Genomic DNA, 144,179 nt, shown 5'->3' with positions numbered 1-144,179 from the left:
TGCCATTAATTATTGTAATTGTGATAAGTGCTTGTTCTAGTTTGCTAATGCTGCCAGAATGCAAAACACCAGAAATGGATTGGCTTTTATAAAGGGGGTTATTTGGTTACAAAGTTACAGACTGAAGGCCATAAAGTGTCCATCAACAAAGGGTACCTTCACTGGACGATGGCCAGTGGTGTCCGGAAAACCTCTATTAGCTGGGAAGGCACGTGGCTGATGTCTGCTCTAGAGTTCTGGTTTCAAAATGGCTTTCTCCCAGGATGTTACTCTCTAGGCTTCAGCTTCTCTCTAAAATGTCACTCTCAGTTGCTCTTGGGGCATTTGTTCTCTCTTAGCTTCTCTCGAGCACAAGTCTGCTTTCAAAAGCCATCTCCAAAATGTCTCTGTAAAATGCAGTTCCTCTCTCAGCTCCTGTGCATTCTTCAAAGTGTCCCTCTTGGCTGTAGCAGCTTGCTCCTTCTGTCTGAGCTTATATAGTGCTCCAGTAATTTAATTCAGACCTACCCTGAATGGGTGGGCCAACACCTCCATGGAAATTGTCCAGCCAAAGGCCTTGTCCACAGTTGATTGAATCACATCTCCATGGAAACACCCAAAGGATTCCAAAATCTAATCAACACTAATATGTCTGCCCAGACAAGACTGCATCAAAGATAATGGTGTTTTGGGGGATATAATACATCGAAACCAGCACAGTGCTTTAAATAAGTACAGTTGCTATGAGAGCACATATTAGGGCCACCTGGACTCCAGCCTTCCTGAAGAAAGTAGTAGATGAGTAGCATTTAAATCAATTAAAGGTGGAAGGTAGGGGGCATGCCAGGGAGAGGAAACAGGAGAGAAGGAAGAATGATTCAGTTAAAGACAAGTAAGGATGGTATGCAGACAGTGAAGGGAAGAGTGAGATTATGGATAAAGGATCATTCTACTATATGCCATTCCCTAGCCTCTGAATTCAAGCAGGATTTCAATGCTACAGGCATACCTTGGAGATACAGCAGGTCAGTTCCAGACCATTGCAATAAAGCAAGTATGGTAGTAAAGCAAGTCACATGAATTTTTTGCTTTCCCAGTGCATATACACTATGTTTACACTATATAGTAGTTTATGATGTCTTTTAAAATATCTAAAAAAAACATTGTGTCTAAAAAAACAATGTGCCTACCTTAATTAAAAATATTTTTTTGCTAAAAAATGCTAACCATCATCTGAACCTTCAGCAAGTCGTAATCTTTTTGCTGGTGAAGGGTCTTGCTTCAATGTTGATGGCTGCTGACTGATCAGGGTGGTGATTGCTGAAGGTAGGGTGGCTGTGGCAATTTCTTAAAATAAGACAGCAGTGAAGTTTGCTGCATCGACTGACTCTTCCTTTCACAAAAGATTACTCTGTGGCATGTAGTGCTGCTGTTTGGTCACATTTTACCCACAGTAGAACTTCTTTCAAAATTGAAGCCAATCCTCTCAAACCCTGCGACTGCTTTATCGACCAAGATTATGTAATATTCTAGATCCTTTATTGTCACTTCAACAATGTTCACAGCATTTCATCAGGAGTAGATTTTCTCTCAAGAAACCACTTTCTTTGCTCATCCATAAGAAGCAACTCCTCATCCACTAGTTTTAACATGAGATTGCAGCAATTCAGTCACATCTTCAAGTTCCACTTTTAATTCTAGTTCTCTTACTACTTCCATCCCATCTTCAGTTACTTTGCTGAAGTCTTGAACCCCTCAAAATCATCCATGAGGGTTTTCCAAACTTGTTACGTTGATATTTTGACTTCCTCTCATGAATCATGAATGTTCTTTTACTCTTTTCTTTTTTTTGGATAACAAGCAGTGGTGGTTTATTGTGTCCAGTGCATCAATAAATGAACGTTAAGCCCAAGCCTCTAAATACCCTAACTCTGCTCGCCCAGCCCAGAGCCACCTGCCCCTGCTCACCTCTCCTTTGGGGAGAAGGGGCATGTATGGGAGACTGCCTTGTTATGGTGTCTCACCTATGCCAGGTGTGCACATTAGAAATATGAAGTGGGCACAGGTAGTCGTGGGTTATAAGCTCACTTTATAGCAAGTCTGTGTAACCACCCTCGGGATCCCAGACGGAAGGACTGTCAGCCCAAGAAGCTGCTACTGGTTTGCCTTGTTCTGATCAGGCATCTGAGGTAATAAGGGCTAGATAAGCATCTTGTCCAGCCTTCACCATGGCAGCAGGCATATAAATACAGGTACTTTATAAACAAGTTTAAGTTTAAGTTATAACTTAAAACAACCACAGGGAGTGAAGACCGGCCCCAGCGGTCAAGTAGGGTAGGTGTGAAGTCTCACTGATGGGGCACAGAGCCACCACTCTGGCAACTGAGAGTGAGTAGTGCACCCTGCCCCCTGGTGGCTGGAGGGAGAGTAGCATCCCAGCCTCCCTGGCTGGTAGGCATAGCATCTTGAAGACGGAGACACCAGAGGTAGAGTCACAGATGGCCCAAAGCCAAGGGCATTATAAAATCAAAGAGCTGGTAGGACCAAGAGATAACCTAAGCAACTCCTGTCACCTACAGATGAGAAAACTGAAGCCCAGAGAGGAGAAAGGGCCTGCTGGGTCAAAAAGCCAGTTGGTGACTCACAGTCCAGTCAGTCTTCATTCCATCCCACCTCAACCCAGAGGCCCACCTGCTCCCTGAGCAGAAAGAGGAAGAGAAACAATTGGGGAGGGGGGGGAGCTAAAACAGAAAATTACACTTCCTAGGAGGCTAGCTTCTTCCAGCCAAGACAAGGACAGGAGAAAGGTCAGGGTGTAAGGGACACCCACTAAATCAGCTTGTACACACATGCATGTGTGCACATCCACACACAAATACATGATACCTGGACACCCTTTCTCTCAAGTCCAAGTTGGTGCATGTCTGTGCTGTTGGCAGGAAGTCCAACACAGGAGATGGGACCCCTGCGATAGGAAGTAGATCTCAACTGGGCACTTCTGCATGGTAGCTCTGCTTTCCATCTGGGGGAGATAGAAGCGAGGCTGACCCATAGCTGCCCCAGGACATAGTGGGGCAGATATGATAAAAGCTGGCTTGGGTGGGGAGAGGACTAACCTAGATTATCTGTACTTCCCAGAGTCGAGAGGAAGCAAAGGTGGCCTGAGCCCAGACAGCCCAGCTGCCTGCCCTAGTGGGAAGCTCCCCTGCTGACCTTGGGAAGGACAGCTTGCCTACCTCTCTTACCCCCTTCAACCCATCTTCCAGAGCCCCAGAAATTGGAATTGGGTGGGAGGGTGATTGAAGGATGGCAGCTAGTCAGCCATTCAAGGAGCCACTGCCCTTGTTCTTGTAGCTGATGGGGAAGTTGGACTTGCTCTGGGGCTGGGTCACCTTGCTGGCCAGGTAGATGAAGGGCTCCAAGAGGGAGCAGTGACCAGCCACTGACACCTCCCACAGCTTTACCTTCTCTGACTTGGCCCAGTGCTGGCCCACATCTGGGTCCACATGCCACTGCTCCTGAAGGTCACACTTGTTGCCGAGAACCATGATGGTGACCTCCTTCTTGTCCTCGGATTTGTCAGTCTCCTTCTTGAGCAGCTCCACGCATTGAAAGGACTTTTGGCTATCCATGCTACAGACCAGGACGTAGCCATCTGTGCAGGAGAAGCAGTGGTGGGGCGGCTTAGTCCCATCTCGAAGCCCCTGGGTGTTCTTGAAATGCACCTGCTCCCACACACCCCTGGTCTATCTCAGTGGAGCCCACATAGATGTCCTCCTGCATCTCAATCATCTCAGAGCCCACTACATTATTCCCATACAGAAGCTGTTCCAGGATTGAAGTTTTGCCCACAGATGCCTGGCCACATATGACCACCTTGCAGCTCTTACCCATGCTTAGCCTTCAGCCTCACCAGGTCATCTCCTCACAACAACCCAGCTGTGCCCCTCCAAGCTGGGACCAGGTCAAGAGCAGCACAGCCACATGAACTTCCCTCTTCCTCCCCATGAATGTTCTTAATGGCATCTAGAATGATGAATCTTTTCCAGAAGATTTCCAATTGACTTTGCCCAGATTCATCAGAGGAACGGCAGCTATAGCCTTGTGAAATGTATTTCTTCAATAAGACTTAAAAGTCAAAATGACTCCTTGATCCATGAGTTGCAGAATGGATGTTGTGTTAGCAGGCATGAAAGCAACATGAATCTTATTGTACATCTCCATCAGAACTCTTGGGTGACCAGGTGCATTGTTAGTGAGCAATTTAGAAAGCAATCTTTTTTCCTTTGGGCTTAAAATATTCAGTGAACCATGTTGTAAACAGATGTGCTGTCATCCAGGCTTTGTTGTTCCATTTATAGAGCACAGACTGAGTAGATTTAGCATAATTCTTAAGGGCCCTACAAATTTTGGAATGTAAATGAGCATTGGCTTCAACTTCATTAGCCCCTACAAGAGAGTCAACCTGTCCTTTGAAGCTTTGAAGCCAGGCATTGGCTTCTCCTCTCTGTGAAGTCCTAGACGGCATCTTCCTCCAATAGAAGGCTGTTTCGTCTACACTGTTTAGTGTAACCACCTTCATCATTCATCTTAACTAGATCTTCTGGATAACTTGCTGCAGCTTCTACATCAGCACTTGCTGCTTCACCTTCCACTTTTATGTTATAGAGAGGGCTTCTTTCCTGAAACCTCATGAACCAATCTTTACTACCTTCAAACTTTTCTTCTGCAGCTTCCTCACCTCTTTCAGCCTTCATAGAATTGAATAGAGTTAGAGCCTTCCTCTTGATACAAGCTTTGGCTTGAGGGAAGGTTGTAGCTGGTTTGATCTTCTGTCCAGACCACCAAAACTTTCTCCATATCCGTAATAAGGCTGTTTTGCTTTCTCATCATTCATGTATTTACAGGAGAAGCACTTTCAATTTCCTTCAAGAACTTTTCCTTTGCATGCACAAATTTGCTGATTGGTACAAGAGGCCTAGCTTTTATCCTATCTTGACTTTAGGCATGCCTTCCTCACTAAGCTTAATCATATCTAGCTTTTGACTTAAAGTGAGAGATGTGGGACTCTTCCTTTCACTTGGACACTTAGGGGCCATTGTAGGGTTGTTAACTGTCTTAATTTCAATATCGTGGTGTCTCAGGGAATAGGGCAGCCAAGGAGAGGGAGAGAGATGGGGGAATGAGCAGTCAGAACACACGCAACATTTATAGATTAAGTTCACCATCTTATATGGGTGCCGTTCGTGGCGCCCAATAACAATCATAATAGCAATATCAAAGATCACTGATCACAGATCGCCATAACAGATAGACTAATAATGAAAGAGTTTGAAGGATTGTGCAAATTACCAAAATGTGACAATGGAAAAATTGCACTGATACCCTTGCTCCACATAGGGTTGCCACAAACTTTCAATTTGTAAAAAAAAATGCAGTATCTACAAAGTGCAAAAAAGTGAAGTGCAATAACACGAGGTATGCCTGTATATAAGCATTTTAAACCTTGGCTAGGAATTTGCTGGAATAACATTTGACATGTGTGTTAATTAGGGTTCTCTAGGGAAACAGAGCCAACAGGAGATATCTGTAAATATGAAAGGAGGGAGTTACAAATATGAAAAAGAGAAAAACAGAATGAATCTTTGTTAGATTAGAGTTGGAGGTATCAAAATGAATGCATAGTTTTCAATATATATTTATACACACACATACACAAATATAGATGTAAATTTACACACAATGCAAACACATGCATACATTTCCTAGCTCTGTCCACTGAGATGGCCTGAGAACAGCAGTGCCCCAATAGCAATGAGCACACCAAGCACATAAATCTTAGCTTCTAAGCACCATCCTCCACTAAAAGGAACCAGGGATCCTTGGAGAAAAAGGCTGATTTCAAGGCTAGGGGAGGGAAAGTACAGATTAGCCTAGAACATCATGTGCCAGAAAGCAAGGAAGTACTCAAAGAAGAATAAAGTCATGTCAAAAGGACACTGAAGCCATCTTAAAAGGGCTCCCACTAGTCAAATCTGGTACAAGTTGAGCCTCAAAATAAATGAGAGCAACAAAATTGTAATTCATGAATAAAATAGGAAATCATGAGTCCCTACAAATATAAATTAGTTCATTAATCAAAAGCTTGTTGAGGAACAAAATATTTACATAGTTTGAAAATACAAAGTCACCATCATTAGTAAGAGGATAAATCAGAATTATGCACCATCTGATAAGATATAATGAAAACATGCGTCATTTCAGTGATAGTCCCACTAATAAACACAACCTGAATCTAATCATGAGGAAACTTCAGACAAACCCAAACTGAGACATTCTTCAACATAATGGGCCTACAGTCTTCAAAAAATTACTGGCCTGTAATCATCAACATCTTTAAAAAGTTCATGAATGTGAAGGAAAGACTGAGGAATTGTTCCAGAGTTTAGGAGACTACAGAAACGTGACATTAAGTGCAGTATGTGATTCTCAACTGGTTCCTTTTGTTATAAAGGACATTCTAGAGACAAGTGAAATTTGGATGGTGTCTAGGGATTAGATGGAAGTCATGTATGATGGTAACGTCCTGATTTTGATGAGTGTATTGTGTTATGTAGGAGAATGTTTGAAAGAAATGCATACTAAACATTTGGGGGTAAGGAGCATCATTTTGGCAACTTACACTCAAAATGATTGAAAAATTATTTGCAGTGGGCTTGCAACTTTTCTTTAACTTTAAAACCATTTTAAAATAGAAAAGAGGTTTTTTTTTAAGTTTTAAGTACATTATCATTTTCATTAGTTTCTGGCTTAATCTTGCAGTGGTTCTTTTTTGGGGGGGGCAAGTTTAAGAAAAATATATATTAAAATTCTTATTTTTTCTTTTCTTATGCAAAAGTTCTGCATCCTGTTTGTTTGTTTTGCCCTCAACAGTATTCGGGATAACATTGCATTTCAGGACATGGAGATCTTCCTCATTCTTTTTATGGCTTCATAGTATTCCATGTTGTAGCTGTACCTTGATTTATTCTCTCCAATCCTCTTCAGATACTCATTTGAGTTATTGCCAAACTTTTCCTATTACAAAAAAAAAGAAAAAAAAGCCACGATGACTAATCTTTGTGCATGTATCATTTTGTACATATGCAGGTATGTGTTTAGAATACATTTCTAGGAGTAGAATTGCTGAGTCAAAGATTAAATGCTTCTTTAATTTACAACATTGCCAAATTCCCCCGCACAGAGGTTGTACAAGTTTACATTCCCACCACTGACACATGAGAGGGCCTGTTTCCCCACAGCCTCACAAACAGAATGGACCTTGGATCTTTGCCACTTATTTTGAGTGTGCATAGGAATTATTTCCTGGGTTTAAAGGTCTTACAAATTTTTCAAGCCCCTCAGGTAAATCTGATGACTGCCAGGTTTGAAAACAGTTTCATTGTACTCTAGGGTCTTGGTAGCTAAGAAGCAGCATCAACCAGTAAATATTGTTAATGTTTATTGGTTTACCTTGGAGTTTAGACAGACAAAGGAAAATAAATTAAATGTACTCAAATATCTCTTCTGTGAAACCTTTCCCAACTCCATCAAGCTGGCCTGAGTGCTCTCCATAGCATTTACATACCTCTATTAGCACATAACTTATCATACTGAAATTATTTAAGTCAAAAACTGGGTTTTTGAGCCTTGGAAGGAAAAACATTGCATCTTATTAATCCTTGGATCCTTAGGATCATGCCTAGTTACTGGCACATGGTAGATGCTCCGTAAGTGTGTGTTTGAAGAAATGAAAAAGCAATTGATAACACCACTTTTAAAATTATACTCAACTCTAGTGGATCACTTCTCCATGAAAAACACACAGCAGGAAGGAAATGAGTTTCCTTTCTTGGACACCTTAAAATTTGAAAGACGGTTAATTTCAGGCCTCTGATCTCCACATAGCTTTAGCCTTCTTATGAAAACAAGTGAACTCTCCAGAGTTCCTGATCCCTTTCCTTAGCCAGTGGGCGGGTTGGGGAGCCCAGCCCCTTCCACAGGAACATCTGATGTGGCTCCGAGGGGCGGTCCCATAACCTGAACTTGCCACGTTTCCAGGACACTGGCAGTGAATACAGTTGTCGTGGGACTCTGCTCTGATGGTTTTTCCTTCCTCCCTCCATGCTCTAAAGAGTCACACTTCTAGCAATTCACTTCACATTAAAATTTTCATGACACTCTGTGGAGACACGGAAGGTTCCCTGGCTTGATAGTGTTAGATCCCAGAAGAAGAAACTAACATGTAGAAGGAGTTTCTAACTCAGGGGCCCCACAGCTTATCTCACAAGAAAACAGGTGTCCCATGAACTAAAGAATGAAGCTGTTCAAAGCTGTTCACGGCCGTTCCAGCCACAGTAGCACCACGAAGGCGAGTAAGGCAAGGTCAGATATGTCCATAAGAGAACAACCAACAAGGCCTGCTCTCCCTAGCTACATAACGCAGCTGCTTTCCTGAAAACAATATTGTCTCAGAATCCTACCAACCAATCAGCCCAAAACTAGATAGGCACTTACCCAGTCGAGGCACAGAACATCACAGCAGACACCCTACGTAACGTGGGTTCCTTTTTTTCGTTAAAAAATGCTGCTCTCAGATAGAGAGCGGGAGCCATTATCTTTTTCTTCTTTTCTGCTGGCTCCCACCTGCTTTCTTCCTCTAATAAATCTAAACTTTATACTTAAAATTTGACTCGCTGCATTGTGTGGATCCTTGAACGGCTCCGAACCTAACAGATAGGTTATAGAGGGGGGCCACTTCCTAAGCTTCAAAAGCCTGAAGGCGGGCACCAGGCTGGGAGAAGGCCAAAGTTTTGCATGCCTGAAGGCAGGCAGCAATTTAGATAAGGTTAAAGTCGCCAGGCTCCTTCAGTGCTCCTGTCTCCTGCTCCTGCTGTCTCCCGTCTACCCCCAAAGACATTGTCCCTTGAGATCAAAGACATGCAATCACACCTTATGGCTTTAGAAAAAATGCACCCTCCCTGAAATACCTGAAAACAGTCACATAGGAGACTACCTTGTATACTATAAAGACCTGTAGGAATGAGTAGAATAAAACTTTCTTTTGCATGAATACAGAGACAGAGTTGGCTCCCTTCTTTCACAACACTCATATAAAAGCCAATCATTTGAATCCAGGAGGTTATAAACATAAGTTTCTACGCCTGGACTACTGAGCTTCCATTTTTCTCCCTAAGCGAGAAAGCTCTTACACATAAAGCAATTGCTACTAATGACACACCTTAGGAACCCAAAATCTCCTTGAACAGTCTCCTTTCCAGCTGATGATCATATTTATTCTGAGAAATATTTTAAATCTCTTTTGAAAGACAGTCATGTTTCTTTTACAAAGTATTACATAAAATTGTATGCTAAAAATGGCAGAAGCCGCAACTGCCCACAAAGCTGTAATCAGAGTTAGGTACGTGTAGTCCTATCATTTTTAAGTTAATTTAAAAACATGAAGATTGCAGGTCTGGTCTTCAGGAAAGATGTTCTGTGTGATATCAAATGCATTCATTACATCAGTATTCTTTTCCTTCCTATTCCCCCAATATATCTGCACACATCCTTTGGAATATTAACCCAGTTCTAAACTCTCCATTGCTATTTAAAGCTTTTGTTTTTTTTTTTTTATTTTAGTACAAAGTAAAAAATACGGGGTGTTCTGCCTCCAGCCTGGCTCAGAGACAGGTGAGCTGACAGAAGGCTCTAAGGTGGCTTCCCTGTACTGCCGTGTGCTAGCTCCTTGGTCAGGTAAATTTAAAGGCCACCACCAACCAGTACAGAAAGTACATGAGCTGGAGATCAGCAGCTTTTAGCTCCACCATTTACTAGGGTTATGGTCTTAGGCAAATGACTTGATCTCTTTGAACTCCAGTTTCCTCACCTGTAATATGGAGTTGATAACATCTATCTTGCAAGCAAATCAGCCTGTGTGCTCAGTATATGCAGATACTATTATCTAACAAAATTCAACAGCTAACAACAATGGCACCCATAGTTTGAGCTCTTACTGTGAAACAGATGCAAAGTGGTTTGCATTCATTATTTCATTTAATCTTCTCAATAAGCTTATGAGGTAAATAGAATTGAATTGAATTACCATTTTACATATGAAGAAACACTAAATGTTGATTTTTTACAAAGCTTGGTTAGTAGTAGAGACTGACTTCCAGTGGTGTGCTGCTAAACCAACTCTCTGAGGAAAGAAAAAGGCCTGATTTGCAGCAATTGTCAATTTCCGTGGAGTAAATTCTCCAACCCTGGCCCAAAATATGGTTCTGCCTCCACCATCCCTAAAATGAACCTCAGCAAGAGATGAATACCAAAAAGGAACCAGAAGAACCATACACAATTACTATATAAAAAGAGGAGGAAAGGAACAATAAAAGTAAAGAGGAAGTAAGGATGCTCACCAAAAAATGCTGCCACAGAGCATATGAAAGTTGTTACTTAATATTTTAAATTTTAAAAACTTTTTGAAGGAGTGGCCTCTACTAATTAAAAAAAGTAAAAAATACAAGAGCTCAGGAGGTGAATGTTCATGAGCAAAAGTGTGAAATACAGAACTAAAGAAAGAAATAAAACTATTGCAGAAATTATTGCAAAAAGCACAAATGAGAACAGATACTGCTGAATACATAGTGAGGGCATAGAAGACAGAAATGGGAAAAAAAGCAAATGGAAATGAAACAAATAAAATGAAATGAAAATAAATTTAAAATTTTAGTTAAAAAGATTGATAGATATAGAAGACAAGCAAATGAAATGCATAATGAGATAATGAGACAATAAACATTCAAAGATATCATTCAAGAAAATGTTCCAAAAGTAAAAGAAAACTTGAATCTTCTGACTGAAAGAACATACCATGCCTCAGGCAAAAGTGACCCAGTACGATCAACACTGACACACAAACGAGTAAAATTACTTGACTTCAAAGAAAATTCTGGATCATACAATATGTGGAGTCATCGTATGGTTCAAGTCACATTGCTGAGAATTTAAGTAATCTATGTTCGGTAGATAACATTAAAACATGGAAATAAAATTCCCTGAGAAAGGGAATAATGTCATTCCATGAGAGTGAGGCAGTACACATGCAGAATGCAATGGGGTTTTTTTCTTTAATCTGCATGAGAATTTTTCTCTTCTTCCTCCATTCCACTGAGTTTTTAATCAGCCCATAGCCTATGGCTTTTCTCCACCTAGCTCCGTTACCTCCATGATCTTATTCAATCCATCACCAAGGCCTATTTGTTTCTCTACAAAGTCTTTCATTTCCATTTGTACGTCTCATACATGCCCTTACCACCTTCGCGGGCAGGACCATGTTTATGAAGCTGCAGGAAGCAATTCACCACACAGCTTCACTCATCATGTTAAATTAACGTCGTTAATCTGAAGTGCATGGTGGAACCTTGATAAAGTTTTGCTGCGTAATCTGGAAGAATGGATGATGAATTTTATTCTGCTAAAACAAATTACACTGTTGTTGCCAGTCCTTTGAATGACATGTATCACATCAAAGTGTAAACATGAGCCACCTCAAAGGTATGAGTCAGAGGACACTTGGAATGTTGCATTTCTGGGAAACACAATGCCGAAAAGAGGGGTGGGCTAATTGATGAGCATCTGGAATGCACATTTGCATATCATGTAGGGCATGGTGGACTCAGCTGGGAATGTCTCCTGGGCCTGGACCACTGTCTCCCAGGATTCTTCATGACTTAGCTCCCAGTTCCTTCAGGACTTTCCTCAAGTATCACCTTTTCAAAAGGACTTCCCTAACCACCCTATTCAAAATTTAATTTTAAATTTTAATTCTCCCCTTCTCAGCACTCCCTTAGCCCATCCTTTCTTTATTTTTATTTTCCATGATCATCTGACATTTACATTTATGTATTTGTTTATTGCCCATTCTTCATTAGAATATATGCTCCATAAGGGCAAGGGCTATTCTCTGCTTTGTTCACTGCTGTATCTCCAATGCCTAGAACTAGGTCTAGCCCATAATAGGTGCTAATTAAATACTTGTTGAATGAATCCTGAAAAGTAACAGTTGGGGGAAGGGGGAAACCAGACATGAGACTTTTCTTCATAAATTTGTGATCTGTCATGGAGGTCAGAATGAAATTCTCTTTGTACAGCATGGTGATATAGAGACAAGTTCCAACTCAGTGTAAAGAAGTATTTTCCATGTCAGAGTTATCCAAGGCCAAATGTTCTATTTTAGAATGTAGTATATTACCTAAAACAAAAGCTATGCAAGCAAATACTAGATGACCACTTGGCAGTACATTTAGTGGAATTTGATCACAAGTGGCCCTCAAAAACTATTTGCTATCATTATTGTCATTATTGGTGACAAGAATAGAGTGCTGGGGCCACAGGAAAATTACCAAACTCTGATATTCATCTATACAATGGGTATACACACTTGTACAATGCTTCAGAGCAAGGTTAATCTTGGGGAAAAAATGGAAATTCTTAGAGTTAGTTGTTCCCTATAATTCCAAATGAGAGAATCTCATACAGAAAAAAAGGTTCAAGATTCTGACAAACTCTTTCTAAATTTAAATTCACACTAATAAAAGTATTTGCAAAACCAGTTCACAAAGAAAAGACACAAATAGTAAACTACCACTAGGGAAAATGGTCAACTTGCATGAATAATGAAAGCAACACAAACTAAAAGAATCATAGAACTGCAAAAACAAACAAAAGCAATAAACTCCATAGTTGATATTCACGGCTTTGAGTACATGGGTTGGCTCTGTGAGTCACTTTAACCAACAGAATATGGTGCAAGTGGCACTATGTGGAAGTTTGAGGTCTCAACTTTGAGAAAAACTGGCAGCTTCTGCTTTTGAGCTTTTCTAGATTCCCTGAGCCAACATGTTAAGAAGTCTGTCTTGCGGGACACTGATTACGTGCTTCAACTTGGCGGGCCTGGGCTGGGGGACCTGATCAGCCCCTGGGGAGGGTGGTGGGCATGGGCGACAGCGCCCTCCGCAGCCCCCTGGGCCTGGGAAAGTGAGGCCGGAGGCAGGCCCCATTTCCTCACCCAAAATAACACTGTTAGGGGAGGCTTGCCGGAGGGAACCGCCTTTTCCCCACCCCCTTATCTTGCCCGGACACTCCCCGTTGCCAGTGCAACTCCCATTACCACCAGTGCGCATACATTGTTGCCAGACACCGTTACCGGAGCAACTCTCGCCCCTTTTCAATCAACCTCCGCGCCCTCTCAGAACCAATCCAAGCCTTTAACCTCTACAGCTACCCCGCCCTCTAAACGCCCGATATAAGCTTGTACTCTCCCCTAATAAAGGCTCTCTTGGCTTCTTCACCCTAAAAGAACCGTGTCCCGCCTGTTCCTTTCTCGCCGCCCTCCATACTTTGCACGCCACCCCGCCGGGGACCTGGCCAAGTCCCCCGCCTCGCCCTCGCCTCCGGGAAAGAGCCCCCGCCGCCGGTACCCTCCGAGCAATCCTGGGAGCCTAGGATTTAGCAACCGGCCGCCACCCCCCCCCCCAGACGAATCAACTGCGACCGCAACTGGCGCCCAACGTGGGGCCCCTGGAATTAAAAGTCCTCTCCACGCAGCGGTCCAGTAAACCACCCGCTCGCCCGGACGCCTCTCCAGCTCCCCTTCTCCTCGCCTGCAAAGTAAGGGCCGCCTCTCCCTCGCCGCCCCGCGGAGCCGCCTCTCCCTCGCCGCTCCACGTCCGGAGCCGCCTCTCCCACGCCACTCCGCTCCCGGGCCGCTCTTCCTTTCCCGCGTTAACCTAACTCTTACCCCCGACTACCTTTCGTCTTCTCTTCCTATGTCCCCCCATTCCTCCTAACACTCTTCCTCCAGTAGCTTTCCCTCTTCCCCTCCATTACTTTGCTGTGGTCCTTTGTGTCTTTGTTTCTTTGTTTCGCGCGGTGTGCCTCTTTGCGACCGCCCCCCCCCCAAACTGCTCTCGCTACTAGAGGCTCCTGCCTTCTATTCTCGCCATCTCCTTTGGCCTCGCGACCACGGTTTACCTCATTTTCTTTACTCAATAATCAACCCCCCTTTTTCTTTTCTCACTCCGCTATGGGTAATCATCTATCTGCACGCCAAGCACCCCAAGTTCGTGCTCTGGCTGGTCTCCTAGACACACATCGCTGTAAGGTGTCTGTCCGGCAGCTGCAAGTATACTGGGACCTCCTGCTGCCCTTTAACCCATGGCTCACCACTTGCCATCTTTGGGACCCTGTTACTTATGATCGCCTTATTGATCGGGTCACCAACGCCATGGAACATGAGAGCAAGCGCTTCCCTCCCGGCTTGCTCCCCACCTTAATAACCGTCCGCTCCTGCCTTCAAGGCTCCCTCCCCCCTGATCGAGGCCCCATTAAATCCAAGGAGGCCCTATCAACCCAGTCAACAGATTCAGACAGCGATACTAATGTAGACCACGATTCGGACACAGAGTCCTTAGTTGAGCAGATTAACAACGCGCTCGAAGTGACTCCCAAAAAACAAAATAACACTGAGCCTCGCCAAGATGGCGAACTTCCTCCTCCTCCTTCTTCTTCCATCGAGGGGAGGAAGTGCTCCGGCGATGACGTCAGCCCTAAGCTGGGCCGGAAACCGCAAGCGCTTTACCCCGCCATTTCACAGGGCGGAGCTAGTCCACCATCTTATGCCTTAGCCACTCCCACCGCGCCGCCGTCTTGCGACGCTTGGGGCCTCCCACTTCCGCCTCCCCCTCCGGCGAGCTCCCCCTCGGAGCCGCTACCGGCAGCTGCCGCCGCTCCTCCCACCCTGCCGACTAACAACCCCTGGCTGCCTTCTACACCTCAAGGCAACCCTTGGGGCAACGCTCCCCCTACCCCCACTCCCGCGCCAAGCCCTCTGCAAGCGCGTCCTCCTTTCTCTCGTGCTTTTCGCTGCTTTCCTCTTAACCTTACCCCCACACCACAGAAACCGTATGACTGGTATCCCATTGACTCTGATACTATCAAGCAGCTTCGCAGGGCCGTCAAAGAGGATGGGTTAGGTAGCCCATACGCTTCCCAAATACTGCAGGATCTCGGCATGGACTTTTGCATCCCCCAAGACTGGGCCTCGCTTGCCCGTTCCATTCTTAACCCCGGCCAGTTTGTTGATTGGCGTGCTCACTTCCAGGCGGAAGCAGCTAAGCAAAGTGAGCAAGACGCAGCCACTGGAGTCTATCATCACCCCGAAGCCTATCTAGGCACGGAAGCGTTTCTAGATGCGTCTGCTTATATTAATGTCCCTGCCACCTTCTGGACTATCCTCAGAGGCATCGCCTTACGCGCGTTTGCCAACTGCTCTGCCCGTCGACCTGACAACTTTACCAAGCTCCTCCAGGAGCCAAACGAACCTTTCGCCACCTTCGTGTCCAGGGTCGAAGAAACCTGCGCTAGAAAAGTTAGCAACCCCCAAGCCCAGCTAGCTCTCACCCGGGAACTCATTCTAGAAGGGGCTAACCCCCCCTGTAAGCAAGCCATTCTCCCCTTGCGGGAAAAAAGTCTAGATGACTGGGTTCTCGCCTGCAGCGCCTTTGACCCAGCTGCCGCGTCCCTAGCCCAGGCTGTCTCTGGCGCTGTCACTGCCGCCTTAGCCGCCACCACCGGTTGTTTTAAGTGCGGGCAGAGCGGTCATTTTGCCCGGGAGTGCCCCAATGCAGAAGTCAACCGCCTGCCTTTCATGCAGCGCAATGGGCGCCCCCCTCCCACTCCTTGCCCACGCTGCCAGCGTGGTTATCACTGGGCGCGCGATTGCAAAAATAACCCCAAAACCCTCTGCCGCTGCCCTGGTGTCAATCAGCGCCAAAATGCTGAGCAAGCTTTAAACTCCAAGCGGGGCAAGCCTCAGCCCCGCCCCTAAGAGACAGCGTGCCGGCCGGTTCTAATAAAACTAATCACTTCACCGGCAGTAAAACGCTTCTCTGGACAGTCCCTATCATTCCAGAGAAGCCTACTCGTAAGTTAAGAATAGAGGGGCAATGGTACACGGGCACGCTCGATTCAGGGGCAGAGGTCTCTTGCATGCCCGCTCAGTATGCCACCATGTGCATGGTTCTCGATGGTCCCTCGGTAGTGGGAGCCACTGGTACCTCCACCTCTCTTCAGGCCATAGGGCCCATTAAGTGGGAGGATGAGGAGGGCCACTCAGGCACCTTCCGCCCGTTATTTCTACACACCATAGACCAAATTTTATGGGGCCGTGACATCCTCGCCGCCTCTGGGGCAGTGCTTACCACGCAGCCCCCCCAATAATGTGCACCACTGCTCGTTTAAAACCTCCAGCGCCCGTTCCTCTGCAGTGGGATACTGAGGAACCTATATGGGTGGAGCAGTGGCCCCTTCCCACGCATAAATTAGTGACACTCCAAACCCTTGTCCAAGAACAATTGGACGCTGACCACATAGAGCCTTCTACTAGTCCCTATAATTCGCCAGTGTTTGTTATTCATAAAAAAGCCACAGGGAAATTTAGGCTCCTCAATGATCTGCGGGAAATCAATAAGCATATTCTTCCAATGGGTTCCCCGCAGCCTGGCCTCCCCCATCCGGTAGCCATCCCGGCCCACTATCATGTAGCCACCATTGACATCAAAGACTGTTTCTTTTCCATCCCGCTACATGAGCGAGATCGCCCGCGCTTTGCCTTTACAGTCCCCGTCCCCAATCACGCGGGCGCGGCTAGCAGGTACCAATGGAAAGTCCTCCCTCAAGGGATGCGTAACAGTCCGGCCATCTGCCAAATGTATGTTAATCACGCAGTGGCCCCTCTGCGAAAGCGGGCCATGCTCATCCATTACATGGATGACATCTTGGTGGCCTCTGAGGACGCCGAGGCACTTCCTCTAATCCTCAAAGACCTCACCACTAATTTAGCTGACCTCGGCCTTACGGTTCAGCCCGATAAAGTTCAAATTGTGCCACCATTAGCCTTCTTAGGGTTTAGTATTAATAGAACCATTGCCCCGTCCGCTCCCCAGCTGGACATACCGGATCGGGTCACTATCACTGAGCTTCAACAGCTCTGCGGTCAGATCAATTGGCTCCGCTCTGCGTTGCCGATCACCACCGCACAGCTCCAACCACTCTTTATGCTGCTGAGTGTCCCTGAAGCCCCGCCGCTAGCAATCTCCCGGCGCATTAAGCTCACCCAGGAGGCAAAGGAAGCCATTGCCGCAATTAACAAGGCACTCGCCGCCTGCTGTCTCAACAGGTTCAGCACTAAAGAGGGCAATCTTATAGCACTCATCCTTCCTACGCCCGGCACACCCATGGGCTGCCTGTGGCAGGAAGGCCCTCTACTTTGGGTGCACCCTGCTAAAAGCCGGCTTAGAAAAATTTGCCCCGCGGTGCGGCTCTGGATCAGCCTAGCTTCAGATCTAGTCACCCTGGCTGTTCATGTATTCGGAGAGCCGCCAGAAAAAATTGTTTGGCCCCTAGACGCAGGCCAAACCCGCCTGCTTATACGTGACAACCCGGACATGCAAATCCTTTTAGAAGGATTTCATGGGGAATTCAGCTGCCACTATCCTAGCCATCGGCTGTTACAGGGACTCGCCAAGCTTCCCTTCCGCAGCCCCTTCCATCCTTTCCCCTCCTCTGCACCCATCCCGGGTGCCACTACCGTCTTTACTGACGCCTCCAAAACCCGTTTCACCTTCCTCTCTTATTCGCAGGACCATCCGGAACCCCGCCTATTCAGTTATGTCAACCTTCATTCAGTCCAAGTGGGGGAAATTCTGGCAGTGTCATACGCGCTAAACGCCCACTGCAGCCACCCAGTAAACATTTTCACTGACAGCCTCTACACGTATCAGGTCTGCCGAGTCCTCGCATTTTCCACCTTTTTCCCCGGGAACTCGGCCATCGATAAAGCACTTTCTGACCTCAGAAGCATCTTAGAGCATAGACAGAATCCTTGGTTCGTTAGCCACATTCGTAGTCACTCAGGCCTTCCGGGGCCCTTGGCTAATGGCAACAGTATAGTAGACCAAGCGGTCTCAGCTCAAAATATCCAAGCTATGCTGACCCACACAGCGGCCCCTCCGGGGGACGCTGTTAACCAGGCCAAGTTATTGCATTCCAGGTTTCACTTTTCGGCTACGTCATTGCATCATTTATGTGGCCTCCCCCTGGATACCTGTAAACATCTTGTCCGCAATTGTGCAACTTGTGCGCCCTTTGCGCCGCTTGGCCCCCTGCAACCTCAGGGAGTCAACCCACGAGGCCTAAAACCCAATTCTAGATGGCAAATGGATGTAACTCATGTACCGTCCTTTGGGCGCCTCAAGTATGTACATGTAATGATTGACACCTTCTCAGCCATGTGTTATGCAGTCCCCCTCGCCGGGGAAACGGCCAAACACTGTATCAAGGCCCTAAGACAGGGAATTCTCTTCATGGGAGTCCCCTGGGACATAAAAACGGACAATGGGCCTGCCTATCGCAGTGCCTCCTTTGCGGCCTTTCTTCAGTTATATAACATCACCCATCATTTCGGCATCCCTTATAATCCACAGGGACAAGCCATTGTGGAAGCAGTCCATCGCCGCTTAAAAACACAAATTGAAAAAGAGAGGGCAATGCTCCCCCAGGCAACTCCAGGGGACCTTATCATAGCAGCCCTCATTCACCTTAATCTACTCACATTCAATAAAGAAGGACTTTCGCCCCTACATAAACATTGGGGGCCCTCGTATAGGCCCACCCAGGCCCCGATGGTCTACTGGAAGGACCCAGAGAATAATGCCTGGAAGGGTCCCTCCCCACTCCTCACCCAGGGGCGCGGGTTTGCTTGTGTTTTCCCAGATGATGCAGCACAACCAATCTGGATCCCAGGAAGGGGAATCCGGCCCGCCACCAGCAGCCACGCGTCTGACGAGACGAGAACGCCGTCGTCTCCGCAGCCTGGTACACCAAATGACAACAGTACACCTGAGCCTGGACCCCAGTCCGAGTGAAACCCCGGAGAAACAAGAAATCAGAGAGATTATACGCCTCTATAGACGGGAAAAAGCCAGCCCCCTACACCCCCATAACCCCCACCCGAGCATTGCTTCCCTTCTAACGATCATGCTGGCTCTCGCCTCTTCTACCCAGGCTGTCTACCAGCCCCACTCCCCTCACCAGCCTTGGAAATGGACCTTGGCACGGTGGGAAGATTCCACAGTTATACAAACCCAAGTTACAGCAGGGCAACCTTCTTTTCTCGTCAACGCCTCTAATCTATTTCCCAACCCTCCCGTTGGCAGTAATGAACACCAATATTATATGTGCCCAGCCTCCAACCCTGGAAAATCGTATTGCAATGCCCCCAATCAATATTATTGTGCCTATTGGGGCTGCGAGACACTAGCTACTGGTTGGAAGCCGTCTAGCGTTGATCACTATCTTACCCTACGCTGGGCCCCCTGGAACTGCAAACCCCGTGATGAGCCTGTTTATTTCAGCACGGACGACAGTTCCCACCTTCCACCCACAGGTACCTGCACTCACCTTAATCTTACCGTGCAACTTCCCACTAATCCCTCCTGGTTACTCGGTCGAACTTGGGGCTTCAGAATCTATAAGGACGGAACCGACCCAGGATCACTTATTCTCATAAAAAAAGAGGCTGCAAACCAACCAGGCCAAAATACTGCATTAAGAACACCCTCTGGCATAGGTCCCAACCAAGTCATTAACCCCCTTTTTCCACAGCTCTCCAGCCGCACCTCAGCTCCAACCAGCCGCACCTCAGCTGCAAACAATGCATCGCCAACCCCACCACCCCGACCTCCTCTACCCCCCTCTCGCTACTCCTCTCGCTACTCTTCTCCCCTCCTCGGCCTTATCCAAGCGGCCTTCACCTCAGTGAATTCCTCCAACCCCAATCTTACCTCCTCTTGTTGGCTTTGCCTCTCCACTTCCTCCCCCCTGTATGAGCCAGTTGCCTCCAACCTCTCCTTTTCAGAAAACACAGAGGACAGCCCCTCGGAATGCAATTGGAATACCTCTGCCGTCCCCCTAAACTTTCATTCAGTCTCCTTTACAGGAAAGTGCATCCGCCCTCGCTCAAGTAACTCTCCCAACCTCACAGCTTGCGCCGACTACTCATCTCCCAGCAGCTCTGCAAAATTTCTCATCCCTCATAACTCCTCCCAATGGCTCTGCTCCTCTACAGGGCTTACCCCCTGCCTTAACGTGCAAACCCTCAATACAACTAATGAAACTTGCCTCCTAATTGTCCTCATCCCTAGGGTCCTATACCATAGCGAGGAAGACTTCTTCCTCCGCCTGGAAACAACTGCAGCTTCTGCCCCACTGCAAAAGCGAGAGCCCATCACCGTCCTCACGATTGCCTCCCTCCTAGGTCTTGCAGGCGCTGGCACCGGAATCGCTGCATTAGCCAGTCAAGGCTCCGCCCTAACTCACCTCCGGGCGGCTGTTGACGAGGACATTCGCCACCTACAAGACGCTATTTCCCATCTTAAAAATTCTGTCAATTCCCTCTCTGAGGTAGTGCTCCAAAACCGCCGAGGTCTCGACCTTCTCCTCCTCAAAGAAGGAGGCCTTTGCGCCGCCCTAGGAGAAGAGTGCTGTGTATATGCCAATTCCACAGGTCTCGCCGAGGACAGCCTAAAGAAGGTCCGAGAGGGACTGGAACAACGCGAAAGAGACCGTGAAGCCACCAGCTATTGGTCCCACATCTTTACCCCCCCTCCTCCCTTACCTCCTCCCTCTCCTCGGCCCCCTACTAATGATTATTCTAGCTCTCACCTTAGGACCCTGCATTATCCGCAGAATTGTCCAGCTTGTAAGGAAACAAACGGATGCTATTTTCTCCTCGTTCGTGCAAGTCCAGTACCAGCGACTCGCCACCTCTGATGCTCCCTACTCCAAGATGACAACCAACCCTCCGCGACCTCACCGCCACCGGTCAACCCGCCGACCGCGAGGCCCTTCTCAATCGCCTGAACATCGCACCAACCTCGAGCTCCAGCTTCTCTGAACCTCCAACTTTAAACCCCCCACCCTCGTCCATCCCGCAAGCAGCAAGGCCCCTGTCGAGCGCCCGGGCGCCACACCAACGCCGAGCTCCAGCCTCGCTGAGCCACCGTCAACCCCTTTTTCCCCTCCCCGGCCTTCCCCTTCCCTCATCCCTTAGCGGACCTCTCCGGTAAGCTTCTTCCTTTAATTAGAAAAGAAGGGGGAAATGCGGGACACTGATTACGTGCTTCAACTTGGCGGGCCTGGGCTGGGGGACCTGATCAGCCCCTGGGGAGGGTGGTGGGCACGGGCGACAGCGCCCTCCGCAGCCCCCCGGGCCTGGGAAAGTGAGGCCGGAGGCAGGCCCCATTTCCTCACCCAAAATAACACTGTTAGGGGAGGCTTGCCGGAGGGAACCGCCTTTTCCCCACCCCCTTATCTTGCCCGGACACTCCCCATTGCCAGTGCAACTCCCATTACCACCAGTGCGCATACATTGTTGCCAGACACCGTTACCGGAGCAACTCTCGCCCCTTTTCAATCAACCTCCGCGCCCTCTCAGAACCAATCCAAGCCTTTAACCTCTACAGCTACCCCGCCCTCTAAACGCCTGATATAAGCTTGTACTCTCCCCTAATAAAGGCTCTCTTGGCTTCTTCACCCTAAAAGAACCGTGTCCCGCCTGTTCCTTTCTCGCCGCCCTCCATACTTTGCACGCCACCCCGCCGGGGACCTGGCCAAGTCCCCCGCCTCGCCCTCGCCTCCGGGAAAGAGCCCCCGCCGCCGGTACCCTCCGAGCAATCCTGGGAGCCTAGGATTTAGCAACCGGCCGCCACCCCCCCCCCAGACGAATCAACTGCGACCGCAACTGTCTTCCCTGCTGGAGAGACCATGGAGAGGCCCCATAAAACTACATAGACAGAGAGAAAGAGAGAGAGACCCAGCCTTCCAGTCTCCCTTGCCAAGGTCCAGACACGGGAGGAACCACCTTGGCTTCCTCACCTGGTAAAGCCCCCAAATAACTGCAGCCCCAGCTGACATCACATAAAGCAGAAGAGCCACCCAGCTGAGCTCAGTCTACCTACAGCATCATGACAGATAATGACACGAATATTGTTTTAAGCTCACTGCATTTTGGGGTGCTTTGTTTCCCAGCAGCAGCTTAACTGAAACAAATCCTAGTGCTGGTGGGTGCTGTGAGTTGGTACAGTCTTTCTGGTAATCAGTTGGGAAATATACAAGAGGCCATAAAAATCCCATGTAGCTTTTGATCTGAAAACCCTGCTTTGGGGGTTACGCCTAAGAAATAATCCAAAATACCAAAAAAAAAAAAAAAAAAAAAAAAAAAAAAGCAATGCATTCCAAAAGGTATCATGGTAGAGTTAAGAGGGCCCAGGGAAAGGCTTTGGACCTTGGGCTGAAGTGCTGATCTGCTGTTAACTATCAGTGTTCACCATCTTTGGGCTCATCATTCAACATCTCTGGGCCTCAGTTTTCTTATCTGTAAAACGAGGAGACTGAAATAGGAAATCTCTAAAGTTCCTTACAGCTTATCTTAAGGAATTCATGACAAGGCCATTCCTAACAGGATAATATCAGAAGCAACAAATGGCAATAGTTAAGCCAATTCATACTACTCAACAGTAAAAGGAAACAGAATAGAATTTTAGTTCTTTTAGATTTTTTTTCCTGTGAAGTTGTGTAAATAAGACATTTTTTAAAAAATAAAAGTGTACACAGACTAGAATGTCTGGACTGAACTGAAGGAAACACATGCAGCCCATTTTCTGCCAGAAACCTAGGAATGGGGGTCATCCTTGAACCCTCTTTCCTTCATCTTTGGGATGCACTGCCTACACTGTACATTGTAACTCCTTCACATCTCTCAATTCCATCCCCTGTTCCACAATCCCTCATCATTTCATACTTAAGTTATTTCAACAGCCTTGTAATTGTTGTCCCTGCAGCCACTCCCATGTCCCTTAAATTGACCTATTCACAATCCAGGGGCCTTTCTAAAGCTGAGCCCGTCTCCTTTTCCTGATGCAGTTCAATGCATGAAAAGCCCTTTGCTGGCTGGCCTCTGCTCCCTTCGCTAGTTTCATCATTTCTCGCCTCCTCCACCTCCACTCCCAAAATTAACCCTTTGCTTCAATTCTATTTAAAGACATGTAGTTCCCCCACAAACAACATGCTATTTGATTTTTTTGTTTTGAGTTGTGTGTGTTTACTTACTTGTTTTTTAATGGTCTGTTTCCGCTCACTGGAATATAGACAAATGAGTGTGGGTGTCTGTCCTCTGGATAGTGTATTCCGAGCATTTGAAAGGGCTCCTGGCACCTGAAAAGCACTTCTGTAAAGATTTGCTGAATTAATGAAGGAACATCCCAGTACCTTTGCACATGTTTCCTCTATTTAAAATGCCCTTTCCCATTGCCATTCATCACTTTACTACTATTTCTCTTTCTCTTCTAAAACTCACTTTAAACAAGTTTCTGGAAAGTTTTGATGTAATTCCCCATCCCTCCCCCACTACATCACAAGTGCCTACACACACACACACACACACACACACACACACACACAGAGGACTCAGTTTCTCTCTCCCCTGAGCTCCCGTCTCCCCTCTCCCATGCGTAAGTGGCAGAGACAGCTAACTGTTCACTAGAGATGAGTGCTCCCCTTTGATAGGTGTAGAATGCTTGTCAGGAGACAACTGGCTGCCCAGCCATGCTTGCATCTACGTGGGGCCATGTGATTGAGCTCTAGCAAAAGGCATGGGTGCACCACTTCCAAACCTGGCCCCCCAAAATTCCTCCTATGCAACACCCCACTTTCCTTTTCCTCCTTCTGCAGGCTGGATGCAAAGGAGCCAGAGGAGAACTCTGAGGCTATGAAGATTGCTGGAGGTACAAGATGGGAGAAGCCAGGGTCCCTGAATCCCTATGTGAGGACTGCCTGCCAAACACCCACTACTCTGAAATAAACATCTGTCATGTTAAGTCATGAGGTTTGGGGGGCTGTTTGTTACAGTAGTTAGCCTGCCCTAGCTCATACAGCATCCTTTCCCACAGCCCCAAGTACTGCCCTTGTCCATGTTTCTGTCTCCTTCTCTAGGTCATGTGCTCCTTGAGGCAGGGACTGGGTGACACGTCTCCTTCCCAGGGCCTTGTCTGGATCTGGCTCATAACCAGGTGCAGTTGGTATGTCTTCCAGGGAAAAACAGACATAGCCAGTCATTGGTTTTGTCCCCAACAAGTTTTTTTCCCGCAATTTTCTCTGCCATTTCCACTTTAGGACATTTCTCAAGTATGAAGTTTTTCCTTAAGCATCACTTGGCCCCCCTCCTCTCTTCCAAGAGGCCTTGCCCAGCTTCCCGAGGGCCTCTGCCCTGTGGGTTTTATTACCAGGCCATTTAGCTCTCAACCTCTACTCAAAGAACCCATAGAGAATTACTTTTGAAAAATCAATCTATATCTAAGGTTCATTCCACCCTTCCCTGGAATGTTTTGTTTCATTTATTCATTTTGTTTTTGTTTTAAATAGTTTTTTTTCCCTGATAAACATGAAATAGACAGTGCCTGATTTCTCTTCTTTCTAACCTAAGCTGATCATTACTGTTACGGAGTTAGGTGAACTTATCCTGGGGAGTCCGACATTTAATTGAGACCCTGAAACATCTGGAAGGGAGTTCATTACATTTCCAAAACAAAGTGTAAAACCTAAAAGGATTCTGAAACGTGAAACTAAAATGGGCCTTTCAAATCTAAGTTAGCGTGTCAGACTCACAGGCATCCAGTGAACCACTTAGATCAGCTTTGAGCATAATTTCAGATTGTTACTAATAATAATAAAACGTACTGTCTTGAGCATCTTTGTAGCAGACCCTGCACTGGGCACACAAAAGGCCACTTCACAGCAACAGGAGGTGAGAGTTATCTTCATTCTTAGGGTCACCATATAATCTACCCCAGGCACTTGGCACCGTGAACAGAGCAACTGTTAATAAGAATGCCAGGACACAAAGCATAAACCAGGACTGGCCCAGGCACGGTGGGGCAGGTGATCACCTGCTCTTCTCAGTTAAGGAAAGCCTGCCCTAGAGTATAAGGGCCTTCCCAGGGTCATAGAGCTCAGGAAGAGGCAGGATTCGAACACAGGTCCAACTCCAAACTTCATGCTCTTTCTACTGCTTTCTCTAAACTACTGGGGGTAGTGGGGAGGTGGGGGCAGGACTGATTGGGCGGGTGGGGGCAGGAATGTGATCTTTCCAGCTCCATCAACCACCACCTCATCCGTCCATCAGCCTCCATTCCGAAGGCTCCCGCTCTCATGCCCCGTTAGCACATCCCCAAACTCCAAACCACGCACAGCCAAGGGCAGCGTGTGGGCTGTTAGAGTAATTCAACCCAACATTAACTAATGATGAATTCTCCAAAATAATTTTTCTGGGAGAAAAAAAAGAAGAAACCAAGAAAAGGACTAATTGAAAGAGACTTGGGAACAAAAAGAGCCATCTACAAAGGTTCACTGGACAAACCAAACTAATGAATGCAAGGAACCCCACAGAGGAAGGTAGATTTTGAGCTACAGGAACCATAAGTAAGAAAGGAGGAAAATATATTCTTTTAGCTGAAAGCATTCTTTTTCAATGGTATCAAGGGATTGCTTACCATTGCATACGCAGATGGGTTTACATAATAAGGCTTCTACATAAATAATGTTTGTCATAGGTTAAGAAAATATATCTGATTTCTGTGGGCAACATCAACGCAGTTGCTTTTTAAAGAAATGTTTGATTTGTGCATTTTAAATTCACTGATATGCCCTAATTGCATCTGAAGAAATATGAAAGGGAAGGAAATGACAGGCTCTTCAGCTGAAAAAGGAAAAAAAACAAAATCTGCCTCTCCCAAAGGCCCTCTTACATGTTAGTTCAGACTGTGCAGCTTGATTGATGTAAATCTGTTTATCGCCCTTCAAGTGCTGTAAACAGATATTCACTTCTCCACTCCACTCCACGCTCTGTCACATTAGCTCAGGGAAAGGCATAATTATTGCAGCAATTAAACCTACTGAGTATTAAAATGACTTACAAGGCAGCAACAGGAAAATTGGATTTTGAAAGCTTTAGGAAGAAAACACCAGAAAGATGGACAGAGAGAAAGAAAAATAGAGCAACATAAAGAAATTTGCAACACAAGTCAAGGTAGGGACAGCAGCTGGACCTGGGGACCAGGGTGATGGGGGTTGGGGAGGAAGTCTGGGTTTTCTGTCTGTCTGATGGCTGGAGGGTCCGATGGTTTATTCACTTGCTTTATTCACTTTTCCACTAAATCTCAGAGGTCTCCGAAAAATCAAGACTGAGAGTACATGAGATGCAGTTAAACAAATAATCATAGTTTTGAAACAAGCTCTAAAGTTGTGTAAAATTGATGCTGCTGCCATTAATATCCAGCCTTTATTTCTCCCTTCCGGTGTGATTACATCTTAATTATCTTATTTTAAATGTCTCAGAGCCTCCCTCAAACTCCCCTGCCAGGCTATGCTTGATTAATTCTATTTTTCTCCCTCGTTGCTTGGGGATCTAGAGAACTCTGGCCAGGCCTGCTCACCATTGGCTAAAGCCATGGCCCAGATGTGGGGTGTTTTATTTAATAAACAGGGAGAGTCTTGGCCTTGGGCTATCAATACATCTAAGGCTGCAGTGGCCCCACAGCTTGTTTATGAGGGATGTTTCTGCTTGGGATAAAAATGTAGGCATCAGCTGTTGATTTCTTCTGAGTTTGTAGAATGGGCTAAGATTCAGGCAAAATTTTTAAAGACTCTTTTCAAAACTGCTCATGAAGAGGATATCTCTGCCCTTTAACATACCCAGGAAAATTTGTGAGTTTCTTCCCCAAACTCAGCACTTCCTGTCCCCTCCTGATGACTAACTGGAAGGAAAAGATATTGCCCCTCAGCACTTAGCGCAGAAGTAGCACTCGGTAAATCCTCGGTTCAATGGCTCATTTCCAAGCCTCCTTGATTCACTTTGATAATCTTATGTCATATTTGCACAACTGCAGTGTTAACTAAATATTATTTATTGAGCACTTACTATGTGCCATGATCAGTGCTAAGCTCTTTACATGCATTAACTCATTTAACCTTTATAAGTCTGCTACAAGGGAGACGCCATTATCATCCTAGTTTATGGAAGAGGAAACAGGATTAGAAGGGGTAAGTAATTTGCCCAAGAACACACATCTGTTAAGTAGAAGAATTAAAACTCAAGTTGATTTCCCTCTACACAGAAGTATTGTAGGAGTGCACAGGGCTACAGGTTTAAGTCATTTTAGCCACTGTTATCTCATTTGATCCTAAGTATAGCACTCTAAAGTATCATTACATCTATCTTTCAGATAAGGAAATTTAGGCTCCAAGAGTTTAAATGCCTGGCCCAAAGTAGGATTGCCAGGTTTATTTATTTATTTATTTTAATTCAGGACACCCAGTTAAATTTGAATTTCAAATAACAAATACTTTTTCAATATGTGTACCAAATATCACATTTGTTGTTTACCTGAAATTCAGATTTAACTGGGCAGCCTGTATTTTACTAGCAACCCTAGCCCAGAGTCACACTATAGTGTGAGGCAACATGGGGACAGGAAAATAGGTCTTCTCTAAGTTCCAGGCTCTCCCCACCCCACTGGGGTAATGGGCCTGAACTCCCCACCCAGCTCTGCAAATGCACATTATAGAAAACTGCATCTAATCAGATATGCAAAGAGCTATGTCAACTAATATTCTTCTCTCTAGTTAAATTAACCTTGGAGCAGGTATGAATCTCAGTCCTTATACTCTGGTGTCAAAAAAATTTAACTTTATTTTCTGTAACTCTACCTAGCCTCTAGGCTAACTCCTCCATCTTCTGAAATAGTGGAAAAATTTAACCTCAGGGTTTTCAGGAGACTACTCCTGAGCTCTTCCCAGGGATGCTCCATTATTCTGGAATCCTACCTGGTTCCAGAGGCTGTGCAGATAGGAGACCCTCTAGGCATCATGTCGTCTGCCCAGCTAGGTTGCTGCCCATGAAGCTCTTCAAGACCCGCGACCCCCAGGTGGGCCCCAGGCCTTGGGGAGTTGCCGAGGATCCCACCTTCCCAGCACAGAGCCTCGGGGACGTGCTGCCTCCGTGGCAGGGTACAGAGTCTCTCTGCTCTCGTGACCTCTCACCCTCTCCCCAACCTGGGGACAAGACAGATTTTTTTTTCCTAGTCTTTGAGAAATCACGCTTACCTCCAGTTTCTGCCCAGGATCTTTCATCTATTCTACAGAATCCTTTTCCCGTTTCTTGGGGCTTGGACTTTTGAAAAGAAAGGAAGATCCCCCAGGCTTGTATATCTCTACTATATCCCTTTCCCCAAGGCAGGGGACACAGGACCAGCCAGCTAACTACTTGAATGGGAGAAGAGACAGACTGAAATTCAGGGCTGAAAAAAAATCAGTTAGCATCTTAAAATATTCTCCTGGCACAACATTGCATTTAAGAGCAATGATTCTGTAAACAAAATATTTATATATTAAGTTCTCTCCATTTAAAACACCACTGTCTACACTCTGCAATTAAAAGTAATACAATCCTCCCACATACTGCAGCCACACCAATTTCCTGAAGTCATGTTCATTAGATTACTTCTTAGGTCAAATCCCTCTAAAGGTTCCCCTTGTCTCCAGAATATAGTTCAGCCCCCCAGCCTTGGCATTTGAGGATGTCCACAATCTATCACACCCTGGGTTTCCAAGTCCACCTTCCAGAACTCCTTGGCGTGGGCAGTCACACCTGCCTGCAGTGCCCCCTCTGCCTCTCCAAACGCACCAGCCACAACCACTGAGTTCATGTCCAACCATCCCGCTCTGTGTCAGGCTGTAACAACCCATTTCAGCTCATATTAACCAACACCACATCCGGCCACCTTGGTGGGTAGCCCTTAGATTTCTAAGGAGGCCACATTGCCATTTTAAACATAAAATAAAAAAAAGTCACATAATGGTATGACAGCATAGATTAACTAACATGTCCAAGTTTCTTCACTTTACACTGGAACTGTACCTCAATGTGTTAGTAACACTAGTTATATCATGATGATGAACGGCTAACCAGGTCCTGGATCAAGAAAAAGTGAGAAAATGCTGTCTTAAATGCTGTTTGTCTGGTAGAAAAATAAGAGGACCCCTGAAGAAAAGATACAAAAGGCGCCTTTTCTAGTGGAAAGGTGGAAACCATCCCGTCAGTACATCCCCTCATTTTATAGTTGAGGAAATGCCACACCCTCCCCCTCTCCAGAGAGGAGTTTCCTCCTGCCTCAACATAGGTGATGCTAGTCGCACTCTATGCAGTGTGGAAAAGCCACTGACTGAGAAGCTCATAAAAGCTTACAGGCATAATTGTGAGTCAATAAATGCATTAAATGTGTGAATGTGATGAATGATACCAAAAAAGAGAGACTCTGAGGAAGGCATTGAGGAAGAGGGAAAGATTTCCAAACTGTGTCTTTCTAGGGCTTCCCTTGCCCCAGCTGGAGCACTATCTATTAGTGAATTCCTTCACAAAACTGTAAGTGGGTATTTCTTGAAGGGATGCTCTAATTTATTGTTTGCCCTCGGACGTGTTAAGAACAAAACTGCTTTCTCCAAGTAGAGAAAGGGGTCTCACTTACAAGGACCATCTTCTTGGGTACCTGGGATGAGATGCATCTTTAGACCAGAAACTTGAACTGACAAAAAAGTCCCTAGATGCGAGGCAGAATTGGTATTTTTCCTTGGCCTTGACCTTGAAGAACTGAAGGTACCAGGGAAGCCAGGTGGTGACATTTGGGAAACCAGCTTCTGGCATCAGGGAAGAGAGAAGCCTCCACCGGGAGGTGGTCTAGGAACTGAGACAAGGCAACCCAGGAGGACTCTGCAGAGGGGAGCAGGAGAGAGAGAGCTACCCAGGCTGGGATTAGAGACCTGGACTGTGTGAACTGAACCTTCTATGCCTCTAATGTCTTCCTTTATATTCTACATTCACTCTTGGAATTTGGTAAACTCCTCTTGAAATTGTCAGCTTGTCCAAGCTCTGCTGAGAAGAATCAAAACAAGTTTATATCCACTTATGTGCCTGAGTTTTCAAAGTTTAGTCCCCCTCCCTGGAAGCCAGTCTCAGTGGTGGGATGAGAGTTCCAAGGGAGAACCAAGTCACAGCCCCTTGGCCCCATCACACTTCCCCATCTGGAGAGTTCCTGCAGCCCTACAAGAGCTCTCCAATACTTGGCCCACAGGAGGATTGTGTGTCTCAGCCCCCACTTGTCCACCCCCAGCTCTACCATCAGTGTTTCAGTGTTACTGAAAATAGCAACGGGGGCCATGACTGTTAACAGCTGGCCTTTCACAGTGTTCTCAGTCAAGCACGTAAATCTGAGCTTCCAGGTTCACTTCTTCTCCCTTGCACATCTCTAGCTTACTATTCCATGTCATTCTTTGTTTGGAGTCTATCTACCCATCCAAAGAAGAACTAGACAAGCATGAAAGGTGGAACGTCCCCTCTGCCCTTGGAATTCTGGCTTCAGAGCCTGGGGTGGTCCTGGCATCATGGGTGGATGAGGGTTGGGCTTCAGGGCTCCCCTGGTGGGGCCTGTTCTTGGCTGAACAGTTTCCCACTAGCAAGAAAAAGGAGAAACCCTGATCCTCAGAGCCACTGAGGACTGGCTCAGTGTGCAGAGCGGGCAGAGCCTGGGGGAGCGAAGACACAGCAGAAGCTCTGGGGCCTCCTTTTCTGGAGATCCAAGTCTTGATGGCTGTTCCAAAAATAGGAGCTAAAAGCCAGAGGGCTCCTGAGCAGAGATTTAATTTAGGTAGAGTGTGCAGAAGAAAGCATGAAATCTGAACCGACAGCAGATAAAGGGCTAGTAGGTTTCTTCCTGTACGTGACAGACTCTAAATGAGAAAATTGATCTCTACCACATCAGATTCTTAAAACCACTCACCGGCATCCTTAACCACAATATGCTCCCGTGTGAGAAAGGAACCTGATTCTCAGGAGGTGGGTGAGCGGACAAGAGTTACTAGGCTGCAAATGGGTGTGATTTTTCCGGTACTATGATGCCAACGTGGTCTCTCCTTCAGACGGGTTTGTTGATTTGCACCATGGGCATAGCCGGATGGGTGTGGGTCCTTAATGAACTCTGCCTGTCTAACTCACCTTAGATGTTGCTTCATCTGGGGCAGCCTGTCCTCCACTTCTCCTCTCGTCCCCCTTACTGCATTTTATTGCAGTTACCTATATTCTTATTAGATTCTCCCAGTCATAATAAAGCACATTTATTGTGACAGATTATGTTGCAAACCCAATGCCAAGCACTTTAGATGAATTATCTCACTTAATCTTCACATCATCCCTGGAGGTAGGTGCTATTACTATCCCCTTTTTAAAGATGAAGAGACTGAAGTTTGGCAACTTGAGTAATTTGCCCCAGAGGTGGGATTCAAGCCGCTTGCTACCTGACTCTTGAGCCTAAGTTCTGATGCCATACCGCCTCTCTAGACTGTAAGCACAAAGGCAGGAGCTGCATTGTTCCTCCATACATTCAACAAATAGTTATTGAACAACTGCTACAGAGTACTCTAAGCCATTCCAGGTTCTAGGAGTAGAAGGTTCCTGTTTGCAAGAAGCTAACATTTTAGATGTGGGAAAACAGACAAGAAACAAGTAACCCAATAAATTAAAAAAGTATATCAGATAGTGATACATGCTCAGACTGCAATAAAACAAGGGGATGTGCTGACTAGAAATTGGTGTGGTGCAGATGTATGGCTGGGAGGGAGAGTATAACTTCAGTCTGAGTAAATGGGCAAAAGGTAACATTTGAGCTGAGACCTGCAGGACTTGAAGTGTCTGGAAAGAGTGTCCCAAGCAAAGGCTTTAAGACATGTTTGAGAAATAGAAAGGAAACTGGTGTGGCTGGAGCTAAGTGAACAAGGAGACTTCCACCTCATGCTGGAGATGAAATTTTATTTTCAGTATGTGCCAGTTTGAATGTATTATGTCTCTCCCAAAATGCCATTATCTTTTAATGTAATCTTGTGTAGGCAGACATATCAGTATTGATTAGATTGTAATTCTTTGAGTGTTTCCGTGGAGATGCGCCCCACCCAACTGTAGGTGATGACTCTGATTGGATAAATTCCATGGAGGTGTTGCCCCACCCGTTCAGGTTGGGTCTAAATTAAATCACTGGGCCATATAAATGAGCTGACAAACAGAAGGAGCTCAGTGCAGCTGAGAGTGATATTTTGAAGTGCAACTGAGAGTGACATTTTGAAGAGGAGCTACAGCCAAGAGGGACACTTTGAAGAAAGCATAGGAGCTGCAGATGAGAGACAGTTTGAAGATGGCCATTGAAAGCAGACTCTTGCTCTGGAGAAGCTAAGAGAGGACAAATGCCCCAAGAGCAACTGAGAGTGACATCTTTGAGGAACTGCAGCCTAAAGAGGAACGTCCTGGGAGAAAGCCATTTTGAAACCAGAACTTGGAGCAGATGCCAGCCATGTGCCTTCCCAGCTAACAGAGGTTTTCCAGACACCATTGGCCATCCTCCAGTGAAGGTACCAGATTGTTGATGACTTACCTGTAACTTTGTAGCCAAATAAACCCCCTTTTATAAAAGCCAATCCATCTCTGGAGTTTTGCATTCCAGCAGCATTAGCAAATTAGAACACAGTGCAATAATGAACCAACATTATCTCTTTTACCACTGAATCTACAGCACATTGTGATGTGCTCAAGGTACACGTAGGAGTCACCGAATCAAATGCTTGTTGCAAAAAAGAACAGAAGAGTGAACAATACCTGACCTCCAGCTCTAAGGAAGGAAAAAGGTACAAAACTGTGTAACCTGTGGTGAACTGAGACCCTGTTTTACACCTAACATTGAGTCCAAGACACAGAGTGGGCTCTCGCTTCTATCTCCCTGCACACCGCAAGAGCCTGACAGGTGGCCAGAAACTCCAGAAAGGCCACAGAACAAAGAACTGCAAACCAAAAACCTTTGTCATTTTGCTGAGCACTTGGAACAAACAAAGCAGGAGTTGGGCACGCTGAATGTGTGTGCGCGCACGCATGTGTGTGGTGCCCTATTCGTAATCTGTGCAATAGCTTCCTGGTTTGGCTGAGTGCACAACCCTCTTCAGTCTTGGAGGACAAAACCCTTCTCACACACTGGAGGAGGCCATTTCCCTGTGGACTGTAGTCCTCATTTCTGGAGTGACGGAAGCTGAAGATACATGTTTGCTACTTCCAAGGAACCCATGTATGGGCAGTAAGGAAACTTGATCAAAAAGCCAGCCTTCCCTAGTGTCATGGTTAGGTTCACATGTCAACTTGGCCAGGTAACAGTACCCAGTGTCTGGTCAAGCAAGCACTGGCCTAACTCTAACTGCAAGGACATTTGCAGCTGGTTTATTAAATCATCAGTCAATTGGATGCAGCTATGACTGATTATGTCAACAAAGGACGTGTCTTCCACAATGAAAGAATGCAATTAGCTGGATTTAATCCAATCAGTCGAAGACTTTTAGGCAAGACAGATAGAGGACCTTCACTCCTTCAGCTGAACAGCTAAGCATTTCCTGAGGAGTTCGTTAAAGTTGCTAGTTTGCTGCCTGAGGAGTTCATCGACATCTTCATTGGACTTGCCAGTCTGCTGCCCGCCCTACAGAATTTGGACTCGTGCATCACCACAGTCGTGAGACACTTTTATAAATCATTTATTTATTTATAGATATCTCTTGTGATTCTGTGTCCTAGAGAACCCTAACTAATACACCTAGCATGGTGGAAGACGGGCATAAGCCAGTCTGTGCCTGACACCATTTGCCTCGATCATGTTTCACCCTCCTTCATACTGACTTTTCTCAGCTGTGACAGACCGTCTGACAAAAAAAAGATTTTCTGATTATCTCCAAGTCACGGAGTCACCTTAGGAAACAAGCCCAAAGGCCAAGCATGAGTACGGCTTAGAACCAAATGTACCTTCAAATAAGTGGCTTCAGAGAGTATAAGTCTTCAGTAGAAAGTTCCTGAAAGCTTTTCTGTAAGACAGTGGCTGAGGGAAAGAGTGCAACAAAAAAGATGATCACTGTTTTCCTCTTCAAAGCTAATGAATGCACTTGAAAAGGAATGCCAAAAGTTCCAAGTGTCCAGATCCTTAAGTCTGGGGTGCATTATTCTTTTTAAGTATTAGGGTTCCTTGGTTAAAATGAGAGATTTCATCACCAGATCCTTAAGTCTGGGGTGCATTATTTCTTTTTAAGTAAGAGGGTTCCTTGGTTACAATGAGAGATTTCATCACCAGATTCTGACCTCCTCCTACCAAAAGGTGCTAAATCTGTGATTGTGTATAAATTAGCAAACTGCAAGCTACAAGAATTCCTCCATCTGGGAGAAGCTGAAGAGAGGCAGTCCTAGGTTTCATGGGACTGTGGTGGCCAGGCAGAAAAGTCCCATCTTAGATCCTGGAAGACTGTTCCTTCACACAGCAACACAGGCACCCAAAGATGCCTAGATGTCATTTGGACGTTCATTTTGGTGAAACAGACATCTTAGACCTATCCTACACCCTTTATATGAGAAAAGTTGGGTATAATTTTTCTTCCAATAGTGTAAGCAGATATTTTGTCACTGCACATGTGCACCTGTAGCAGTATCTCTGGAAGCATCCCTTTCCATTAAGAACCTCCCTTAAATGTCACCCCTGAAGGATGGTTATTGAACTAGAGGGTAGATTTGGCACACCTTTCCTTAATTAGTCTTTTGATTCAAATTCGAAAATTAACAGCACAACCAGGTTAAAGTTACTTTAAGTTAGAATTTATCACCATTTGTTTTTATAAATGTCTATAGATTATACTGTTATTTTTTTGTTATTAATTGGTCTAGAGCAACAAACATGGGTTTTTCCTGAGTACATTTTCAAATAACTTTATAATAGAAGAAGTTTTGTGCATGTTCTTGGAAATACTTGTATATGTATAGAAGGGAGGGGCTGATTATTTTTCTATGAAGTAATTTATGATTTCTAATTTTCTAATGTTTCTTGGGTATGTGCCAAATGATAGAAAAGAAACAGTAAACTTTATGATTCTTAAAAAAAAAAAAAAGTTGCCCAGCACATTCTTATTTTGCCAAGAATTTTGTCAGCCTATCTAGATAATGCTTTTGCCCAACCATGATAACATAGGTCAAAGAGACACATGTCCCAAGTGTGACTGTGCACTGGGTGACCTCTGACCTTCCTGCCTACATCTTGTCTGTTTTTTTCTTCCATGCCACCACCACCACCCTCAAGCGGTGCGAGAGACAGGTGTAGACAGGCAGTGTGGCTTTGGAAGCAGACCTAGGTTTGAATTCCAGTTTTACTACCGAACAAACAAACCAGGACTACTCATGAGCTTACTGTGCCCTTAGCCACTTAACATGGGGCTACCATGGTTCATTCAAGTAGAATAAGGTAACTGAGGAAAGAATGCACAAAGTTTTGGAAGTGATAATCTTAGGCAAAGCAAGCTTTTATTGACTCTTTGAGCTAACTAAAAAATGCGTTAGCTCAGATAAAAATGGAAGTTTATTAACTCAGTTCTTCAGGCCAGATTCACTTGAATGCCTATTTTAATAAACATCGTGCGAGTCCAGCCTGCTCTCTAACAGCTGACTAGCTGGGATGCAGGCTCTTTCATGCCTCTTGTCTCAGGCTGCAAAGCTCTTATCACCCCTTCTGCACCTGGCAAAATCCTGCTCATCTTTGAAGGCCTAGTTCAAATGTCATCTCTGTAAAGCTTTTCAAAAGCTTCACCCAACCATCCAGCAAATTTAGTCACATACTTCCTTATCTGTTAGTATTTTATTCCTTCCTTTGGAATAGAGCTTACCACAGTTCATTCAAACATTCACAGTGTCTTACTGTTGGCTGTTGCTGCTCTGTCACCCACAATAGACTGTGGATAATTGGAGAGCAAGAGCCCTGCTTTACTCGTGTTTGTATTCCCGGGATTCTGCTCTGGGCCTGGTGCATAGTGTGCCTTCCGGAAAACGCTGGTGGAATTGAACTGATTAACTTTGAGAAAGATACTGGATCTCCCCAAGCCTCAGTTTCCTCCCCTATAAAAGGTGGTAAAGATGTCTCAACAAGGATAGTGTCTTGTACCCAAAATAGAGCCTTTACCTTATCCGCTCACTAGGAGTCGGTTCAGTTCATCCGCTCCTCTCCTGTGCATCCCTGTGTAAAAAATGGGCAGGAACTGATCTCATGGAGTTATCATCAACTGTCTACTAGCCATCAACTGATGATGATGGCTAGTAGACAAATAAAGATATCAGAAAATATTCGTGATGAAGGCTTTGGAGAAAATTCAGTGGCGTGTTGATATAGACAGTGACTTAGGGAGGTGGTGGGGGGCTTCTCGGAGGAGGTGACATCTAAGTGAAGAACCACGTGACCGAAAGGACCCACCACAGGCAGGTCTGGGGGAAGAGCACTCTGGGCTCTGCAACAGCGAGAGCAAAGGCCCCGAGGCAGGGCCAAGGTTGGCGTGCTCGAGAGAGGAAAGTGAGTCAGATGTGATGGGAATGTTGTAAGTTGAGGGAGGAGTGGAGGAGATGCGTTGGAGGGGTAGCAGGGGGTAGATCATGTGGGGCCTACCAGGCTAGGATAAGGAATTCACATTTTATTCAAAGTGCCATGAGATGCCATTCAGAGGTTCTTGATCAGGGTAGTGACGTGAACTGACGTATGTTTTTACAATTTTACTCTAACACTTGTGCAGAGAACAAATTGCAGGGGCAGGAATGGAAGCGGGGAGACAGAAGTATCCTGCAGGGTCCTAGGAAGGAGGCTTGACCTCGGATGACGGCAGTGAAGATGTCGAGGAGAGGACTGGAACATGCTTCACAGCTAGAGGCCAGAGGACAGACCTGTGGAGAACGAGGGAAAGTGAGGAACCGAGGACAGTGCTGAGTTTTTGACTTAAGCTTCCAGGTGAAATTAAGTTTGAAAGTACAGAAAATATTTCAAAACAATTAGTGGTAGATGTACTTTTCCCTCTTTCTCCCGCTAAGTACAACTAAAAACTGTGGACCTTGTACAGTCAATCCTCATTATTTGCAGACTCCATATTTATAAATTCACCTAATCACTAAAATTTATTTGTAACTTCCAAATCAACACTCACGACACTTTTATGGTCATTTGCAGACATGTGCAGAGTAGCAAAACTTTGAGTCACCCAACACACACGTTTCCAGCTGAGGCTGAACAATGCTACACTCTAACTTCTTGTTTCAGCTCTCATAAAAAGTAGACAAGTATCCTTTTCATCGTATGTTTAGTGCCACGTTTTTCTCAATTTTGTACTTTTTGTTGGTGGTTTCACTGTTTAAAATGGTTCCTAAGCATAGTGATGAAGTGCTGTCTAGTGTTCCCACGTGCAAGAAGGCTAGGACGGGCCTTAAGGAGAAAATCCATGTGTTAGGGAAGCTTCGCTGAGGCATAAGTTAGTGGATCAATAATATTATGTTAAATAAGTGTCCTTATTTTTTTTAAATTCATTTTTATTGAGATAAATTCACATACCATGCAGTCATACAAAGCATACATTCAGTTGTTTACGGTACCATTATACAGTTATGCATTCATCACCAAAATTAATTTTTGACATTACCATACACACAAAAATAGTAAGAATAAAAATTAAAGTGAAAAAGAACAATTAAAGTAAAAAAGAACACTGAGTGCCTTTTTTTCTTTTTTTTTTCTTCCCCCATTTTTCTACTCATCTATCCCTAAACTAGACAAAGGGGAGTGTGGTCCATACGGCTTTCCCAATCACATTGTCACCCCTCAGAAGCTACATTTTTATACAATCGTCTTCAAGGTTCATGGGTTCTGGATTGTAGTTTGATAGTTTCAGGTATTTACTGCTAGTTCCTCCAATTCACTAGAACCTAAAAAGGGTTGTCTATATTGTGTGTAAGAGTGCCCGCCAGAGTGACCTCTCGGCTCCTGTTGGAATCTCTCTGCCACTGAAGCTTATTTCATTTCCTTTCACTTCCCCATTTTGGTCAAGAAGATGTTCTCCGTCCCACGATGCCGGGTCCAGATTCCTCCCTGGGAGTCATATTCCACGTTGCCAGGGAGATTCAATCCCCTGGGTGTCTGATCCCACGTAGAGGGGAGGGCAGTGATTTCACCTTTCAAGTTGGCTTAGCCAGAGAGACAGGGCCACATCTGAGCAACAAAGAGGCATTCAGGAGGAGGCTCTTAGGCACAACCATAGGGAGACCTAGCCTCTCCTTTGCAGCAACCGTCTTCCCAAGGGCAAGTCCTGTGGTAGAGGGCTCAGCCCATCAAACCACCAGTCCCTTATGTCCGTGAGCACATCAGCAACCATCGAGATGGGGAAGCCCAACACCCCTGCATTCTCCACCCCCTCCTCAAGGTGTCTCTGCATATTTTTTTCATTGTTTTGTTTTTTTTAATTAACTTTTTTTTAAAATCAACTATATCAAAAAAATTTAAAAAACATACAATAACAAAAACATTTCAAACAAACCGTAACAAGGGAGTAAGAAAAAGACAGCTAACCTAATATAACTACTTTACTTCCTACTCTACCCCAAGAAAATAATCTAATATAGCAACATTTCTGTGAACTTGTTCCTACTATACCCATCAGAAATTAACAGACCATAGTCATTCCTGGGCATTCCCAGAACATTAAATTTACCCACAATAGCTTATCTGTTCTTATTGGGTTATCATTTCCCCTTCCTTAATTGCTCTCTATCGCTAGTTCCCCTGCATTCTACATTATAAACCATTTGTTTTACATTTTTCAATGTTCACATTAGTGGTAGCATATAATATTTCTCTTTTTGTGCCTGGTTTATTTCACTCAGCATTATGTCTTCAAGGTTCATCCATGTTGTCATATGTTTCAAGACATTGTTCCTTCCTATAGTCGTGTAGTATTCCATTGTGTGTATATACCACATTTTATTTATCCACTCATCTGTTGAAGGACATTTGGGTTGTTTCCATCTCTTGGCAATTGTGAATAATGCTGCTATGAACATTGGCTTGCAGATATCTGTTCATGTCACTGCTTTCAGATCTTCTGGGTATATACCAAGAAGTGCAATCGCTGGATCGAAGGGTATCTCTATATCTAGTTTTCTAAGGAACTACCAGACTGACTTCCAGAGTGGCTGAACCATTATACAGTCCCACCAACAATGGATAAGAGTTCCAATTTCTCCATATCCTCTCCAGCATTTGTAGTTTCCTGTTTAATTGCAGCCATTCTAATTGGTGTGAGATGGTATCTCAATGTGATCTTAATTTGCATCTCTCTAATAGCTAGTGAGGCTGAACATTTTTTCATGTGTTTCTTGGCCTTTTCTATTTCCTCTTCAGAGAACTGTCTTTTCATATCTTTTGCCTGTTTTATAATTGGGTTGTCTGTACTATTGTCATTGAGTTGTAGAATTTCTTTATATATGCAAGATATCAGTCTTTTGTCAGATACATGGTTTGCAAAATTTTTTTCCCATTGAGTTGGCTGCCTCTTCACCTTTTTGACAAATTTCTTTGAGGTACAGAAATTTCTAAGCTTGAAGAGTTCCCATTTATCTATTCCTTCTTTTGTTAGGAAGTGGCTGCCTAATACAAGGTCTTAAAGATGTTTCCCTACATTATCTTCCAGGAGTTTTATGGTACTGTCTTTTATATTGAGATCTTTGATCCACTTTGATTAATTTTTGTGTAGGGTGTGAGGTAGGGGTCCTCTTTCATTCTTTTGGATATGGATATCCAGCTCTCCCAGCCCCATTTGTTGAAAGACTGTTATGTCCCAGTTCAGTGGCTTTGGGGGCCTTATCAAAGATCAGCCAGCCGTAGATCTGGGGGTCTATCTCTGAATTCTCAATTTGATTCCATTGATGAATATGTCTATCTTTGTGCCAGTACCATGCTGTTTTGACAACTGTGGCTTTATACTAAGCTTAAAAGTCAGGGAGTGTAAGTTCTCCCACTTCATTTTTCTTTTTTAGAGTGTTTTTAGCAATTTGAGGTATCTTCCCTTTCCAAATAAATTTGATAACTAGCTTTTCCAAGTCTGCAAAGTAGGTTGTTGGAATTTTGATTGGGAGTGCATTGAATCTATAGATGAGTTTGGGTGGAATTGACGTCTTGATGACATTTAGCCTTTCTATCATGAACATGGAATATTTATCCATCTTTTAAGGTCCCCTTCTATTTCTTTTAGTAAAGTTACATAGTTTTCTTTGTATAGCTCTTTTACATCTTTGGTTAAGTTTATTCCTAGGTACTTGATTTTTTTAGTTGCTATTGACAAAATCAAAAAGAGAGAAGACCCATATAAACAAAATAATGAATGAAAAAGGTGACATTACTGCAGATCCCAAAGAAATTAAAAAAAATTATGAGGATACTATGAACAACTGTATGCCAACAAACTGGATAATGTAGAGGAAATGGACAATTTCCTGAAAACACATGAACAACCTAGACTGACCAGCAAAGAAATAGAAGACCTCAACCAACCAATGACAAGCAAAGAGATCCGATCAGTCATCAAAAAGCTTCCCACAATTGTCAAATTGAGTGTCTTCAATTTGTTCATTACTGACATTATGTGCATTAATCTTGTATCCCGCTACTTGACTAAATTTGTTTATTAGCTCTAGTAGCTGTACCGTCGATTTCTCAGGGTTTTCCAGATATAAGACCATATCATCTGCAAACAAGGACAGTTTTATTTCTTCCTTTCCTATTTGGATGCCTTTTATTTCTTTGTCTTGCTGGATTGCCCTGGCTAGCACTTCCAGCACAATGTTGAATAACAGTGGTGACAGCGGGCATCCTTGTCTTGTTCCTGATCTTAGAGGGAAGGCTTTCAGTCTCTCACCATTAAGTACTATGCTGGCTGTGGGTTTTTCATATATGCTCTTTATCATATTGAGGAAGTTTCCTTCAATTCCTACCTTTTGAAGGATTTTTATCAAAAAGAGATGTTGGATTTTGTCAAAAGCTTTTTCAGCATCTATTGAGATGATCATTTGATTTTTCCCTTTTGATTTATTAATGTGTTGTAATACATTGATTGATTTTCTTATGTTGAACCATCCTTGCATGTCTGGAATGAACCCCACTTAGTCATGGTGTATGATTTTTTTAATGTGTCTTTGGATTTGATTTGCAAGTATTTTGTTGAGAATTTTTGCATCTATATTCATTAGGGAGATAGGCCTGTAGTTTTCCTTTTTTGTAGCATCTTTGCCTGGTTTTGGTATTAGATTGATGTTAGCTTCATAAAATGAGTTAGGTAGTGTTCCATTTTCTTCAATGTTTTGAAAGAGTTTAAGTAAAATTGGTGTCAGTTCTTTTTGGAAAGTTTGGTAGAATTCCCCTGTGAAGCCATCTGGCCCTGGGCATTTATTTGTGGGAAGCTTTTTGATGACTGATTGGATCTCTTTGCTTGTGATGGGTTGGTTGAGGTCTTCTATTTCTTCTCTGGTCAGTCTAGGTTGTTCATATGTTTCCAGGAAATTGTCCATTTCCTCTACATTATCCAGTTTGTTGGCATACAGTTGTTCATAGTATCCTCATTATTTTTTTAATCACTTCGGGACCCACAGTAATGTCACCTTTCTCATTCATTATTTTGTTTATATAGGTCTTCTCTATTTTTTATTTTGTCAGTCTAGCTAGGGGCTTGTCAATCTTGTTGATCTTCTCAAAAACCAACTTTTGGTGTTATTTAGTCTCTCTGTTGTTTCTTTGTTCTCTACGTCATTTATTTCTGCTTTAATCCTTGTTATTTCTTTTCTTCTACTTGGTTTAGGATTGGTTTGCTGTTCATTTTCTAGCTTCTTCAGTTGATCCATTAGTTCTTTGATTTTAGCTCTTTCTTCCCTTTTAATGTATGCATTTAGTGCTAAAAATTTCCCCCTCAGTACTGCTTTTGCTGCATCCCATAGGTTTTAGTATGTTGTGTTCTCATTTTCATTTGTCTCTATTTATTTAGCAATTTCTTTTGCTATTTCTTCTTTAACCCACTGATTGTTTAGGAGCATGTTGTTTAACCTCTAGGTATTTGTGAATTTTCTAAGTCTCTGATGGTTATTGACTTCTAATTGTATTCCATTGTGGTCAGACAATGTGCTTTGGATAATTTCATTTTTTTTTTTAATTTATTGAGCCTTGTTTTATGTCCCAGCATATGATCTATTCTGGAGAAAGTTCCATGAGCAATAGAGAAGAATGTGTATCCTGGTGATTTGGAGTGTAATGTTCTATATATGTCTGTTAAATCCAATTCATTTATCAGGTTGTTTAGGTTTTCAATTTCCTTATTGGTCTTCTGTCTGGTTGATCTATCTATAGGAGAGAGTGATGTGTTGGAGTCTCCCACAATTATTGTGGAAACATCAATTGCTTCCTTTAGTTTTGCCAGTGTTTGTCCCATGTATTTGGTGGCATCATGATTGGGTGCATAAACATTTATGATTGTTATTTCTTCTTGTTGAATTGCCCCTTTTATTAGTATGTAGTGGCCTTCTTTGTCTCTCATAACATCCTTGCATTTAAAGTCTATTTTATCTGAGATTAATATTGCTACTCCTGCTTTCTTTTGGCTGTAGCTTGCATGAAGTATTTTTTTCCATCCTTTCACTTTCAATTTCTTTGTGTCCCTGTGTCTAAGATGAGTCTCTTGTATGCAACATATTGATGCTTCATTTTTTTTTTTTTTGGTCCATTCTGCCAATCTATATCTTTTGATTGGGGAGTTTAATCCATTTACATTCAGTGTTATTACTATGAAGGCATTTCTTCAATCAGCCATCCTCCTATCCTTTAGCTTATGTTTGTCAGATGTATTTTTTTTCCCTCTCTCTCTTAATTTCCTTTCATGAATCGATATTGAATCTCTTTAGTACTGAATCTTTCTCCGTATCTCTCTCTCTCTCCTTTCTTTGTTTCTCTACCAGTAGGGCTCCTTGTGTATCTCAAGTAGGGCAGGTCTCTTGTTAGCAAATTCTCTCAGCATTTGTTTGTCTGTGGAAAATTTAAGCTCTCCCTCAAATTTGAAGGAGAGCTTTGCTGGATAAAGAATTCTTGGTTGGAAATTTTTCTCTCTCAGAATTTTAAATATGTCATGCCACTGCCTTCTTACTTCCATGGTGGCCACTGAGTAGTCACTACTTAGTCTTATGCTGTTTCCTTTGTATGTGGTGAATTGCTTTTCTCTTGCTGCTTTCAGAACTTGCTCCTTCTCTTCAGTATTTGAGAGTCTGATCAGAATATGTCTTGGAGTGGGTTTATTTGGATTTATTCTATTTGGAGTTTGCTGGGCATTTATGATTTGTGTATTTATGGTGTTTAGAAGATTGGGAAGTTTTCCCCAACAATTTCTTTGAATACTCTTCCTAGACCTTTACGCTTCTCTTCCCCTTCTGAAACACCAATGAGTCTTATATTTGGACATTTTTTATTATCTATCGTATCCCTGAGGTCCATTTTGATTTTTTTAAATTTTTTCCCCATTCTTTGTTTTGTTCTTTCATTTTTCCATTCTGTCATCCTCTAGGTCACTGATTTGCTGTTCAGTTTCCTCTATTCTTGTACTATGAGTATCCAGAATCTTTTTAATTTGGTCAACAATTTCTTTTATTTCTATAAGATCATCTATTTTTTTATTTACTCCTGCAATTTCTTCTTTATGCTCTTCTAGGGTCTTCTTCATGTCCTTTATATCCTGTGCCATGCTCTCATTGTTCGTCTTTAGTTCTTTGATTAATTGCTCCAAGTACTGTGTCTCCTCTGATCTTTTGATTTGGGTGCTTGGGCTTGGGTTATCCATATCATCTGGTTTTTTCATATGCTTTAAAATTTTCTGTTGTTTTTGGCCTCTTGGCATTTGCTTAACTTGATAAGGTTCTTTTAGGATATGTAGACTGATTCAGACCCTTATCTCTAACTTGTCAGATCTACAGCTTCATGGAATACACTTTCTCTAAGTAACCAGCAGGTGGCATCCGCAAGCCACCTATTCCCCTGAAGCCAGTTTTCCCCCACTTTCTCTTTGTGGTGAGTGGGGGTGAGTCTTGTGGGGTCCAATTGGTGCACCAAGCTTGCGTGTGTAGTTGGTGTTGCCTGCCCTGCATACGGGATATGTGTCTGGGTGGTTAGGGAGGGGGGCAGCTTTAATAATGAAGTCTCCCAGGTATTCCTGGAGATTTAAAACTGTTGCAATTGTCTAATCCTTCGGTTCAGTCTTGCCACAGTTTGTCTCTGCCACTGACCCACAAGTCCTTGGTATTGGTGTATGGTCCCTGGGACTTGCAAGTGGGTCCCTCTTCCATGTCATGCACTCTTAGGTCCTCTGCTGAGGGACGACTGTGCTACTCCACAGGTGAGCGCCATCCCCCAAGGGAGGTTCTGAGCTGCAGGGCTGTGTAGGTTTCAGCCTGCTGAAAGGATGGCTGAATGGGGCATGTTAATTTCCCCCTTTCCACACAGCTCCACCTTCCCAGCACCGGGACAATTAGCTGAGGGTGCGGGAAAGGCTATTGTCCACACCTGATATTGTGGTGTGTGTGTGCGTGTGTTGTTGGAAACACTTCCCGTCACGCTGGGTTTTTTGGGGCAGCTCTGGGCTATGGTACTGGCGCCAGGCAGGAGCATTCCCAGCCCACCGGGAAGATGGCTGTAAGGGGACACCCCCCTTTTCTTGGGAAGTTGTGGTGTTTAGCAAATTTTCTCAGCCACTGGACTTACTGCTTTGTCTCTCAGAGCTCTCTTAGCTCTGCTCTTGTCTGGGCCCAAATTGCAAGTCTTTGAGGCTTTCTGTAGTGGTAGATTTTGCTGATCTCAGCTGTTCTACACATTCATGAGTGTCGTATGAAGTATGCCCAAATTCAGATTGCTCTGTGGTGTCTGGTCCATGTAGTTCCTGGCTTTCTACCTACCGCCCTGGAGGAGTAATTAAAACCTACACCTCACCACTCTGCCATCTTGCCCCAACCTCAAATAAGTATCTTTAAACAGAAACACACATGAAACAAGTTTCTATATTGATTATCTGACAAAACGGTTGTGACCAGAGACTCCCAGGAACCTAACTGTGTATTTCCCCTGGGAGCAATGGTTTAGAATTCATTAATTCATTGTTCACAGTGATTTTATAGAACATAATTATCATGCATAATGAATATAAAGAGACTTTGAAAGGCGTTAAGAAGAAGGCAGACTGACTAGGAGCTTCTGGGCCTTAGGAACATGAAGGTGAATTCCCTGGGTTTTCTTTTTGCTTCATATATCTCAGACTTGGAGCTGAAGAAGCTAGCAACTTGAAAACACCAATGGGTGCAGACCCCCTAAAGCCCCCCAAAAGCCTGTTCTGTCTAGCCTAAGGACAAGGGAAGGAGAAGCCAAGCAAGACAGAAACCTTTAGATGATAACTATTCTGCTCCAAACAACACAGAAAAATCTGTGCCCTTACTCCCATGTACACTGACAAAGGCTGAGTAAGGAGCTGTCATAGGTAGAATTAGGCACACCAAAAAAAAAAAAAACACAACACATAATTTAAGCCCATTCTTGTGGTGTGAACCCATTGTAACTAGAACCTTCTGAAGATGCTATTTTTAGGTAGGGTGTGACCAACTGCCTCAGGATGGATCTTAATCCTGTCGCTGGAGGCTTGTAGAGAGAAGGCCATGGAGAGGAGCTAGAAGTCAGAAGTCAAAGGGAACCCAGAGGAGAAAGGAGACGACACCACCATGTAATGGGAAAGCCAAGGAACCCAACGATTACCAGCCAGCCAGAACATTACTGAGCCTGGGAGGAAGCAAGCCTTCCAGCTTTCAAAGCTGTGAGACAATAAATTCTTTTTGTCTAAGCCAACCCATGGTAGTTGTCATAACAGTCAGGAAATGAAGACAGGAGCCTCATGGGGCTTGAGGGCTCGAACAAGGAGCCCAATACCTAAGGGGATGGTGCAAGAGAAGGCCAAGTAGGAAGCCAGGAATCTCATCCCCACTAGCCAGAACAAGCACCCCAAGACTTTCTATGTCCATGGAGACCACATAGGGAGCCTGGACTTCTATTTCACCCAGCAGTAACAAGGTGCCCTTCCCCTTCCCAGCTGGGGTGGTGTTGGAGGAGGCCTTTTGCCACTGCTCAGTAGCAACGAGGCCACCCTACAGAGTGTCAGTGCAGACCACATCATGCCCTGAAGATTCCAGGCCCACAGCGATTGTCCCAGCTCTCCACACCAGCAGCACTCCAGTCCAGTCCACTTACTTGGTAGTAACCATATATTACCTCATGGTGTAATTTTTCTGCTTAAATATACATCCTAATGTCACAAAACAGCATGAACTAATTAAGAAAGTTGAATTGAAAAAACAATGCTTTGTAGTCCCAATGTCTGTCAAAGAATTAGCCCTCAATAAATATTGAAGGAACAATGAAGTAGAATGTGGTATTACACATGTTCATGTTCAATTTCCCAGGCAACTCTAGGTTCTGTCACCAGGATCCTTGTGGTAGCTCTCCAGCGTCACTAACAGAGAAGTTAGCAAGGATACACTTTGGAGACCTTGTAAGGGTCCTGAAAGAGCATATGAAAAAAGAAGAGTCCTTTCCACCACCACCCCTTCCTACCAATATAGCTATATTACTGCTCTATAGTTTCTTTATGGCTTATCTTTGTCATTTTAATTTCATATTTACAACTTTTTCATTCTGTCAACCATGGAAGCTTTCTCTTGACTCCTCAGAGGATATTGACAATCCCATCCTTTCCTTCTGCTGGACCCATCCCCACTTACCACAAACCTGTATTTTCAAATTTGATTACACTTACATTCTTTTCTATAACCACAATTAAATCTTCCATGCTCTGTCTATAGATTTATTCTAAAAGTTTAAAATCATTAAATAGTATTTACATTATTGTAACTATGTGAATATTATTCCCTGCAGAGACCAGTAGCATACTATGATTACATCTTTCTTGCTCAGCCTGTTGTTTTTTCCTGGAGTTTCTAATTGCCTTTTTCCCTTTTGTTAATTGTCTTCATCACAGCCTCAATTTGTTTTCACCATTTCCATCATAACTTCTTTCTACTGATTTCACTTTCTTCCTGAAGTATTTCTCACGGAACTAGAAGCTCCACTCCAATTGCTCCCTGGCTTATTCCGAACTGTCATCTTGGGACTTCCCTCCATTGTCTTCTTGGATTGAATCCAGTACTTCCTGGATCCTATTCATTTTCACCTGTATCTCATGGAGCATAATTATAACTGTTTTAAAGTCTTTGTCTGATTATTCCAATATCTGGGTCATCTTGAAGTTGGTATCTGTTGACTTTCTTTCTTAAGAATTGGTCATATATTCCTGGTACTTTAAATGTCAAATAATTTTGGATTGTGTCCTGGACATACTGAATTTTATGTTGCAAAACTCTCAGTCCTGTTAAAATTCTCTGGAGAATGTTGATTTGATTTTTGTTTTGTTTTGTTTCAGCAGGCAATCACCCCAGGCAGTTTCAGACCACAAGTTCTGCTTCACCTTATGTGGGTGGTGGTTCTAATATCAGTTCCATTTTTGAAAGCCTTTGTAATTTTGTTTGGGTCTGACCCATGCACGCACCCTTTAGAGGTTAGTCTGGGACTTGGGTGGCAGTTTAGATGGTATTCAGTTCTCAAAGCCTTTGCTGTACTTTTTGGAGTCTCTTCCACAAGTGTGCAGCTTGTAGGTGAGTCTGAGACTTGCGTCAGACCATAAACAAAATTAGGACATCCCCTAGTCCAGCTCTCTCCCCGTACTTTCCAGCTCCCAATGGCTCTTTTCCTCAGTTCCACCTGCCAAAAAGATGAGTGTATCTCCGAGTTTTCATTCTCTGTGCTATGGCACAATCCGACACACCTGGAACTGCCCTCAGGGTGAAGTGGCAAGAGAAAAGAAAGAGAGAAAAATAACATTATCCCCACCCCCACCCCCACACCCAATATTCTTCTGACCACAGGGTCCCTTCTCCTGGTTCCTGGGGCCAAAGCAACAGGTTTTCTTTGGGAGCTTTATATGGCCACATCACCACTGCCACTGCAGCAGCTGTGCAGCCCCACAGATGGGCCTGGCCCCAGGGCAGGGCCGGAAGAGAAAAAAAAAATGAGAAACAGTTTCTGTCCTCTGACCAGAAAAGGGGGTTTTCTTGAAGCTTTCGCTGTCCATGCACACTGAGCAGATCTGCAGCTGAGGCCACCAAGGAGGAAAAACAAAACAAAAACAAAATCAAAAACAGGAAGCTCACTGCCAGGGTACTGCATGTCCTGACTGCTCCCTGCTAGCTGCCTGCTATCGTTTAGTTTCCGGTCCTCAGGGAGTTGTTTTTGCATTCGTCCAGGATTGTAATCAGGGGGAGAAATAGGTTGTTCTGGGCTTACTCCATCTTGGCAGGCATCAGAAATCCCTCGTATTCATTTCTTCTACTTTTCTCCCATCCATTTCTCATCATTCTCCTTAGGAATCTTACTCTTCAGGTGTTAGACCTCCTGGAAGACTCCTCCAAGTCCTTTATCTTTAATATGTTCCTTTTTTGTCTTTTTGTTCTATTTTCTGGTAGACTGTCTTGACTTAATTTTCACACTTGTAGCAATTTTACTTTTGGCTATTATATATTTTATTTCCAAATGCATATTTCTCATCTCTGATTGACTCTTCTTAGATTGTGGATACAATAACCTCTCCAATCTCTCTGAAGCTAATGAGTAAAAGGCTTGAGTTTTGTTTGTTTTTAAAATTATTTTCCTTTGCTATCTCTTTTGCTTCTGAGATCATTTTCTCCAAAATGTCTGTTGGTCCTTGGTTGTCCATGCATAATATGAGGCAAGTAAAAACTCCTGATGGGGCTCCCTGCTCCTCCCATTTGACAGACAGCCGCTTCTTTTTGTGCGGTGCCAGCACATCCCTGAGACACGATGGTGAAGGTCAGAATAAATGGATTTGGCCATATTGGGCACTTATTCTCCAGGGCCAATGCTAACGCAGGCAATGACCCTTTCATTGACCTCAATCTCACGGTCTACATGATCCAGTATGATTCCACCCATGGCAAGTTTAAATGCACCATCAAAGCTGAGAACACAAAGTGTGTCATCAATGGGAATCCCATCACTATTTTCCAGGAGCAAGATCCCACCAACATCAAATGGGGTGGTGCTGGTGCTGGATATGCTGTGGAGTCCACTGGTGTCTTCACAACCCTGGAGAAGGCTGGTGCCAAAAGAGTCACCATGCCTGTTCCTTCAGCTGATGCTCCCATATTTGTGATATGTGAACCATGAGGAGTATGACAACTTCCTCAAGATTGTCAGCAATGCTTCCTGCACTACCAACTACCCGTCCCCCCTGGGCAAGGTCATCCATGACAACTTTGGCATTGTGGAGGGACACATGACCACCATCCATGCCATCACTACCATCCAGAAGACTGTGGAAGGCCCCTCTGGGAAAATGGTGTGATGGCCATGCGCTGCCCAGAACATCATCCCTGCATCTACGGGCACTGCCAAGGTGGTAAGCAAGGTCATCCCAGAGCTGAGTGGGAAGCTCACTAACATGGCCTTCCACGTTCCGACCCCCAGTGTGTCCATCATGCATCTGCCGTATGGAGAAAGTGGCCAAATGCAATGACATCACGAAGGTGGAGAAGCAGGCATCAGAAGGTGCCTAAAGGGCATGCTGGGCTGCAGTGAGGATGAGGTTGTCTCCTGCGACTTTAACAGTGACACACTCTTCCACTTTTGATGCTGGGGCTGGCAGTGCCCTCAACAACCACTTCGTCAAGCTCATTTCCTGGTATGACAATTAATTTGGCTACAGCAACAGGGTGGTGGACCTCATGATCCACGTGGCCTCCAAGAAGCAAGGGACCCTAGACCACCAGCCCCAGTGACAGCATGAGAGGAAGAGGGAAGCCGTCAGCTGCTGGGGAGTCCTGGCCTGAACTCAATCCCCCAACACTGAGAATCTTCCAACTTCACAGCTTCCATCCCAGAGCCCCTGAAGGAGAGGGGCTCAGAGAGCCCAATTTGTCATATACTGTCAGTAAAGTACACTGCACCCACCAAAATAAAAAAGCTCATTATGGAGTTTGTTGGCTAACAGGTTTTTCATAGAAGGAAGAAATAGGGTGCCAGCTATTATGCTTTGAATCTCCTAAATGCCAGAATATAAGAGTCTTGCTTTGGGAAGCCAACACCCCTATACATAGTCCTATTTGTTTAGGTTCTTCAGAGAAAAGTTTCCATGGTTTATTATTTGGTTGTTCTCCTGAAAGATAATGCCAGGCAGGCAAGTTCTCTTCACCGGGGGGGTGAAAGGGGTGGTAAACCATACTCTCCACGAACTTTTCCCTGATAGCCCCATTCTCAGCCCCACATCTCACTCCTCCCTTTTACTGTACCTTTAAGAATCTGGAGCCTCTTAAGCATTCCATAATGTAAAGCACCTTCCTCTGTCCTTCATGCAAATCCTTGCTACAGCTCCCTCCCCTGTCATCTTTCCAAAATTTGTTGATATCTGTTTCTTAAAGCCTTGCTCCCTTTCTCTTTGATGTTTATGATTTATTCATAAATAGTAATCCTTTGCTATTATTTTAGTAGGATCCAAGGGCGGGGAGTAATAAATGTGCTTAATGCACCCTCTTTATCCAGAAGTCCCTACCCCTCCTGTGCAAAGCCACCTCCCTCGAGAAGTCCTCTTGCAGATGTCAGACACAGTACTCTCTCCTTTCTCTTAACTTCTAGTTCATCTTTCACATCTTTGTCTTCTGTTTCATTTCTGTTAGCTTTGGGAGCCCACGTCTAATCTAGGTTTTAAATTTCTTAAAGCAATGATGGACTTTTATATTTCTGTTTTACTTCTTGAATATCCAGTACCGTATTTGATTGAAAAACTGGTAGACTAACGTTATGAATTTATAATATGGCCTCAATTCCTGTAATTCAGATTCAAATTTTCATTAATGTTTCAATGTAGGGGATCAATGAACACATATATAATGAGTTCACAGTGCACCACCCTATTATACGTGACAGCTTTGATGGGGGAACTGCTCAAGTTCAGGTCAAAGCCCCAAAATGAAAAGCACAATGCCATCTCCTGGATCAAAGCTAGTAATACAGCTCTTAACACAATCAGTAATACTGCTCTTAGATAAATAAAAACTAGTATCAGATCTCTGGATAGTAATTAGACATTAAAATGACTGTTAAGGGTAGTGTGATATGTAATTAAAATCAACATTGAGCCTTATAGTAATGAAAAATCTCAATCCCAAATTCAGGTCATTTACAGCCAGTTAGGTTGACCTGTTAATAGGATCCACTGAGTTTATCTAATAAGGCTCATTCCCTTACATGTTTCTCTTTTTCTGAATTTCTACGATGCCTGAATAACACAGGTTCTTTATCTCAAAATCCCCTGCTGGTTTAATGTTGTCGCATGGTTGGATAGTGAAAACATCTTTGTCCTGCTTTGCTTTCTCAAATGCAATGACAAATCAAGTGTGATGTGAAAGTAAATGGTGAACGTGCAATGCAGCCTGACTTTGTAACATTTCAGAGGGCAGGTTCTGAAGTTTACTCAATTAGGCTTTCTTACGTGGAAAAGAAGGTGATAGGGTGAGTGAAAAGGGCAAAATCAAATCCCAGGTCCCCAAACCAAAAAAAAAGAAAAAAAACTTTTTACAGCTTTGGGGGAATCACAGCATTTTCTACATTCTGTGAGTTTAGTAGATTTTCTTTTTCCTTTGGGAAATTCTCCTTTTGTTCCAAGAAATACAATTTGTGAGCCCTTTTGCCCAAGCAGATCTAAGGTAGGTGCCTACTCACTAAGGAAAGTCCCCACAGCAGGGAGGAATCCCAGAGCAAATGCTTCTGTCTGAGATGCTGAGCCTTCCCACGTAAAGCCTGGCTCCACGGAGAGCAGGGGGAGCCTCTGCAGAGACTGTGACAGGATGTTAAATGGTTTGTGCTTCATCTGGCTTCAGCCAGCTGATAGAGGATTCTGAACTTGAGGAGGGGCACCCTGCAAAGAAATACAACTCAGGAGCAATGGTGTCCATTTTAAAGTTCTCTGTTAAAATTCCTGTGATACTCCAACGGCATCTCAAGTGTTCAGTAAAGTTTGGTTAAACTCTGCCTTCCAGTATAAGCTGTGTTTGGGAGTTTGGCAGCAGGGCCCATCCATGCTTGGGGTTGAGCAGGGATGAGGGTGGTATGGGTTTTCATCAGATAAAATATTCTCTGCTAATGGCCCAATTAGCTAGTATGCTGCCCCTTTCAAACTAGAATACCCAGGCCCAGTTAAAAATATTTGTGTCTCCACCAGTTCTAGAAGAGGATTTTCAGGCATTCCTGCAGGTCAGTGGGAAGATGCATCTGGCAAGACACAGGGCCAGAGCTAAGGACACGATCAAGTCTACAACCAAGCAGAGCTGCCACCACTGCCAGACTCCAGGGATCACACTGCCCTAGGGCTTGAATTTCAGGCAATTAAGGATAAAACACAGCCAGCATCAACCTTAGCAGGCTTCCTCCTGGGCTAGAGAAACAGGCTGGCCCCTCTGTCATCTCTGTGTGTTGCTTGGTTGAATTGTGGATGAATCCTTTCCTTTTGGTCCTCTCACAACTCTAATAAGCTAATAGCTGCCCAGTGAGCAGTAACTAATCACAAAGAAGTCAAGGATATTTAGCACTCACCAAAGGCTTGGTGCAAGGAACAGGAAAGAGAGGACTGAACATAAAATCTTTGGGAAATCAATACTGGATTAACAAACCAATGACTACAAAACTATAACTTCTTAGACTCCTCATGGATTTTCACCAATGCTAATGTACTACTTTGCCATAACTTAAGTTCTGCCTTAAGAGTTAATTCTAGTTTTTGCTCTGATGCTACAGAGCATGCATACTCAATTAGCCCAGTAAGAATAAATATCTAAATCTACCATATATTACATAAACAGACTTCATAAAGTAAGCATCAAAACAATTATTGATTTTGGAAACTGAGAAGAAGGGGAATTAGAGGAGAAGCAGGTGTCTCTATAAACTGCTGCTTAAAACAGACCTGAGTGTCCTATACAGACACTTAGCCCATTACCCGCCCACAGCCCCCCACACAAATGCCTCCACCCTCTGTACCAAAGAAGCAAAGGAAAAACAGCCCCTTCTCTATGCTCCTTTCTGACTGCATTTCTATGACATCTTTTCCTTTTCAAAGACTGGTCTGATATTTATTCTAAATCTAGGTTCCATCCCCAAACTACTGAGGGAAGGATGCCCCAGATGTGATTTGCTTCCCCTCCCCACCCCCTCACATCCTCCAAGCCCCTAGAAAGCCGTCGGGATGCACTAGGAAAGGGGGCTCTCCTTGGTTTAGGAAGATGACGCCACAGACCCCCCCTTGGTGAGGCACTCCCTTGGAGCTCTGCTCCCTGTTTGGACACTGCACCAACCATCTTGTGGCCCCTATGTGACTGTGGCCGAGGGATGTCAGGCTACTATGGCCATATCAGAGTGAATCCAACGTCCCATAAGAGGGAAATCAGCATTGATGTCCTTACCTGTGTGCTGGCTTCCTAAGACAACCACCTCAGGGACTTGCACAGATGAGGTCTCCAGGACCTGTCTGTTGATTGAATGAATGGACTGAAGAACTAGTGAAGAACCAGCCTTAAACAAAGAGTGTCTGATTCAGTCCCTCTTTCTATCACGTCTTCTTCCCAGATTTCAGTACCGGACAACATGAATCAACGCTTAGTCTTGGCGTCATCTGACCAGGGCCCACTGGGGGATCCAGGTTTGAATCCCAGTGCCCCACGGTGTGTGTGGGTGTGTGTGTGTGTGTTTGTGTGTGTTTGTGTGTGTTTAGTGAGGGGACCAGTACAAGGAGGGTCCGGGCACAGCCCCCATTTCCTCATCTAAACCATAGGCACAGAATGCAGCAAGATGAGAGTAAAACATTCCACGTGCAGTGAGCGGGGCCTCACTCAGTCTGGGGGCTGCCCACACAGGCCTCGCTGTTGGCCTTGAACACAAAGAAGATCAGGGGGACCGTGAGGCCCACTGTCCACTGGAGCAGTAGGATGCCAGCAACCACAGCTTCCTGTGGCACCCCCCAACCACACACAGTCAGAGTCTCTGCCCCTCTCTGGCATGTTACCAAGGGTGACAACTGCAATCGCTGAGTGCCTGCTGCATGCCAGCCATGCATTCATCATGACCTGAAGAGGCAGAGCCCATCATTAGTCCCCAACTGGGGAAACTGAGTCTGTGAGTGTGAATGGTGGACTGCAAACAGGGCCTGGTTCTGACTCAAGGGACTGGGCTTTGCTTTAGGGGTCTCCATGACAACCCAGCAGGGTTCACCCAGCACCCTGCACCCAATGAAGTCCAGGGGGAGCCATGGGAAGCCATGGAGAGGGGAGGGACAAGAACCGGCTCGGGTGGCCCAAGTGGCGCAGGCTGCAGATCCTGTTTTGGCCACGAGGGACTGCTCCAGCCCGCGAAAAAGGTCGCCCAGTTCCTCTGACCTGGTGGGAAGGGGGAAACATTCCTACTTCCAAAATCTGCCTCTGCAACTCCAGAACGCCAAGTAAACCTTCTAAGCCTCAGTTTTCCCATCTGTAAAGTGAGGAAATCATGGTGCCAGCCTCACCAGGAGGCATCAGTGAGGAGATACAATTAAAGTGCTTTCATATCCAGTAGGCGCTCAGTGGATGTGTGGATCACCTGCCCAGCCTGTGGCCCTGAGAAGGATGATGCTGAGACAGGGCCATGGGGCAAGGAGCAAGGAGTATGTTTTGAAGAAAGATATTCAGGTCCATTTGGGACACACTGAACCCCAAAGTGCCTGGGGACATCCAGGGGAGAGGCCCAGTAGGGGGCTGGACCCACAGGGGTGTGTGGCTCAGGCCATGCTGACCTCCTTTCCAGGTAGCTAAGGGAGCTGGGGCTTCCTGTGGGAAATCGGCCCAATTTTAGGCTCCTGGCTGCCTGGCGTAATGGCTTATAGGGGTGAACTCCCCATGGTCAGGATTTTTAAACAGTGGCCAGGTTGTCTCTGACAACCCAGGGAGGTGGAACAGTCTAATCAGGGCTTAAAGCAGCCACCTGGCAACCAGAATCCCCATACAAGTTCCAAAGGGCTAGAGGACAGCTGCTCCCTCCCAGAGAAACATAAGCCAGACCTGGCCCTGTGGGCTGGGCGTTTTTCCAGTGGCTTCTTCAGCCACAACTCAACCACAACCTAGATTCTATTGGGTCATCCATTTCCAAGTGTTTGTGTTTGGATTGATCAGAAAACGGGTGAGGGGCAAGGCCATGGGCTGAGACCTCCCCGAAGGCCTGGTGTAGCACCCATAGGTGCCCAGGCGGGCATCCCTCTGCCTGCAGGTCTCCCACTAAAGCCTCTCTGTGGCCAAATGACAAGGGATGGGGATGAGCTTGCTGAAAAGGCCCTGAGGGAGCCTGTGTGTCCCATGAGGAAGGGTCCTTCCCTGTCCAGGACCCCAGATGTACAAGACGTGACCCTTGGCAAAGCTGACTTGAGCCACAAAGTCTGACTTTCAAACTATAGGGTCAGCTTGGGACCAGGACAGAGGCCATGGTTATGGGTCAGAGGCCAGAGTTGCATGCAGACAGCACTGCCTCCCCGTGGTACCCGGGCAGGTGACTTGCTTCTCTCATCCCCAGTTTTCCAACTGTCAAAAAAATAATAATAGAACCTGCCTTAAAGGGCTGTTGACCAGATACAACCCGACACACAGGCCCGAGGTCTTCTGCCCTCCTTGGCCTCACCTGCCTCATCCTAATCCTGACCTATTTGGACTCTGTCTTTATTTAAAATTGTAAAAAAATATTTTACAATTTGTTCATTATAGAGGTGTGGGGTTTTTTTGTTTTGTTTTGTTTTGTTTTGCCTCTTTACAATGGTGTATACATATTTTTTAGTAGACTGTATTTTAGAGCAGTGTTAGGTTTACAGATACAGCAGAAAGTACAGAATTCCCATTTATCCCCCAGCCCCCCACGTTACAGCATCCCCTGTAATTGACATCTTCATTAGTGCTGTACATTTGTTACAGTGGATGAACCAATATTGTTACATTGTTATTGACTGGAGTCCATGTTTACATGACCATGCAGCCATTTATGAGGGGTCACTCTGTGTTGTATGGTTGAGTTTTGGCAAATGTGTAATGTTACTTATCTACCAGTACAGTGTCATATAAAATATTTTCACTGTCCTAAATATCTCATATGCACTACCTGGTCATCCTTCCCTTCCCCTCTCCTGAACCCCTAACAACCACTGATCTTTTTCCTATCTCTATAGTTTTGCCTTTCCAGAATGTCATATAGTTGGAATCACACAGGATGCATTTTTTTTTTTAAGACTGGCTTCTGTCACTTAGAAATATTCATTTTAGGTTTCTCCGTGTCTTTCCATAGCTCTGATGGTTCTTTTTTTTTGGTCACTGAATAATACTCCCTTGTATGGATGTGCCCGTTTGCTTATCCATTCACCCACTGAGGGAAATCTGGGGTGCATCCAATTGGGGACAACTATGAATAAACCTGCTAAAAACAAACAAAAAGAGATTAGTCATTTTTTTTCTATATGCATTTGAAGGAGACTTTGCAGATACTGAACATCCAACCCCTTGCTAAGAAATTAAAATTTACTCTCACTTTCTATCAGAATGTTGTTTACATGCTGCTACATTCTGAAATTCCAGCAGGTGGCAGTAACATGGAAGAAATGCCAGGTGCCAGTCTTCCAGCCGTTCTCTTGTGCTATGTTCTCTCTTGTGTTATGAAGGTTGTTCCGTGGTCACTGTAGCATAAAAGGGTAAGTCAGACTAGCCTCTGCTTGACCCACAGCTTCACTGGATAGCCTATCTCCCTGAGCCTGCTTCTAGAACTGAGATAATACATGCAAAAAGCCCCTGGTACACTGCCCAGCACTCAGTAGGGTATGCATAATTGTAAATAGTATTATCATTAAGCCCATTTGAACTTCTATGACCAGGAAGAGAGGGTTCCACACAAGAAACAGAAAATTAAAACCCTATTCCCTTTCACATTCATTTGGTATGCAACACATATTTGGAGGGAGGAGCATTCACTCAATCCTGTAACACAGAATTAAAATAACCTGCACTGATGATGGCAAAGACTATAGTGTTCAGGCAAGTGCTTTCAACCAACCTTAAGAGGCTCTTTGTCTGGTTACATCATTTTCATTCTATAGTGCTTGAATTCATTTATTCAGCAAATATTCATTAAGTTCATATTATGGGGCAAGTACTGTGCTTTGGAAGACATCACTTGAAAAGACACTGTACGTTTATAATTTCACTGACATGCAGACAAATTCTGGTTTTCACTAAAAGGTAACTCCGCAAAGTTGTCCACATCATTACTGGAGGGTCCTTCCATGAGAGGGCACCTGATAGAGGTCTCTGGAACTAGCTCAGGGTGCTGAATTATGTCACTATTTGCACAATTTTCCACAAGTAATTTAACCTCCCCAGGGCTCTGTATTCCATCCAGAATAATATTTTCCCTTAATATCTCACTAGATAGTTACAAAAGTCAAATAAGATGAACTGATTGAAAGTTATTTTCTTAATTCTCCTCTTTGAAAATCATATTTAGAATCCCTTTTGCCTGGTTTTCATGGAGCATACACAGCAATGACTATCTCTAGCTTTACTTGTGCTTCATTCAACTGAATATTTGCCCACTCTGTACTCTGCCTTTTGCAAATCAGTACATCCAGAGGTAGGAAGGAACTGCAGTGAAGAGCTCATTATGGAAAGAGACTCAGACCTGGGATCAGAAGAGCATTTGTTATATTTCAGTAACTTATTAGTGGCTGCCTGCTTCATCTTTCAACATGCCTTCCTCACTAAGCTTAATTATTTCTAGCTTTTCATTTAAAGTGAGAGACATGTGACTCTTCCTTTCACTTGGATGCTTAGAGGCCATTGCAGGGTTATTAATTGATTGGCCTAATTTCAGTATTGTGCCTCAGGGAATAGGGTGGCCCAAGGAGAAAGAAAGAAATGGGAACACCTAGTCTGTGGAGCCGTCAGAACACACACAATATTTATGGATTAAGTTCACCATCTTATATGGGTGTGGTTCATGGTGCCCCAAAACAATAGTGACATTGCAATAGTGACATCAAAAGATCACAGATCACCATAAAGAGACAATAATAATGAAAAAGTTTGAAGTATTCTGAGAATTACCAAAATGTGACACAGAGATACGAAGCAAGCACGTGTTGGAAAAACGATGCCCATGGACTTGCTTGCCACAAAACTTCAGTTTGTAAAACACACAGTATTTGTGAATATAATACAATGAATCTCAATAAAACGAGGTATGCCTGTATGTTCTACTAGTCTCTATGCTTTTCTTTCTTATCAACTGTCACAGTTGTAATTAAATAATTTTTTAATGGATTACTTGATATTTGTTGCTTCCATGGACCTTGGTTGCTTTGCTCACTGTTGTTATCTCCAGTAAGTTTTGTATGTAGGTACTCAATAAATATTTATTCAAAGTGTCAATGAGTTTGTTTACTGGGCCTTTGTTTCTCAAAATTGAACATCTACTGGTGTTTGTTTATCCTTTCTCTCCTGTTAAATTTGCTAGGCTGCTCAAAACAGATACCATGAAATATGTCGGCTTTAACAATAGGAATTTATTAGCTTACAAGCTTACAGTTTTGAGGCTGAGAAAATGTCCAAATCAAAGCATCATCAGGTGATGCCTTCTTCCTGGAGACCAGCTGTCCTTGTTCCTGGATTCGTCACATGGCAGCATCTGCTTGTCTCTCCCAGGTTTCCTTATTTTCAGCTTCTTGCTTCAGTGGCTTTCTCTCTGGGTGTCTGAATTTCATTCTCTTATAAAGAACTCCAGTAAGAGGATTAAGACACATCCTGAATGAGATGGGTCACACCTTAACTGAAGTAGGCTTAACAAAAGATCCTACTTACAATGGTTCCACACCTACAAGAATGGATTAACTTTAGGAACATGTTTTTCTGGGGTACATACAGTTTTAAATTGCCACGTAACCAAGAAATTAAGAATTAACAAATAATTATGATCACTGAATCATTATATAGATGCTCTTATTACTTTCTAATATATTAGAATAGCCAGAAGGAAGTACCCAAAATTACTGAACTATAATCTAGCTGCCTCAATCTTTGATAATGATTGTATAACTACATAGCCTTTATCTTGTGATTGTAAAAACTTTGTGACTGGTCCCACTTGTACCTCTTATCCTGTTTCTCAACTATAGAGTCTTATGATCACAAAAGACAGCCCCTAATGTTTATTAATGAAGGAACTTCAGTCAGTCCAGAACTAACCCACCCCAATTCTTAAATTATCTTACTAGTTGAAGTTGGACCTGACATGCACAGCAGCTTAAACTTTAAGCTCTTAGTGACCTATACCTCATTATAAGGCTAAAAATCAAACCCATCATATTAAGGCTGGCATTTTTTTACATTCTGTGACTAAGCATGTAATCAATCTGCACATATGCAATTAGATCATCTCTCATTTCGTCATCTTGAGCCACTGTACTCGTTTTCCTAAAACTTGCCCATCTTTTGATATTACAAAACTATCAGAGCTACTGCAGTTCAGTGAGACAGATTTTTAAGCCAATAGGCCATCTGATCTGCTTCACTTAGCAATAAACTCTTCCTCTCTTTGAAACCCTGGTGTCTCAGGAATTATCATTTGAGCACATCAGGCAGAGAATCCCTTGCTTTTGATCAGTATCAACCACAATCCACCCCCTCTGGACCCCAAAAAGACATGTTCTTTCCATATGCAAAATACATTCATTCCATCACAGTATCACAAAACTCTTAAATCATTTCAGTAACAATATTAAGTACAGAGTCTCCTCAAAATCAGTTATAGGTGTGTTCTACCCTGGGGCACAATTCCCCTCATTCTGTAGAGCTGTGAAACCTAGAGAACAAGTGATCTGCTTCCAACATACAAAGCAGGGACAGTCATAGGATAAATATTCCCATTACCATAGGGAGAAATCGGAAGGGAAACAGGGATGATGGATCCCAAACAATTCTGAAACCCAGCAGGGCATACTCAATTAGATTTCAAAGTCTGATGGTCATCTATGGAATGATGTTTTTGCCAGTCCTGCTGGGGTGGCAGCCCCACCCTTTGCAAGTGCTTGCCCACTGGACATGCCAAACACTGGGGAGAAGGTTCCAACCTCTTCAAGCATTGGGATGGCAGCCAGGCTCTCCACAATCACCAGGTCATAGGGTCCACTATCTCAGAACACTGGGGTGATGGCCAGACTCCATGCAATCCCTGGGGAATAGGCTCATCCTGAGAAAACTGGGGTGGTGGCCAGACTCTCTGCAACCCCAGGGAATATGTTTCACCCTCCCTGAAGGCTGGGGCAGTAGCTCTCTTCCTGAAGAACAGGGTAGAAGGTCCACCCTCTTCATGTGCCAGGGTATACTCACCATTTCCACCCCATGGCTGGGCTTGCTCTCCTGGGCTGAGAAGCTGTCTTCAATCCAGACCTCAGCTTCCATGGTTCTGCCTTTGAAGTCATTTCCCCTTCAATCTGACCCTTTTCTAACCCTTTAAGTCCAGGCTAGCAACAGTTACTTTCATGGAGATCTCAAAAAAACTTGTCAGTTTCACATATATTACACAGGGGTCCAAACCATCAGATAAAAGAACTTTCCATAAATCCTCCCTGAATAATTGCATTTCCAGTCCTGGGTTGCACTGAAATGGCGACTGGTTCCGTGTTCAGTTAAAACTTCACATGAAGTACTAGTCTCTAGGGACTCAGATGGTTTGGAAGCTCAGAATTTTCCAAACCATCAATTTCTGGTTACTTTGTGCTCAGAAGTTTAGTTCTCAGCTTATCACTTTCCTCTTGCATTTTACTATAAGCTACAAGGAGAAACCAGGCAGTACTTTCCACATTTACTTTGGAAATCTCTTCAGCTAGATATCCAAGCTTACCACTTTCAAATTCTGCCTTCCATCTGACATCAGGACTCAATTTTGCCAAGTTCTCTACCACTTTAAAACAAGGGTTGTCTTTCTTCTAACTTGCAAAAACATTCATTTCTGTCTAAGAACTCTTAAGAAGCATCTTTAGCATCCATGTTTCTACCAATGGTCTTTTCAACGTGATCTAGGCCTTTTCAATTACGCACCTCACAATTCTTCCCACCTCTACACATTACCCAATTACAAAGCCCTTTTAACATTTTTGGTATTTGCATTGGTATTTAACATTTTTGGTAATTTTAGTTTGCTAAGCTGCTCAAAGCAGATACCATGAAATACGTTGGTTTTAATGGGAATTTATTAGCTTACAAGCTTCCAGTTTTGAGGCTGAGAAAAATGTCCAAATCAAGGCATCATTAGGCAATGCTTTCTTCCTGAAGACTGGTTGCCAACAATCCTGGACTCCTCTGTCACATGGCAAGGTACATGACAGCATCTGCTGGTCTCTCCCTTCTCTTTCAGGTTTCATTACTTTCTCTTGCTTTAATGGCTTTCTCTGTGCGTCTGAATTTCATTCTCACATAGAAGACTCCAATAAGAGGATTAAGACCCATCCCGAAAGAGATGGGTCACACCTTAACTGAAGTAGCCTTATCAAAAGATCCTACTTACAATGGGTCCACACCTACAGGAATGGATTTTTTCAGTTTTAGAAAACACTCCCCATGCTTTTCTGGGGTACACACAGTTTCAAACCACCACAGCTCTAAAACTGACAAATTTGAAAACTGCAATTCTCTAAGGAGTTCTATACTTACCTGTTTACCAAGAAACAAAGGAAATGGATGTAATTACTTAAAGGACATGGATTTACATGTATAACTGGCTGGATATACAAGTACAAGCATAGGCACAAGCAACGAAATGTTTGCACATGACTGAAAGGACCTAATTTGTTCTTATATATTGTTTGACTTTATGCTTTGAAATAACCCTTTTTCATTGCATTTCCATCTCAATTCAGCTCATAATTTTAGCCTCTCTTCTTTTAAGCTTTATTTCCTTTTTTTCCATACTATTGATGTTTCCTGCCACTTTTAGACATGTGCACCTCAGTTCAGAAATTTGGTATATGAATATTCAGATCACTGGACTCAAAGGGTAGATTATAAGGTGATTATTGCCTTACAAAAGGATTCACTTGGACAGCAGGCCTCCTTCTGGGCATTTAGTGATTTTATTGACAAAGACTTTGAACTTTTCAGGAAGAGATGAGTTTCATTGTCAGGTACAGTGAAGCAGTTTATCATTTTGGTTTTTAAATTATCCAGTTTCAAATAACATTATGTTAATAGTACAGGACTTATTTTTTCAGAGCACAGAATTGAATGTTCCAAAATTGACACTTTATTGCCAATCACTTTGCTTGAAGCTTGGACTTTTTTCCCTGGTTATTATCCATTTAAAATAATGGACACCTTTAGGAATATGTCACCAAATATCTCCAAAATCCATTTAAGGCAGTGCTGTTAAAACTTCCAGTTGTGATCTATTAACGAATCACAAAATTGGTTTAGTGGGTGTAAGCAGTACTTTTAAAAATGGAAGAAAAAACAGTCCACCATGCATATTTCCTTAATTTTTCCTTTCAGGGGTGTGTGTCTGTGTCTAACTGAGAAATTAAGAATTAAAAAATGATAATGATTACTGAATCATGTTTTCCTTTCTATATTGTAGACTAGGCAGAAATTAATACCTAAGATTACTGAAACTCAACTAGTCTCACCTCTGTTTATTACCTTACCCTTGTTTATACTTACTTTTATAATGGTCATTCTAGCATAGTCTCAGCCCTGTTTATTTACTATTATAATGGTAACTCTATCCCCCTTGTTTGAAATCCTTGGAAACCCTGAACTCTTTTGACTGGAGGAAGCAGATTTGGGGGCTGATAGGCCATCTGATCTCCTGCTTCACGTGCAGCATTAAACTCTTTCTCTCTTTGAAACCCCCCGTGTCATGGATTGGCTGTTAGGCACATTGGGCAGAGAATCCACTGCTTTTGTTCGGTATCATATATGAGTGGGAGTCTTTTGGATTATACTGTAAAATTAATTTCTTGCTGTGGGTCACAGTCAAAAGTTTAACAGCCACTGACACAAAAGGATGATGTCCGTGCCCTGCCATGGCCCAGGAAATGCCCTGGAGGCGACATTCTAATGTTTTACACTTCCTATAAGAGTCCACCTGGAAATGAAGAGGCGGAGGAGTTGGGTGCAAGAAGAGGGTAGACTTGAGGGTTTTTTCATTTTTAGAAACACTCCCGAAACACAGTTGGGGACTGAATCATGTCCCCCACAAAAGATATATTCAAGTCTTAATCTGCATTCCTATAGGGATGAACCCAATTGGAATTAGGACTAATGTTACTACTAGTTTAGCTGTGGCCAAATTGAACCAGGGTGGGCCTTAAACCACATAACTGGGAGGCCTTACAAAGAAAGGAAATTCAGACACAATCAGAAGCCAGAAGTCAAAAGAAGCCAGAGAGAAGAGGGAGATCACCATGCGATGGAGGGCTGCCATCATCAGAATGCTACCTACTCTGGGAGAAAGAATGGCCTTGTCAACATCTTAATTTTGGACCTCTAGCCTCCAAACTGTAAGACAAGAAATTCTTGTTGTTTAAGCCAACTCATTGTGTGGTATTTATCATTAGCAGCCCTGGAAGACTATAAATCACACACCTTTCTCAACAGATACTAAAGACAAAAGTAATCCCCCCACTCTCCCTTGCTGTGTACAAACCCCTTTGGGTGTGGTGAGAGACCCCCTTTACAGTAGCTGTCCAAGTTGTACAAATTGAGAATTGTATTGCCAAAGGAATGACAAACTCTATCCTAAGTGTACTGTAAAAGACTGACAGTCACACAAATTATGATCATCTCAATAATAATCTTATCTAAAAGATGCACATTATGAACTGGGGAAATTATCTGTGTAAGCAGATTATGATATTCCTCAAGCAATTTATAAGCACAGTAACGTGTGATGTCAATAAAAATTAACAACATATAAATAAGGTCTTACATTTGACTATCTTAATAATGCTGATAACAATTATGTGACCTTAATTTTAGAAACTATCAAGTTATTAACAAATTTTAAGTGCTTTTACCAACACTTACAGGAGGGCCACAATTTGCTAGGTTGCTACTTTGAACATTTACTCAGTGAGTCCTGCTGTCAAATTCAATTAAATTTTATAAATATCAATTAATCACCTATGTGCAAAGGACTATACAATGTACTATGTAGAATACAAAGATGAGTAGGATTCTATTTCTGTTTACAAGAAGCTAGAGGTACCACACTCACATGCAATATATACATACAAGCTATATGCTAATTACTACTTATAAACATTTCTAATACTTTATTTTTACACTTTGTTTTAGGTTATCTGCCTTTAGTTGGCATATAATGTGGATAACATAAGGGAAAAAACCTGCAGCATTAAAATTTAAGAAAACTATCCCTCTTCAGTTGATCTATTTAAAGAGTTTAGTTAAAGATCTCTTTTCAACACAAATACTGAACATACCTATCCTGCAACTAAATAATTTTATGCTGGTGGTCTAGTAAAACGATATTTTAAAATGTTATAAAGAAATAATCTGATTATGTTCTCAACCTCCCTCCATAAAAATAACTTTTTCATATGTTAATGAAGTAGCTTTCTCATGATTACAAAAACTCACAGAAATATAAAAATAATATTACATACATGGTAAAGTATCTAAATTTTAACATTTAGAATTACTTATAAAATAAAATGTTGATCCTTACAAATAAACCTATTTTTATTTTCACAAAAAGATTTATAAATAGTTCACCTGAATACATTTCTCTCATTAATAATTCATCTTATAGTTAACTGAGATACAAAGACAGTCTTTTCCTGTATGATTTTATTTTTTTAAAGCAAAACAAAACATTTTATTTCCAGTAGAAAAATTTACATATGAAAGTCAAAGACAATAATTTCAGTAAAAATGGCAATCAACCACCGTATCTTTTCTTGAGCTCTTCAAGAGAATTATCCTTCCATCCTGATTTGTCTATGTGATTGAATAATACATGTGCAACTGAAATGAAAAAAAAAAAACAATTCTTCATTTTAATCTCCATTTTTTAAACTTAAACGAAACAGGTAAATTAAAGGGAGTAATCTGATCTGCCAAATAAAAACGTCTTACATTTTAAAGCAATAATCATTAGAGGTATTTAAAATTCTCTTCAGATATTTATAAAGCAACAGTAGAATGGAAAATTACAGAGCAATCCAATATTTCTTCCCAGAATATTTTGCTTTAGCAGCATAAAATTTCCCCTACATCCTCAATAACATTAATCTTGGAGACTAAATTTAACTCATTCTGTACTACCTTCAATTTTTTTTGCCCTATCTGTGTAACAAGTATACTTTTATTTATGCAACCTTTTTGTTTACTTATTTCAATTCACTGTTTTTTAAACTTAAATCACTTTTTGGAACCAAAGTTTATATCATTACTATAACTGCAGATTAATACCATCTTTGAAGTCACATTTTCGATGGGCTAGTTATGTATTTTTATAATATGCAGTAAAATAAAAAAACTATTAAAAGTTAAAAAAAAGATATGTCTATGAATCATATAAAATTATCTTTCATACCACCTAGTGGTCCACATTCACTTTGGAAAAGTTATAGTTCATAGGTTTCTCAATGTTAAAACTAGCTAAGAATTTTTATAATAATGGAAATAACAAAAGATAACAATAGCTAATATTTACTGAATGCTTAGTTACATGCCAGGAAGCCATTCAAAGTGCTTTCCATGTTTGCCTTATTGGACAGTGGTGACCCAGCCAAGAAAGTACTACTGGTTAGGCCAGTCTGAAAAGCTAACTCACATTCTTGAGTATACCTTAAACTTATTACAATATAGTGGCAAGAAATTTCTTCATTCAACACATTTATACTGAGAGGTTATTATGTACTAAGCACTGTTCTAGGCCGGAGGATTCACTAGTGAACAAGATGGACAAAGTTCTTGCTCTTCTGGAGCTGGCATTCCATTAGGGAGAGAGAAATAACAAACACATAAATGCATGAAACATTGTCAGCTAGTTAAGTGCTATGAAGAAAACTAAAGCAGGGTAAGAAAAGAGAGGGTGATGGGGGCAAGGGGGCAGTTATTTTAACAAGGGATGGTAAGGAAAGGTCTCTGAGGTGGTGACCGTTAGGGGGAAACAGAACGAAGTCAGGCAGCAAACCAAAGTGAAGGTATGAGGAAAGATACTGTAGATTGAGGAAACAGTCAAATGCAAAGCCCCTGAAGCCAAAGTAAGTTTGGCAGTTTGGCATATTAAAAAAAAAAAAAAAAAAACATTTAGACCAATGTGGTGGGGCAGTGACCAAAAAAAGTGGTAAAAGTTGAGGCTGGAAAAGTAATAAAAAAATAGTAATTTTTTTAGGGAATTTCAAGGAATGTTTTTGGTTAACTAAAGATAAAGCAGGAACTTGTTTAGGTTTAAACATTCACTATTAAAAGCTCTCTAAATTACATGTCCACTTTCCTAAGTACAATGCAAAGAGAATTAGTCTTAATGACTCAGAGTCATCAGTGTCATTGCTTAAAACCTAGATAGAGAAGAAACAAGAAAAGGAGCCCAAAGTATGTTTATCCCAGCAGGTATATGAAAATGGTACACTGAGATTTGCTGTTTTTAAAACTAAAAACTGGTTCTCTCATATTTAATTGATTTTTTTTAAATGATTTTTCTAACCACAGTACATAGTCCAAGACTCTACTTGAAGTTTCTGCATAGTTTGGTTTTGCTTAAATTACGGTTTTCCAAACTGACTCTTTATTCCAAATACTGAAATGTGGAAATAAACAAAGAACATAATTCTTCAAGTTCACCAGCAGTCACTCTTTCTTCCCTAACTACACAATCCAGCCACAATGCACTTCTTTTAATTCTATGAACTCCATTTGCTCACAACTGTTGCACAAATCACACCCTCAATCTAAAACACTCTTCCCCACCCCATCATCTAAGTAATTCCTGCTCTTCTTTGAAGTTTCAACTTAAATTAACTCGAGGAAATTAACTTTCATCTCTCAGAATGGGTTAGACCTCCCCCATAAACCCACTCTGTTATACGTGCCTATGGCAGGAACCTATTATATGTTTCACTATGTGTTCCGACTCAACCGTTATGCTATTACTGCATTTTCAATTAGAAGATCCCAGGCTCTGGAGCCAGACTGCCTGGGCTCAAGTCCTAGGTCGGACTTACTAGCTATGTGATCTTGGGCAAGTTCTTTAACTTTTCTGTGCCTCAGTGTCCTCATACGTAAAACTGGAATGATGATAATAGTACCCACACCTCATAATGTTGTTGTCAGGGTTAAAAAAAAATAATTTTAATTAGAACAGCTTGTACATAGTAAACATTCAATAAATTTTTGCTATCATTCATTGAACGAATAATGGAATATGCAAGAATAAAGAGATATGGAAAGCATTTCTTTCTCAGAACTTACTCTTTTTTTCAGGTTCTGACATAAACATCACTGCCATATCGAACCTTTTCAGTTCAGAAAGTCTTTGTAAGATTTCAAAAATGAGTGACGGTTTCTCTTTCCTGAAATAATCCAAATATAAAAACAAATAATCAACTAAAATTAGCTCACTGAATTCTTTTTACCAACATAATATTTCTAAGTATGCATAAATAAAGTCTTCATTTATTATCTTTTTTCCCTTACAATGTCTATATTTTAAGTGTCCAAATGAAAAGACCCATCAAATAAGTTAACTAAAGAAATTACAATATTTTTAAATGAGAACTTAGCAAAGAGGCTTATTAATCTGTTATAACACTTGTCATTTCCACACCCCACCTTTTTCTACAAAAAAATTAACAGTCCTTTTCCCTCCCACTTAACCACTTCCCTTTTTATTATTTGCACTTATCTCTTTGCAACTTCTAAAAACAAATTGACTAGAAAGCTAATTTTGTTACATACAAGATAATTAATATGATATCAAAGGGAATGAATTTCCCAAGTCATTGGAAATAGCATAGTATTACAATATAAGTGCACGGTATATAATTTTTAATATTCAACTTACTCAATGTAAAAGTCATGTAGAATTTTAATAATTTGGTTGAATACATCTGGATCTAGATTTTTCTGAAACAACTTAGGGTATAAGGATGGTTCAATTTGCTTGAAAAAATATATAGAGAGTTAGGAAATTAAATTATGGCAACATTCATAGGTAACTAATTACATAATATAGCAATTGCTTAGATAAAAATGTAAAGAATACTATGCATTACTAGTTATGAGTAATTATGCAGTCACAGTAAGATGCAAGCATGATGGAAAAATGAAAAATTGTCAAGTCAGACAAAATTTTATGAACAGGAGATGTACATACACTACCCTAAGAAACAGGAGACTTGAGAGAGCACCAGACAGCAAAAAAAAAGTAACTGAAGAATTAAAAAATAGAATTACATGAGGTAATGTATTTGGAAGTAACAGTATACTGTATAAGAGAATGTTACTATTGTTATATTTTAAAGGAACAGCACTGCTAATCTATTATTTGCTGAATTTCATAGGATTTGATTTTTTTCTTAGAGCAAATAAAATATTTTCAAGAGAATGACTGCCTAAATATTTTGAGTATTGGCTGGTACACAGAAAGCACTCCATCTTGAGAGATGAAGGATTAAACTTAAATTATGATATATGAAATTAGGTTATTTTAGACAACAGATTTAACACAGAACATATTTCCAAAGGAGATTATTGAGTTTCCTTGGTTACAGATATTTAAAAATGGTCTAGCTAGGGTGAAGTATGTATCAGACAAGGGATAAAAACACTTTCTACAAGCATATTATACAAAAGCAAACATAGCACCATTATTTAATAGTGACAAAAGAAGTTCTTTGACCTTTTATTTACAATAGACCTACTAGCTTCCACTCTATTACCTTTAAATACTGATACAACATGTCTGGAGAACTTTTCAGTTGTCTGAAATCAGATTCAAGCTGAAATGAGTTTGTAGGAACTGGAGGAAGAGCAGTTGTGATAAATTGAGGTGTTTTTTCTACTTCTATGGAAATCTTCTCACTGAAAGACTGACAAACATCCTGTTTCAAATTGCCTTGAGGTCTGAAAATATTTCAGAGACACTAGTCAAACAATTGGAAAATAACCACAAATAGTCAAAACTCATACAAGGAAACATCAGTAGAGATTTAAAAACTTCTGACTTTATTAATATTGTACCATCTATTTATATTCTACAAGTAGTAAATTCTTTCAGCTAATAATACATGTATATTTTTGGCAAAACAGGTTGTGCACTTGTAAATTTTCACATGCTGGCTATGAAATGACTATTTCATCTCCTAGGCTCCTTGGCCAACTTTTGCGCACATCATTTCTATAAGCTCCAATACTACAACATATACACTCACAACTCAGCCTTTCAGAATCTGAATAATCTGTTTCAAGAAAGATATTCCAAGAAAAAAGAAATGTTTCTCTTAAAACAGTTGCCTGTTTAGTGTTTCCCAAATCTATACTATCACTTTAATTAGAACTACTACTAAAGTTCAAAGTTTAAAAGAAAAAAAACTTTTAGTGGATTTTACTTAATTATTAGGTACAATTAATAGGTTTGTTGAGTAGCAATGCAAGAATATAAAAAGTTTCAGCACCCCAAACTAAACCTAATTAGTCTATATCTTCTATATTCTCATCATTAAAGAAATATGTGTAACTACTTAAAAAAATTTCAAACAAAAAGCAGAAGCCCATAAATAATCTTAAATACCAATGGCTAGGATTCTGGGAAGATGACGGCATAGAAAGAAGTGGAAGACTTAGTCTCCCCCAGAACAATTCATAAATGAACAAAAAACCAGTAAATAACCTGGAATGGTAGCGGGGAAACAAACGTGACAGTACACTCAACTTCCACCGACATGAATTGGGAAGAATGCCCGAGATCACAGCATAAAATCTGTAAGTAAAATTGCGGACCCACGCTGAGAGCCGAGAACCTAGAGCTGGGAGCCCCTCCCTCACAGAAGCCGCGCCGTGCACTCTCTCAGCCCAGCTCCAAGTGAGGTTTTAATAATAACTGCTCAATACAGACAGTAAATCCTCAACAAGCAGACAGACGCCTTTGGTGACAACTGACCTTGGGAGAATCGGGGGAAATATTCTGTCTCTCGCTCTCTCTCTGTGGAGAAAACCTCAGCTGTTTTGAGCCCACAAGGCATTGCAGTAAAGACAGCCTCACACATTCTGCATTCTGAAACGAGCTGAGAGCTCCACGGCACAGCCAAGCGGTCCAGGGCTTCCCTAGAGGGACAGCGCACACTGATGACGTAGCATGGCATCCCCCTCGGCTGAGGGAAGATCGCGGCTGGGAGGGGGGATCTGCTCGGAGAACCCAGGGGCGCTACGCCAAGTCCAGTGGTTTAGGGGACATGGAGAGAGAGCCGCCCTTCCTCCCTGGCCACCCGTGCGCGCGCCCCATATTCAGGGCGGGCGACTCCAGCGGCGCGCCCAGGCTGAGGTCTCCAACTGAACACACAAGAATCATTTCCCCTCACTACGCGAGAACTGACTGGAGGGATATAGGTGGCTCACAGACGCCATCTGCTGGTTACTTAGAGAAAGTGTACGTCACCAAACTGTATCTCTGAAAAATTAGATCGATATCGCTTTTTTTTTGATACAACTTGAAAGAACCCTGTCAAGCAAAACCAGTGCCAAGAGGCCAAAAACAACAGAAAATCTTAATGCATATGATAAAACCAGATGATATGGAGAATCCAGCTCCAAACACACAAATCAAGATTTTGGAAGAAACGTTACTCCTTGCAAATTTAATTAAAGAACTACAATCAAAGAACGAAAACATGGCAAAGGATTTAAAGGACATCAAGAGGACCATGGCCCAGGATATAAGCGCCATAAAAAAGACACTAGAAGAGCATAAAGAAGACATTGCAAGAGTAAATAAAAAAATAGAAGATCTTATGGAAATAAAAGAAACTGTTGGCCAAATTAAAAAGACTCTGGATATTCACAATACAAGACTAGAGGAAGCTGAACAACAACATCTCAGTGTCCTAGAAATCCAAAGAACAGAAAATGAAAGAACAAAAGAAAGAATGGAGACAAAAATTGAAAAAATCGAAATGGATCTCAGGGATAAGATAGATAAAATAAAATGTCCAAACTTAAGACTCATTGGTGTCCCAGAAGGGGAAGAGAAGGGTAAAGGTCTAGAAAGAGTATTCAAAGAAATTGTTGGGGAAAACTTCCCCAACCTTCTACACAATATAAACACACAAAGCATAAATGCCCAGCGAACTCCAAATAGAATAAATCCAAATAAACCCACCCCAAAACATATTCTGATCAGACTGTCAAATACTGAAGAGAAGGAGCAAGTTCTGAAAGCAGCAAGAGAAAAGCAATTCACCACATACACAGGAAACAATATAACACTAAGTAGTGACTACCCAGTGGCCACCATGGAGGCGAGAAGGCAGTGGCATGACATATTTAAAATTCTGAGAGAGAAAAATTTCCAGCCAAGAATACTTTATCCAGCAAAACTCTCCTTCAAATTTGAGGGAGAGCTTAAATTTTTCACAGACAGACAAATGCTGAGACTTTTCTAATAAAAGACCTGCCCTACTTCAGATTCTAAAGGAAGCCCTACCAACAGAGACAAAGAAAGGAGAAAGAGATATAGAGAATTTTAACAGACATATATAGTACCTTACATCCCAAATCACCAGGACACTCATTTTTCTCTAGTGATTACAGATCTTTCTCCAGAAGGGACCATAAGCTGGGACATAAAACAAGCCTCAAGAAATTTAAAAAAAAAAAAAAAAAAATTGAATATACTCAAAGAACATTCTCCAAGCACAATGGAATACAAATAGAAGTCAATAATTTCTCAACTATAACTCCACTATTTACTTCCTACATGATAAAAAATACACAAACTCTAAGGACAAATCACTGGTTTTGAACTCAATGTAAAATATGTAATTTTAGACAACTATATAAAGGTGGGGGAATGAAGGAGTATAGGAACATAGTTTATGTGACCTATTGAAGTGAAGGAGGTATCAAAGAAAAACAAGATTGATAGGGATTTAAGAGGTTAATTTTAAGCCCCACAGTAAACACAAAGATATTATCAGAGAATATAACCATAGAGATGAAATTAGAGTTTGGGTTAAGAGAAATGGGGGAAGGGGCAATGGGAAGTTAAGAAAGGAGTATAGGGTTGCTGTTTGAGGTGAAGGGTAATTTCTAGCAATGGATGGTGGGAAAGAGCATAACATCATTCTAAATGTGATTAATCCCACTAATGGAAGGCTAGGGAGGGGGTAGAATGGGAAGATTTAGGCTGTATATATGTTTCCACAATTGAAAAAAGGAAAAAAAAAAAAAAAAAAAAAAAGACAGTCTAAGTAGACGACAATTGAATGCTAAGGATGAACTTGGATGGGATTGGAGGGTGGAGGACAGGTGGCTCGAAGGGACACAGTTGAGACATAAGGAAAAGGAACTATAGAATGTAAGCATTGTATCATTGTTGAATCTCTTATACTTCTTAGCTGTGCTTAATGGAATTACATATAACAATGTTCTTGTTCATAGGAAGTACATACGTGAATTATAGTGTATGTTCAAGGATGTGTGCAGCTAACTCTCATATGTTCAGAAGACAGAAATATAGGATGGATGATAGGGAGGGAGGGAAAGAAATAGTGATGTGACAGCATGTTAAAGTTGGTGGATTGAGATATCGGGGGGGGTCAGGGTATGATGAAATTCTGTGTATGGGGCTACTATTGTTTTTGCAACTATTCATGTAACTTTGAATTTATTTCAAAAAAAAAAAAAATCAAAAAAAAAAAAAAAAAAAACAAATGGCTAGAAAAATGAAAATGCCTAAATTCTACATTTTGATGAAGTTTCCTTTTAAAAATTAAAAAAATAAAATTGCTAAATTAAAAAGTGAAACATGTATTACAGAATTTAGAAAAGAAAAGGAACAAACAATTTGTTCAAAATTCATTCTTATCAGTTACTTCTAAATACCCTACTATGGTACAGGAATAGTTAGATAGGTCTAACCATTCCTTAAGCAAAATCTGTTACAATACTAAAAAGAAAAAAGAAAATCTAAAAGCTGAAATTGACCAGTTCAAAAAATGATGGTGATGTGTGCAAATCAAAACAATTATTAGTAATATCAATTTTTTAGTGGAATTATCACCATTCTAGATAATTTTCAAATAATAGAAGTATTTCTACTCACGGCAGAGCTGAGATATTAGTGATTTCTTCTATTTTCAATACTTTTGCTTTTGGAATATCACTTGTGGGCAAAAAATCACCTTGGCTTGAATTCTTCTTACTTGTAATGCCTGTGGTTGCTATTACATTTGCTAGATTAATAGGATTACTCTCTGGAACAGCAGCAATAGAGACATCTGGCTCATCAATAGTCTGTATCAAGTTACCAGTTTCTTCAATAATAATCTTCTTCAGTGGTTTCTAAAACAAGTAAAGTCAATTCTTTAAATCCATATATTAAAGGTTTCCTGTTTCGGTGTCACAAGTTGAAATGAAAGGCTGTAGTGTTTTTATACCAATATCACAGTGATAAGTAAATTCTATTTGGTGGCTAAACAGACTTAGGTGTCATCCTCTGTCTGAGAATACAAAGAATAAAAAGGCACTCAAGAGTCTAGATGGGGGAAAGGCATGTATATATAAATAATTATAAGGCAATGGGATATATACTGTACAAGGTAAAAGCACAAAATGCTATGAGAGCACAGAGTAAGAAAGATAAACACTGGTATCAGGGGTGCCTTCAGAGAAAAAGTACAAAGGAATGACAACATGGAAAGGTACAGCATGGCCAGTGGATAGGCGAGAAGTCCAATGGGGCTGGTGTTAGGGGAGGAGTGGTAGCAGACAAAGCCTGAGAGACTGCTTAAAGATAGCTTACAAAGGGATTTGTGTGCCATGTCAAGGAGTTTGGATTTTATCCTAGAGGCAATAAAGTAGAGAAAAAATATATCCAAACAGTAGTATGGTGGGCCAACTGGAGGCAAGCAGAACAAGCCCAGGTAATAACCTGCACTGTTACGACATAGACTACCTAAATACATTCTCAAAATATGTAGCAGATAGACAAAGCCAGCCCAGGATTAAAGATTTGTCAAATAACACTCACAAGGTTGGTAAGAATTAACAATACTGTTTTTCAACTTAATAAAATAAACAGCATTCACGTGGTGATGGTTTGGAACTATGTACTCCAGAAAACATCCTCTTAATCTTCCATTTCTGTGGGTATGAACCCTTGACAAGACCTTTTGACGAGGTTATTTCAGTTAAGGTGTGGCCCAACTGAATCAGCTTGGGTCTTAATCCTATTACTAAAAGCCTTATAGGGAAGGGCACAGATAGAGAGAAAGCCACAGTGACTAGCCAGAAGCTGGAAGTCAAGTGGAAGCAAGAGAAGCCAGGAGAAGCCGCCATGTGCATTGTTGCCATGTCACGGAAAAGCTAAAGAGCCAGGATCGTCAACATTCAGCCCCAGAATACCAAAGTCTTCTGGGAGAAAGCATCACTTTGATGACGCCTTGATTTTGGGCTTCTCCTAGCTTCAAAACAGTGAGCCAATAAATCCCCATTGTTTAAGCCAACCCATTGCATGATATTTGTTTTAGCAGTCCAGAAACTAAAACACTGTTTATTTCAATCATTACAAGTATCAAACATTTTCAGTTACATCATTAAATTTACATACAGTACTCTTTTAAAAAAATGTAATTTTTCACTCTATCATTATACCACTCAAAAAGAAATATACAGAGGGAGTATATTTGCTGTTTTCTGCCATGATGCTCAGAAATAGGAGGATGGTGGGAGGATGCCAAAGTAAAACACAAAAGATACCACCATAGAAAGAAATGATTAAAGAAAATAGAAAAGGTTCAATTTACCTTTTAAAAAGTAAGACTCAGACACATAGAATTTTATTTTGTTTTACATTATAGCTATTTCAAGAGAAAGAAGAGAAAAATTATAATGAGCAGAAAGGAAGAGAGAGAAGGAGAAGGACCAAGAAGAAAGGTAAAGTTTTGACATGGTGAGACAAAAAAATAAAAATTAAATTAAATTAAATTAAAATTAAAACAAAACAAAATGAAATGAGAAATAAGGGATCAGGAAAAACTTTCATTTACTATCATCCAATCCAAGAATCCGAGACACCAACTGACCTGTATCTCTATTCCCACATCTCCACCCAATAACTCTGTATAGAGGTTTGTGAAAAGTACCCCCAGGATGCCATCCCCTGAAGAACAAACTACAGTCTAGCCTCTCATTTGAATAAAGTAACCCTAGACTTCTCTTCCCACTTTCTGTGGGCTTTCTTTCTTTCCTGGCCAAACACTTTCACCAGTCAACAGGTGGTCTCAAAAAATGTAACTGAACAGGACTAACATTTGTTCCACCTGAAACTGCCTTAGCACTTACGGACATTATTTTCTTTGATCCAAACTAATCTGTGAGTTATTCTCCACTTAAAGAGAAAAGGTGACAATCACACAGGAGTTAGGTAACTTGCTAAAGATTTTAAAGCTCATAAGGTAACACAGATGGGGCTCAAATCAAGACATTATACCAACTGCCTACCTTCTATTTTTAAAATAATGTCCACAGGTTTTCATGAAAATGCAATTTTTATTGTTCTCCTTCATACTAGGATTCTGATTTTATTTGTGTTGGATCATATTACAGAATGGTTACTTCCAGAGAAGTGCTCTCATTTCATAGAAGAGTTACGTTTTGTTTTGAGATAGTGCCAAACAAGATCAAAATTCATACCACATTTTCACAATTATTAATTTAAATTGCTTTTTTAAAGTGAAGGAAAAGAAAACCCAACAAACTTATAAAAGTTGTTTATGGTATATTGACTGTGGGATAGTACATATACAGATATTTGATTTATGATATGGCAATGTCTTTATTATTATAGAAAGCAGAACCTAACAAAGGCTTTTTTTAAACTTGTGAATTAATTTTTGTGAAAAAGTTTTATAAAGATGTAAAAGTTTAAATCACATTTAACTAAATTACCTTTATTGAAAATAACAGAATAACAGCAAGTGAATGCAATGTATGAAAATGAATAGAATGTATGGAAAGCAACTAGAATTATGCCTGGCACATAAAACCAATACTGTTCCAGAAAATCCAAGAATAAATGTCACAATGAGAACACTTGTCAATTATTTAACCAGACAAGAAAACAAAATCCTATCTGCTACTAACTGCCAACATGAACTTGGCAAAACACAAACCTTATTTGCCTCCCTTTCTCCCTTTGTAAAAGGATAAAAATACCTGTTCTGAATTCCTTGTAAAATTGTTATTTCTATCAAAGTATTATACATGTATAACAGTAACCTCAAGGTGGCAAGGAGAGGATCATAATCAATGAGAGGCACACAGGGAGATTTTGGAGAGCTGATACTCAATTTTCTGAACTGGTTGGTGGTTTCAGAGATGTTTACTTTGTAACATTTCTTTATACCTACCTTTATACACACACACGCACATATACACACACACACACACAAAACTATGTAAATATTAGAAACTACAATTATAACTATTAGTATGCATATTTAAGGCATTCATATATATGCATTCATTTATATGCCTTACATGAATTCAAATGTAAAGGTTCAGCAAAAGAAAAAGCGTTCAAATCATGCCAGTTATGCTTTCTTCTCCAATTTTGCAGGGAAAAAACTGGCTTTGCTGGGCTTAATAAGAAACAGTACAGAATACCCAAAACAATGTGCACAGCATATTTTTAAGGATAATTTTGCCTATACTAGATTTTTGCCTAAGTGCTTATTTTAAATCTAACTCCTCAAAAGATGCAAGGTTATTATAATAAAAACCCAACCTCAGAAAAGAATGGTAATAAAAATTTAAATATCTGATTATTACAAAATGCAAAAATGCTTCAAATTTCTTTAATATCAGAGAAAATGTAGAAATATTTAAATTTATACCGTTAAACTAAAACACTCCTTTAAAATGTTATCCCAGAACTCTTAAAAATGGCTGAATTTTTCCCTATGTTATTATTTCAATAATTGTGGAAATACTTTTAAAGATTCTAAAAATGGCCCTAGGAAGAGGTTCAACTTCTCTTTTAAAAGTTTATTAATTCGAGAGAGGATCTAAGACGGCGGCATAGAGAGGAGTGGAAGCTAAGTAGTCCCCATGGAACAACTGAAAAAAACCAGAAACAACTAGTAAATCATCCAGAATAACTGCAGGGGGACAAACGTGACCGTCCACTCATCATACACCAACCTGAATTGTGAGGAATGTCTGAGATCACAGCATAAAATCTGTAAGTAAAAACTGCGGATCCAAATTGGGAGACCCCTCCCCCACAGCCCGAGCTACAAAGCCTGGTGGTACCAGAGAGAAGCTTTCTCCCAGCAAGCGAATATAGCTCAGCTGAGCACCAACTGGGGTTTTAATCAGCGAGTGTGAACTGCTCACTACAAGGTACGAATCCCCAACCCAAGTAGGCAGAGGCTTTGGGTGACGACTGACCTTGGAGAGCCAGAGGGTCACCTCGGACTAGCTCTGTTCCTTTTTTGACTCAGTGGAGAAATCCTCAGCCATTTTCAGTTCCCAGTTCTGTGACCCAGACAAGGGTATAGCACAGGCAGAGAGAGACCACTGAAATGCTAATGACCTCCCCCTAGGGGTCTATCTTCTCTAAGAGGAAAGGGGTGGGACCCAGCTCTACTACCTGCCTTTCATTCAGAACTTACACCAGTCAAGAATTATAGGCTAACAGGCACCACCTGCTGGGCAGAAAAGCACAGTGACCAGAGGCATCACAGGGTGCACCAATTTTCTAAGACACCCTCAGGGAAACCGGATACTGAATATTTCTTCCTTCTGGGACCTTAGCCCATTCTGGTCTGGGGAGGCCTGATTGGGGTAACCAAGGAAACCATGCCTAGACAACAGAAAACTACAACCTACACCAAGAAAAATGAGGTTATGGCCTGGTCAGGGGAACAAACTTGCACTTCAACTGTGATGCAGGAATTGAAACAACTAATAATAAGTGAATTCAAAAAGTTTAGGGAAGATACGGCAAAAGAGATGAACCGTATAATGAAAACACAGGACGTACATAAGGTAGAAATTGAAAGTGCAAAAAACCAACTGGCAGAATCTATGGAAATGAAAGGCACAACACAAGAGATGAAAAAAACACTGGAAACATACAACAGCAGATCTCAAGAGGCAGAAGAAAACACTCAGGAACTGGAGAACAAGGCACCTGAAAGCCTACACACAAAAGAACAGATAGAGAAAAGAATGGAAAAATACAAGCAATGTCTCCGGGAACTTAAAGACAAAACGAAAAGCAAGAGTTAATGTGTCGTTGGTGTCCCAGAAGGAGAAGAGAAGGGGAAAGGGGCAGAAGTAATAAGAGAGGAAATAATAAATGAAAATTTCCCATCCCTTATGAAAGACATAAAATTACGGATCCAAGAAGCGCAGCGTACCCCAAACAGAACAGATCTGAATAGGCCTACGCCAAGACACTTAATAATCAGATTATCAAACATCAAAGATAAAGAGAGAATCCTGAAAGCAGCAAGAGAGAAATGATCTATCACATACAAAGGAAGCTTGATAAGAGTATGTGTGGATTTCTCGATAGAAACCATGGAGGTAAGAAGGAAGTGGGGTAATATATTTAAGATACTGAAAGAGAAAAACCACCAACCAAGAATCCTATATCCGGCAAAACTATCCTTCAGATATGAGGGAAAGCTTAAAATATTCTCCGACAAACAGACAATGACCATGTGTGTGAAAAAGAAACCTGCTCTACAGGAAACACTGCAGACCGAAAGGAAAAGACAGGAGTGAGAGGTTTGGAAAACAATTTTGGGAGATAGTAGCACAGCAATGTAAGTACACTGAACAAAGATGACTGTGAATATGGTTGAAAGAGGAAGGCTGGGATCATGTGGACACCAGAACAAAAGACGAGTGATAAAGACTGGGACTGCGTAACTCAGGGAAACCTAGGATGCTCAACGATTGTAACAAAAGGTACAAATATGTTTTTACATGAGGTAGAATAGATGAATGTCAACACTGCAAGGTGTTAAAAATAGGGTGGAATTGGGGGGGGAAATACAATCAATGCAAACTAGAGGCTAGAATTAACAGAAACATTGTATTATGCTTCCTTTAATGTAACAAAAGTAATATATCAAAGCTAAATGCATATGGGGGGTGGGGAATAGGGGAAGGGTATGGGACTCCAGGCATTGGTGATGTCTGACTCTTCATTCTACTTGAGGTTAATGCTGTCTTTTGTCACCTTCTAGCTATCAAGTTTGTTTTTCTCTCTTTCTCTTGCCTTTTTCTTTTGCCTCTCTGTCTTCTTTGACTCTTCTTCCATCTTTGTGGAAGAAATGTCCTTAAATAGAGAGTGGCAATGGTGCTCAATACATCAATATGTGACTATATGGGGAACCAACGATTGTTTACTTAGGACGGAATGTATAGTGTTTGAACAAAACCATCTTAAAAGAAATGGGTTGATGAAGAAAACCTGAGGGCCCCATATTGAGTGAAATAAGACGGACACATAAAGGCAAATATTGCAGGGTCTCACTGATATGAACTAATTATAATATGTAAACTCACAGACCGGAAATATAAGTTACCAGGATATAAAATGAGGCTAAAGAATGGGGAGCGGTTGCTTATTATGAGCAGAATGTTCAACTAGGATGAACTTAAATATTTGGAAATGGACAGGGGTGATGGTAGCATGTAATAAGAATAACTAACAGTGCTAAAAGGTGTGTGAAGGTGGTGGAAAGGGTAAGCTCAGAGTCACGCATGTCACCAGAAGGAAAGTTGGAGGTTAAAAGATGGGAACATATAAAACAGTGAATCTTGTGGTGGACAATGGCCATGATTAACTATACAAATATTAGAAATCTCTCTCACGAACTAGAACAAATGTATGTCACTATAACTAGAGGTTAATAATAGAGAGGCATATAGGGAAAAAATATATACCTATTGCAAACTATATACTACAGTTAGTAGTATTTTAACATTCTTTCATCAACAGTAACAAATGTACTATACCAAAACTATGAATCAATAATGGAGGGGGGGTGTGGTTAGGGGTATGAGAGGATGTGAGTTTCCTTTTTTTTTGGTCTTTGTTTCTTTTCTGGAGTAGTGAAAATGTTCTAAAAATTGAAAAAAAAATAACTGTATTGATGGATGCACAGCTGTATGGTGGTGCCATGGGCAAGTGATTATACACTTTGGAACTTTGGATAGTTGTATGGTATCTGAACAATCTCAAATAAATAAAAAAATAAAAAATACAAAAAAAAAGTTTATTAATTCAACAGTTTGTTCCTATATCTGATTAATACAACACTGATATTTAAATAGAAGAAAAAAGGAAAGAATAGTGCTATACTTACAGCAGATCCAAGATGAGGTGGTTTATCAATAGGTTTTACCACATTTTGCCTTTGTGTAGAATCAAGAAAGACGTCATCCCAGTATCCTTTCTCAATTAATTCCTTGAAAATAAATTTGTATTCATGACTATCAAAATAATCTCAAGTTACTAAAAATGTTCTAAAATTGATCATGGGGATATATGTACAATTGTGATGATACTGTGAGCCAGTGACTGTATATTTCAGATGGTTTGTATGTGTGTGAATATATCTCAATAAAACTGCATTTAAAAAAATAATAATTTCAAGTTAATTATGTAACAAATATATGTGTTTATATTTCAGAAAATAAGATAATATTTTGGTGAAAAGAATACATTACCTTTTTAATTCTGGAAAGTTCAGTTACTGCTTGCTTATTTCCAGGTTCCAGAAGTAAAACAGTTTCAAAATCTAAAGGGAATTTTGAAAAAATATAATAAAATAGTGAAAACACAAGTTCAGGATATGATACATTCAGTTAGTAACTCCATGCTTATTTCATTTTACGCAGGATGCTAGGAAACAAGTGATCTATAATGAAAACTAACTTTTACTGACTGCTTGCTGTCTAGTTTTTTATGGATTCACATGTAATCCTCACTACAACCCCACTTTATAGATGATTCATCTGAGACCTAGAGATTATGTAATTTAAAAAAGCTCATACTGTTAAAAAATGACAAAATAATTTACCAAATGTAAAATAACTATGAGAATAGAAGATTAGTTCGTATTGGATGCCAACAGTACACAGAGATGCCCAAACCAGAAATCTAGGTGTCATTCTTGTCCTCTCCACCTCCACCCCCCACCTTTTTATCCAGTAACGTGTGCAGGTAAATGTTTAATTTACTAGTTCTCTGGGGAAAACTTTCACCAGCTCTCTTGGAAAAAAATCCCTGCTGTATACTGTTTGCTTATCTCTATAGTATAAATACCACAATGGCTGATTTTAAGCTACTAATATGATGTCACTGAATGCAAAGCTGGGAAGACATATGCACAATTGGCTTTCCCAAGTTGGTGTGAGCCAACTCCAGGTATATCTCTAAAGTATATCTTAAATTCACCCACTTCTCTCCATCTTTATTATAATCACTCTGGTTCAAACCATACTACCATTCATCTGGTTACTGCAATCATTTCTAACTGGTTCCCTATCCCGACCACTATCTACACCGAACCCCCTCTAAAACCATTCTTAACACTGCAGCCAAGATAATCTCTGAAAAAAGGTAAATCAAATAGTGATACGCTCCTATGTTAAAAATAAATAAATCCTTCAAATAAAATCCAAACTCTTTAAAATGGTTTAACTCTCTATTAATTTTTACTGACCAAAATTTTAGGAACAGAATCTCCAAGAGCTTTGAGAAACTGCCCTACCTCCAACTTCATGTGGTTCTGCTAATCACAATACCCTGCCCTTCCATTCTCTGCCACAAGGGTGGACATATGATCTAGGCCTGACCAATCAGAGTTTTCCAATCTCTGGTCATAGCTGACTGGCTCAGAAAAAGGGAAGATGATGTTCTCAAGCCAAACTAACCAGAGACTTTCCCTAGGATTTTATATAAGTAAAGTGGGAAAGAAGCCCTCTTCTCCCTTGGCTCACTAAGACTTGAGAATACAGCCCAAACCTGCCAGTGACAATACCCCTACCACCACCACCACATGGAAGAGACTAAGAGACTAACACCAACAAACCAATAGAAGTGAAGATGAGAAGGAAGTCTGACACTAAGATCTAAGCTATCCAAATGATGGCTCTAGTCCTGGCTTTTCATGATTTGGTTAAGCAAATTAATTAAATATCCCTTTGTTTAATCTACCTTGAGTGTATTTCTGTCACTGGCAACCAGAAGTGATTCGCTGACTAACATTCATAAGCAATAATGGCCATATAATCTGGCCCTGCCCACCTTTCCACTTCATCTCTTACATTCTCTACTTCATTCACTATGTTTCAGCCACAATGGCCTCCTTTTAGCTCCTTAATCAGGCCAAGCTCTTTTTCACCTCAGATTCCCATTAACCCTGAGAAAATCTGATTAAATATCACCTCTTCAGAGAGTCTTCACCTCTCAATCTAAAGTAAAATGCTCCCTCCCAACACCACACCCAGGTTATTCTCTATTATAACACCTATTTTTTTAATAATTCAATTTTATTGAGATATATTCACATACCATGCAGTCATACAAACAGTACAATCAATTGTTCATAGTACCACCATATAGTTGTGCATCCATTACCAAAATTAATTTTTGAACATTTTCATTACCACACACACAAAAGTATTAAGAATAAAAATGAAAATGAAAAAGAACAATTAAAGTAAAAAAAGAACACTGGGTGCTTTTTTTTGCCCCCGTTTTTCTACTCATCCATCCATACACTGGACAAAGGGGAGTGTGATCCACATGGCCTTCCCAATCGCATTGTGAGCACATCAGCAACCATCAAGGTGGGGAAGCCCAACACCCCTGCAATATCCTCCAGCAATGTTCACATTAGTGGCAGCATATAACATTTCTCTTTTTGTGCCTGGCTCATTTCGCTCAGCATTATCTCTTCAAGGTTCATCCAAGTTGTCATATTTTTCACAACATCATTCCTTCTTACTGCTGCATAGTATTCCATCGTGTGTATATACCACATTTTATTTATCCACTCATCTGTTGAAGGACATTTGGGTTGTTTCCATCTCTTGGCAATTGTGAATAATGCTGCTATGAACACTGGCGTGCAGATACCTGGTTGCGTCACTGCTTTCAGAACTTTCGGGTATACACCGAGAAGCACAATTGCTGGATCGAAGGGTAACTCTATGTCTAGTTTTCTAAGGAAATGCCAGACTGTCTTCCAGAATATAACACCTATTTTCTTTTTCATTTTTTCCTCTCCAGTACTCATCACAATTATTAGATATATCTACATATATATATAAATGAAAATATAAAAAGTAAAAAAAAAACATAAAATAGGTTTTTGTCTGTTTCCTACACTGGACTGAAAGGTATATAAGAGCTAAAACCACTTGTATTTTGTCCCTTACTATAGGAACAGTACCAAACACAGCACCTCACACTAAGTAGGCATTCAATAAATACTGGTATAATGAAATACAGATTCACCCAACTTCAAAAGCAGGAAGCAAAAGGTGGAAAATACAGAAGAAAAAGTAAACACAGGGGATACAGTGTTCTAATGTGATCTAATGTGTATTTAACACATGTCCCAACAGGAAGAGAGAGTGAAAGAACCAGAAGCAGTATCTGAAGAAGAGACTGGCAGAGGCGTTTCAAGAACTGCTGAAAAACATTAATTCAAGAATACCATGACTTTGGGACCCATTGAAGGAGGCGTCCACATGTCTGGGACTACTTAGGCCCCATCCACAAGTTAGTGAACTTGAAATATGTAGTTATAGACTTCACCCAGGAAAAGTGAGCCCTGATGGACAGATTCCCGAGAAAGCTATTCAGAGATGTGATGCTGGAGAATATCAGTCAAATGCTTTCAGTGGGTGTACTCTATGCACAACTGACAAATTTTTTGCAAGATCTATATGAACAGAACAACTGCCATCCTGGATGAAAAAGGGCAAAGAAGGGACATATTGTAGGAAAAAAATCACTTCAAGGACAGAGCCATGGAAGAAGCTGAGGTCTGGACCAAGGACATCTTCTCAGGATCAAGGAGAGGAACTGTGGAAAGAAGGAATTGGATTTTTCCAAAGCCAGAATTCAGATGGGCTCTAGAAACCTGTGCTTCGTGACAAGGAAGAGACTTGTCACTGAGCAGGTAAAGTGGTCTTAAAAAACAAGAAATGCTATCCATGCAACATATCTACAGGAAAGACATATCTACCACCATGTCATTGTCTCTCATCTACTTCCCAGAAGCAGAATTCTCATACTCAGAAGAATGGCATTGTATGTGGTGAACTGCCAGAAGATTTTACTCATAGTTCTAGAGTGACTCAACATATATGAACTTACAATGGAAAGAAACTCTACTTCAGCAATATATTTGGAAAAGCCCTCAGGGAGCAGTTGTTCTAGTTTGCTAATACTGCCAGAATGCAAAATACCAGAAATGGATTGGCTTTTATAAAGAAGGTTTATTTGGTTACACAGTTACAGTCTTAAGGCCATAAAGTGTCCAAGGTAAGTCATCAACAATTGGGTACCTTCACTGGAGGATGGCCAATGGTGTCCGGAAAACCTCTGTTAGCTGGGAAGGTATGTGCTGGCATCTACTCCGAAGTTCTGGTTTCAAAATGGCTTTCTCCCAGGACGTTCCTCTCTAGGCTGCAGTTCCTCAAAAATGTCACTCTCAATTGCTCTTGGGGCGTTTGTCCTCTCTTAGCTTCTTCAGAGCAAGAGTCTGCTTTCAACAGCAGTCTTCAAACTGTCTCTCATCTGCAGCTACTCTCTCAGCTTCTGTGCATTCTTCAAAGTGTCCCTTTTGGCTGTAGCAAAGCTCACTCCTTCTGTCTGAGCTTATATAGTGCTCCAGTAATTTAATTCAGACCCACCCTGAATGGGTGGGCAACATCTCCATGGAAATTATCAAATTAGAGTCATCACCCACAGTTGGGTGGGGCGCATCTCCATGGAAACACTCAAAGAATCACAATCTAATCAAAACTGATACATCTGCCCACATAAGATTACATCAAAGATAATGGCATTTGGGGGGACATAATACATTCAAACCGGCACAACAGTCACCTTTTAATCAACCAACACATTTTCACACTAGATGTAAATATGTGAATGTCATCTATTTGGTAAACTCTTTATGCAAAGCTCCAGCCTTACACATTACAATGGAACTCACATTGGAGAGAAACCCTAGGAATATCATCTATGTGTGAAAGCCTTCACTCAATATTCCGTATTCAGAGAACATGAAAGAACCCACAACGGAAAGAAACATTATGAATGCCATGTACGTGGGAAAGCCTTCACTTGATTTTCTGCCCTTAAAGAACATGAGAGAACTCACACTGGAGAGAAACCTTATCAATGTCAGCTATGCAGGAATTTCTTCAACCATTATTCTTACTTTAGAAGACATGAGAGGATTCACATTGGAGAGAAACCATATGAATGTCTTCCAGGTGGGAAAGCCTTCATTCAATGTGTTCACCTGAGACAACTTGAGAGAACTCAAACCGGAGAGAAACCTTACAAATGCCACCCATGCGGGAAAGCTTTCACTCTTTGTTTTTATCTTAGAATACATGAGAGAAACCGTATCAATGTCACCTATGTGGGAAATCTTTACCCATCATTTTTACCTTACAAGACATGAGAGGACTCACTCTGGAGAGAAATCCTATTAATGTCTTCTATGTGGGAAAGCCTTCACTCAATGTGTTCACCTGAAGCAACGTGAGAGAACTCACCATTGGAGAGAAAATTTATCAATGTCATCTATGTTGGAAGGCCTTCACCCATTACTCAAACCTTAGAAAATATGAGAGGACTCACAATGGAGAGAAACAGAATTTCTAACCTTAGTGTACATGAGAGAGTTCACAACGTTTTGAAATCCTATGAATGTCATTTATGTTGGAAAGCATTCACCCATTATTCTAGCCTTAAACAACATGAGAGATCACAATGGAAAGAAACCTTATGAATGTCATCTATGTGGGAAAGCCTTCACCCAGTGTTCTGGCTTTACAAAACATGAGAAAACTCACAGGGAGAGATTCCATAAGAATATCATCTATGTGGGGAAACCTTATTTTTGTAAACTTAGACAATATTAGAGAACTCAAACTACAGTGAAACCCTATGAATGCCATATATGTGAAAGGCTTCAGTCAATGTTCAGACATTAGATTACATTAGAGAACTCATATACCATAAATGCTTTGAATATAGAAGAGATTTCAGCCCTCAAGTTATCTTTAAAACATACTAGATAACTCACATACAGAAGAAACACCAAATGTAATCAATCTGGCAGAGCTTCTAGTTGTCCTACTTCATCAATATAAGGCAATTCATACTGGAGAGAATATCAGTGTCAACTTGGTAGCAAAGCCTTTAGTAAGAAGATCTGATGATATTCAATGTGAGAGAATTCATGATACACATTTAATGAAAGTGGAAGAGTCTTCATCCACCATTCCAAGAGACAGAGAGACAGGTTTTACCAGAGAATGAAACCCCTTGTGGAAGTGTCAGATAATTCATGGTGACGTTATTCATGAAAAATCACACCAGATCCTTTATGCATACAGCAAAACTTGCAGGGCAAATGAAAATTCACACTGCATAAAACTTACTGATGTCATGAATGAAAGTATTTTTCAGTGATCACTCATTCTTTTAGCATTAATATTCCTATGCTGAGGAAATAACAATCCTAAAATCAACTTAGAAGCATCTGCAGCTTGATTTCACATCAGAAAATTCACAATGGAAAATGAAATACTTTATATGGACCCCTTAGTAAAATATTCATCAAAGTATCAAGATTTTGAACAATCCTTACTATTGAAATTATGTAGGGCAACAATGTAGAGCGTGAAGTGACATTGGTATACTGAATGATGAATTTTGTAAGAAGAAAAAAAAAAAAAGACCATGAATCAAGAGAAATATAAATTTAAAAATCCACATGTAGACCCATTATTTAAAAACTGAAGAAAATTAAAGACAACAAGAAAACCTCAAAGGAACCAGAGAGAAAAAAAGAGATTGCCTTCAAAGGAGCAACAAACTTTTAGTTGATATGTTAACAACAGAAAAGCCAGAAGCTCTTCATCCTACCTGGAAGGTGAACTGATGGATGGAGTATCAAAAGGCATGTTAAGACAACTGAGAATGGAAATCTCCCATTAAAGATACTGGAGGAGAAAAAACAAAGGACTCAGGATTATAACTTCATGGAGCTGACATGATTTTTGGAATGCCTACTTTCCAACTTTTTTACAATAGAGAATAAACTTTAGGTGTCTAAGCCACTATTCTTTGGATCTCTACTACTTACAACTATATATAATTCCTTAATTGATACAAGTAGTTTCCTTAAGGAAATGACCAAATTATACCTAAATTTAGATACTCCCCCACCACAACACAGGATATAGCCACAAAGGGAAGTTTTTATCATTATAGTTTCATTCCTTTGTTTTTGAAATTCCTATTTATAAAAAGCTAATGCTTTGTATAAAGGTTTGTATTTCAACCAATTTAAGCTAACATCTTAATTATCATATGCTATGCAGCTGGGATTAACTGATATGCTGGAAGTAATATTACAGCATGAATAGATTCCTAGAGACGAACAGATAGCATCTGGGAGAAGTTCAAAAGGAAAGGAAAGAACACAGATATGAAAGATTAAGGATGCTATCTACATTACAATTTTACCTGGGGCTTATTTGACCATACTATTTGCAATTATCATATATGCCACAAATACTATAGCTCCTCATACACTCTGATCATTTGCCTAAAAAAGCATTAGAGATCCTTTAATTACAGGATCCCTTATAAAGTATAAAGATATTGTCATTGATAGGCTATTACTAGAATGAAGACCTGTGGTTAGTTACTAAATAGCAACAGTTCTAAGTATACATTATTGAGAATGAACATCAACATAACCTTACACATAGGGCTAAAGGCAAGGAGCAGGTTATTTTAGGTAGTGGTCATAAAGGCTTAATTGGAGAAAAAAGACTATCAGTTTCTCCCTCTTTAGTGAAGTATGCCCATCAGCACACAATTCATTCACAATTCCCATCTTAAACCATTCCTTGACCCATTCCAAAAACAACTTCCCTCTAACCACTATTCAGCAAAGTTCCATTTCTTCACAGCCCATTCACCCTTGACCCACTCTAATCTGGCTTCTGACTCCACCATTTCACTAAAATGACTTGTCAAGGTCATCCAAAATCTCTGTGTTGTCAAATGGAACAAACCCTCTACTGTTCTCATCTGATTTGACTGACTTCTCAGTGGTATCTACATAACTGACTATTCCCTTCTCCTCGAAACACTCTCTATTCCCAGCTTCTAGGACACTATTTGTTTGCCATATCTACTTCTTCTAACCAACCTCTAAATGTTGGGAATGCTTCAGAGTTCAGTTTGGATCACATCTTTTTTTTCTATCTAAACCCTAGGTGATCTCATCTGATCCCATGGCTTTAAATACATGATCCCAAAATTCATGTTAACTTAAACACACCACTCCTCTAAGTTTCAATCTCAAAAAACACCTCCTTGACATTTATACATGTGTGTCTCACAGACTTCAAACACATCCAAAATTAATATCTTGATTTTCATGGTTGAGTAACTGCTACCAGTCTTGTCCTCTGAATGTAAATAACTAGACAATAAACAACAAAAAGTACAGACACTGGACCTTAGGGTGCTCAGGGATGTAATCCCTGAGAGAAGAGACACAAGCAAGGTGAGCCCTAAGATCACTGAGACTTTGGAGGACCATCCAGACTTCGGAATGAGGAAGGGACCACCCGAACAGAGCTCAGTAGTCTTGCTGAACAGAAAATTCAGAGACTGGAAGAGAAGAGGAAAACTGAGATTGTGGAAATTTGCATGTCAGAATACTAAGGGAAGGAGCTAAATGGAGGAAAAATCTCAAGAAATGTGCTTGTGGGTCCCCTTGAGTCTTTGATTGAATTCTAAGTTAAACTTGTATAGGATGAGATTCCAGAAGCCCAGGCATAGAAAAATTATTGGGTAGCTATAAGCTGTACAATATCCAGAGTTCATACAGATCTAGAAACTAGTGCAATTTCCCACCAGCCAGAGACATTATTTAATATGTGGTAGTTGGTAGAGGACAACAGAAGGCTCAAGCCTTAGTAATAAGCCTAAACTAGCCCTAGAGAAAAGGTTACTCTATATCTACTCCAATAGTTTTTAAAATAAGCCTCAAAGTATCAAACTGATATGCAAGTAACTTAATTGCCTAACAAAACAAAAATCAACATTCATTAAAGGAAGACAACAAAATGCAGCAACTGACAATGTCCAGGATCCAATGAAAAATTACTAGACATGTCAAGAAGCAGGAAAATGTGAGCAGTAATCAGGATAAAACTCAGGCAATGGAAAAAGACTCAGAAATAACAGAAATGATAGAATCAGCAGATAATAACTTCAAAACTCTATGATTAACAAGTCCAAAGAGTTAAGGAAAATCACGAACACATTGAGAAATAGAAGACAGAAGAAAATTTCGAACCAAATGGGACTTCAACTGAAAAATCAATTTTGAAATAAAAAATTCACTGATGGGCTAACAGCATTAGACACTGCAGAAGAAAAGGTCAGTGTCCTTTAAGTCACTGTAGGAGAAAATGTCCAAATTGAAGCACAAAGAGAAAAAGACTAAAAAATAAAACAGAGTTTCAGTAATCTGTAGATATTATCAAATGGTCTAGCATACGTGTAATAAGAGTCCTAGAAGGAATGAAAGTATAGAAAAACAAATATGTGAAATAGCCAAAAAATTCTCCAATTTGATAAAAAAAATTCCCAAGTTACAGAACCAAGAATGAACCACAAGCCCCAAATAACCAATCAAGAACACACACACAAAAAACCATCAAAATACAACATAAGCAAATTATTGAAAAATCTCCAAGAAAGAGAAAATTACAAAAATAACCAGAGAAAAGAGACACATTATATAGAGGGGAACAAAAATAAGAAATACCACTAATTTTTCAATAGAAACCATTAAAATTAAAAGAAAATGGAACATCTTTAAAGTGCTGAAAGAAAAAATGTCAACTTAGAATTCAAAATTCAGGGAACACATCCTTCAAAAATGAAAGCAAAATAAGATGAATATTATATATAATAAATCTCTATTTTCTGACAAACAAAAGTTGAAAGAAATTTTGTCACTGTAGGTCTGAACCACAGGGAATATTAAAAGACATCAGGCTGAAAGAAAATGACACCAAATGGAAACTCAGATCTATATGAAAGGAATGAAAAGCAATGGAAGTGGTAAATGTGTGGGTAATAAAGACTTCATTTCTTATTTTTTAAAATGTTTTTAAAATATAATTAACTTTTAAAGAAAAAAATAACACTGTATTATTATAAGGCTTATAATGTATGTAGAAATAAAATATATGCAAGCAATAGCACAAAGGACACGTGGGGGAAATGGAAGTGTATTATTGTAAGGTTCTTACATGGTGTTCTGGTTTGCTAATGCTGTCATAATGCAAAAATACCAGAAATGGATTGGCTTTTATAAAGGGGGTCTATTTGGTTACAAAGTTACAGCCTAAAGGCCATAAACTGTCCAACGTAAGGCATCAACAATGGGGTACCTTCACTGATGGATGGTCAATGGCATCCGGAAAACCTCTGTTAGCTGGGAAGGCATGCATGTGGCTGGCGTCTTCTTCCTTTGCTCCCAGGTTGTGTTTCAAAATGGAGTTCTCCAAAATGTCAATGTGAGCTTCCAATGGCTAACTTCAAACTGTGTCTCTCAGCTGCAGCTAGCTATGAGCACCTTCTGTCTGAGCTTTTATAGGGCTCCAGTGAACTAATCAAGGCCCATGCTGATAGGCAGGGCCACACCTCCAGGGAAATTATCTAATCAGAGTTATCACCTAGAGTTGGGTGGGTCACATCTCCATGGAAACAACTTAATCCAAAGTTTCCAACCTAATCAACACTAATACTCTGCCTTCACAAGACTGCATCAAAGATAATGGCATTTTGGGGGCCATAATACATCCAAACTGGCACACGTGGTATATTTTTGAAGGTATGTTGCGATAAGAAAACAAAGTATAATATAAACTGCAGAGCAAGCACTAAAAAAAATATTACAGCTATAGCTAAATAGCCAATAAAGATAGAATACTAAAAATACAAAATAATCTTAAAATAAGGCAGGAAAAGAAAAAAGGAACAAAGAACAGATAGAACAAATAAAAAAATTTTAAGAGCGGATCCCACAATGTCAATAATTGCATTAAATATAAATGGTCCAAACACTAAAAAACAACAACAAAAAAAAATCAAAACAAACAAACCAACAGAAAAAAAACTGGAGGTGACTAAAATAAGAGAGACGTTACTAAGAAGAGGGACAACCACCAATAGGCCTCAGGAAAAGAATTTTCCCTATAGCACATATCCTCTGGACTGAAGGGATCAACCTGTCTCTTCATTCTCTGCTAGCCAATTTCTAGAGAGACATGTTTATCAGGCAACAATTTATCACATGGTATAACCTCAGAAGAACAGTTTTAATGACCTTAAATGGTAGCTAAAGGGGTCAGGTCCCTCATAGATACTAATACCCCAGTTCTCAGAACCCAACAGCAAACTACAATAAAAAAGAGCAATTTCTTAATATTTCTTCTCTCACAGATCTATCTCCTGCTACCTGCTGCTACATCATGGCTGAGGTTCTAGTAAGTGCATTAGGTAGAAAATCCAGTACATTTCATTCTACAAGCTACTTGGTTGAGCAGTATTTGTCAAACTACCAGAGTTTCCCATGAATGGCCCAATGAGAAATACAGATTTACTGAGTGCTAAAAGGAATACTGGCCTTTTCAGTCTTGATTTTTCTATTTTTATAGTCCAGAGTCCTGAGTCCTGAATTATTTCTACATTCTAAAAACCAACCCCCTCTCATGACATTCATATTTTTACTGTGTAGCTTCTTAAGGCAGACTTACTATGTCTGCCTTCCATAGTTTTTTTCCGTAAACAAAATCTTAGGGAAAACTCAATAGAAATAGCTAACAGCAAAGTTGCTGTTGGGTTTCCCCACAGGCCCTGCTCCAGCAACCCAAGGGTTCTAGAGAACAAATGACTTTTTAACTACAAACTCACTTTCTTCTCTCAACTATTAAGTTTATTTTCATCAAATAAATAATAATGATAAAAACAAAACATTATTATCCCAATAACTACCTTCCTGAATCTCCCCTGGCAAACACTTTGTGAAGAACTCAGAAAAAATAAGTTAGTTTTTAAAAATGCCTTTTTTCTCACTTCTTAATTATTCTTGCTCTCACTTCTCCTGTTATGCCTTTACCAGTGTATAGTGAAGCTCAACATGACAGTACTTAACATGGAAAGAAGAATTTATCATTGATAATCAATAATTTTGACCCTGGAGACTATTACCCACCTACCTTAATAAGCTCAAGGCCACACCAATACACATACATACATAAACATGCATGTAAATTACATATTTTTATAATTTACATTTTTTAAATGAACTAAAGTTTTCCCTTTTGCAATCTAATAATGTTCACAAGATTAATGAAAGTTATTGTAAAACTACTTGAGAGAAAGTATTAAGCACTTGAGAAGCTCCATCTAATTTGTGCTAATTATAAATTACTCTTATCTATTTATTAAAGCAAATTCCCTAAGGATCTTTAAGGAAATTTTTAAGCCTGATAAGTTCTTCTAGGTGAGAGCTGGAGGGACTTTGTATGATTTCATTTCCTTGTTTTTACAAATAGGGAAATTAAGAACCAAAAAGTTGAAGTAAATTGCCAAGATTTTCACAGCCAGTCAAAGGCTGATACAGGACCAGAACTTGCCATCTGGCCTAAGTTAGGATGTTCCTATAAATAAAATTCCATATTAGCTTCATTTATATATAGAAGAAGGGAGGAGAAAAATGGGGACATGAACAGTTAGGAAATTTCTTTTTAATTTTTATCACTAAAATCAAACATTACCTTCAAAAAGTTCAAGGATGGCTCTAGATATACAAGTAGCACAGAAATCATCATACTTATGATTAGTGCCTAATGACTACTATGCTGCTTTTATTTTACTAATGATTTATAATCATTAGGAAGAAAAGATATGCAATGCCCATTATCCTCCCCCAAACAGATCCTGGAAAGTTCATTTATTCATTCAACACTGTGATGGTTAGGTTTATATGTCAATTTGGCCAGTGACAGCATCCAGGTGTTCGGTCAAGCAAGCACTGTCCTAACCATTACTGCAAGGACATTTATGGCTGGTTTATTAAATCATCAGTCAACTGACCACAGCTGTGACATTACATCAACAAAGGGCGTGTCTTCCGCAATGAGAGAATTCAATCACCTGGATTTAATCAAATCAGTTGAAGACTTTTAAGGAAGAGAGAGAGAGGACCTTCACTTTTCTTCAGCTAGCCAGTGAAGTGTTTCCTGAGTTCACCAAACACCTTCATTGGAGCTGCCAGTTTGCTGCCTGCCCTATGGAATTTGGACCCGTGCATCCCCAAAGTTGTATGAGACACTTTTATAAAATCTTATATTTATAGACAAATCCTGTTGATTCCGTTTCCCTAGAGAACCCTAATACAAACACTTACTAAATACTTATTATATGCAAAGCATATACAAAGTGATAAATATAGAGAATATAATGACTGTACAAGATAACAAAAGGTAACTAATTGTTACAGATGGCAAAAAGAGAAAAAATACTATAAGCCAACAACAGACTGCTAATTCAGAAGAAACAAACAAAAAATGATTGTGGCTATGGGAAATACTGCAGGCTTATCAGATTGTGATTAACAGGAGACACAATGCTGTTGACTTAAAAAATAATTACCGGATTTCTGCCTCTGGCAATGGCAGACTCGTTTGTTTCTGATTAACCCTCCTGCCAAGAACAATTATACAAAAGGTGAACAATTTTTTTTTTAAAAAAGGGCTACCAAGGGGCAAGGACTTGAGATGCTAAGATGATAGAAAGAAAGAAATCCCAGAGATATGAGCCTGACATTTGGCACTATTTTTCCTTTCAAGGCATTTGCCAATTCAAAAGTAAAAAAATGAGAGACTGAGAAATAAGCAGAGTTTCCACCAGTCCCTCAGAGTTGGGAGGACAAAAAAAACAGAGTTTAAGGCTTCCAATGAAGAGATGCCCTGATAAATACCCCATGATTTCAGCTGGAACCCCAATGGACTATACCTTTCAGGTAAGAGTTAAGAGTTTAATCTTCCCAGACTGAATCCCAGCTTCAAATCAGTTCAATCCTTGAAATGATTTATTGATCTGCTCCGACCTTAACTGCCTTCCAGAAGCAAAAATCTAATCTCTGGAACAAGATAAAAAAGCCTCAAAAAATGCAAAAATTTTTCATATGCAATGTCTGGAATTCAAGCAAAAATATTAGCCATGAAGAACAGGCAAGAACTGACCAAAAACAAGAAAAAAAGAGAACAGATCATCAAAAAAGACACATGGGCTATTCAGATATTAGCATGTTTAAGACATCAGATGCCAAAACTGAGATTATCAGCAGAGAACTGAACACTATGAAAAAGAATCAAGTAGAAATTCTAGAACTAAGAAATCCAAGAACTGAAATTAAGAACTCAGAAGCAGATTAACTGAAAATGAGCTACATAAAAAGAAAACTCAAAAAACTAAAAGGAAATATTCAGACTGAAATATGAATAAAAAAGGATGAAAAAGACAGAAAAGAGGCACATATGACATAGTGAGGAGATCTAACTGAAATTCCAAAAGAAAAAGAAAGAAAATGGGGCTGAAGCAATGTTTGAAAAGAAAATAGATGAGAACTTTCCAAAACTGACAAAGGTATCAAACCACAAATTCAAGAAATCTCAAGGATCCCAAGCAGGATAAGTTACAACATAGTAAAACTTTGGAAAAGTAGACATAGAAAGAATCTTAAAAGCAGCCAAAGGAGAAAGGACATATAACCTTTGAATGAGCAGCAATAAGACTGACAAGTGTCCAAAGAAACAATAGATTCCAGAAGATAAAGGAATAATCGTCTTCAAAATGCTAAAGAAAATAACTGCCATCTTAGCATTCTACAGCCAGGGAGAATAATTTTCAATAACAAAGGAAAAATAAAAACATTTTCCAAATTTCAAAAATTGAGAGATTTTATTACCAGCAGACCTCTACCAAAGGAAGTAATAAAAGGAGTTCTTCAGGAGAAAGGAAAATAATCCCTAAATGTAGGTAGAGATGTTGGAAAGAATAGAGAACAATGGTAAGGGTTAATATGTGGGTAAACCTAAATGAATACTGACTGTATAAAACAATAAGGTCTTGTGAGGTTTAAAAATTACCCAGAAAATCAAAATACATGTCAACACTAGCACAAAAGGTGGAAAAGAGGAGTTACACAGAGTTAAAGCATTCCAAAGTCCTTGCACTGTCTGCAAAGGGGTTAGGGGCTCCTTGATGTCATTCTTTAATAAGTGAGAAATGCATGTTCTAATCTCTAGGGTAACTACTAAATGAAGAGGAAAGTATGTATAACTTAAGCTTATATAGGGAGAACTGGAATAACAATCAAAAAGAAGGCAAGAAAGAAGGGAAAAGGTAATATAGAACAGATGAGACAAATAAAAAACAACAGTTCAAATTAGATTTAAACTGAAATATAGCAAATTACATTGAATGTAAAGGAACTATCCACTCCAATTAAAAAGCAACTGTCAACTATAAGCTGTTTACAGAAGACACACCTGAAATACATATCATAGTTGAAAATAAAACTGATAAAAGCTTTATTAATATCAGACAATGTAGACATTATGGAAAAGAGCACTATTAGAGACATTGAGGGACATTTCATAAGGATAAAAGAACCAATCCATCAGGAAATTATAACAATTCTAAATTTCAATGCACCTAACAGCATAGCCTACAAACACATAAAGGATGAAATGTCAGAATTAAAAGGAAAAACAGATAAACCCAAATTAACAGTGTGAGATGCCAACAAACATCCCTCAGTAATTGGTAGAAGCAGCAGACCAAAAAGATCAGTAAACACTGAACAACCTGAAAAACAAATGATTAAACCGGCATGAATACTAAACCCAACAACTGCAGTATACACATTTTTGGAACATGTACTGAAAATGACCATAAACTAACTCATAAAACAAGTCCCAACAAATTCAAAGGACTGAAATCATACTACTACATACTACTAACTACAGCAGAAGAAAGCTAGAAATCAATAACAAAAATAACCAGAAAATACCTGAGTGTTTGGAATTAAATGATACATTTCTAAATATACCATGGGTCAAAGAAAAAAAATCATAATGGAAAAAATATGAACTAAATTAAAATAAAAATAAACTTATCAAAGCTAATGGCAGCTAAAACCACACTTAGAAACTACAGAACTTAAACATACACATCAGAAAAGGCAGAAAATCAGTGTTCTAAAATACTGATCTCAAGAAGTCAGAAAAAGAATTACAAATTAAGCCCAAAGAAAATTAAAGGAAATAACAGAAATAAATGAAATAGAAAACACACAAAAGAATCAAGTTGAAAAGATCAGTAAAATTAATAATCCCTAAAAGACAGATCATGGAAAATTAAGAGAACGAACCAGCGTCAAGAACAAAAAGGGGCACCACTATAGATCTTACTTTATCCTCTATTCTCTAAATGCTAATTCCTTTCCTTTTTTTCTTTTTCTTACTTGCTTTTCCCCCCCTTTTTCCCTATAACTCAAATTTTTCATTAATTCTGATTGCAATTAGCCAGACTGTACTGTGTGCTCTTAAAGTAAAGGATAATCAGTTCCATTATGGAGGCTGCATTCCTTCAAATGTACAAATCTGCTAAAGACCTGAACTATAGAAAGAAACATATTCTCTAAGTTCTTACCCTTGAACCATGGGAAAGCTATGCAATCCTTTGCTTCTATGATTTCGGAGTTTCATCAGGATGAATGTCACTTGTCATAAAAATAGTCTTACCTTGTTTGGCTTCATTTAGCTTTCCCAAAAATGTTCTTGCAGTTCCTCTTCTGGCAAATGCTTTAGAATATGACCCATCTAATAAAATTGCTTGTGTGCAGTCTTTTTCAGCTTCTTCATATCTATTGAATATGTTAAAATTACCAAAAGGAAAAATGTAGCTTATAGAAAAACTTCATGTAAACTCAGGGTTCAATTTTAAAAACATGCATACAATTTCAATTACTAACTCCCAAATCTTTGTGTGAGGGGAAGGACTAATTTTGTTTGTTTTTTTACCACAGGAAAATAAAGTACTATCTATGTTCTCTTTTAGTTCTTACCATACGCATAAAAAATTCACTATAGATACAATTATCAGTGCACAACTTATTTGGTATATGGCTTTTTAAACTCAAAATATAAGCATTTTCAGGTTCCTTAATATTTATAACCACCAAATGAATGAACAAATTATGATAAATCGAATGGAAAATTAATTAAATTTTTTTTCCAGTCACTACATTCATTAGCAACAACTCCACACCAGTATTCCTATTTACTTATGATGTGCAGGGTGCTGTCCCTGGCTGTCCTTCAGTCCTAGGAACTTCCTCATTCAATGCTCCCTTTACATTCAGTTCCAAATCCCAGCCACGCCTGTCACAGCACACTGAAGGATCAGCTTAAAAAAGCAGAGTGTGCAGCCAACTTAACAGTTACAAGGGAAGGTATTTCTTCTTGCATGTGCCACCACCGTACATTTTCTGGTGCCCGTTAAGGCGTGAGCTCTGGCTGAAAGCCTTTCCGCATTTCTTGCACACATAGGTACGTTCCCTGGTGTGAAACCTCTGATGCCTGATGAGGTGGGAGCTTTGGAGGAAGGCTTTTCCGCAATCCTGGGCTGGTACAGCTTTGCTCCAGTGTGAGTCCTCAGGTGCTGGGAGATGGCCAAGCAATCGCTGAAGGCCATTTCACACTTGGAACACTCAAACGGCTTCTCTCCAGTATGAATCCTCTGATGCGGCATGAGTGAGGAGCTCGATCCGGCACACATAGGGCCTCCCTCCCATGTGGATTTTTTTATGTACAGAAATGTATCCCCAATTCTGGAAAGTTTTACTATATTCACTGCATTGGCAAACTTGGCTCCCTTGTGAATTCTCATAAATGTAATTAATCTGCTGAGCAGTCTGGCCAGAGGCTTTCTTTTTCCACTTTTTTCCCCTTTGCAGCTCTCCTGATGAATTTTTACATGTGAACTATGCTTCATGCGTTTAACCTGGGCACCACGTTTGCACAAACAATTCCAAGTAGAAGTTTTTTGGGGTGAAATGTAGCTGGGTTGGAGACTGGTGTTTGCCCTGGATTCAGGGTTGCCACAGTCTTCCTCTTGAGGGAGGGTTTTCTCCTGAGCAACCTCTACTTGTTTCCGTTCTATTTCCAGGGCTTCTAGGACCTCACCTTGTAAGGCGTCTCCCAAAGTGGAATTACCGTGAGAATTCTTCTACTTTCACGCCATGAGCAGATTCTTCCTCAGAAACATCAGACTTTGGAATTAACTGTTTGCTCTCCAGTGTAGTTTCCCAACCCACAGAGACAAGATGCCTGAAGGTCTCCAGCATCACGTCGTGGTACTTGGTCTTCTGCATTGGGCCCAGAAGCCCCCACTCCTCCCAGCTGAAGTCCATGGCCACGTCCTGGAAGGCACAGCTGCCTCTTCCTCCTTCTCTTCTTCCTGCTGAGCAGTGATTTCTAGAGACAAGGTGGGGCCCTGAGCAGGTGAAGCTTCCTCCTAGGCTATCCAGGTCACATACTCCACTAGCGTCACTGCCTCCTGGCAGTCCTCCAGGTGCTGCGATTCTACCCATGACCAGAGCTTCCCAGGCAACATGCCCAGGAATTGCTTTAGCAGCAGTAGCTCCAGCATCTGCTCCTTGGAGGGAACCCTGGGTTGCAGCCACTGGCAGCAGAGTTCACACAGCTGGGCCAGGGCCTTGCGGGACCTGCCACCTCCTGGAACCTCTGGCAGGCAGCCTCAGGGTCAGCTGGATGCATACCCAGCTGTCCAGTGGGCTATCCGGGTGTTTCTTGGCTCAGGCCCCCATCTTCAGCATAGAGGGCTTGGATATGGGCATTTCAGGGTTGGGCCACCTTCTGATCCAGTGTGAAGATCTTTATGGGCTCAATCTTCTTCAAAGGATTCAAGTCACTGTCCTCAGCAGGGAGAGGATCCTCCTGGGAGTCCAGCAAAGCCCCAGGATAACCTGGAAAGGTATCTTGAGGAATTCCTCTCTCCATCGGCCAAAGTTCTTCTGCCTTCTCTAACCGAGACACCACATCTGGTTTGAAAAGCTAATGTTCCACCGAGAACAAGTTCCTGTGGTTCTCCAGCATCACCTCCGTGTACAAGGACTTCTGCATGGAATCCATGAGTCCCCACCCCTCTGGGGTAAAACTTAAGGTCACGTCTTCAAAGGTCACTGGTTCTTGGGACCAGGCCGTTGGGAGCCCGGAGGCCATGCCTTCTTCCTCCTCCTGTTGGGGTGGGATCCTGAGAAGGCCAACCTCAGAGTGCACCACATAATGGCACCCAACAGCCTGCAACGAAGTGCATCACTGTCCCGGTCCAGGCTACAACTCACAGACGCCTCCACAGTGCACCCTCTCAGCCTCACCCAGGTGAAGGCATCTAGATCCGCCTGCTCAGGGCGACAGGCAAAGCCAGGGCAGGAGGAAGAGGATTTTTGCCAACCCAACTGGGCCAGGAGAGATTTCGGGTGGGGGACGCCAAGCAGCGTGGTCCCAGCACCTGTGTAGGTAGGCGAACCAGACCAGAAGAGGGTCGTGTCCCGCCACGAGGGCGATCACGCACTAGACTCGGAAAGACGAATTTTTATTTTTCACTCTCACCAAAATCTTAGAATCATCTGGTAAAAAGGGAGAAGGTACCAGACGGAGGGAAAATCAGTAAAGAGCCTGCTGGAAAGATGGAATTAGTGATGGTAAAATATGAATAGAACAGATATAACAATACCACTGCTGGCAACCTAGTTCCTCTCCAACTCTCAATTTGCATAGATGCTACATTAACAATTAAACTGACATTAATTTTCTAATAAAACTTCATTAACATTTCCCCATAGTGTATATCCTAAGGGAAAACAAGAACCACAAAATTAAGGTGAACTCACTATGTATGTGATCATGTATCAACTGACTCTTTTCATAAATTCCACCCCACCATGGAGTCTGCAATAAATTCAGACTGATAGGGCACTGTTCTATGATAACCAAGAGCTAAGAAGAGGTAAAAGTAAACAAACAAAAAACTTGGGACCCTTTCATATATTAACATGACATTAATGAATTATTGTTAATTTATTAGGAGTGATAATGGTATTGTGATCATATATAAAAAGTCTTTTCTGTTACAATGTCTGTGATTTGCTTTAAAGTAACAGAAAGGAAAAAAGCTAAAACAAACATGACAAAAAAAGGTAAGACTTGTTAAAACTAGATAATGGGTACATGTGGTTTACTGTACTACCTTTATAAAAGTTTAAGTTTCATAATAAAGATTTTATAAGAAAAGAGTCTCCATGATTACATTCTCCCCAGTGCCTAAATGAATGTCATTCTACCCTCAAAACAAGACCTTATATGAACAAAATCAGAATTTCTAAAGAACTTAAGCATCCCTGAATTCTTTAATTACTTTTTCAGCAAGAGAGAAAGAAGAATGTGTGTACACATGCATGTGCATGTCCATGCCCCTACCAATGTTTTCTACTTGGCTGATTATTTCATTCTCCCATTCAAAAGACATGCATGTACCCCACAATCTTCAGGATAAAGTCAAACTCCTTTGCAGAACAAAAAGCCAGGGTCTTGCCTAACTGCAGCCTCATCTCTGCCACACTGACCCCCACATAATAGCTATAATATGAACCAGCTGTACTTTCCTAGAGGCACCATGAACTTTCTCCCAGATCTCTGACCATCCACTGGAACATTCAACCATTTTCTAATCTCACTGATACCACTCCTTCAGATCAAATTCAGTTTGAATTGTTTCAAGACACTTTCATGAATTCCACAACCTGGACTCAGTCTGCATTAGTGTTCTTCCCACCCCATACTTCCACAGCATATGTCACTCACAGCATATTATCACAGTGTTCATAATATAGGTCTCCTTTTCCGTCTCTATCTAAACTTCAAGTCTCTTAGAAACAACTGCACATTTAATGTTTGTACATTTAATACCTTGCCATGATGACTACCAGAGCATCTGACACACTTTAGAAACAAATAAATGTTTGCAAATAAGTAAATCAGAAAACTTCCAGCCATACTAATTGAAAGAAAATTTAGAACATAAATGTCTAGGGAGATAATTTTAATTGTATATTCAGCAAATTGTGTTTCATAATATGTCTGAAGAAAATTCTATAATTATACTAAAAATACGAACTTTCCAAACAAGTAGAAGAAGATTCTTTGACTGCCAGAGTCCTTTAAAATTATCAATGTCCCCATGCATGTCAAGTGTAAATTGAATTTAGAAAAATCCTATCTATAAACACCTTTTAGATGACAAAGAAAACAATTACATCAAGACTAAAAATAATAAAAACGGTTAGGGTCAAAAATAGAATAACCCCTATATTGTTAACCCCTGGTTTTCAGTTAGGCCCACTTGCCCTAATTCTACTCTAGCATTAGTGTCTATCCCATTCCTACTCAGGATTAAGTGAACCCTCTGCTAAATCAAGTCTAACTCTGGTTCCAGTTCTAGCAACTGAGATTCTACATTATTCTTTTGACCAACTCTCAACACTGTTTCCCAGATCTATTATCTAATAATACTGGGTCTTTTCTTGTTATTTTATCCCTAAATCCATGCTTTTCCCTCTAAGAATGAGACCCAGATTTGTTTTTGATTAATTCTAATTCTCTTCAAGGGCTCATGTACTGCCCTAAACTTCCAGCCCCATTTCTATCTTACTACCTGTTCCGACCTCCTGAAGCTAACCATCTACCAGCCCACATTTCCAGTTTTCCAGCTCACAGACATTCTATCATAGTAAGTCAAGCACATATTACTGATCTCCCTGATGCCAACTATGATCCTAGACTATCACATCTAGAAACCATGTTTGCTTGGCCTAAGTACGTAAATTTTTTCTTACTCCCTACAGCTACCCCACCCTGGTAGATGGGACCGTTTTGCTGGTTCTCACCTTTCTCACTACCAATCAATCTCTTCAGCCCTAATTTGATACACAGTTTGTAAGAATTCAAGTTACAGGCTGGTTACCTAAGACCTTATTCAAGTTTCAAAAGTTGCTCCTTTTTATGTTCCTCATCTAACCCATAATATATGACAAGTTTTCTTTATGTAGTAGAGAAAATTTATTAAAGGCCAATCTAAAAGACACACAAGGAAGATGGACAAATAAGAGTCACATATCTCTTTCAATTTAAAATATACTCTAACTTTGCTATAACATACTTGTGCTGGTTTGAATCTATTATGTCCCCCACAAAAGCCAAGTTCTTTAATGCAATCTTGTGGGGGCAGACTTATTAATCTTCTGATTAGGGTAGGACCTTTTGATTAGGTTGTTTCCATGGAGATGTGACCCACCCAACTGTAAGTGAGACTTTTTGATTAGGTCCTTTACATGGAGGGGTGACCCCACCCATTCTAGGTGGTTCTTAATTAGATCCCTGGAGTCCTTTAAGAGAGCTCAAGGAGAGAAGGAGCTCAGAGAAGCTGAGAAAGATATTTTGGAGAGAAGCTAAGATATGTAATACAGAGTTTGCCCCCAGGAGAAGCTAAGAGACGATACAGACCCAGATACATGGAGATGCAGAAAGACATTTGGAGATGCTGAGAGATGAAGCCCAGAGTTTGCCCCAGAGAAGCTGAGAGGACTCCCAGATGCTTAGAGAGAAACACCCCAGTAGAACCAATCAGAGAGCTGAGAGAAGCTAAGAGAGGCAGAAGCCCAAAGACATTTTGGAGAAAGCCATTTTGAAACGCAACCCGAGAGCAAAGGGCCAGCAGATGCCAGCCATGTGCATTCCCAGCTGACAGAGGTGTTCTGGATGCCATCAGCCTTTCTCTAATGAAAGTATCTTTTTGTTGCTATCTTAGTTTGGACACTTTTATGGCCTTAGAACTGTAAATTTATAACCTAATAAATCTCCTTTATAAAAGCCAATCCATTTGGTATTTGCATAATGGCAGCTGTGGCAAAGTGGAACTCTACCAACTTAATTATCAACCAAAGCAATAAAACTAATTCAATAAATTAGAGCTCTCATAAATGTAATATAGTCTCTTACCTGTTAGAAGGTACTATTCTTGGCATTAGTTAAACCTAAAAACCCAAGCAGGCCTTACAATTTTAAATCAGTGCACAATCCCTGAATAAGTAAAACTCAAGATTTTCATAAGCTAGCAAGAGATTACAATGATCTTTTCTCTGACTAATCTATATATGCAGTAGATATATCTCTAGTTGTATCTATTAGCTTAAATGAGTTTAAATATACAACCAGAATTTACTTCTACAACAGGGGTTGTTTATCTGGGGTCCCTCAGGAGATCGTAAAACTTGATAGGAAAAAATTCCATCCTTACTTTCCCTAACCTTTAAATGAAAGTTAGCTTTCTTTCAATTATATATGTAGGCAACAAACACAGAGGTAAAAGCAGTACCTATGACTTTACCACCAATAAAAAGCACAGATATTTTCATATTTCAATTGTTGCAGATACCACAAAACATTATTTATGCTCATATTATTTTGGAATTACAGCAGTAATTTAACCTATCCCTATTTGATAGATGCTTCTGTGACATAGCTGGCCAACTATTGGGAAACTGCCCCTAAGCTGTCATTCAGATATCTAAGAGTGAAGTCAATGTTATCACACTGGTAACCTAGTCATCTATGTTGCTTTCAGGTATTCCCTATCCACATTTGTTTCTTGATCAACATGGGGAAGGAGATGTGTCAAAGATGACCCCAGAGTCTAAAGTACTTACTCGACCCTTCACATTAATATGTCTTCAAAAAATTTTTTAGCTTCAACTTGCCTGAATTTTAAATGTATTTTTTATTTTGCAGTGTTAAAAAAAAATTACATAGACATAATCTCCAGAACAGCCTCTTGACTCTATTTGAATTCTCTTAGCCACAGTTGGAAAGTTATTACTTCTATGTATATATGTTATATTCTACAATTTAAAAAAAATAATATATGACTAAAGGAAAAAAATTACATATACTAATTTACAACTGTTAATTTTTTTCATAATTGGTTTCCTTTATAATCCTAGATGTATACTAATGCATTTAAAAACATTATTTTAAGAAGGTGTCACAGGCTTCATAACACTGCCAAAGGGATCGATGACAACAAAAAAGGGCCCCTAACAATCAGCAAGGTTTTTTTAAAATTCAGTATGAGTGTGTAAAGTATTATTAACAGTATTAGTGTGTAAAGTATTATATAAAGTTCTATTAACAAGAGCTACAAAGAATAGATAACAGTTTCTGCCATTAGACATTATCTTACTGATTGTCCAACTTGGAGACAATCAGTAACAGCTGGTTAATATCACAGGACCAAGTTTTAGTTGTATATTTAATCAATCAGGAGTTTTAGTAACAGCAGTTCTCTTGTTTTATTTATTTTCTATTTTTGTTTTATACATTATGTATGTTTTTATATATAAACATGTATCTATTTGTGTTTAGGTGTATATTTTTGTAAACATATATAATGTTTACAAAGAACACTTCCAGGTAAGACTTCTCCCAAAGGATTCTGAGGTTAAAAATAATTTTTACATCATTGATCCAGATTAACACACAAAAGGCAATTACAAAAATGTTAAATTGTATGATGCCAGACTATTAAAAATGGGAAAATATTATTAACAACAAGAGCTAATATTTATTGAATATGTACCATATGCCTGGTACTATGCTACACACGCGCACACATACATAATCTTAACTAACCTTTATCTAATGCTCAAGAGTATATAAATGAAATTTTAATTTATTTTTTAGGTAATGTGCCAATTAACAGTAAATTATATTTTCACCCTGAAAAACATTAAAATGCAACCAATGCTTACTTCTGAATCTTCAGATAGGCCATTGCTCTGTTAGCTGGAAGAAGGGCGTAAGCACCATCTGCTGCTATACCTCGAGTATAGCATTCAATTGCTCGTTCATATTTCCCCTCTTTGAAAAATGCATTCCCCTATCATTTTGGAGAAAAGTATGGAGAAAAAAATTTTTAATGCAAAAAATGTACTAAATTCAAATTTTAAAAAACACTACAAGGATACTCATAAATACTAGATCAGTAATAAAAGTATATTTTAACTATTAAAAAATCTAGCCCATGAGACATGTTTGAGAATCTGTTAGTTTGGGTTAACTGTTTTTTTTAATGGTATTACTCTCTTTTCAGTACTAAAAAGGAAAAAAAAATACATATACAATATTACTTTGCAGCATCAACCACTATTTTACTAATTGAATATTACAAAAAGCTTATATTTTAAAACTCACTTTAATACACATAGGCCTAAATATACTGTTTTATTTATTTTAGAAACTTGACAAAAAATTTCATAAATCAAATAATTTTTGTGAAACAACACAGTACCATTATCACACAGCCCACTCTTTGGTAATATTAATGTGTCTAAACACAGGATAAATTATAAATTGTACTGGAATGTGTATACTAGATTTCATGATAACACAGCTCATTTATAATCAAGCCAGATATATTATAGTAAATAATCATCCCCTAAGTATTTATCAGGAATCTCTATGGGTCCATGAAAGGCTAAAATTATCTTTAATTGAATCTCCTCGACTCAGAATTTATAGAGAAATTTCAACCAGAAATGGTCCAGTGTGAATTAATGAAAAACAAAATTATAAGAATCAACTGTAATTTATTTCTTTGTTAAATTTATAATAGCTCTATATAAATATATGTTAAAACATTCAAAGGCAGTTTGTTCCTTAAAGTTAAATGTTTCTGTAATTATGTTCTTAAAATTTACATATTAAGTCATTCATTACTCAAATTTTGAATTTGTAAGCTCCAGAGTTTTTAGTGTAGTTTCCAGTTACTACGTGTCTGATGACTCAAGAATTTCAATGTAATATAGAGATGGCAGAAACTTAACTGATATAAAAGAAAATAAGAGTAAACACTCAGCAAAATATATTCTTTATTTACTAGAATTTGGATTACCAGATCTTTCTCTGAAATGGCCTGCTGCTTATGCTGTTGTTCTTCAATTTGTTTTTTCTCTCCTTCAGTTGACTTAATCACTGTATCAGCTTCCTTTAGATATGCATTTTCTTTGGATGTTAAAGCCTAGGAAACATAGCAGTCAACTAAAATAAACCAAGGTGCATGCATATTTGACCTTAGAATACTAAATTACTCATTAGAATTTCAGCCGCATTTCAAACTGATAACTGAAATAACATATTCTACTCTAATTCAGAGTCTACTTATTAAAGCAGCAAAAAAGTATATAACAAATTTAACAGGCATCTTATTCCAATTAAAATAAGTAGAGTCCACTAAAGGTGGACTATTTATTTATTTATTCATTTACTGATTTAACATATATTTACTGAATTCCTACGTAGGTCAAGCACTGTTCCAGGAGTTGTTTTCAAACATAAAACAGGTAATTAAGACCCTATCACCAAATTCCTCAAATATTCATAGTCACCATATGACCTAAGACAAAATACAAAATTATACAAAATAATGCAGTTCACAAATATAATAAATTGACAGTATTCATCAAGAGATTTTATGTGTCATAAGTAATGGTAACATTTAAAAGAAGATTTTCCCTTATCACTGTCGCTTTTTACCCAATGTTTCAGTGGATGGCAAAAAAATTATAACTCTAACTTAAAGGCAATACAAAGGAACTATGTAACTACTCAGTGTTACTTGATGACCAATTTTACATTTAAGTAATAAATATATCCTCATTGCTAAAAAATTTAATAATGTTGATCAATTAAGTATCATCACACTACCTCTAGCTTGTAAATTCATTTAGTAAAACTCTAGTACAAAGAATTTAAAAAAAATCTATATATATGAAAAGTAATTTACAGTACAAAGTCTATATAAAAAGCTTTACTTCACCAAATAAAGGTCATAAATAATGCACTTAATTTAAATAACTATAGTTTACCTGATTTATTTTCCTGAGTTCATTTGTTGCTTCAAAGTTACTTGGCTCCAGTTCTAATACTTTTTCATAATCTGTGTAGAATAGAAGATAAAGAATCTTTGAAAGATAAGATGTTTTAAAATCTGTATAAGCGTTTGCTTGGAAAACTTGAAAAAACTATGCAAAACAATAAAAACTTGCTACATGTGACAACTAGTCAACTGTTTAATAGCAAAATGAAAGGCGAGCTAAGAAATAGTTACATTAGGCTACTGGTCTTTCTTCCTTTCTCCCACAGGACAGAATCCTACCACAACCCACCCTTCTTCCTCCACCAGCTCCAAGAATCACACTTCCTCTCATAAGCTGTGCATCATAAAACAAACAGATAGCAGAATCCTATTAGGAATCAGCTTTATTCATATTCTTTAATTTACAATACATAAACCTATTTTATGGGACATTAAAATTCTGAGAATTTGCAAATAAATAAGGACTTACGATGGCCAACAAGATGTTTTAATCCCTATTTTACAGATTAGAAACTGAAAATCAGAAGAGATACATATTCTATCCCTGGTCACAAAGCTAGTACATTGTAGAATGAGAGTCTGAATCAAGGTCTGATTGGTACCAAATAACATATTCTTCCCAAAATATCAAGATGCCTTTTAAATTGCAAAAGTGAGTTTTGTTTAAATACAGACAGCTCTATGAAGGTAGTAACTGTGATTACCCAGCATTCTGTGTATAGTGTCTGTTAAATTAAACTGTTAAAGAATTTTTTAGATAATGATAACCTCGAAAACAGTAATACCTCTTCTGGCATCCTCTAATTTTTGCAAAGCAAATCGAGCAGCCCCTCTTCTGGCATAGGCCTTTGTATAACTCCTATTCAAGGCAATTGCTAAATTACAATCAGACTCAGCAACAGCAAATCTGCAATTTAAAGAAATTAAAATAAAGTGAAGTTAATAAAAATCATTCACTAAATCAAAACTTTGAAATTCATTTCTAAAATCCCTGAAAAAGAAATTTACTTCCCACCTGAAAGTGTTTCCCACCTCCTTTTATTTATTAAGCCTACTAAAAACAGTAATTTGTACTTGTGAAAAATAAAGTATATTTGAACTGACTTTCTGTTGTTATTTAACCCAATTCTTATTTTTAGGCCAAAATTCTCCATATATTTTTAATTAATGCATTTCATTTTTTAATTGTAGTAGCATATATACAACATAAAATTTCCTATCTCAACCACTCCCAAGCATAGGATTCAGAAGTGTTAACTACATTCACAATGCTTTGCTAGCATCACCAACATCCATTACCAAAACTTTCTATCACTCCCAAAGAGAAACCCTGAATCCATTATGCATGAGCTCCCTATTCCCCACCCTTATAACCTGTATCTACTTCCTGGCCCTATTAATTTGCATTTTCTAGTTATTTTATATAAGTGGAATCATACAATATCTGTCTTTTGGTATCTGGCTTATTTCACTCATATTAACAGGCTTTAACTTTAGAGCAGTTTTAGGCTTATTAAAAAAATTGAACAGATAGTCGAGTTCCCATATACCTTCCCCCCTCCCAAAGTTTTGTCTATTATTTTTTTTTCCAATTCAGTTTTATTGTGATATATTCACATACCCTACAATCATTATTAAGTGTGGTACATTTGTTAACTGCAGTCCACAGTTTACACTGGAATCAACTTTGTGTTGTACAGTACTGTGGGTTTTACAAATGCATAATGTCACGAATCCATCATTACAGTATCGCCTGTAAGAGTTTTACCACCCTAAATATTCCCTGTGCCCCACCTATTCACCCCATCCTCTTCTACCCACCCCTGCCCCAGAAGTCCTGGCAACTATCTATGTTTTTTATGATGTCTATGTAGTTTTGCCTTTTCCAGAATATCATATAGTAGGAATCATACAGTATGTAGCTTTTATAGGCTGACTTCTTTCAACTTAGCAATATGCATTTAAGGTTCTTCCATGTCTTTTAAAAGTTTGATAGCTCATTTCTTTTTATCACTGGACAATACTCCATTGTACAGATATATAAAGTTTACCATTCACCTATTGTAGGACATCTTGGTTGCTTCCAATTTTTGGCAATTATGAATAAAGTTGCTATAACATTTGTGTGCAGGTTTTTTATGTGGATAAGATCTCAGTTAATTGGGGTATATACCTAGGAGCACAACTGCAGGATCACATGATACGACTATGTTTAGCTTTGTAAGAAACTACCAAATTGTCATCCAAAGTGGCTGTACCATCTTACATTCCTACCAGAAATGCATAAGACTTGCTGTTGCTCTATACTCTCACCAGCATTTGTTATTATCAATTTTTTGGAGTTTATCCATTCTAATAGTGTGTAGTAGTATACCATTATTCTAATTTTCAATTCCCTAATGACACAAAATGTTGCACATTTTCATATGCTTATTTGCTATCTATACATCTTCTTTGGTGAGGTGTCTGTTCATCTCTTATGTGAGCTCTTATTGGTGAGTTTTAAGAGTTCTTTGTGTATGAGTTTTGCAAATATTTTCTCCCAGTCTGTGACTTATCTCTAAATTCTCTTAACAGTGTCTTTTACAGAGCAGGAGTTTTTAATTTTAATGAAATCCAACTTATCAATTTTTTCTTTCATGGAACGTGTTTTTGGTAGTGTAACTAAAACATCATTGCCAATCCCAAGATCAACTAGATTTTCTCCTATATTATCTTCTAGAAGGTGTATAGTTCTGTAATTTTCGTTTAAGTCTCTTGTGTATTTTAAGTTGATACTTGTGAAAGGTGTAAGGTCCAAGGTCCATATCTAGATTCTTTTTTTTTTTTTTTTTTGCATGTAGATGTCCATTTGTTCCAGCACCAATTGTTGAAGACTATCCTTTCTCCATATAATTGCCTTTGCTCCTTTGTGGAAGATCAGGTGACTATATTTGTGGGGGTCTACTTCAGAGCTTTCTATTCTGTTCCATATTCTTTTTTTTTAATTAAAATTTTTACCAAGATAAATGCAGATTCACAGAAGTTTAAGAAATAATAGAAAGAGATCGTACGTACACTTTATCCAGTCTCCCCCAATGGAAACATTTTGAAAAACTATAGTATGATATCACAACCAAGATATTGTCATTGATACAAACCACAAATCTTATTCAAATTTCCTGTTTTTCTTGTTGTGTGTGTGTGTGTTCAATTCTATATAATTTTATCACACGCACAGGTTCATGTATCTACCACCACAGTCAAGATACTGAACTGTTCCATCACAAGTATCCCTCACGTAGCTCCTTTATAGCCACCCCTATTTCCCTTGGTAACCACTAATCTGTTCTCCATTTCTAAAATGTAATGAAATCATACAACATGTAACTTTTTGGGATGGCTTTTTTCACTCAGCATAATTCCTTGGAAATTCATCCAAGTGGTTTACGTCATCTATAGGTTAATTATTTTTTAATTGTTGAGTAGTATTCCATGGTATGTTTATTTACCTATTGAATGATATCTGGCTGTTTCCAATTTCTGGCTAGTATGAATAAAGCTGTATGAAATGAACATTCATGTACCTGTTTTTGTGTGAACATAGGTTTCCATTTCTCTGGGACATATGTCTAAGAGTACAACTGCTGGGTCATATAACTGCATGTTCAGTTTTCTAAGAAACTGCCAAACTGTTTTCCAGAATGGTTCTATCATTTTATATTTCCCCTGGCAATGTATGAGTAATTCAGCTTCTTTGCATCCTTCCCAGCATTTGGTGTGCCACTATCTTTTTATTTTGGCCATTCTGATAATGTAATCTCATGTGGTTTTAATGTGCATTTCCCTGATAGCTAGTGATGTTGACCATCTTTTCACATGCTTATTTGTCATGTCTATACCATCTTTAGTGAAAAGTCTGTTCATATCCATTTTCTAACTGGAAGGTTTGTTTTCTCACTGTTGAATTTTTTTTAAAGTTCTGTTTCTTAATCCAAGTATTCATTTTATTATTTCTTAAACTGCCAGTAAATGTGACTTCTTTGCAAAATGTATTGAGATACTCACTGCTGAGTTTTGAGAGTTCTTTATATATTAAAGATACAAGCCCTGTGTCAGATATGTGGTTTCCTCCCAGATTCTAGTTTGTCTTTTCACCCTCTCCACAGGCTTTTGGACAGCAAAAGTTTTTCATTTTGATGAGATCCAGTTTATTAACTTTTCCTTCTATGGATCATGCTTTGTCTTTGCTTAGACCAAGATCTCAAAGATTTTCTCCTACAGTTTTTTTCCTAATAGTTTTATAATTTTACATTTTACATTTAAGTCCATGATGATTTTGAGTTAATTTTAATATAAGGTGTAAGGTTTAGGTTGAGGTTCATTTTTTTTGCCTTTGGAGGTCCAATTGCTCCAGCACCATGTTAGAAAGATTATCTTTCCTCTACTGAATTGCTTTTGCACCTTTGTCAAAAATCAGTTGGGCATATTTTTGTGGGTCTATTTCTAGGTTTTCTATTCTGTTCCATCGATCTATGGCTCTTTCTCTCCACTAATATCACACCATCTTGATTACTGTAGCTACACAGTAGGCTTTTCTATTGGGTAGGGTGGCTCCTCCCACTTTATCCTTCTTTGTAAAGACTGCTTTAACCATTCTAGGGTCTTTGTCTTCCCATGTAAATTTCAGAATAATCTATTAATACTAAAAACCTTTCTGGGATTTTGATAGGAACTGCATTAAACCTACAGGTCAATTTGAGAAGAATTCACATCTTTACTATGCTGTGTCTTTCAATCCATGAACATGGTATGGTGTATCTCTCCCTTTATTCAGGTCTTCTCTGATTTCTTTCAATGCTGTTTTGTAATTTTCAGTGTACAGGTGCTATACATGTTTTATCAAGTGTATATCTAATATTTCATTTTCTTTACAGTAATTGTAAATGGTGGTGTATTTTTAATTTGTTTCCACAGGCTTATTGTTAGTATATAAAAATGTTATCGATTTTTATGTGTTGATCTTATTTCCTGCAACCTTCTGAACTCACTTATTAGTTCTAGAACTGTTTCTGTAGATTCCTTGGGATTTTCTAAGTAGATAATCATGGCATCTGCAAATAGGCAGTTTCACTTCTTCCTTTCCAATCTGTATGCCTTTTATATCTTTTTCTTGCCTTACTGCAATGGATAAAAGTTCCAATAATATGTTGTAGAAGAGTGGTGAGAATGGTCATCTTGCCTTGTCCCCAATTTTAAGGGAAAAATCATTATCATTTACCTTTACGCATGATATTTGCTTTAGATTTTCATAGCTGTCCTTTAACAAGTTATCATATTTCCTCTCAATTCCTAACTTTCTGAGAGTTTGTTTTTTGTTTTATTTACCATGAATGGGTGTTTGATTTTCTCCGATGCTTTTTCTGCATCAATTGATATGACCATTTTCTTTTTCTTCTTTTAGCTTGTTGATGTGATGGATTATACTGATTTAATTTTCAAATACTGAACCGACCTTTCATACCATACCCCGAGTCATGGTGTATAATTCCTTTTATACACTGTTGGATTTAGTTTGCTAATATTTTGTCGAATATGTTGTGTTTAAATTCATTTAAGATACTGGTCTACAGATTTACTTTTTTACTGTCTTTGGTTCTGGCATCAGAGTAATTTAGGCCTCATAAAATGAGTCAAGACATGCCCCCCTCTTCTGTTTTTGTTCATTTGTTTGTTTGTTTGTTTGTTTGTTTAAGACTGTATAAAACTGGTACTAACTCTGTTTTTAAATCTTTGTTAGAATTCTCCAGTGAAACCATATGGTACTGGAGATTTCTTATTTGGGAGCTTTTTAATTACAAATTCAAATTCTTTAATGGTTATAGGACTATTCAGATTACCTATGTCATCTTGGTTGAATTTTGGCAGTGTTTGATTTGCAAAGAATCAGTCCATTTCTTCCAAGTTGTCAAATTTATGAGCATAAAGTTGTTCACAGAATTACTTTATTATCTTTTAATGCTATAGGATTTGTAATGATATCTCTATTTTATTCCTGATATTGGTGATTTGTTAATCAATTTTATTGATTTTTTCAAAGAACCAGATTTGTTTCATGGTTTTTCTCTATTCGTTGTTGTCTGTTTTCCAGTTCACTGATTTCTGCCCTTATCTTTATTATTTCCTTCCAAATTGCTTGCTTTGGGTTTATTTTGCACTTCTTTTTCTATTGTCTTGATATAGCAACTTAGAAGAGTTTTCCTCATTTCTAATGTAAGCAATTAGTGCTATAAATTTCCCTCTTAGCACTGCTCTGGCCACAGCCCATATATTTTAATGTGCTTTCTTTTCATTCAGTTCTATGTATTTTTTTTTTTTTTTAATTTCCTTTGACTTCTTTTTCAACCCATGGATGCTTGAAAAGAGTTTTGTTTCCGCAGGTTTACAGATCTTTTCCTATTTTCTTTCTATTAATGACTTCTAGTTTGATTCCACTGTCATACACTATATGATCCTAACTCTTTTAAATTTGTTGAGGTTTGTTTCATGTCCCAGGATATAATCAATCTTGGTGAATGTTCCATTGGTGCTTAAAAACAAACAAACAACAATAACAAAAAAAAAAAAACCAACCAACAGGGTATTCTGCTATTGTCGGGTATATCAATTAGATTCTGATGGTTGACTGTGTTATTCAGATCTCCTATATCCTTGCTGATTTTCTGACATACTTCTATCAGTTGTTAAGCGGGGTGTTATGCAACTATAATTGTGGATTTGTCTATTTTTCCCTTCAATTCTATCAGTTTTTGCTTCACTTATTTTGAGCCTCTGTTATCTGGTACATACATTTAGAATCATTGTGTCTTCCTGGTTGATTGACCCTTTCTGGTCATTATGTAATATCCCTCTCTGTCTCCACTGATTTTCTTTACTCTGATTTTCTTTACTATCAAATATTAATAGTCATTCTTGTTTCTTTTTAAAATTAATATTTGTGTATCTTTTTCCATCCTTTTACTTACAACCTACCTATATTGTTGAATTTAAAGTAAGTTTCTTGTAAAAAGCATATAGTTTGGTCATTTTCTTATCCATTCTGTAAATCTGTCTTTTGATGGTTATTCACACCACTTTTGAAATAATAATTCATTTCTTAGTGATTAGTGACATTTTACTAGGTTTTCTGTTTGTTTCCTCAATTCTTGATCCTGTTTTTCTTTTCTTGCTTTCCTATGGGTTACTTGATTTTTTAGGATTTCATCTTGACTTATTTATAATGTTTCTGAGTGCCTCTAACTGCATAGCAATCATAGTGGCTGCTCTGGGTATTACAATATATATATGTGGCTTATCACTGTCTACAGGTATTTTACTACTTCGAAGGAAGTGTGGAAATCTCACTTCATTTAGGTTCCCTTATTTTCCCCACTTTTAAATATCATTGTCTTGAGTATCAGATGGTATTAAAACTTTTCTTTCAACTGTCAAACATGATTTATAAAACCCATGAGGAAAAGAAGGTCTATTGTATGAACCTATATTTTTGTTGTTTTCATTGTTCTTTCTTCTTTACTGATGCGCCAAGATTCTTTTTTTTAATAATTTATTTTCTAAAATAAAGGAATAAAGAAATTCCTTTAGCCAATCTTTAAAGGAAGGTGTTTTAGCTTCTTGGCTGTTGAAACAAATACCATACAATGTGTTGGCTTAAACAATGAAAATTTATTGGCTCACTAGAAGTCCAAAATCAAGGTATCACCAAAGCAATGCCTTCTCCCTGAAGACAGTGGTATTCTGGGGCAGGCTACCAGTGATACTTGTTCCTTGGCTTTTCCATCACATGGCAATGCACACGATACTATCTTCTCCTTTCACCGCCAGGTTCTGCTGACTTCTGGCTTTTTCCCATGGCTTTCTCTCTCTTCCCTCTTAATTTCATTCAGCTTAGAAAGGATTCCAGTAATCCACACTAAAGCCCAACCTGATTCAGAAGGGCCACAACTTAACTGAAATAACATCTTCAGGAGATCCTGTTTACAATGGGTCCACACCCACAGGACCAGGAGTTGGGGGCTTTTGTGAGGGGGTGGGGGGTAATTCAATCCCCAACAGGCCTGATTAAAAAATTCTGTTAGTTTTTCTTAGTCTGAGAAAGTCTTTTATTTCTCCTTAATTCCTTAAGGACAGTTTCATCCTCAGGAAAGAATGGGAAAGGATAGTTTCACTTTTTAACTTTTAAAAAGTTCGTTTTTCTTTCCTTAAAAGAGAACACCAGTCCAAATGGTCTTATAGGCAACTTCTCCAAAGTCTTCAAGGAAGAGATATTCTATTCTTATACAAACACTTCCACAAAAAGAGAAAAGGCAATACTCTCAAATCATTCAGCGAAAGCCAGCATAACCTTGATACCCACATCAGACAGGAACTGAATGGCCATGGAAAATTAAAAGGCTATCTCACTAGTGAACAAAGATGTAAAAATCCTAAACAAAAATATTGTGCAAAGTGAGGACTGCCTGCCTATAATGCAGCACTGTAACTATGACCATGTGAGTTGAAATCATGCGAAGGAATCTTAATAATAAATGGGCAAAATTACAATTGTGTGACCTTTAAAACTTATGTCAAAACATTAAAAACTTTCTTACTTCTGGCCAAAATTGAATAGAAAAATGAAAACAACATTAAAATAATTATTTAATAGACTATAATTTAGTGCTTTATTTATGTGTAAAAAAAAAAAAAATGTATCAAGAATAGTTTGAACAGCATTTGCCGCCTTGTTGTCATACAACTTAGAGTAAGAAGCAAGCATCTTTTCTACGCCTTGGCAATAGTCAAAATCCTTTCTAAGTTTGGATCATTGCCAACATTTTATCTTCTGCACTTTCAATGTTGTGAAATATCTCCAAAATTCCCTTTAATGTGAAGTTTTTTGCTGGTGTTACTTCCTCTGAGATATCGTCATCCTTTTGTCACAACTTTCTGCACCAATGTCAACTAAATTAGTCTTCACTAAGTTCCTGTGGTGTGTAGCTAGAGTATCTCTGAAAGTGGCAGTGTCAACATTCCGACAGTCAGCTATTTATTCTATAACTCCACTTATATTAGATTCAAATTTCACTTCTGGCATTATCGCTTTTTGTTTCTGTGCTGCACATTTCCCCTTGTTGGCCTATTCCCTCTTTTCATTATCTATTTTTTGTAAAATGTCATGTGGTTCTATCATTGGTGAATGAGAAGGTAACGTAACCACATACTTGGCTGTCTGTGAGCAAACTGAGTAACAAATGTGTGGTAACCAAGTGGCAGATTCTGAAAGAAGCAACATGACTGGTCACTGATCATGATGCACATCTGTTATTTACATAATGATCTGTGGACTGAAATGCAAGTAGCAAAGTTTGTACTTTATGCTATTACTCACAGTTAATACATTGCAGTAACTAAAATTTAATCTGCGTTTGTTGGGAGACTGGTTTTATTCAACTAAACCATGGTAACTGAAATCATGCATATTTATACAAAGGAAGAACTGCTTCTATTAGCAAATTAACACAGTTATATAGAAAAAGAAGATGATATTAAGGAGAGTTAATCCCAGGAAAGCAAAGGAGGTTTAACATGAGAAAAATCTATGTCATTTACTACCTTAAAAGAGGATAAAATATAAGACAAACTTACGATCATTTCAATAGATCCAAAAAGTGATTTAAAAGAAAGAAAATACTCTCAGCAAACTATATATGCCTATCATCTGCCTGTTTGCTCTCAGAGTCAGTACTGTATTACAAAACTCTGCTCTCTCTATACATAGAATATGTTCTCAGACTCCTTTGGTTAAGGTTAAGTTTGGCCAATGGGAGGCACTGACAGGAGATTAGAAGGCAGGAGAGGAGAGGCCATAGTTCTTCCTCTTTCTGCTCCTGGCAAGGACCCCAGTAACAGAGGGCTATGGCCTCCTGCAGTCCTTGGCAGTTTATGAAGCAGTATGAATGTTTTCAGTAGCAGTCTCCAAAAGTGGTAGTAGAGAGTACACTCCTGGGCTGATAACACCATCCATTCTCTTATTCCTAGGAGTGGTAGCAGCTTTTAACAGTCATAATTTTAGGGTTACCTTATCTTCTCTGTTTTAATACTGCTATCTTTCCAACACTCTGGTATCTCCATATTTAAAAAAAAAAAAAAAAAAAAAAAAAAACAGTTTGAAATATTTACATTGTTTCTGTTTCACTGTCTGGACCCTGACTGTTACATCAGGAATATAAGAGACTTTCTTAACTTGATAAAAGATACACACCAAAAAACCAACAGCACATTTCACTTTTAATGGTGAAATGTCAGTAACATTTCCTTTAAAGCTAGGAACAAAAATACTCTATCAGTTTTTTGTTTGTTTGTTTGTTTGTCTGTTTCAGAATTGGGAAAAATAGGACCTGGCTAATGCAGTTTCGCAAGAAAAAGAAATAAAAAGTATTTTCAGGTGATATGATTGTCTACATAAAAAACTCAACAATCTATAAAGGTTATTAGAAATAATAAAATAATGAAAGTTTAGCTACATAGCTACTTTACTGTAGACCAACAACAAATAACAGAAATAAATCTAACAAAAGATGTGCAAGACCCGTATGCAGAACACTGTGAGACTGTCTGCAAAGACATGAAAGACTTGTCTTCTTAGGTCTTTCACATTCATCTATAAGAAGGCACAGAGGATAGAGGGAAGATGGTGGCATAGAGAGGAGTGGCAGCTAAGTAGTCCCCCTGGAACAACTGAAAAAAAACAGAAACAACTAATGAATGATCCAGAATAACTGCGGGGGGGGGGGGGGCAAACGAGACCGTCCACTCAGCAGACACCAACCTGAATTGGGAGGAATGCCCGAGATCACAGCATAAAATCTGTAAGTAAAACCTGCGGATCCAAGTCGTGAGACCCCCTCCCCCATAGCCCAAGCTGCAAAGCCTCGTGGTGCCAAAGAGAAGCTCTCTCCCAGCAGGCGAATATAGCTCAGCTGAGCTCCGACTGGGGTTTTAAGTAGCGAGTGTGAACTGCTCACTACAGATACAAATCCCTGAAAAATAGAGGCTTTGGGTAACGACTGACCTTGGAGAGCCGAAGGGTCGCCTTGGACTAGGTCTGAAGGGGACTATCTGTTTCTTTTTTGGCTCCGTGGAGAAAGCCCCAGCCATTTTCAGTTCCCAGTGCTGTGAGTCAGAGAAGGGTGGAGATAGCACAAGCAGAGAAAGAGACCAATGAAATGCTAATGACCTCCCCCTAGGGGGTCTATCTTCTCCAAGAGGAAAGGGGTGGGGCGCTTTCCATTCAGAACCAGACCCCAGAGCCTGGGGGAACATGGCCATACTTCCTCACACCAGTCAAGAATTACAGGCTAAAAAGGAGAAAAAAACGCATGACTTGCAGCCATCTCCCCAGTGGGCAGGGGTACTCCTGCCCAGGGCAGAACCCACAGCACAGACCCGCGCCAAGAAACCAAGTGTGACAGGGAGTCTTTCCCGCAGCACCGCTCACACACCACAATATCAGCCGTGGACAGTGGCCTTGAATACACCCACGGCTGACTGTCCCGGGGTTGGGAGGGTGGAGCTGTACAGAAGGGGGAAGTTAACGTGTCCCATTCAACAGTCTTTGAAGTGGGCTGGGAATGCCCCTGCACAGCCTGGTGTCCCAGGGCTTCCCTGGTGGGCCGGCGTGCACTTGTGACATGGCACAGCCCTCCCTCCCTCAGCAGAAGTCCTGGAAGAGCACAGGAGAGAAGGGGGAACCACTCGGAAATCCCAGGGAACCTACACCAATACCAAGGACTTTTGGGTCAGCGGCAGAGAACAGCCTTAAATCTCCAAGACCACCTGGGAGGTTTGATTATTAAAGCTGCCTTTCCTCCCTAACTGCTCAGATGCACGCCCCTCATTCGGGGCGGACGGCACTGACAGCATACCCAAATTAAGTGCACCAAGTGGACCCCATGGGGGTCAGATCCCCATACACCACAAGACAGGGTTGGGGAGAGTTGACTTGAGGGGAATTGGCGACTCACGGACACCATCTGCTGGTTGGTTGGAGAGAGTGTACGCCACCAAACTGCAATTCTGACAAATTAAAGATCAAGTAAAGCAAATGCCAAGAGGCCAAACACAACAGAAAATCTTAAGGCATATGATAAAACCAGACGATATGGAGAACCCAGACCCAAACACCCAAATCAAAAGATCAGAAGACACACAATACTTGGCACAATTAATCAAAGAACTACAGACAGGCAACGAGAGCATGGCACAGGATATAAAGGACTTGAAGAAGAGCATGGCACAGGATATAAAAGACATAAAGAAGACCCAAGACCATAAAGAAGGTATCGCAAAAGTAAATAAAAAATAGAAGATCTTACGGAAATTAAAGAAACTGTAGGCCAAATTAAAAAGACCCTGGATATTCATAATACAAGATTAGAGGAAGCTGAACAACAACTCAGCCTCCTTGAAGACCACAGAACAGAAAATGAAAGAACAAAAGAAAGAATGGAGAAAAAAATCGAAAAAATAGCAGTGGACCTCAGGGAGATAGATAAAATAAAACGTCCAAATTTAAGACTCATTGGTGTCCCAGCAAGGGAAGACAAGGGTAAAGGTCTAGGAAGAGTATTCAAAGAAATTGTCGGGGAAAACTTCCCAAACCTTCTACACAATATAAATACACAAAGCATAAATGCCCAGCGAACTCCAAATAGTGTAAATCCAAATAAACCACCCCAAGACATATTCTGATCAGACTGTCAAATACTGAAGAGAAGGAGCAAGTTCTGAAAGCAGCAAGAGAAAAGCAATTCACCACATACAAAGGAAACAACATAAGACTAAGTAGTGAGAGGCGGGGCAAGATGGCAGACTGGTGAGCTGTATGTTTTAGTTACTCCTCCAGGAAAGTAGGTAGAAAGCCAGGAACTGCGTGGACTGGACACCACAGAGCAATCTGACTTTGGGCATACTTCATACAACACTCATGAAAACGTGGAACTGCTGAGATCAGCGAAATCTGTAAGTTTTTGCGGCCAGGGGACCCGCGCCCCTCCCTGCCAGGCTCAGTCCCGTGGGAGGAGGGGCTGTCAGCTCCGGGAAGGAGAAGGCAGAACTGCAGTGGCAGCCCTTATCGGAAACTCATTCTACTGATCCAAACTCCAACCATAGATAGACTGAGACCAGACACCAGAGAATCTGAGAGCAGCCAGCCCAGCAGAGAGGAGACAGGCATAGAAAAAAAAAAACAACACGAAAAACTCCAAAATAAAAGCGGAGGATTTTTGGAGTTCTGGTGAACATAGAAAGGGGAAGGGCAGAGCTCAGGCCCTGAGGCGCATATGCAAATCCCGAAGAAAAGCTGATCTCTCTGCCCTGTGGACCTTTCCTTAATGGCCCTGGTTGCTTTGTCTCTTAGCATTTCAATAACCCATTAGATCTCTGAGGAGGGCCCTTTTTTTTTTTTTTTAATCCTTTTTTCTTTTTCTAAAACAATTACTCTAAGAAGCCCAATACAGAAAGCTTCAAAGACTTGCAATTTGGGCAGGTCAAGTCAAGAGCAGAACTAGGAGAGCTCTGAGACAAAACGCAATAATCCAGTGGCTGAGAAAATTCACTAAACACCACAACTTCCCAAGAAAAGGGGGGTGTCCGCTCACAGCCATCATCCTGGTAGACAGCAAACACTCCTGCCCATCGCCAGCCCCATAGCCCAGAACTGCCCCAGACAACCCAGTGTGACGGAAGTGCTTCAAATAACAGGCACACAACACAAAACTGGGCGTGGACATTAGCCTTCCCTGCAACCTCAGCTGATTGTCCCAGAGTTGGGAAGGCAGAGCAGTGTGAATTAACAAAGCCCCATTCAGCCATCATTTCAGCAGACTGGGAGCCTCCCTACACAGCCCAGCAGCCCAGAACTGCACTGGGGGGACAGCACTCACCTGTGACATAGCACAGTCATCCCTCAACAGAGGACCCGGGGTGCACGGCCTGGAAGAGGGGCCCACTTGCAAGTCTCAGGAGCCATACGCCAATACCAAGGACTTGAGGGTCAGTGGCAGAGACAAACTGTGGCAGGACTGAACTGAAGGATTAGACTATTGCAGCAGCTTTAAAACTGTAGGATCACCAGGGAGATTTGATTGTTAGAGCCACCCCCCCCTCCCTGACTGCCCAGAAACACGCCCCATATACAGGGCAGGCAACACCAACTACACACGCAAGCTTGGTACACCAATTGGACCCCACAAGACTCACTCCCCCACTCACCAAAAAGGCTAAGCAGGGGAGAACTGGCTTGTGGAGAACAGGTGGCTCGTGGACGCCACCTGCTGGTTAGTTAGAGAAAGTGTACTCCACGAAACTGTAGATCTGATAAATTAGAGATAAGGACTTCAATTGGTCTACAAATCCTAAAAGAACCCTATCAAGTTTAGCAAATGCCACGAGGCCAAAAACAACAGGAAATTATAAAGCATATGAAAAAACCAGACGATATGGATAACCCAAGCCCAAGAACCCAAATCAAAAGATCAGAAGAGACACAGCACCTAGAGCAGCTACTCAAAGAACTAAAGATGAACAATAAGACCATAGTACGGGGGACAAAGGAAATCAATAAGACCCTAGAAGAGCATAAAGAAGACATTGCAAGACTAAATAAAAAAATGGATGATCTTATGGAAATTAAAGAAACTGTTGACCAAATTAAAAAGATTCTGGACACTCATAGTACAAGACTAGAGGAAGCTGAACAACGAATCAGTGACCTCGAAGATGACACAATGGAAAATGAAAGCATAAAAGAAAGAATGGGGAAAAAATTGAAAAAATCGAAATGGACCTCAGGGATATGATAGATAATATGAAACGTCCAAATATAAGACTCATTGGTGTCCCAGAAGGGGAAGAAAAGGGTAAAGGTCTACGAAGAATATTCAAAGAAATTGTTGGGGAAAACTTCCCAAATCTTCTAAACAACATAAATACACAAATCATAAATGCTCAGCGAACCCCAAATAGAATAAATCCAAATAAACCCACTCCGAGACATATACTGATCACACTGTCAAACACAGAAGAGAAGGAGCAAGTTCTGAAAGCACCAAGAGAAAAGCAATTCACCACATACAAAGGAAACAGCATAAGACTAAGTAGTGACTACTCAGCAGCCACCATGGAGGCGAGAAGGCAGTGGCACGATATATTTAAAATTCGGAGTGAGAAAAATTTCCAGCCAAGAATACTTTATCCAGCAAAGCTCTCCTTCAAATTTGACGGAGAGCTTAAATTTTTCACAGACAAACAAATGCTGAGAGAATTTGCTAACAAGAGACCTGCCCTACTGGAGATACTAAAGGGAGCCCTACAGACAGAGAAACAAAGAAAGGACAGAGAGACCTGGAGAAAGGTTCAGTACTAAAGAGATAATTAATAAAGGATATTAATAGAGAGAGGGGAAAAATATGACAAACATAAACCAAAGGATAAGATGGCTGATTCAAGAAATGCCTTCACGGTTATAACGTTGAATGTAAATGGATTAAACTCCCAATTAAAAGATACAGATTTGCAGAATGGATCAAAAAAAATGAACCATCAATATGTTGCATACAAGAGACTCATCTTAGACACAGGGACACAAAGAAACTGAAAGTGAAAGGATGGAAAAAAAAATTTCATGCAAGCTACAACCAAAAGAAAGCGGGTGTAGCAATATTAATCTCAGATAAAATAGACTTCAAATGCAGGCATGTTTTGAGAGACAAAGAAGGCCACTACATACTAATAAAAGGGGCAATTCAGCAAGAAGAAATAACAATCGTATATGTCTATGCACCCAATCAAGGGGCCACAAAATACATGAGAGAAACACTGGCAAAACTAAAGGAAGCAATTGATGTTTCCACAATAATTGTGGGAGACTTCAACACATCACTCTCTCCTATAGATAGATCAACCAGACAGAAGACCAATAAGGAAACTGAAAACCTAAACAATCTGATAAATGAATTAGATTTAACAGACATATACAAGACATTACATCCCAAATCACCAGGATACACATACTTTTCTAGTGCTCATGGAACTTTCTCCAGAATAGATCATATGCTGGGACATAAAACAAGCCTCAATAAATTTAAAAAGATTGAAATTATTCAAAGCACATTCTCTGACCACAATGGAATACAATTAGAAGTCAATAACCATCAGAGACTTAGAAAATTCATAAATACCTGGAGGTTAAACAACATACTCCTAAACAATCAGTGGGTTAAAGAAGAAATAGCAAGAGAAATTGCTAAATATATAGAGACGAATGAAAATGAGAACACAACATACCAAAACCTATGGGATGCAGCAAAAGCAGTGCTGAGGGGGAAATTTATAGCACTAAACGCATATATTAAAAAGGAAGAAAGAGCCAAAATCAAAGAACTAATGGATCAACTGAAGAAGCTAGAAAATGAACAGCAAACCAACCCTAAACCAAGTACAAGAAAAGAAATAACAAGGATTAAAGCAGAAATAAATGACATAGAGAACAAAAAAACAATAGAGAGGATAAATATCACCAAAAGTTGGTTCTTTGAGAAGATCAACAAGATTGACAAGCCCCTAGCTAGACTGACAAAATCAAAAAGAGAGAAGACCCATATAAACAAAATAATGAATGAAAAAGGTGACATAACTGCAGATCCTGAAGAAATTAAAAAAATTATAAGAGGATACTATGAACAACTGTATGCCAACAAACTGGATAATGTAGAGGAAATGGACAATTTCCTGGAAACATATGAACAACCTAGACTGACCAGAGAAGAAATAGAAGACCTCAACCAACCCATCACAAGCAAAGAGATCCAATCAGTCATCAAAAATCTTCCCACAAATAAATGCCCAGGGCCAGATGGCTTCACAGGGGAATTCTACCAAACTTTCCAGAAAGAACTAACACCAATCTTACTCAAACTCTTTCAAAACATTGAAGAAAATGGAACACTACCTAACTCATTTTATGAAGCTAACATCAATCTAATACCAAAACCAGGCAAAGATGCTACAAAAAAGGAAAACTACCGGCCAATCTCCCTAATGAATATAGATGCAAAAATCCTCAACAAAATACTTGCAAATCGAATCCAAAGACACATTAAAAAAATCATACACCATGACCAAGTGGGGTTCATTCCAGGCATGCAAGGATGGTTCAACATAAGGAAATCAATCAATGTATTACAACACATTAACAAGTCAAAAGGGAAAAATCAATTGATCATCTCAATAGATGCTGAAAAAGCATTTGACAAAATCCAACATCCGTTTTTGATAAAAACACTTCAAAAGGTAGGAATTGAAGGAAACTTCCTCAACAGGATAAAGAGCATATATGAAAAACCCACAGCCAGCATAGTACTCAATGGTGAGAGACTGAAAGCCTTCCCTCTAAGATCAGGAACAAGACAAGGATGCCCGCTATCACCACTGTTATTCAACATTGTGCTGGAAGTGCTAGCCAGGGCAATCCGGCAAGACAAAGAAATAAAAGGCATCCAAATTGGAAAAGAAGAAGTAAAACTGTCATTGTTTGCAGATGATATGATCTTATATCTAGAAAACCCTGAGAAATCGATGATACAGCTACTAGAGCTAATAAACAAATTTAGCAAAGTAGCGGGATACAAGGTTAATGCACATAAGTCAGTAATGTTTCTATATGCTAGAAATGAACAAACTGAAGAGACACTCAAGAAAAAGATACCATTTTCAATAGCAACTAAAAAATCAAGTACCTAGGAATAAACTTAACCAAAGATGTAAAAGACCTATACAAAGAAAACTACATAACTCTACTAAAAGAAATAAAAGGGGACCTTAAAAGATGGAAAAATATTCCATGTTCATGGATAGGAAGACTAAATGTCATTAAGATGTCAATTCTACCCAAACTCATCTACAGATTCAATGCAATCCCAATCAAAATTCCAACAACCTACTTTGCAGACTTGGAAAAGCTAGTTATCAAATTTATTTGGAAAGGGAAGATGCCTCGAATTGCTAAAGACACTCTAAAAAAGAAAAACGAAGTGGGAGGACTTACACTCCCTGACTTTGAAGCTTATTATAAAGCCACAGTTGCCAAAACAGCATGGTACTGGCACAAAGATAGACATATAGATCAATGGAATCGAATTGAGAATTCAGAGATAGACCCTCAGATCTATGGCCGACTGATCTTTGATAAGGCCCCCAAAGTCACAGAACTGAGTCATAATCGTCTTTTCAACAAATGGGGCTGGGAGAGTTGGATATCCATATCCAAAAGAATGAAAGAGGACCCCTACCTCACCCCCTACACAAAAATTAACTCAAAATGGACCAAAGATCTCAATATAAAAGAAAGTACCATAAAACTCCTAGAAGATAATGTAGGAAAACATCTTCAAGACCTTGTATTAGGCGGCCACTTCCTAGACTTTACACCCAAAGCACAAGCAACAAAAGAGAAAATAGATAAATGGGAACTCCTCAAGCTTAGAAGTTTCTGCACCTCAAAGGAATTTCTCAAAAAGGTAAAGAGGCAGCCAACTCAATGGGAAAAAATTTTTGGAAACCATGTATCTGACAAAAGACTGATATCTTGCATATATAAAGAAATCCTACAACTCAATGACAATAGTACAGTCGGCCCAATTATAAAATGGGCAAAAGATATGAAAAGACAGTTCTCTGAAGAGGAAATACAAATGGCCAAGAAACACATGAAAAAATGTTCAGCTTCACTAGCTATTAGAGAGATGTAAATTAAGACCACAATGAGATACCATCTAACACCGGTTAGAATGGCTGCCATTAAACAAACAGGAAACTACAAATGCTGGAGGGGATGTGGAGAAACTGGAACACTTATTCATTGTTGGTGGGACTGTATAATGGTTCAGCCACTCTGGAAGTCAGTCTGGCAGTTCCTTAGAAAACTAGATATAGAGTTACCATTCGATCCAGCGATTGCACTTCTCGGTATATACCCGGAAGATTGGAAAGCAGTGACACGAACAGATATCTGCACGCCAATGTTCACAGCAGCATTATTCACAATTGCCAAGAGATGGAAACAACCCAAATGTCCTTCAACAGATGAGTGGATAAATAAAATGTGGTATATACACACGATGGAATACTACGCAGCAGTAAGAAGGAACGATCTCGTGAAACATATGACAACATGGATGAACCTTGAAGACATAATGCTGAGCGAAATAAGCCAGGCACAAAAAGAGAAATATTATATGCTACCACTAATGTGAACTTTGAAAAATGTAAAACAAATGGTTTATAATGTAGAATGTAGGGGAACTAGCAATAGAGAACAATTAAGGAAGGGGGAACAATAATCCAAGAAGAACAGATAAGCTATTTAACGTTCTGGGGATGCCCAGGAATGACTATGGTCTGTTAATTTCTGATGGATATACTAGGAGCAAGTTCACAGAAATGTTGCTATATTAGGTAACTTTCTTGGGGTAAAGTAGGAACATGTTGGAAGTTAAGCAGTTATCTTAGGTTAGTTGTCTTTTTCTTACTCCCTTGTTATGGTCTCTTTGAAATGTTCTTTTATTGTATGTTTGTTTTCTTTTTAAATTTTTTTTCATACAGTTGATTTAAAAAAGAAGGGAAAGTTAAAAAAAAAAAAAAAAAGATGTAGTGCCCCCTTGAGGAGCCTGTGGAGAATGCAGGGGTATTCGCCTACCCCACCTCCATGGTTGCTAACATGACCACAGACATAGGGGACTGGTGGTTTGATGGGTTGAGCCCTCTACCACAGGTTTTACCCTTGGGAAGACGGCTGCTGCAAAGGAGAGGCTAGGCCTCCCTATGGTTGTGCCTAAGAGCCTCCTCCCGAATGCCTCTTTGTTGCTCAGATGTGGCCCTGTCTCTCTAGCTAAGCCAACTTGAAAGGTGAAATCACTGCCCTCCCCACTACGTGGGATCAGACACCCGGGGGAGTGAATCTCCCTGGCAACGTGGAATATGACTCCGGGGGAGGAATGTAGACCTGGCATCGTGGGACGGAGAACATCTTCTTGACCAAAAGGGGGATGTGAAAGGAAATGAAATAAGCTTCAGTGGCAGAGAGATTCCAAAAGGAGCCGAGAGGTCACTCTGGTGGGCACTCTTATGCACACTTCAGACAACCCTTTTTAGGTTCTAAAGAATTGGGGTAGCTGGTGGTGGATACCTGAAACTATCAAACTACAACCCAGAACCCATGAATCTCGAAGACAGTTGTATAAAATTGTAGCTCATGAGGGGTGACAATGGGATTGGGAAAGCCATAAGGACCACACTCCACTTTGTCTAGTTTATGGATGGATGAGTAGAAAAATAGGGGAAGGAAACAAACAGACAAAGGTACCCAGTGTTCTTTTTCACTTCAATTGCTCTTTTTCACTCTAATTATTATTCTTGTTATTTTTGTGTGTGTGCTAATGAAGGTGTCAGGGATTGATTTGGGTGATGAATGTACCACTATGTAATGGTACTGTAAACAATCGAAAGTACGATTTGTTTTGTATGACTGCGTGGTATGTGAATATATCTCAATAAAATGAAGATTAAAAAAAAAAAAAAAAAAAGACTAAGTAGTGACTACTCAGCAGCCACCATGGAGGTGAAAAGGCAGTGGCATGACATATTTAAAATTCTGAGAGAGAAAAATTTCCAACCAAGAATACTTTATCCAGCAAAACTCTCCTTCAAATCTGAGGGAGAGCTTAAATTTTTCACAAACAAACAAATGCTGAGAGATTTTCCCAATAAAAGACCTGCCCTACTTCAGATACTAAAGGGAACCCCTACCAACAGAGAAACAAAGAAAGGAGAGAGAGAGATAGAGAATTTTAACAGACAGATATAGAATATTACATCCCAGGTCACTGGGACACACATTCTTCCCTAGTGGTCACGGATCTTTCTCCAGAATGGACCGTATGTTGGGACATAAAAACAAGCCTCAATTAAAAAAAAAAAAAAATGAATTTGTTCAAAGCACATTCTCTGACCACAATGGTATACAAATAGAAGTCAATAACCATCAGAGACTTGGAGAATTCACAAACACCTGGTGGATAAAAATGAGGGGGAGACAAAAACATTCCCGAATAATCAAAAGCTGAGGGACTTCATCACCAGTAATCAGTCCTAAAAGAAATGCTAAAGGGAGTTGAGCAGACTGAAAGGAAGGGACACTAAACAATTGACTGAAACTACATGAAGAAATAAAGATTTCCAGTAAAGATCACATGGTAAATATAAATACCAATACTACTGTATTTTTTATTTATAACTCCACTACTTACTTCCTACAGGAGCTAAAATACATAAACTGTAATGATAAATCAGTGATTCTGGACTCAGTGTAAAATAGGTAATTTTAGACAAGAACTACATAAAGGTGGGGGAATGATGGAGTGTAGGAACATAGTTTATGTGTCATATTGAAGTTAAGTTGGTATCGAAAAACAAGATTGTTATAGATTTAAGATGTTAAATTTAAGCCCCACAGTAAATACAAAGAAAGTATCAGAGAATATGACCATAGAGATGAAAAGTAGAGTAGGGGTTCTGAGAAGTGGGGGAAGGGGCAATGGGGATTTAAGAAATGAGAGTAGGGTTTCTGTTTGGGGTGAAGGGAAACTTCTAGAAACAGATGGTGGGAAGGTGATGGCATTGCAACATTTTAAATGTGATTAATCCCACTAATGGAATGCTAGGAAGGGGGTGGAATGGGAAGATTTAGGCTATATATATATGTTTCCACAATTGAAAAAAAAAAAAAAAAAGACAGTCTAAATAGATGACAATTAAATGCCAAGGATGATCCTGGATGGAATCTGAGGATGGAGGAGAGGAGGCTCAAAGGGACACAGATGGGACACAAGAAAAAAAAAAAAAGGAAATACAGAATGTAAGCTTCATATCAATGTTGAATTTCTTGAACTTCTTAGCTGCGCTTAATGAGATTACATAAAAGAAGGTTCTTGTCCATGGGAAAGGTATATGTGAATTATATTGTTTATTCAAAGATATGTGCAGCTTGCTGTCAGAGGACAGCAATAGACGATGGATGATAGACAGGGAGGGAGGGAGGGAGAGAGGGAGGGAAAGAAAGAAATGGTGGTGTAACAGTATGTTAAAGGTGGTGGATCGGGGTATTGGGGGAGGAGGGTTGGGGTATGATGGAGTTCTATGTATGGGGTTTGTACTGTTTTTGCAACTGTTCCTATAAGATTGAATTTATTTCAAAATAAAATTTATTAAATTAAAAAAAAAAAGGCACAGAACATAATAATATAATTCTCTACCAACTGATTTATAAATCCTATTCTTATCAAAATCCTAGTATGGTTTCCCAAGGAATTTGGCAAGATGATTCCAAAATGTGCGGGCATACTGTGGAAATGATAAGGGTTTGGTTCCAGACCCACCACAATAAAGCAAATCACACAAATTTTTTGATTTGCCAGTGCATATAAAAGTTATGTTTATACTATACTGCAGTGTATTAAAGTGTCTTTAAAAAACATTATGTCTAACAAAACAATGTACCAATCTTAATTTAAAAACACCTTATTGCTAAAAAAATGCTAACCATCATCTGAGCCTTTGGCAAGTCATAATCTTTTCGCCGATGGAGTGTCTTGCCTTGACGTTGATGGCTGCTGACTGATCATGGTGATGGTTGCTGAAGGATGGGATACTGTGGCAATTTCTTAAAATAAGACAACAAAAGAAGTTTGCTTCATCGATTGACTCCTCCTTTCATGAAAGATTTCTCCTGTGGCATGTGATGCAGTTTGTTAGCATTTTTTTACTCAGTTTCAAAATTGGAGTCAATCCTCTCAAACCCTGCCACTGCTTTATCATCCAAGATTATGTAATACTCTAAATCCTTTGTTACCATTTCAACAATGTTCACAGCATCTTCACCAGGAGCAAATTCCATCTCAAAAAAACCACTTTCTTTGCTCATCCATAAGAAGCAATGCCTCATCTTTTCAAGTTTTATCATGAGATTGCAGCAATTTAGTCACATTTTCAGGCTCCACTTTTAATTCTAGCTCTCTTGCTATTTCCACCACATTGTAGTTAACCTCCTCCACTGAAGTCTTGAACCCCTCAAAACCATTCATGAGAGTTACAATCAACTTCTTCCAAATTCCTATTCATGTTTAGTTTTGACATCCTCCCATGAATCACAAATTTTCTTAATGTCACCTAAAATGGTGAATCCTTTCCAAAAGGTTTACAATTGACTATGCCCAGATCCATCAGAGGAATCACTACCTATGGCAGGTACAGCCTTGTAAAATGTATTTCTTCAGTAATAAGACTTGAAAGTCTAAATGGCTCCTCGATCCATGAGCTGCAGAACGGATACTGTGTTAGCAGGCATGAAAGCAACATGAATCTTATTGAACATCTCCATCAGAACTCCTGGGTGACCAGGTGCATTGTCAGTGAGCAGCAATATTTTGAAAGGAATTCTTTGGGCTTAAAATATTCAGTAAACCATGCTGTAAACAGATGTGCTGTCATCCAGGCTTTTTTGCTCCATTTATAGAGCAGAGTAGATTTAGCATAATTCTTAAGGGCTCTATGATTTTCAGAATGGTAAATGAGCATTGGCTTCAACTTCAAGTCGCCAGCTATATTAGCCCCTAACAAGAGAGTCAGCCTGTCCTTTCGAAGCTTTAAAGCCAGACAATGACACTTCCTTTCTAGCTATGAAAGTCCTAGATGGCGCCTTCCTCCAATAGAAGGCTGTATTCTGTACACTGAAAATCTGTTGTTTCGTGTAGCCACCTTCATCAATTATCTTAACTAGATCTTCTGGATAACTTGCTACAGCTTCTATATCAGCACTTGCTGCTTCACCTTCCACTTTTATGTTAAAGAGATGGTTTTTTTCCATAAACCTTATGAATCAACCTCTACTAGCACAAACTTTTCTTCTGCAGCTTCCTCGCCTCTCTCAGCCTTAGAATTGAAGAGAGATAGAGCTTTGCTCTGTATTTGGCTTTGGTTTGAGGGAATGTTGTGGTTGACTTGATCTTCTATTCAAACCACTAAAACCTTTCCATATCAGTAATAAGGCTGTTTTACTTTCTTATCATTCATGTGTTCACTGGAGTAGCACTTTTAATTTCCTTCAAGAACTTTTCCTTTGCATTCACAACTTGGTTAACTGTTTGGCACAAGAGCCCTAGCTTTCAGTCCATCTCAGCTGTCGACATGCCTTCCTCACTAAGCTCAATTATTTCTAGCTTTTGATTGAAAGTGAGAGACACACAACTCTTCCTTTCATTTGAACATTCAGAGGCCATTGTAGGGTTATTAATTGGCCTAAATTCAATATTGTTGAGTCTCAGGAAATAGGTCCAAAAAGAGGGAGAGAGACTGGGAATAGCCTGTTGGTGGAACAGTCAGAACACACATGACTTTTATCAATTAAGTTCACATTCTTATATGGGTGCAATCTGTGGTGCCCCAAAACAATCACAATAATAACATCAAATATCACTGATCACAGTTCACCATACCAGATATAATAATGAAAAAGTATGAAATATTGCTAGAATTACCAAAATGTGACAGAGATATGAAACAAGCACATGCTGTTGGAAAAATGATGCCAGTAAACTTGTTCGATGCAGGGTTGCCACAAACTTTCAATTTATTAAAAATGCAGTATCTGCAAAGTGCAATAAAATGAGGTACCTGTGTGCTCATTTGAATCCATTATGTACCCCATTAAGGCCATGTTCTTTTAATCCAATCTGGAGGGGGCAGACCTATTGTGGGCAGGACCTTTTAATTAGGTTGTTTACATGGAAACGTGACCCCACCCATTCAAGGTGGGTCTTAATCCTTTACTGGAGTCCTTTAAGAGAGCTCACTGAGAGAGAGAGTCCAGAGAAACTGAGAGACATTTTGGAGAGAAGCTAGGATATGTAATACAGAGTTTGCTCTGGGGGGGGGGAGGAGCTGTTGTGGTTTGCTAATGCTGCCGTTATGCAAAATACCAGAAATGGATTGGCTTTTATAAAGGGGGTTTATTTGGTTACACATTTACAGTCTGAAGGCCATGAAAATGTCCAAATTAAGGCATCAACATGTGTATACCTTCACTGAGGGAAGGCCAATGGTGTCCAGAAAAATCTCTGTTAGCTAGGAAGGCGTGTGGCTGGCATCTGCTGATCCCGGGTTGTGTTCCAGCTCCTCTCTCAGCTCCTGTGCATTCTTCAAAATGTTGCTCTTGGGGTGTTTTGTCCTCTCTTAGCTTCTCCGGAACAAACTCTGGGCTAGCATCTCCAAAGTGTCAGCAAAAGTCTGCTTTCAACGGCTGTCTCCAAAATGTCTCTCTTAGGTGCTTTCCAAAACGTCACTCTCAGCTGCTCTGAGCTCCTTCTGTCTATGAACTCTTTTATAGGACTCCAGTGATTTAATTAAGACCCACCCTAAATGGGCGAGGCAACACCTCCATGGAAATAATCCAATCAACGGCCTCACCCACAGCTGACTGAGTCATACTGCCATGGAAACAATCAATAGGTTTCATCCTAATCAACACTAATACATCTGCCCCCACAAGACTGCATTAAAGAACATGGTGTTTGGGGGCAATAATACATCCAAACTGGCACAGAAGCTAAGAGAAACACTAAGACAGAAGCCCAGAGACATTTTGGAGAAAGCCACCGAAACCAGAATCTAAACCCAGGAGAGAAGGAAGCCACTGAAAGCAGAAGCTAAACCAGGAGAGAGGGATCAGCAGAGCCAGCCACGTGCCTTCCCATGTGACAGAGGAACCCTGGATGTCATTGGCCTTTCTTCCTTCCAGGAATGAAAGTACCTTCCTTGCAGGAAGGTATCGTCCTGTTGATACCTTAATAAGGACATTTTCATGGCCTTAGAACTGTAAATATGTGAAGTAATAAAACCCCATTGCAAAAGCCAATCCATTTCTGGTGTATTGCATTCTGGCAACTTCAGCAAACTGAAACAACCTCTATATAATTTTTTTTTTTCCCAAAATAATAGGAAGAAATTAATTTCTAAAAATTTTTGTCCACTTTTTTTCTTTCATGAATTAAGTAAAAAAAAAAATCATACTCAATTTTTAGAAGAGGAACACCTCAGTAAAGTGAACTACTGGAGCATGGTTTGAAAATGCTAATGCTTAAAATTTTAAATGGCTAAAATAAAACAACTTGATAAAAGGGAATAAGCAATAAGAACTTACAGTTGGAAAAAAAGTATTACATTTTAGTCTTTCCCACACACTTTATCAACCAAGACTTTTTTTTTAAATTAGTCTTCATATACACATAAAACATTCACGTACATTATGGAAATTCCTTACTTTTTCAATCTGAAGTATGCTGATGCTCTGTTTGTTGGCAATACAGGATTGTACGGATCAGCATCCATGCCTTTGGTGTAGCATTCAATTGCTTCATCATATTTTCCCTGTTTGAAGTATTTATTGCCCTGAAAAAGCACGAGTCAGTAATATGCTGGCACAGAATTCCAGAACCATTTTCTTTCACTATTATGCATCTCTTTTTCAGCTCATTAGCTGTGTGATCAAGATCAAGAACCAGGAAAAGAGAATTAAGCAAATGGTCTTTCCAAAAGTGCTGAAATTCACTATATAGTCATTGTATTGGTACAGCCCGAGAGCCCTTGTAGAAAAATAACATAACTAGCATTACATGTTTTATTGACAATATTAACCTAAAGAAATGTAAAAAAGGAAAGCATCAAGATGAAATTTAATCCGAAAAGTTTCACTTCTATGGAAATCAATATAGCTGGTTATAATAATAATGAAGCAACCCTCAGGGAGATGATGAACATTCCAGATAGTAACCAAAGATGGTCTGTGATAGGAAAGGGTGGAATATAATATTCATGCCAAGAATTATTTGCTGATTTCAAGTTACTTCAGTCCACTACTAAAAACCCTGGAACAACTCCAGGTACAGTCCAAACAGTTTACATATAATATAATTCATTAAATAAACATAACAATCCATTGAGGTTTAGCACTATACAGAATAGTAATCATCGCATTTACAGCTGAGAAAACTGAGGCACAGGCAGTCTGAAGAACTTGCCCAAAGTCACAGGATTTGAACTCGGGTAGTCTGGTTTCAGACATGTACTCCTAACCACTATGCTTTACTGCCTACCGACAGGGAAGGAGCCAATAACAAATCAAAGTTTCAACCACCCCCCCCCCCGCAAATTATGTTGAAGAACTCTTAGGAACCACACTCATTTTCCTACATATCCTGCTTACCTAAAAGAACCTAAAGCTAAAAAGTACCTTTTCTTTTAGAGCAAGAGCCTTTTGTGCATCGACATGAATCCCATCTTCTTCTGACTCTGATTCTTGAGACACAGAATCATGGGTACTGTCTTCTTTATCAAGCTCATCAAGGATACTGTCCTGAAATCAAAAGTTGGAGAACAGTATTCATAATTTAAAAGACATACTCAAAAAAAAAGTATACTGAAAGAGCGTAAGTTGTTACATACAACCTAAGGACCTAAGTGCCTATTAAAGAAAAATCCAAATAACCTTTCATTGTTAAGATTATATCCAGAGAAAAAGGTACTCTTGTTTAGAAAGCCAAAACTGAAATACTTAAGGACTATGGCTTTGAACTTATCAATAAGTTATCAATAGGTTCTACAAATCACCCTTAAATCACAAACTAGTAGCAATGAAATATTACGGCTTTACTCATGAGAAGTTCACAAACAACCCTAAACTAATGTAATTAACACCCAATAGCAGAGAAAGGGTTTTTTCTAAAATATTCTTTCTTCTTTAAGACAACAAAAACTGCTAATAGAACACTATTCACTCCTGATCCACAGAGCAACCTATGAAGGAGGTATAAGAATTTACATGTTTTTCATTTAAGGGAACCAAAACAGTTAACTCACTCACAGCCACTCAGCCAATTCTGGATTTGAATCCAGGCAGTCTGGCTCCTCCAGGGAGCTCTCAATCACTATATATTCCAAAATATAGCTGACTCCACCAAAGAAAAAAATGTAATAAGCAGTCCAGTAATTCCTAATCTCTTTTGACTCAGACATTCTTTTCATGGTAATAAATAATCTCATGGACCTCATCAGGATTTTTAAAAATCATGTCATTATTTTAGCACATAAGATAAAAGAATGATTTTTAGTAAGATATTTTAAATCAGTAAGTACTGAAAAGTTCATTAAAGTTCACTTAAAATATTTAATGATTATATAAGTAGAACCCTTTTTTGCATGTAACAAATGCCATATTATTTTAAATTATTTATGTAACAAAAAGTAAATTGTTTATAAATCAAAAAATAACAAAACGAAATCCATGTTTATAGTTTCATTGAATGAACATTAAAATATGACCTGAAATTTAGCTCTGGGTTTCAGCATGAGGATCCTAGGAACACCACCAGCCTACCAACACTGAGGCCAAAACTGTACAACCCTACTGTGCTGCAATGTGTAGGAAACTATTGGCGGCAGGACACTAAAGCAGTTGCTTTGATCTGAACTAAAATGGAATACTAAGTAAACACCTGTGTCTTATACAGATCCACTAAAATGACAATGTCCAGCAATGTAGTACAATCATGATGAGTGTCCACACAAAGCAGGAATTCAATAAATACCTGTTAAATGAGTAAATACAGTATCAAGTGTCTATATATGAAATTAGCTGAGCGATGACTTTGAGGAAAAAGCATTATAAGATAGCGACTCACAAAAAGGAATGGGCTATATAATAATTACAAAAATGAAGGCAGACTAGTATGCTGTGAAGAAGGAATAAACTGTATGCTCCCAAAGTAGCATTTTCAACAGCAATAGTATTATACTTTTCTTACACTGAGACAATATTGAAGCAGATGGCCAACTATTTAAATAACAGTGCCAGTTCTCGAGTCATTTTGCCTTTGATTTCATTAAGAAAAATACAACTAATTTGGAAAATTGTTTGGCAGTATCATCTAAAGCTAAAAATATGTATAAACTATGACCCAGCAACTACCAAAGGACATGTACAAAACATGTTTATAGCAGGTTTATTCATAATAACCAAACACTGAAAGCAATCCAAATGTATGTCAACAGGAAAACAGATAGAAAAACTGTTGTATATTCACACAATGGAATTCCAGTCAGCAATGAAAAAGAACAAACTACTGCTACTCACAATATGGATCAGTCTCATAAACATAATGTCAGCAAAAGAAGCCAAACACAAAAGAGTAGATACTGTATGATCCATTTATATGAAATTCCCAAACTGGCAAAACTGATCTACAGTATTAGAGGTCAGAAAGTGGCTTCCTTTGGGGGGTATCAACTGAACAGGATGCTGGAAATGTTCTATATCTTGATCTGGATGGTGGTTTCACAGGTGTATACACGAGTAAAACTTCATCAAGTTGTACACTTAAAACTTATGGACTTTATTGTATGTATGTTATACTGTAATAAAAATGTCATATAGAAAAATACAAATAAAATAATAAACATAAAAATCATAATATAGTATCCAGAGATAGATGGGAAAAAAGAAGATGGGCTAGGGAAGGAATGCACTGGTAGCTTCAATATTGGAAAAATTCTCTGTAAGTTCATGTATTCATTTTATTATTATGCTTTACAATACATGTATCTAAATATTCTTTGTGTGAACTAAGTACTACATAATAAACACTGTAAAAAATAATAAAAAGGAATGTTTATTCCAAATTTGGTTATCACAACCCCTACACCTAAATAAATGAATGCTTAAAGTGGGTCAGTACAGAGTAAGGTTGGCCATCTTTGTTGCTCAGATGTGGCCCTCTCTCTAGCTAAGCCAACTTCGCAGGTGAAATCACTGCCCTCCCCACTAAGAGGGATTTGACACCCAGGGGGGTGAATTTCCCTGGCAACGTGGAATAGGACTCCCAGGGAAAAATCTAGACCTGGCATCGTGGGATGGAGAACATCTTCTTGACCAAAATGGGGATGTGAAAGGAAATGAAATAAGTTCCAAAGGCTGAGAGATTCCAAAAGAAGCCAAGAGGTCACTGTGGTGGGCACTCTTACACACAATATAGACAACCTTGTTTAGGTTCTAATGAATGGGAATAGCTAGTAGTAAATACCTGAAACTATCAAACTACAACCCAGAACCCTGGAATCTTGAAGACGATTGCATAAAAATGTAGCTTATGAGCGGTGAAATTGTGAGTGGGAAAGCCATATAGACCACACTCCCCTTTGTCTAGTGTATGGATGAATGAATAGAAAAATGGGGGCAAAAAAAAAAAAACCAAAAACCAAAAACAAAAACCCAGTGTTCTTTTTTATTTTAATTGCTCTTTTTCACTTTAATTTTTATTCTTATTATTTGTGTGTGTGTGGCAATGAAAATGTCAAAAATTAATTTTGGTGATGAACACACCCTATAATGGTACTATGAACAACTGAATGTACGTTTTTATGACTGCATGGTATGTGAATATATCTCAATAAAAATGAATTGAAAAAACAGAATAAGGTTGGTCAACAGGTTCCCTTTCAAAGGTTGACTTCTTGACAGTGGCTGCTTGGAGTACTGGGTGGAGGGTTCTGAGTCAGAGTATTGGTAGAAATTAATTTGCAGGTTACATTGTGTGTCACGTGTGGGAGATGGGAGGCATGCACCACCCACTTGCTATCCCTGATCTAGAAAAGTGAAGCCCACTTTCCTGGGATCAAGGCAGGCCTTGACCTAAGACTAGACAAAAAAGCAGTTTCTTTTAATAGTATTATACATGTCCTTCAGTCTAAAAAAGGTTTGGGCAGAGTCATTCTTTCTTGGGAATATTACTATCTTAGAATCTTGGCTGTTTAGGGATGGTAGAGGGGAGAGGGGTGAGCGTAACTATAAAGGAACAGCACAGGGAGATCTTTGTGGTGATGCAATAGTTCTGTGTTTGACTGCAGTGGTAATTACCCAAATCTGCACAGGGGACAAAGTGCCATAAAATTATACACACATTTACCAAAGTCAGTTTCTTGGTTTTGATGTTATACTACAGTTAAGCAAGATGTAACCACTGGAGGAAACTGGATGAGGAATACTACTGTACTATTTTTGCAAAGAAAAAAAAGAAAAAGAAAGAAAAAAAAAAAGAAGAAAAGAACCCTGACTGTGTTAGCCATCAATTACAGAAGAGGACTGCAGAAGAAAAAAAATCCACATACTTGAAGAGTTATGTAATTAAATTTTTAATTTACATGAAGTAGTTTATAAGAGAAAAAAATAGGCTGAAAGAATGCTACATTATTTTTTATTTAATCCATGACTACTGTATAACACCAAGAAAATTTTATTTAAATATTAAGAAGTGCATGACTGGATTAACTTACCACATCAAGTTTTGCCCATGCCTCATAATCGTAAGATTTTATCCTGTTTTTTGTGTTTTCCTCTTTGGTTTTTTTAGAAGATTCTTTAGCTTTGCCTTTCTTCTTTTTCCTAAAATTCCTATTTCGAATTGGAGGTAAATTCTTGGGCAGGGAAAAAAAAAAAACAAAGTTTTGAGCACTGCTATGTCACTTTTTTGTATAATTAGTGATGCCTGAAATGCTCACTGAATTATATTTTCAAAACTATGCAATTTTTAAATTTAAGCATTTAAAAATACCAATTTACCATCTTATAATTAAAATTTATGCCTGAAAAATTTAACTCATCCTTTGATGAATCTGATGTTCAGTCACAAGTAATGTATTATCTAGAAATTCTAATTATAAATTTAATTTGAAACCTTAAATTCAAACTTCACAAGCTACTTGAACTTCAGCCTTAGTATAATGAATTAGTAATAGTACAAAGGCAACTGAATTTCTCCAGGTCAACACGCATAGTAAAAAAAAACCTATCCAAATGCAGTCTTAAGAAAAATATTTGGCTGAGTTTTGGTACTATGTGCATTTTTATGCCAACACTGTACGTTAACATATCGTTAACTATATAAACTGGGCTGGTTTGAAGCTGTTATGTATCCCAGAAAAAGCCATGTTCTTTTAATCCATTCTTGTGGACCTGATGTGGGTGGGACCTTTTGGTTAGGTTATTTCAGTTGAGATATGATCCACCCCATATGGGGGATGGGGGGGGTGTCTTAATCCTCTGACTGGAGTCTTTAAAAGAAATAAAACCAAGAGCGTTCATGGAGAAAAAGCCTGGGAGAAGCTAAGAAAAAAAGCCTCCAGAGGAGCTCAGAGAGGAAGCCAGAAGCTGGAAGCAATGAAACCCAGGAGAAAAGGACCAGCAGATGCTAGCCATGTGCCTTCCCATGTGACGGAAGTGTCTTGGATGCCGGTGGCCTGACTTCAGAGAAGGTATCGTCCTGTTCATGCCTTAATTGGGACATTTTCATGGCCTAAGAACTGTAATTAGTAAGCTAATAAATTCCCATTGTAAAAGCCAACCTATTCCTGGTATTGCATTCAGGCAGCTTTAGCAAACCGAAACACATACCTACATATTTTATGATGTTACTCTTTACCTTTAAGAACTAGCACATGGTCTTCCTTTCAGTAACTATTTGCTAAGTCTTAAAATGTCTTCTAATATTATTAATACAATTACTACAAAGATTTTTTTTTAAAGCAGAAGTTTTTAAAATGTTGACAGTGAAGCTAATCACTAAAATTTCAGTATTTTCACAAAACATTTTAAAAGGTTTTGTTTATATTAAAATACATAATTTCACCAAATGCTTAATTAGAAATTCTTGATTTACCTCTTCAGGAACACCATTCTGTCTTCTTAGTTCCATATCCTTTTGTTTAATATCTTTTTCCCAGTTTTCTAAATCCCTCATAAAGTCTTGTAGTTCTTCTGCATTTTGTTTCACTTGTAGTTGTAATTCAACTGATTTATTTGTTGAAGTCATTATGGTCTGCAGAATTTTGAACAACCAATCTCTAGTAAGAATTAAATAGAATTATTTGGACTATTTTTCTGAAATCTAGCTAGTTAATGATTTTTCACTATTTCAGAAATGGCTAAGTTACACGGATAGAAGAGCCTAACATGATGCTGAAGAAAGGAAACATCAGAATAGTATTTTTACTACAGAGAAATGAGTCAATAAACATTTGCTGAATAGATGAATGAAAAATAGACAAGTCTGGACATCCTAGCAACGCAATATGAAAAGGCAGTAAGACTGAAATTAGTTAAGTAGCCTGTGGTAGCAGATTGACTGAACATCTCTAGAGTTTATAAGGATATCCCAATTACCTCCTTTACTCCTCTTTCAACAGTTATTGAGCTTCTACTGTGTCATAGGCCCTGTACCAAGAGTTAGAAATGCAAAAACTAATAAGACAAAGTCCCTTGTCTAGTAGAAAAGAAAAGAAAATAACTGCAGTACTTAAAAAATATACTATGGTAAGAAGAGTTTCTCAATCTTGACACTACTGACATTTGGAGTTGGAGAAATCTTTGTTGCAGGGAGCTGTCCTGCGCATTGCAGGATGATTAGCAATATACCTGGCCTCTACTCACCAGTTTCCGGTATTACTATCTGCATCCCCCATCACCTCCACTGACTGTGACAACCAAAAATGTCCCCAGACATTACCAAACATTCCAGGCGGTGAGGGAATAACCCATGGTTGAAAACTAATGTGCTAGAAATATGTACAGATGCTATGGAACTGACCATAAAGTATGGGCCTATATCAGATGGGGTGGTGGGTTCAAGGAAGGAGCTCCCAGAGGTGTTGAAACTTTAGCTGAGTTTTAAAGGGGGCCAGCCAAGTGACTAACAAGGAGGAGTGGACGAGCAGAGTAAGAAACCATGAGGGAGAATGATGGATACCAGATGGATCTTGAAAAGTCAGGCCATGAGATCTGACTATTCTAAAAACTATGTAAACATATTAAGACAGCAAAGTAAAAAAGAACTTAGGATGTCTGACTGAATTGAGGAGCTGAGGAGCAAAGGACTCAAACAGTACCCAAATTTCTGATCTGAGAGCCTGGGAAGATTGGTAATGCCACTTTGAGTCAGGAAGTACAATTTAAAAAGGAAAGGAGATTTCAGGTTGGATGACAAATGGAAGATTATTTCAGTTTGGGATATGCTGGACGTGGATGCTTATGTGATAGCAGGGAGTTGTTATATAGGGCTGGAGATATAAATTTGGGTGTCACTAGCATAAAGGTGTCAGCAAGAGTCAAGGATCTGGACATGTTCAACCAAGGTATGTGACTACTTGGGGGTGGGGGTGGGGACGACTCTGGGGAACACTACTGTTTAGCGAACAGACAGCAGAAGAGATGCCAATATAGGAAAATACAAATGCACTTTGGGAGCTATGACGAAAGTCTGGTGTGTACTGTCACAGAAAATCAGAGAAAATTAGTTCAAGAACGTGTCAAATGCTACAGGGGCCACAGAGGGGAAAGGAAAGGGCACTATCCCTAGTCATGTAGACATAACTGAGAGTCTTACTGGGAACTAAAAGTTTGGAGAACAAAATGAAATAAGTAAATGAGATTATATATGGATTAGAGTAAATTTGCTTTTAAGAATTTAAAAGATTTATTCGTGAGCATGGGGGAGAGGGGAGAAAAGGTAAAAGAAGATACAGGAAAGAGGATGAGTGATGGAGCAAGGTTCCCAAGAGGAAGGAAGAAGATTCAAAGCTTAAGGGAAGTGGGGGGGGGGGGGGGGAGAATAGGGTGGGAGGGAGAAAGAGAGAAAGGATTTGAAAAGGGATTAGTTTGGGACAGTTAAAAACATCTCACCGAGCATTTTTCCTTACTAAGGAAGAAGAAAGAGGTGGTTGCAGATGCAGATAGGTCTTCTGACCTCTAGTCTCAACAACTAAACCAAATTTAAGCTTCTTCCGATCATGCCCTCGCTTGATCACAACTTATTAAAAAACAAAACTAGTACAATGCTTTTCCTGGGGACTCAAAAAATACGGAACGAAAAAAAAAGCGTTAAGAAGCTACTGAGGTGCTGTTGGGGGTCAAAACCTCTTCCATTTCACCCAGCACCTTTGCTACTCCCACGGAACCTGCGATGGGGCTGGGGTCGGGGAAGATAATCAGAAACTTCCAGTGCTCGGGGGGTATCACTTCCAAAACCAGTACCCGGACAAACACTGCACACCACGCCGAAAGGGGGCGGGGCCCAAGGTGCTCATCTCGAGAGAAGGAATCTGTAGTCCCAACCACCGCAAATCGCCCAGTGCCCCCGAGGCGGCCCGGCCTTCCGCAAAACAAAACATTCAGGCCTGGGCCGCGCTGGGAGAGCTCCAGACGGGAATTCGCGACCCGGGACGCCGCTACCCTAGACATCGCCGCGCCGCCCCTCCGCCGCCCGCCCTCGCCCTCTCCGCCTGACCCAAAACCCACGGCTGTGCCCCCTCCTGCCGCCAGGCTATCCTAAGGCCTCCTCTGCAGCTGCAGCCGACGATAATGCAAAGGCCTGCTCACCTCACCAGGCCGTTACCACCTGCACCTCCTCCTCAGACCCGAAGCGACGCACGCCGACCCCGCCTGCCTAGACTTTCCCACAGTTCTCTGCGCGCCCTCGCTCCGCCCCCTGGAGGGCTCGAGCGTGCGCAGAGAGTGAGTTACAGTGTGGGGTGTTTTCCGTGAGGGCAGCGTCGCTTCAGTGTGTTGGCAGGTGTGTAGAAGCAAAATTTGAAGAAAATTCCCCCTGCTTCAAATACTGCTAAAATTCACATGAGACACCCCAAAAACTGCAGGATCATCCTGATTTTTTTCTGGGCCACTAAATGATAAAGCCTTGACTATTTCCCTGGAATCCCCCCAGAAACAATTTTATCCCTGGTATTTGTATTGCCAGTGTCTAAGGACAGGTCGGGACCTTTGTGGGTATTATCATCGTGTGAGAAAGTTACTGTTTCTCTACCGTGAACGGACGACTGTAAACTGGTAACTCTGGTAATTTGGCGGTTTCTTTTTCTTTTAAGTCTTTTGTTTGGCAAGCCAGTCCT

The 144,179-nt window shown here is 40.0% G+C and overlaps 1 protein-coding gene and 3 pseudogenes across 3 annotated transcripts; 1 reads left to right on the top strand and 3 right to left on the bottom strand.

The window, feature by feature from the left end:
* Window positions 1-3,296: 3,296 nt before the first annotated feature.
* Window positions 3,297-3,873, bottom strand: LOC119541726 (annotated as a pseudogene).
* A 45,227-nt stretch (window positions 3,874-49,100) lies between these two features.
* Window positions 49,101-50,077, top strand: LOC119542832 (annotated as a pseudogene).
* Window positions 50,078-65,128: 15,051 nt separating this feature from the next.
* On the bottom strand, window positions 65,129-143,725 carry RPAP3 (RNA polymerase II associated protein 3). 3 transcript variants are annotated; one of them, XM_037846059.1, is made up of 17 exons: window positions 143,653-143,725; window positions 140,939-141,122; window positions 139,557-139,697; window positions 135,463-135,585; window positions 134,494-134,621; window positions 108,830-108,951; window positions 108,034-108,104; window positions 107,061-107,186; window positions 105,919-106,046; window positions 97,775-97,896; window positions 81,332-81,402; window positions 80,968-81,069; window positions 73,683-73,921; window positions 69,304-69,487; window positions 68,427-68,524; window positions 67,835-67,935; window positions 65,129-65,383 (listed from the first exon to the last, which is right to left on the bottom strand). In XM_037846059.1, the coding sequence occupies exons 2-17, from the start codon at window positions 141,089-141,091 to the stop codon at window positions 65,298-65,300; spliced, it is 1,995 nt and encodes a 664-aa protein (XP_037701987.1). In that variant the 5' UTR covers window positions 141,092-141,122; window positions 143,653-143,725; the 3' UTR covers window positions 65,129-65,297. The 3 variants fall into 3 exon arrangements, with proteins under 3 accessions (XP_037701987.1, XP_037701988.1, XP_037701989.1); XM_037846060.1 differs by having other exon boundaries at window positions 140,939-141,097; XM_037846061.1 differs by lacking the exons at window positions 65,129-65,383; window positions 67,835-67,935; window positions 68,427-68,524; window positions 73,683-73,921 and having other exon boundaries at window positions 69,310-69,487.
* Window positions 97,903-103,353, bottom strand: LOC119541794 (annotated as a pseudogene).
* Window positions 143,726-144,179: the final 454 nt, after the last annotated feature.

The sequence above is a fragment of the Choloepus didactylus genome, chromosome 8 (genome assembly GCF_015220235.1).
Source record: "Choloepus didactylus isolate mChoDid1 chromosome 8, mChoDid1.pri, whole genome shotgun sequence".
Taxonomy (NCBI): domain Eukaryota; kingdom Metazoa; phylum Chordata; class Mammalia; order Pilosa; family Megalonychidae; genus Choloepus; species Choloepus didactylus.
This window is presented reverse-complemented; position numbering and strand designations above follow the sequence as displayed.

What these genes read in the sequence shown, in the direction of transcription:
- RPAP3 (XM_037846059.1), bottom strand. Translation starts at nt 141,091, where the DNA reads ATGACTTCAACAAATAAATCAGTTGAATTACAACTACAAGTGAAACAA. An exon ending in GCATACTTCAGATTGAAAAA is followed by an intron (nt 108,952 to 134,493) that starts GTAAGGAATTTC and finishes TTTAAATTGCAG; the next exon opens with ATTTGCTGTTGCTGAGTCTG. An exon ending in TGTTGTATCAGTATTTAAAG is followed by an intron (nt 68,525 to 69,303) that starts GTAATAGAGTGG and finishes TATTTTTTCAAG; the next exon opens with CAAATTGAACCATCCTTATA.